General features: G+C 36.5%; 3 protein-coding genes across 4 annotated transcripts in view; all 3 read right to left on the bottom strand.

Annotated features, from left to right (window-relative positions):
- cercam (cerebral endothelial cell adhesion molecule) overlaps window positions 1–1,573 on the bottom strand; it is a 15,377-nt gene extending 13,804 nt beyond the window's left edge. Inside the window, exon 1 of the mRNA XM_015381071.1 lies at window positions 1,300–1,573. Coding sequence (XP_015236557.1) covers window positions 1,300–1,502 — 203 coding nt within the window. The 5' untranslated portion in view covers window positions 1,503–1,573. The remainder of the gene's footprint in view (window positions 1–1,299) is intronic.
- A 16,672-nt stretch (window positions 1,574–18,245) lies between these two features.
- On the bottom strand, window positions 18,246–30,700 carry urm1 (ubiquitin related modifier 1). Its single transcript, XM_015381006.1, has 5 exons — window positions 30,644–30,700; window positions 27,470–27,540; window positions 21,191–21,272; window positions 19,321–19,369; window positions 18,246–18,844 (listed from the first exon to the last, which is right to left on the bottom strand). The coding sequence occupies exons 1-5, from the start codon at window positions 30,676–30,678 to the stop codon at window positions 18,776–18,778; spliced, it is 306 nt and encodes a 101-aa protein (XP_015236492.1). The 5' UTR covers window positions 30,679–30,700; the 3' UTR covers window positions 18,246–18,775.
- A 9,746-nt stretch (window positions 30,701–40,446) lies between these two features.
- On the bottom strand, window positions 40,447–107,531 carry sh2d3c (SH2 domain containing 3C). 2 transcript variants are annotated; one of them, XM_015381050.1, is made up of 16 exons: window positions 107,386–107,531; window positions 104,705–104,968; window positions 104,142–104,604; window positions 99,808–99,847; window positions 53,857–53,985; window positions 49,024–49,173; window positions 46,925–47,202; window positions 46,746–46,823; window positions 45,708–45,835; window positions 45,243–45,615; window positions 43,304–43,433; window positions 43,078–43,193; window positions 42,509–42,680; window positions 42,310–42,421; window positions 42,027–42,233; window positions 40,447–40,823 (listed from the first exon to the last, which is right to left on the bottom strand). In XM_015381050.1, the coding sequence occupies exons 1-16, from the start codon at window positions 107,402–107,404 to the stop codon at window positions 40,648–40,650; spliced, it is 2,835 nt and encodes a 944-aa protein (XP_015236536.1). In that variant the 5' UTR covers window positions 107,405–107,531; the 3' UTR covers window positions 40,447–40,647. The 2 variants fall into 2 exon arrangements, with proteins under 2 accessions (XP_015236536.1, XP_015236537.1); XM_015381051.1 differs by lacking the exons at window positions 99,808–99,847; window positions 104,142–104,604; window positions 104,705–104,968; window positions 107,386–107,531 and adding an exon at window positions 87,534–87,982.
- Window positions 107,532–124,190: the final 16,659 nt, after the last annotated feature.

Here is a 124,190-nt window from a genome sequence, read left to right as displayed (position 1 = left end):
TTTGCCTGGTTGTGTGTTTCCTGGACGGGGCGGCATTTTACAGCTGCTTTTTGTATCTCTGCTTCTGTCTCCTTAAACCCCAGTCAGCATCGGCAGATGACCTGCTGATGCTGACTTCCTCTCCACTGTTGCTGCAAGAATAGTGTAAGCGATTGCTTTCGAGTCAATGTAATCAACTAGTTTTCCTTAGAAAGAAAACTTCGAATCAATTTGACTGTATGATCTGGTTTAATTGCAAAGTGTCTTGAGATGACGTGTTGTGAATTGGTGCTATATAAACAAACTGAATGGAATTGACAAATAGAAGGGCATTATTTAGTAATTAGGTGACCCTTGAATGCAACCTTAACTTCTGATATTTTCAAAAGCAAATGGGGTTGAGAATAAGAACATGCTACACTTTTCAGGTGTTTTCCTTTCCTGTAAGATTAACAAAACATGCACTGGGTTGCTTGTGTTTTAAAATCATGCACTATGTTGGGGTTTTACATAAAGCCCCAATTAAAGACATAAAGGTTAATGACTTAAACCTGACATAAAGCTGCAGGCATTGTTCCTGCACATTTACTTTAATATAGGGCAAATAAATACCACACCCCAATGTAGTCAGTAATCAGTGTAGTCCTGTTTCTCTGGCTGTGACTGGCTGGATGTGATTCATCTTCTAACATCTGAGCTGGCTTGGAGCTCATCTGCCTGACTGTGTTTCCTGGATAGGCCCGCCTTTTACAGCTGCCTTTTCTATCTCTTTTTCTCTCTCCTTAAACCCCAGTCAGCATCGGCAGATGGCCGCTCACACTGAGCCTGGTTCTCTAGGAGGTTTCTTCCTGTTTAAAGTGAGTTTTTCCTCTCCACTGTCGCTGCAAGATTAGTGTGAGGGATTAAATTTGAGTCAATGAGTCCATGCAATAAACTGATTTTCCTTAGAAAGAAAACTTTGAATCAATTTGTAAGATTATCAAAACATGAATTAGGTTGCTTGTATTTTAAAGTCATGCACTACTTTATGTTTATTGTTGAAACCTGATATAAAGTTGCAGGCATTTTTCCTGCACATTTACTTTAATATAGGGCAAATAAATACCACACCCATATGTAGCCACTAATGATTTTAGAGTTTCCAAAAAAAGAAACTGAATGAGCCAAAACATCAGGAAGAAATCAGAGCTCATTTCAAATCATCCAGTCAGCTGGAAGAGGAGCTGAATGCAAACTGCTCTTTTTCTCAACGCGTTTGAAGGATTTTGACCTTTTGAAGGGTATAAAGCAGCTAATCGAGAGCATGCAAGAGAAACCAACCACACAGAGATGCGGTTTTTGGGGTAGTTGAGCCTCTCCAAAGCTCCGAGGTAGTAAGGCAGGGAATGAGCGGTGTTCCTGGCTATGATCGCGATCACCACGGTGGGAGGCTGCATCTTCGACTCCTCCGGGAACTTTTCCGCAGCAAAATAACACTCAGCCTTTGAAATCAGTGTTACTAAGACTAAAACAGAAAATAACATGGTGGAGGCGGAAAAAAGCTGCTTCTCTTCAGGGCAGCGCGTAGACTCTTGTACGCGTCAGCAGTCCAAGAAAAAGAGGGCTTTCCCAAATAATCAACCACCTACTTTTTCCTATCGCTCAGTGAAGTCATGCAAACTTGGCTGGGTTTACTACTTCCGCTGTAAGGAGACATCTTAAAACATCACGATTAAGCCAATTAGCAGACATATAAGTTCTTTTCAGTTTAATAATTGAGACTGAAAGAACATGGAGTTCAATGATTGCAGCTCTGGTTGCGTTTAAAACTAACACATTTTCAATTTAATCGCTTATTTATCATGGCTTATGCTTCTATATAATCAAATATATGTTACATTGTACTTTTTTAATAATTTGTAACAAAATAATAATCCTGTGCCGATCCTGTAATTTGCGGGTTTTAATATCTTCAGCAGTTTTAGCAAACCACCAGCAGGGGGCGGCGTTGGTCCAAATGAACAAAATCTGACATCATCCTGAGGCCTTGTATGCTTAGTTTTTTTGTTTTTTAATGTCATTCTGTTCATTTTCTTCATATTTGCAGAGTTAATCATGAATGTAAACACAATGAAAGTAATTCACAATTCTATGAAAATATAACAGTGTGTTATTTTGTAATTTAAAGAGGTGGGTAACTCTAATAAGACAACAGACTGATTGTTTCGGTGGTTTAATGGAGATGTTTTTTTTAATTCCATAAATGTCCCCCTTTCCCAAAACAAACAAACTGCAACTTTATGCAAAAACTTGACTGCGTGCCATAGAGGCCGCGTGGCCCTGCATGATAAAGATATAATTATGAGGTTAAGGTTTCAGACATTACATTCTTTTTAATTTACTTCTAAAAAAGATATTTAAAACATAGAGTAAGTAGGTAAAATACTTTAGTCATTTAAACCCAGACACTTTATAAGGTTAATACAGGTGACCAACTTCTTTAATACATAGAGATTAAACTAACTTTTTGCAATACAAAATATATTCTTAATAGAGAAATGCAACCAAAGTTTGAAAACTGTTCAAAAGGAAAGAATTAAAACCAGAAAATAAAGTCAAATATGTCATGCAGTCTAGTCCATTTAGCAACAACCTACTCAAAAACATGGATTTTTTGTGTGTCTTTTCTGAGCTTCAGAGTAGTAAAAATATTCCTAAACACCTTAAAGGAAACCATTTCAAAGGAGGGGGGGAAATAACACTAGCTTTTTTTTTTAAAGACATAATGAACACTTAGTTTTTTTAGTAAAGTTAAGTGTTTTAGTGCTGGTACTCAATCTGTACAAAAGTGAATATTTAGGATCATAAGTCTAGGGGAGACAGGGTCCACTCTCAGAAAGGGGAGGGATGGGAATGTAACTGATGGAAAGAGTTCAGAATAAAGGCCTGAAGAAAAGAAAAGTGTTGTTGAACAATAATAAGCAAAGTGGTCCATAATGAATTTTGAACGTTTTTTCCAGGCATCCGTGAACAAACGGCAGCATTCATTGGTGACAATAGTGGACTTGGGTTAAAGGTGCTCATTTGGTTGGACAGGTCACAAGGGCGGAGGGTCAAATCTCCCCTATTCATGGCACCCCAAGTGTTGCCACGTTCGTACAGAGACACGTAGCCCAAGTGTGAGCGTGTCCTGGGTGATTTTCCCAGCATCCGTCGCTGCGGCTCATCTGGGAGAGTTCAGCCTCCGGTGTGCTAACTTTTCACTGCGAGGTCAAGGGTGGAGACGGCATTTGTGTGAGGGGGTGTGTGAACGAAGGACAGAGGGGCAGCATAGCCGGGCAAGGACAAAAAGAAAAATTTCATTGTCTTGAACAGATTGTAGGAAAAACATTGGTGAGAAAGGGCAAAAACTCAGCTGATATGTTGAAGTGAAGAGTGGTTTTGCTTGAATTTGTTTCTGAAACAACTTAAAAAAACAGATTATACATTCAATCTTTTGTCCTGGATTTATTTTAACTTTCTTTTCCTTTTTTTCCAGGTTGGTAGCAGAGAGCAGGAGATAGATAGACAGATAGACTGGGGCCTTGTTGACAGACAGCCAGACACTTCTGCTGTGGTTAGCCAAGCTGAAGTAGCAGGTGATTTAAAAAGTAAAGTCACAAGAGGAGCCATTTGAAAAAGTTTTAGGCTGCAGACATTAGATCAGGATACATCCTGGGTTTTACCTTTGGGTTTTTTTCAGGTAAATTCCCTTTGGATAAGACCTCTGGGAATAAGTTTTGGAGGGCTTGTGGTGTGTACCTTTTTCATACAAGTGTGACTATTTTGAAAATGTTAATGAATGTAAAGATCAAACATGAAGCAAACAGAAACCTGAACAAACCTGAACACTAGAGAACAGAAAACATAACACATGCAACGTAAAGCTAAGGAATATCTTAGATTACATTTTTCAAGAGGCTGAAATAAGCTTAGTTCCTCCCTATAGTGGCTATGAATAAAACGTAGCTCTGCCACCCAGCGGGTGCTTGGAGTAGAGCCATTGCTCCTCTGCAGTGAAAGATGTTAGCTGAGTTGGTTCAGTATTGGATCCCTCTTGGACATCTTTAGAGCAACATCCCACACCAAGGGAAGACTGACAGGAATTAGAATAGAGATTTTGTATTTCCTACCATACTTGGGAATGTTTTGGGTTCTAATCTCATGGAGCAGAGGGATGTGTGGCCTTCATTACTGGCCCTAAGCGGAAGAGATGGAGGCAGAAAACTGTGTAATCTCTCACATTTTTTAATAAACTGAATAATAAAATCTTGTCAAGCTGCCACTATTAAAGTTTCTAAGTATTCTGTCCTTTTTTAAGCTTCGTTTACACTTGATGAACACTCCTTGATTCATACATACTGTACTTTCACAGCACAATAGCATGAAGCTTTGCATAGGCATACAAGTCCAATAGCTTTTGGTTCTGCTTCATTTTCTTGATAACAAAGTCCTTTAAAAAAAAAAGTTTAAAAAAACAATCCACTGGACTTGTTTCCCAGTTTGAAGATCCAGGAAGCTTTTTCAATTTAAAGTTCAATTCAAAGAATTGAAAAAGCTTCCTGGATGGGAAGCGAAACGTTCTCAAACTTGGAAACAAAGTCCAGCGGATTGTTTTTTAAACTTTTTTTGAAATGACCATGACCTGGATGACTGAGAATCTTCACCAGCCTAACAGCAAAATCCTGCTGGAGTGGGTATCCCCAACTGCTAACAAACTTCCCAACACTTCACCTTGAATCCTGATATTTTGCGAAAACAATCCTACTATAACATCTACAACAGGAACTCCATAGATAAGTTCTCAGGTTTTGAACTTTTTAGATATGTTCTGCCAGATTCAAGACAAACAAAAGTAATCGTTCTCAGTTAATAGCCACCAATCCATCTTCATTTTGCTCTTTGAGAACCAGCCTCTCAAAGAGAAGGAGGTTGAGAAGCAGGTTGCTGTGTTGGGCTTGTGTCTCATGTCCAGAGACGAGTTGTGACATTCTCACAGGCTTCCAGGACCTTTATTGCCGTGGTAATGATCAATAGTGCTCCCACATAGACGTCTCTCGGCTGGCCAGGTCAATACCTGCCAATCACAGTCTGAGTAGAGGCTCACACCCTCTTACTCAGCAGCTACAACAGCCTTCTGCTCCCCGCCTTCCCTGTCATCATATGTGAACTGAAGCGGGTCAAGTTTTTTACAATTTAAATTTTCAACAAGGCTTTGAGCTCTTGCATACAATTTAACATCACCTGCATCATGTTTAAGTCAGTGTAATATTTATTTTCCTATAATGTTCTTAACCCAAAATATAATAATGCAGATGCAGCATTAGAGAACATTGGATAACATTTAGAGAGGTGCAGAAATGCAGAATTTACAATGGATACTTCTTATTCAACCAGACTACATTTCAAGTTTTTTTTTATCTTGTTAAATCAACAAGAAGTAGAATATATAGTCACATTAGAACAATGAAGGATGTATACAAAGAATAAATCTTAATTCAATATGTTAGTGTGACTGTCTCTGTCTGAAATTGGAAATATGGTCCTAACCCCACCACCCCACTGCTCCACTGGCAATACTGGAACACATAATATTTATACAGAAAGCTGATAGTAAAAGGAAAAGTATAATATTTATATCAGTGGCCCAAGGATACATCCAGATAAGTTACAGAGTGAGTTTGCCTGGAGAAGAATGGTCTAACCAAAATCCACGGCTAAATATTAAATACTAAATAGCTAAATATTAAGGTAAATATGTGGGCAAGTTTATTTTTGAAGTACAATTCAGCACAAGGGCAATTCAAAGTGTTTTACATGAATTAGATAATAAAATAGAATAAAAAGCAAAATAAAAGCAAATGAAGATAAAAAAGAAAAACATGATAAAAGCAGGTAGTAAAATAATTAAAATAATATCTCAGTTAGCAGTTTAACTTCAACAGTCAAAGGCAGTTCTAAACAAAATGGGTTTTTAACTTTAAATTCAAAGACCTCAGGCTCTCAGCACTTTTACAGTCTTCTGGAAGTTTGTTCCAGATCAGTAGAGCATAGGAACTAAATGCTGTTTCTCCATGTTTGGTTCTAGTTCTGGGTGTACAGAGCAGTGTCCTGCAGCCGGTGGCTATCCACATAAAACCTACATTACAGGTAGAAAAAAATCCCATATTATTTTACGGTTGTGTATCATAAAGTATCATAAAGTTACAGCATGAATTAAACATTTATATTTTCTTATTTTTTTAACTCTACATATTGGATAAATACATTTATTCAAAAATATCCAGATAACAGTACTTTTTTCAGCAATGAGGCAAACCTTCTTACTTCAGCCAATTTACAGCTGTTAATCTGTGATGTGAGCGTACAGCAAGGTTCTTTTCTGATTCTGTTTATATAAACAGCCAAACGGCTGTGTGTACACTTTGTGATCACGGGTCTGGTCACATTTACGTGTCAGTGCGGTCCTGGATGGGTTTTAAATGGGGATAATTGTGGGTAACAGGTAGGGTCTCGGTTCTAAACTCTACTGGTGCGAGGAATAGTTTTGAAAAATCAGACCCGTGCAGGACTCAGAGATACAAGATATAAGATCTGAGTGGTCTGGGAGGTTGATACATGGACAACAAATCTGTTATGTATTGAGGTGCTGATCCATTCAGGGATTTATAGACCAACGGAAGAGCTACAGGGAGCCAATAGAAGGACTTCAGAACTGGGCTGATGTGATCTAATTTCTGAGTTCCAGTGAGAATACAGGCAGCAGCATTTTGAATCAGCTGCAGACGTCTGATGGACTTTTTAGGCAAACCAAGGGTCTGTTGCAGTAATCAATTCTACTAAAGATAAATGTATGAATTAGTATTTCCTAAATCCTGCTTGGACATTAGTTCTTTAATCCTGGAGATGTTCTTCAGGTGATAAAAGGCTGACTTAGTAACTGCCTTTATGTGCATCTGAAGATTCAGGTCTGAATCCATCATGACACCAAGATTTTGCCTATAACCAGTGGTTCCTAGCTGTAATCTAAAGACCAAAAAAAAAAAAAAAAATGTAAATCTCCTGAGAGATTGAAAGAATTTTTACAAGGCAAAGTGGGCAAATCCTGCCAACTCAAGAAGTGGCCTGTTGTAAAGGAGGTAAATAAAAAAAAATAAATAAAAGAGTTAAAAAATATATAATTGTAAATTACTCATCATATCATCATTTTTATTTCATTTTAAAGGTGGAAATATTTGAAAAGGTGCTTTGTCTCGATTTTCAATTACAAATCTTGGATTTTAACAGGAACTTGTGAGGCTATTTTACACCTAACTACTTCAACAGGTCCACATTTTATGTGCATAAAATGTTTGTAACAGGTGTTTCTACACTAAAAGGAACACTATGAGCCAGACCTGCATTCCTTCACTGCTGTCATGTTTGTGTTTTTAATTGACAGTTTAAAGTGGAAGTTCTGTGCTGCTGGCAGCAGTATAGATAAATTGACTTGCCGTGTCAGTGGGCTGGGTGTTTCTTTTCCCCCTCTTCTTCTTCTTCTTCTTTATTCCCAGGTGGCCACTATCTCTGTTTGACTCAAGCACTTTAAAAGAATTGCTCCAGTAAAAAAGAACCCACTTATATGAAGTTTGGTCTGTGCAATACACAAACTTACCCGCACAATGAAGGATTAAAAAGAACGATTTACGTTTTGATTTAATGGTTTAAAAAAAAAGCCAAATATGTTTAAATACTCCCTTAAAGATAAACATGGACAAATAAAAAAACAAACCACTTCATATTAGTCTTTCAGGATTGAGTTTACAAAGAAAATATCACAGTTACTCTCCAACCCCCCCGACCCTCCTCTCCCAGTATGTCGCTCCTCATCTCCTTGTTGCCAAGAAACAGTGCAGCCACTGTCAAAGAATCCAGGGGATGTTAAGGCAGCGGTGTGCTCGGGGGTGGGGTGCAACAGCAGGCGTATATATATATATATATATGTGTGTGTGTGTGTGTGTGTGTGTTTGATAATGGTAGTAGAGAAGCAGTAAACGGTTTAAAGAGGTGCGCTCACCTGAGCAGAGAGAAACAGGGAGGACTTTTCTGTTTCTATCAGAACTGCATATTTATGTTTCCATGTTAAAATAGGACATTTGTTTTATTATTTGTTTTTGAATAATTCAGACTTTCATCAGTGTAATCCAATGCTCTCCTCTCATACTGTACACTGTATTCTCTGTTCGCACCATCAGAGATAGGTGTGGGTGTCCATATACAGTTTTTAAAAATTAGTGACACTGCTGACTAATTTACTAACTAACTTATATTGGTGTATCAAGGTGGCTAGTGCTACATAAGGGACCGGAGTTGGGCCTACTTTTCAATTTCTTTTAAAATATTTTTTCTTTCTTTTTCTTAGATTGAAAACATGCATTTGAAACTATATTAAAATAATGCATTACTTTTAAAAATTATGAGGTTTCCCTACAAAGCCCCAACATACACCCCTCAATTTAATTTTTATTTCAATTTCATCAGTGTCCATCATGTTATACTCTAAGCCCTTCTTTGCTAATGTGTTAGTAATGGGCCTAGATAAATAATAAAAAAACATGATTGCAGTTATTCTAACATATGCGTGCAGAAATACAAAAAGATTACTAAAGAACATATGTTATCCTAAAATTAACATTAAAAGAAAACTAAAAGATGCAAAGCATGGTTTTCTTCCAGTGATATGCAAAAAACATTAAGCAGATGCTCTAATAACTATTTTGACAGTTTTCCTTAATGTTGCAGACCATTAAAACGATTTTAATAGAAGACATAAACCTGTTTTTAAATTATGAAAAAAAAAAAAACGTATCCAAAACAACCTATTTGATTTTAAATGTATAATTCCTTTTCTTGTTAAATCCTGAACTAATCTTGTCAAATTAGATTTCTGCTTCAGTTTCAGTCCCATCCCTTCTTTTATACTCTCTGGCCTTTTGAATCAAGAAATCACCTCAATTGAATCCGTTAACATGAAATATGTTAAAACCATCTGATAACTTTTGGAAGGTGGGAGTTTTATTAAATGAAACTAACACAGCATTTCAGGACAGCCAAATATGATGGTTGAAGTGTTTCTAGACTGGAGTGTTTCCTTAACTTGCTATAATCCTTAGGAGGAATGTTTGGCCATCAGTCATACCCAGAAGCTCCAGTAAACTTAGGTTATAAAGCAGAAACATATATATATATATATATATATATATATATATATATATATATATATATAAATTTACAGCGGATACATCAAAGTTTGAATGAAAATCCAATTTAATACTCTAGAATGACAATTAATCGGCCATTCATGTCCAAGTGTCCCAAGCGGGTTTTGGTTTTTGTTGGTTTGTGTGTAATCAAAGTTCTTTATTATCATGCACTGGAAACCTGTTGTCCAATTTTTGATATTTAAAGCAGTTTTACATATTTCTTGTAAACTTCCTTAAAAGTGTTCCATTACAGTGGACATTTGTTGATGTTAAGAGGTCTTGTGAATGGCCATGAGCATACCTTGCTCAGTAATCTGTCTATGTTGCTTAGTGAAATTAGTTTCTCCTTCATAATGATCCTTTAACAACACCACAGCGGGTAGATTTATAGATCATGGGTTTGTGTCTGTCCACTGACCCTTTTCAGGGACTCTCCTCCCAATTTACTTCTTTGTCCATTTGACTCTGTGTGGTGGCTCGCCTAAACAGCCGTCCCACTATAAATTTCAATGACACTGCCTTGCACGCTGTCGCCTAACTCTCCCCTTCATCCTCTGTAGCAGCAGGGAGGAGATGCCTTCACCAAAGGAGGTTTATTTTAAGGATTCCCCTGTTTGTTCTGTCTTTTCTCTCCCTCCTTCATCTCTCGACGGGACCATTTCGCTGCCCACCTCAGTCTCTATGCCTCCCTCTACCCCTGCCAAGCCTTTTAGCCAGCAGGTTAAACATTGATTTGTGAATGGAAAGGGAAGCATAACGGCAATAGAGTGCAGCAGCCTCCTACTGCACTCTGTTTCTGTGTGTATGCACACACACCGCAACTATTACACTAAACTAACATCCAGCATTTAAGCCTATGAGCTGTCTGCATATAAATGTTTATGAGAAAAGATTTTTGCAAAATAAGAACAGAAAGATCTTTGTATAAATAAGAGCTATAAGCACCAAGTTGGAGATAAAGTATACCTTGCAAAAGTATTGCAATCCCTTAAACATTTTCCTACACAGTCATGATAAAATCACAGTTTCATGTTTTCTTAAGGGGTTTAAGTAGAAATGTTGTCACAAATGGGAAGTAGGTGGAAATGTTAGCTTGACCTTTTTAAGAGCTTTTCATTCAACCCTATTGCTCTGACATCCAGTACAACCTCTTAACTAAATAGAGTTTTAGCTCATAATTACAGCTGTTCAGCTTTATTTACTTATGAGGAGGTACAGTTTAAAACCCTAAAAATCCATAAAACAGATGCTTTAGAAGACATCTAATAAATAAACATACTACAATTCTAATAAACCAAATACATTTTAGGTGTCACATGCATTTGTGTTTAACCACCTCTAACTCTAGGAAACGTCCTGCAAAAGACAAATGTTATATTCAAGTAAACATTAATAAATAAAATATGTTGTGCAGGTCACAGTGCATGACATCATGGAGTGTCTAATCCTTCCAAATGTCTGCTGAAAATCTGAGTTTTTGTTCATGCAGAGGTGAGAGTGAAATCTCACCCTCTTGACTCCTTCCCGCCTCTGAAAAACAGGGGCTGGAGATGGAGGAGTTTGCTTTTCAAGACTCTAAAAAGGGTAAAAAAAAGAGCAATGAATGAGTGACTGGTTGAATGAATGAGAGGCGGGCTGGAGCTAAGAAGAGCCCTGGCTGCGCGGAGCTTCAGAGGTTAACTCGGCTTCTTCATGAGAGGATAAAAAGAGAGAGAGAGGGAAAACGGATTGAGCTTTTAAAAGAGGAGGACCCCCTGCGCCTGCAGGGCGGGATCAGTCAGGATGATTTATTAGATGGAGGGGACAGAGGGAGAGAGAGGAGAGATGCAGGCAAGTCTGCAGATCTACCACTCTCCATGCAGGAGGGAAGGTGCAGTTTGCAAGCATTAAAAACCTGCAGCGCAGGAGCAGCACTGAAAAAGTGCTGATGTGCACAACATATGGATGGGTCTGTTTTAAATATCTGCTTCCATTAAGGTGAAAATAGTTCAACTTTATCCTTTAATATATAACTTAGAGAGGCCTATTCTATTTTCCAGCATTGGTGGGGTGAGATGCTCAATTACTAAACAGCAAGCTTAAAAAATTATCTAAATTTGTTGCTTTAAAATATTTAACTAATCTATTGTCTTTGAATTAATATCCTACTCTATTGCTACATATTAAATTTGAACCTTTTGAAAATATTAACAAGACTAAGAAGGGGCAAAATAACAGGAGTCAAGGATTAGAGAATCAACAATATATCTTTGCAGCTGGTAAGTTATATAATCAAGAGGGAACTTAATCAGCAATCATGCTGATGTTTATTTACCAATGAATTAATACAATTAAAGGAAATGCCAACAAAAAGGCTAATGCACAGCAGAATATATAAAAAAGTGCTCAAACTGGTAGTCAAATTTGTTTGAAAATGATGTTGGTCTTTTAGCACTTTGAGGAAGGATCTGAAAGTGGCAGAAAGGTTTCAAAGAGAAGAGAAGAACCAACTTTGATCCAACATCTTCCAGCACCATGAGGAGTAGCACCAGAGATAGAAGTGCACTTGACTTTGGTCAAACAGTCAGCATATTATTTCAGAATCATGAATCATGTTTCTGCTCTGGTTCTGTCACCTCTGGCTCTCTCTTGCTATTAAGCACTAGGGTTTGCCACTGTCAAGTCAAGTGATAACCTAGTAAATGTTTACACCTCTATGGATGTCAAAATGCTCTTCCATTTGGATTCAACACCAAGTTTAAAAAAAAACAAAAAAAAAAACAAATCAAGCAAACAAAAAATAAAGTCTGAAGAGCATAATCATCCCTTGTTTTTGTGCTTGCTGGGGAAGATGTTACTTTCTTCAGAACTTAGCAGCTTATCTGGAGCTTTTGATTCTGGAGAGGGATTATGATCAACCCCCCCCAAAAATAATAATAATTGTAGGATAACCTACCATACACTAACAATGCTGCAGCCATTCTTCTTTTGAGAATAATGCAAGCAGATGAAAGCCATAAAAACATTCTCGATACCATCAGGTTGGGATAAGAGGCTGTTATGGCTATATGTAGGACATAATCCAAAAAAATCTCACATGATCTGGGGTGAAGCAGTTAAATGATGTCTAACGTCAAATTATTGTGCTTTAGTAGCATGCAAACAATTTCAATAATAGAACAGCATTTTATACAGATCAGCTGCGTCTCTTCAATTGAATATTAAAAACCATACGACCCTCCAACATGTTCTGTTATCTTTCTGTTTTCTGTAGTTTAGAATTCTAAGATGCTAAAGATAAACAAATATTCTGTGAACATTTATTACACAATATATCATCTTTGTTTTTCCTCATGTTCTTTGCTATGTTTTTCTTTTTTTTTGAGGGAGCAAAAAGTTTCAAACAGTTGCATTCGCCTGTACTGTAGATAAACCTTTACTGTGAAAAACCTTTCAGGCAGCTGTGCACCAGTGTGCAGCAAGAGACAGGATAGGGGCAACACAGCATTACTTTATGCTCTATTGTGTTAATTCCAGTTCAAACTTTGCTATCTAATAAAAAGGACTTTAAACACTGGGAGTGGATGAAGATTTTAGCAGCACTGTAACTTAAAAAAAAAAAACTGTTCCAAAAAATCTGGTAACCGGTACAAAAGAAGCCATTTTGAAAAATGGTTAAAATGGAACAATTTTACCTTAATGTATATTAACAGTTTAAACATCATCCAACAAATAAACATCAAAACATGATAGAAAAACGTTTTCAAATCATATTCATTAGATTATGAGTTGATTTAAAACTTGGCATCTTATAAATGATGTATTAGTCTTTATATTTAAATAATCAATCATGTAAATTACTCCAGGCATGAATTTTGAAATTAGATTGAAGATCCAAATACCAAGAAAATTGTGTTGAAGCAGATAAAATGTATTTAAATTAAAACGGTAACGATTATTTTCCAAATTGGTCAATCTGTCGATTATTTATTTATTTATTTTATTAATTGATTAATAGTCGGATGGAAAAAGGTTCCTTAAAAAAATACTTTTTACAAAATTAAACTAGGTGAAGCTTACATTTAAGGAGAGCATATTGACAAAATAGATAGAAAAAGTTTTTTTTTTTATCTTAAATGCAAAATATTGATATATTTTTCTACATTCTTGATATAATTACAGCTCTAAGTGTGTTGCTCTGTCCGCTAAAGGCTTGTTTTAAAGTCTATACTCCAGTTAACAATTAATCGATTAATAAATTAGTTGACCATTAATTCAATAATCGATTAATCATGATTAATCCGATTAATTCTAAATATATATTGTTAAATTCCTACAGTTTTTTATCAGTTCATGAGGACACCAGTCACTTTTCACATGAGCATGTTCTAATCTGCTCGTTTTGTGTCCCTTTCCACAGAGGCCTGCAGCAAACTGCCCTTTGAGGAGCGGAATGGCTGCGCATGGCACTGAAGGCACCGCTTTATCTCCAAGTGCCTTGTTACGGTGCTGCACTAGTTTGCTCACACAAGTGAGAGGAGCCAAAAAAGAAACGTTCAACACGTCATGCAGGGCAGCCAGAGAGTAAACAGTGTCCGGATTGTAATCTCTTTTTGGGGAAGGAAAATGGGGCTGTTGTGTCTTTAAGAGGGGTTGCTGGTCCCTCAACGCAGCTGCCGGCGTGTGTGCGTGCGTGTGTGTGACACAGAGGACAGCGGGGATTCATTACTTAAGCAGTACAATGGACATTTATCACCCCGTGGTGTTATTCAAATTCAGTACCAAGCGAAGACCTTCTCCAATCCTCTCTCCGCCTTCGCATGGCAGCCACAGCATTTATTGTTGGAGCAGGAGGTGCAGAGACGCGCATCCGCACAGGGTGTCAGTCAGTCAGAGTCCGTAAAGGATGGTTGGAGAGGAGGCAGGAGCGTCTGTCCGGAGATATGAAGCAGCCTGCTAGCTCCCAATCTTCTGATGAGAGGGGGGTGGCGCATTTAGACCGAGAGGAGACATCCGAGAGGAACACACGATGTCGGAGCAGAACCAAGGACGCACCAGCGGGAACCAGAGCGTTTTCCATCTCACTTTGGTTTCATCAGTGTTGGAAAGGACCACAACCGCTCGTCGTGCCTCTATTCAAACAGAAGGGGGATTTTTTCATTAATTTAACAGCCGTGGAGAGCCATTGTGTTGCACCTTGAGGCACCAGAACTGAGTTTTCCTCTTTTCGGCACACACGGGTGTAGGATTTACGCGCATCCCTCCCTGACTCTCTCTTATGTTGGACAGATAATTTAACTCTTTTTTTTTTTTTTTTACGTTTTGTTCTGGAATTAGTTCTGAGACTCTTTAAAAAATACATAGATTTAATTTTGGTCAAAACTATAATATATATACGACCACTTTTAAAGACTGCCGAGATAACTTTGGAAGTAGATCCTTAAGAGAAAGATCGGGCTGACGAATACATGTAAAAGGTGTATGGTGTCTTTTATACTCTTTTAAGGCTGGTTTATTTCTAAAATGATTTTTTTTTTATAACTAACGTTTCGTGAAATCGGAAGGAGCTTGGAAGTTTTACATCAATGCTGTTACTGCAAATGCATCCTGCTGCAAAAACTCAGAAATAGAAATGCATGAACAAATAGAGAGTTTCTGGGGGAAATGCATTTCCACGAGAAAGAGCTGATAGAAATATTAACAACAGTAATTTACATAGAAAACTGTTTTCTGCGTCATGCTGTCAGGGGACATGAAGGCAGCCGCAGCAGGTGCACAAATAAGGGGCCCATAACTGCTCCCCATGCATGCACTGTTATTGTGACTTTTTTTCTCCTTTTCTTTCTTTGGCAAGATGATGTTGTGCAGACAGAGTCTTTCGCGACTGATTGTCCAAACGCAATTCTTGAGTAAAATCCAATTCCGCTCCAAGAATTGTGTATGGACATCTGTTGCTGCAGGCTCACTTTCATCAACTGCTGCCTTCTAGGCCTCCGACATCTCTAACAGCAAGTTCTGTGTTTGCTTTATAACTGTAGTATTTGCAGGTAAGGCATACATTTAAATTTGCATCACATTTACTTTGGAGTATTTATGCGTTTGGGCCAATAAAGTGACCGGGGGGAGAGAAAAAAAATCCTTTTCTGCCTCAGACTGTGTTTTCGGCTTGTTCGCCCGATTAGTATTTACATTATGTCGAATACTAATCAAGACTGTTTGTTTTAAAAGACAAATATCGACTGGATGCATTGATATATCGACTGCATTTGGCAAATATGGTTGCAGGCTCACGGTGAGGCCTGCACGCTGCGCGGAGGCGCGCGCTGCTGGTGACATGAGCCAATCATCGGACACAAGAATAAGGAAATCAGTGGCAAGCCATCTGATGAAAGAACGAATTATCAAAAAATTTCATTTTACTTAAAAATGCACCATATTTATTTATAAAAAAAAACAACAAAAAACGTGGATGTAACAGCAATATTATGACATGGATAGAGGCAATAAATCTAATCGCATTAAGCAACGTTTCTTTTTTTTTTTTTAGGATTTCTCCTTTAAAAATGTAATGCATCTTATTGAATGTAAAGGTGTAATATTTTTAGTTTAAATTAAGAAACAAAAATCCTAAATTGATGCTGCTGATGTTAATCATCATTAATAAATCACGTGGGCTACTTATTGGGCAATTTTATGGCACGTTGCTTTCCTTATGCCAAAATAAAAATAACAAGTATGATTATATAACAAATAAAATAAAATAGTGCCCTAAAACTACCTTATTTCTGTTATTATTGATTAAATGTGTGGGTTAATTCGGAAGAAATATAGGGAATACTTATATTTTCTTATTCCATTTGTTTTGCCGTTAATTTTAGACTAATTAATTACACAATTATGCACCAACTCTGCAACCCCCCACCCCTGCACCGTTTTGCAGAAAGACATTAAAGGGTAACCTCTCTTAATACCAGAGGATTAATGCACAATGGTTGCTCTTGTGGCAATAAAGCGTGTGCATCGAAAGGCAAACGCAAACTTTACATTGAATCTTATAGGCTTATCAGCAGTAAAGGTTCCTTTGAAGACTAAAAGGTCTTACAACTTGAAACGACTTAAAAAAAATTACATTAAAACTACTTTAGTATTTCAAAATGCCTGTTTATTAAATCCAGTTTTCAAAGGCATTTTCCACCTGGAAATGGGTAATTCTCGCGATAGTTCGCTTTGTTGAAAAAACATTAGTTTGGGTGGAAAAAAGAAAAAAAAAAAAACAAGTGTGGCTGTTTTATAAATTAAAACTCAAACTCCCTACATCAGAAACAAAGAATTAAAGTTTTAAAAGTATTAAAAATTGTAATTGTAACATGATTTAATAGTAACATATAGGTATAAAGATATGTGTTTAAATGTTTTAAGCAATGTTTGGCTTAAACTTAGGCCTATTTCTATTAGGTCTTTTCAGCCTGGTGCCCAATTTTGGATAATCACACTCATCCTCCTGTATGACAGCATATTGTTTACTTCCTGTGTTTACCTCAGACTGAGCTGTTTATTCTGATGGTGTGAACTGGGCTAGTCTGTATGATGCTGAGGGCAGGAATGTTGGCCACCTTCTCTCCAGCTGCCAGCTGAGACCAAAATAATCCAATAATTACCAATCTGCAAACCACTGTTTACTAAAGTAACCCTATAACATCGGTGGTCACTTAAACTCCTCATAAAAAATACAGGATTATATAAGTATTTTTTTTTATTTAATTTCCATAAACTCTATATATGTATTTTGAGTAGACAAAATTAAAATATAGAGTTAAATTGCAGCACAGGTGCAAATAGATGATTTCCCTCCACTTTGTAAATGTGTCCATTGCAAACAGCAGCTGACACAGTGCAACACTTTCTCCTCACAGCCTCATTAGCATTTCCTTTCTGCTGTCCATTATAGGCCGGTTTCCCTGTTGCAAATCGGACTCCACGACCGAGAAAAGGCTTTCAGGTCGCCTCAGGCGTTCAAAGGAGGGCAGCCCGGAGGCTAGACCTCGACCTCCCGCAGTGGTCCTGTAGTTTACACCTCCTCCCTCCCACACACACACACACACAGCTTATATGTCCATCCTCCACCTACACTTGAATATCCATTCTGAATCTGGCTTTAGCGAGGTAACAATCTGTCCCAAGTTGATTCTAATCACCAGAAAAGTGCAACTGGACCACAGAGCATCTCTTTAATCGATTTTGTAAGCTATCAAATATGGTATAATGTTAGATCTTTATTAAGAAGAAAAAAAAAAGCTTTGAGAGGCCTCTCTGGGCACTTGGGTATATTATTATTTCAGAAAATAAATGGATTTGTCTAGAAAACATTTTTACAAATTCATAAACTACACTTGTTGCCCTGCTTTATGCCCACAGACTGCTGGATAGAGGAGCCAGCAGAGGATGGATGGATTAAAAATAAAGAAATAACTTGCAGTTCTTTTAACAACTTTTCAAAAATTGTTTTTGTTAATGAGCTTGTAAAAAAAAAAAAAAAAAAAGCAAGCTTTACTGCCCATTTAGATTTTTTTTTAATAATTCCATCCCCATGCTTTATATTATTTGGCAAAAATAGTGGAAAGCAACCAGTAATGGCAAAAATTACTAAGTGGTGAAATTATAATCGTTTTTTATAATATATCAAAAGTTTAAATAGTTTTTATTTTGCAATGTAAGATAAAACATACAATATATTTAAAAAAAAATTAAAGAAAAACATTTGGTATCAACTAAGATGGCCTAATGTAATATATTTCTGCCTTGCAATATAAATACAATAAAAATAATAGCAATAATATCGTGTGTTGCATCACAAAAAATATTGTGGCTCTACAGAAAGGAGAGTTATCTAGAAATTGACTCCAGGCTATGTCAGTGTGCCCTTGGGCAAGGCAATCTCAACTCGTCTATACTGATCCGTGCATTGGTGTATGAATTTGTGTCCGTGTGTATAGAAAAAATTTTAAATGAATAAAGCTTATAAGCCATTTATTATCAGTTTATTTGGGGGGAAAAAACTACAGAAAACACAATAGAAAAAACACAAACAGGCGAACACAAAAAGGCATGTGAATGATTTATAACACTGAGGTACAGTTGTAAAGAAGAAGAAAAAAAACACCAACAAAAAATGAAATAAATCTGTATTCTCTTTAATATTTCCTCACAGAAAAATTTGCCGATCATGCATCAATACATTTAGAGGCCCTTGTAACCATTAGGATCAAAAATAAATATCTTCCTTTCGAGTCTGACATCAAGTATTATTTAAAACTTTAAGGCCGGTTCCTTTAGCTTTCTAGTTTGATCAGACAAGCCCACAGAATTCCTTTAGCATGCTGTAAAATTCCCCTCATTCCAGCCGAGAAGTTACCTTCGTGACAGCACCAACAAGCCGTCAGCGCCCAATAGGGTGAGTCGTTGCTTGGATGTGGGAATAAAGGGAGGTAAGGAGGAAAGGATGAGGAGACAAGGCTGGAATCTTATGTACAGGTTAAACATCGGTCCTTTTTTGTTTTTTATCCTCCATGAAGTGTCGAAATAAACACAATGTTGTCTTGGTCTTCGAGTTGATAGTCAAGTTCCCCCTGATGTTTCAACACAGAAAATATTCAATATTAAACGCAGGCAGAAGATAATGGAGAAACTACCCATCCTGTGCACCCATGTGGGGTTCAATCAATGAAAAACTTCTCAATTTATTTACACCCCGAGCCGACTGTTATAATTACATCGATTCATTCAAAGCTGGGGCGTTCAGACCACATGTGCATGTACATACGTCCTCAGCTATGAGACCCCAAGGACAAGCACCCTACACCTTTTATGAAGCCATAACTGACTGGGAGACAACGAGCAAACTCAATTCACTGCATCAGCAAATATGGCGTTTGTTCCTCCCATTCAGATTAAAAATTCATTATTTCCCCCTGATTTAAACATAAAGTTTTAACTTCAGCATTCATGACCTCACATCATTTGACAATTAGCAGAGAATATGTCACACACACACACAGGTTCACCCCAACATCTTCTGACAGTGAACGTGACTCCAAGCACTCACCATTAGCTCCCAGTCTGCATCGTTGATCAGGACCAGAATCCCAGGTCTCCTGTGGGAAAACAGTGCTATAAGATAAATGCTTGTTCCAAAGGTAACAAACAAAATATTATAAAATATAAAAGGCCTAAAAAAAAAAAGAAGAAAAAAATCACCTCCATCCTTCAGACTCTCATATTAAAATAAGCTCACAGGAAAATATGGCTTTTACAATAAATCCCCTTGATCTGTTACATAATAAATGATTAAAAGAAAAATTATTTGTATGTGGGAGTATTTAAATGATCTCCTTTGAATTTAAGTCTGGTGAATTCTACAACAAAAAAAGAAAACAATTTCTCATACTTCCCTGGAAACTACAACTGGCAATAAAACAAGAATCAGCAAATATTTTCGAAGACAATCATTTATAAAGAGATAATTTAAAAGCAATAAATTTTTCAAAACGTAAATCATGTCTGAAAAAAATTAAACCTGTTTTTTTTTTTTAATACAGATCAAAACAAAAACCAAAACATCAATGCTAATTTCATTAATTAATTTTATCTGCAGGTGTAATAAAAGCATGACACAGCTCTAAACAAGAGACATAATTAACCACTATTAGAATGAAAAGCCATTTCTATGTAGTCAAATGTAAAGCAAAATACCTTAAAGAGGTTAAAAACAGCAAAAGAAGAATACAAAAACACCTTATACCCAGATATATTGATCTAAATAGATATAATGCTAACTAGAGAAATGCATCTTGATGTCATATTCAATGTAGAACAAGGGGATCACAATAAAGAGTGTAGCTTGATGGCAGCAAAAATAAATATAAAAACAACACAAAAAATATGCAAAAATAATGTACACTACATACATTTTAAAAAGCTTAACAACAAACACAGAAATGTATGATATATAGACCAAAATACTTTCTAAATAGGCTTCGACATACATTTATTAAAATAAAGTTGGATAAATGTGAACATTTTACAAGCTATGCCTACATACAAACCATTTTTCCAGCCCGAGAACATTGAATGCTTCTCTTGTGACACCTATCCAGCAGTCTTTTACGATACTATATATAAGGAAAAAGTCATTTTTATCTACCAGCATACCGAACATACAAATATATATGGAGGAAATGGGGGAAAAAAAATAATAATATGGCTGTAAATTTGTAAACATCATTGTGTAATAAGGTATGGAGGATGATAACTGATGAAACAGAAGCAATTCTTTGGATTTTGCTTCTAAAAGAGTCCAAGTCATGTCCATGCTGAGATAATGCCAGAGGCAGACACAGGCTGATGGCTCTCATAGTGATCCTATCCACCTCACAGATCGTCTCTGACGTCAGCAAGAAAAAGCAGGAGAGGAAGCCGAGCACAAACACGCCAAAAAAAAAGAAAGAAAAATCCCAAAACAAACATGCAAAACAAACAAGGACAAAGCAAGAATTTCAAGTGTCCATCGAGCTTTAAAAGTAGATCTTAATGATAGCTTTTGTGAAATGAAAAGAAAAATGTATGCAGCTAGAATGTCCAGCCTTAATCTAATCTGTGAGGTTTGTAGGTAGGCCAGCTTTTTCTCTATTCATTGGTTAGACGGTGCTATAAATAGTCGCACACAAAGGCAGCGGTAAAAGTCAACCAGTCCTACAAGACTGCTGTGAGCTTTACATAAATGCATACATTAATGTGGCATCATCATCATCATCTCACTGAGGCCTCTGACGTGAAACAAAATCACTTAGTAAAAAAGGTACTAAACAAAATTTACTGCGTATTTTTTAACATAAGGTTTATAAAATTGTGTTTGAATGGAAGTGAATATTTTGGTATTAATGTGTTCTGATCAAGTGTACGTCAGGTGTCCTTACACCGTGTCTCCCTGGACAAAGAGCTCGGGCCGCTCCTTCAGCAGGTTCCGTTGAATCCAAACCAGCAGCTGCTTCATATTCCCTGTAAACCACATGGACACATGTTCATAAACATTCTATCCAAAAGATTCCCGTTTGTCTTCTGTCTTCTCACTAAAACTAGAACGGTTTCAATATAAGAACGCTTCGTTTATCCCCGAGAACAAAAGCAGAATCTCAGCAGAGAGGCTGCAATAACAGATTTGTGTCCCACACACACATGCAGCCCAAACACATGCAGACATCAGAGGTCACAGGTCAGGGGTTGGGGGTCAAGGTGCATGGTTCCAGCCTCCTGGTCGATGAGACGCGACAGAGGGACCAGGTGGGACAGGGGGTGCATGGATCTCTGCGTACATGTATGTATATTTATGAGTGTAAGTCGAGGAGGGGGAAAGAGGGGCGATACTGGTTATATGGGGGAAGGTTGTCTAGGTTAAATTTCGAGCATCGACAGAGATGTACCTCTTTTTTTAATCTGCAAAAGTAAAAATTTATGAAAACATAAAACAACTAAAGGCTTTGAGCTGAATTTAATGGATAAAATGTAATAAAAATACTATAAAAAGATGGAATTTTGGTGTAAACAATCCTAAATCTCTTCAAGGCAAGCAAAGTTTTTTGTTTAACTAAATCTATGCTACTTATTAAACACAATGCTTCTCTATTTAGCTTAATTATAAGCCATTCCTGCATTTTCTATTGGTCTGACCTCCTCTATAATCAGACTGACCTTGTCTCAACAAAAGGTTGAACCTCACTCAGACAGAGCAAGGAAACAGGGCTATAAGGACAAATCCTCACTAAAAAAAAACCTATTGGTAACAACTAAAATTCATTCTAATATTTAAGTGTTTTGAGAGGAATCAGGTGTATTTCTTTAAAATGTATAGACAACTATTCATATAAGCAAAGAAATATTTTTTTCCTGCATAATTCTGTGGTTTTTATCCAATAGCAGATTTTGTATTACTCTGCGACTAGTAGATATTCGCTGCAGGTCTGCAGGTAGAAACACACACACACACACGTGATAAATTCGATGGAATCAACAAATTTAAACCGCTTCACATAGAAGAAGAGAGGAGATGAGGGGTTCAAACATGGAGAGGGAGCCCGTAAATGAACCGAGAAGAGAAATATAGGTGGTTGAGAACAGCGATGCAGGTGTGAGGCTGTGAGGAGCGGGTTAAGGCTGTAGCAGGAAGGTGTTGGCAGTCTGAACCTGAAGTAACAACAAGGATTAGTTCACATTCAGAATTATTTTTTTTACTATTAAATTCAACCAAATAAATGCTGGTTTTCAAAAATATCATCACCTAACATCAAGGTATTTAAGTAGGATTTGCAAACCCTATTAGGAGGTGTTTTCACTTGTAGAATTTGCACTCACACACACACACACACACACACACACACAAACACACACACACAGATATATACTCTATTTTTTATATATATATATATATATATATATATATATATATATATATATATATATATATATATATATATATATATATAACAGTTCAACTGTATTGTCATTACACTGTCACAAGTACAGAGCAACGAAATGTAGTTTGCATATTTCCTTTCATGTGATATACAGGATATAAATATTTATTTAAATGTGCACAAAGACTATGTATATATAGACTATAAATGGTATATATAAACAGAGAGTACTTATAAGAGGCTATAAAAAAATGTGAAAACTATATACAGATTATACAGGAAAGTTAGGAGATATATATATATATACATACATACATACATACATATACATACACACACATTAATGGGGTTATAATAAAGGATAAATAAGAATAGATAATATCAGATAAAAGATTTTCAGATCATCTCCAGCTATAGTTGAAAAGTATGTGTAAGTGCTGTTGGATCCGTGGATGTGTGTCCATATGGTATTGTTGTGTGTGTGTTTTTTTTTTTTGAGGGTGGGGGTCAGTCGCTTTAGTTGGTGTCATGAGGCGTTCAGGATCTAAAATAGATACACACATTCTTTTCAAGCTTATAGATAAAATCTTAAAACGTTAAAGGCAACATGTATACTATATTGATAATTGATTAAAAAGAATAATAATATCGAATAGATGTGTAACTTTATGAAGCGCTTTATGTATGTATGCATACAATTTATTAATGTCCCTTCCTGGCACTTATTTTACTATTTTTTTTAAAACCAAACAGATATTTCCATTGGGTTTTGTTGGATTTTGGTTCCATGTTTGCATACCTCTGTTACTATAAAATAAATAATAAAATATGTTTGATTGTCACAATGTCTAGAAAATATTGAACAAACCTTTGCAATAAACATAAAATGGAATTGATTTCATGGATGCCTATTTGGTCCTTGCAGATTAGAGTATCCCACATGCTGCAGATGAAATGTGTATCTAAGTCCATAAATTTGGTCTGGTGTGTCAGAACTGCAATGATGGTTAATAATCGCTCCCAAATATATATTTACATATAAAACATTTTGCAAGCAATGCATATATACCCATACAAATACCCAGTACAGTGTGTTTAGCACTGACCTGCTCCTCTATGAGGCTAAGAACAGAGGCCATCACTGCAGCCATCATGACTCCTCCTTTCTGCTGACTCCATCTGCCTTTGACTATCAGGATTTTTCTCCACCATTACCTCATATTCACTCTCCCTCATTTACCTTTTTATTACGCCCCTCACACACACACACACACACACACACACACCTACACACACACACACTTCTCCACCGCTGATAGAAGTTCCTGTCTTGCCCTTCCGTCGATGATTTGCCGTCGTTTGTATGTCTTCTTTAAATTGACGCAGAGAGATGTGTTATATTTGCACCCTAAAAAAGGTGTCATCATATTAATCACCAAATGTCAAAAGCTAATCTTTTAAAAAAATTCATAAAATGTAAATAAATATAATAAATGCCAGTTAAGTAAAACTACATAACAGCAAGAGGCTTAGTTTTGAAAATTTTCAAATGCACTTTGCGGTGCAGATAGAGGAGAACATGAGAAAAACTAAACAAAACAAAAAAAAAAACAGACGCATACGACAGAGGAGAACCTGCGTCACAGGATCCCAGTGCATCCTGGGATACAGCTGTGCAGAAGGGAGGGGGGTAAAAAGGCGCCATTTTGATGTTTATCTAATACCACAGATTCTTTTCTTTTGCGAATGCACTTAACCCACTTTTCGAGGATTTGTTTTTGTTATGCGATTACGGCTGTCATGTAAGGTAGGGGGAGTTCAGCTATGCATTTTTCTGCAGATGTATTGGGCGAATAAAAAAAATAAAAATAGGGGGATCCTCTTACTATAGGGGTTTTGTTGTGGGTGTGCGCAAACAAGAGGGGGACGGGTCCTTCAGTTTAGGGTCATCAATCATTCGTCGGGGTCAAAAAAGAAATACGAAGGATTCAGAACCAATTATATCAACCTTTGCTGCACCCCCCCTCGATGCTCATATGGACACACACATATACACACTCATATAGGTGCTAAAAAAATATATTTAGGGAAGAAAAAAAACCTACCAGATACCCAGCCTGCTGGATGCTGGCTAGCAAGTTTAGCCAAAAAAATTTATATTTAAAACCTAAAAGTGAAGATCTTTTAATTCTATTTGGAAAAAAAGAAAAGAAAAAAAGGAAACAAAAGGTCCAGACAAACACACACAGACCTACAGGTCAGCTGGTGGAGCAAGGTCATTGTCCAACTGACATTCCCTGTTCTGGTCAACTTTTGTCTCTTTGCTGTCGTGGTAACATCGTTGCCCTGCATGAACAGCCATTGTTTTGCCGAATACCAGAAGGACTTATTTCTAATATTTGTCACCAAAGCAGAGAAAAATATTCAGGCCGTAGGCTGATCTTTATTTTTCTTTATGCTTCATCACCTCAGTGTTGTGAAAACGACTCCTAATGTGTGAACATGGAGTCCATGTTGGAATAATATCTCAGTTTAATGTTTAAGAAAAACATTTTTGTTAAACTGAGAAACCAAAATGATATCTGCTTTTGAGAGACCCATTTTAGCCAGGAAATGATACATGGACTAAAAATCTGAAAATGGTAGCATGCATTTGTATTTAAAGGGGGCTTACGGAGCTAACTAGACATTGTCAGATTTGTCTAAGTTTAAATCTCTAAGTATTTCTAGTCCCTTTTAAATGACGTTCACTGCAACCAACGGCATGCAGAGGTTCTCCAACAGGTAAGAGGAGATGAGCAAACAGCTTTGTGAAGACCAAGACACGCACTAGAAACATCCGGAATGAGGTGAGTATAAATTTCAATTAGGTAATAAAAAAATGACATCCCCAACTTCTACATCACATATAACACTTTTAAAACAATTATCTGAAAATGGATGATCATTACAAAACTGCACTCCTACCAAGGCTTTTCTATCCATAAATACTTATATAAGGGCTAAGAGCAGCATTAATGAGAGAAACAGCAAAAAGGCCCTTTTCTCTGGAGAAGCTTCAGAGAAAAAAGGCTAAAGATAAGTGAACAGCTGATTGTCAAATCTGGGCTTCGATGAAATAAGAAAAGGCAAGTCTAATCCAACATTAATATCTGTGCTGATCCTGATATTACAGAACATTCTAGATCATGCATATATAGGGCAGATGTATCCAGTCTATTTTAGTGGTGTGACTAAATTTAAAATGTATAATCAACTTAATTACAGGGTTTGTGTTTAATTAATTGTATTTTAGTAAAAAATCAATTCCAATTCAAACTCATCTTTACTCAATTATTAAATAAATAATCATAGAAGCAAAACAACACCTATTTCTATTGTTTTTGCAGCTATTTAGGTTAGTCATCCATAAGAGCAACAAGGCATATAAGATGATCTTTAAGCAGAAGATTAAGTTTAATTTCTATTAGTGACAGAACTATGACAGTTCAGCTCTGCATAAAGCATTGCTTATCAATTGTAATTTAAAATGGAGCATTTAGTACAATTAAAACAATTAGCACAGGATTATTGCACAGGCTATTGCACAGGGTATTAAATAGGTATTTATATAAATAGGTATTTATATATCTAGTTATATATCTAGTTATTGCAGGGTATTAAAAATAAACAGGTTATTAAATAGTGATTGCAGATTAGTTATTGCACATTTGAGGTACCTGGTTTGAGCCAGTTTTTATGCTTGAGCAACACCGGTGGACCAACGCTTGTGAGTCAGATTTACGGCTGTACAAGAAACTGGTAATACAAAGGTTCTCACTTGGGACTAAAATAGAATTAATTGTGTTCATTTTTCTAACTTGTTAAAATTTTTCAGATTAATTAAAAAAAATTAATACTTTAAAGACCTGGCCAAGTCGATTTCTATACTAAATTTAATATGGGTTAAGCCTTGGTGGGCATCAATATTTGATTTAATTAATACTGTCATTTTGAACCCTTAGAGTGGTATATTTGTTTTCAGAATGGAATTTGTCCCCTTTTATGACTTTCTTTCTGACATAATACTGGAAAACCTACACCATAAACTACCATGAATAAAAAACTCCTATAATAACGGTAGCAGCATCATACTGTGGGGCTCAGGGTAGATGAGAAGATTGGTAGAGCTAAACTTCTGTCTGTTTTAGAGGCTGAAAATAATTTAAGACAGGGAAAGGGGTTAAACTTCCAGCAGGAAAATTAATCTAAACATTCACCTTGAGGTACAATGGGGTGGTTTAAATCAAAGTATATACATAGTCAAAAGTTCAGACTAAAATCCATCTGAGAATTTGGGGGAAAAAACAGCAATTTGACATTTTCAGATCCTGTTTAACTGTTTATATAACCTAAAGGTTTTTCAACAGAAGATTGAGCATTGAAAGGTGTCTGATGCATTTTAAAAAGGCCTTTCATTAAGATCAATTAAACATACAGAATTTATAATGTAGTTTAAATCAAGTGGAGATCAGTTCTTAACCATTTAAAAAAGTGCTGCACTAGTCATGTCACTAAAAACTGAAAATGTGGAACTGGCTGTACGTTGCTCCCTATTGCCACATATAAAAAAAAACAAGGAATCTTATCTGGTCATACATACATGTAAAGATACATATTTACCCTTTGTTAACAAAAATCTTTAAACATGTGCAAAAATAGTACATATTAAGGTTTTTATTATGACCTGGATGATTTGTTTTCACTTAAATCTGCTGGGCGATCAAGGTGACAGACGATACTCACATGGTTCAGACTGGCTCGGTAGAGTTACGTGATGTTCCTTGACACCATCGAAAAGTAGCTCTGCTCCTCCTCTAAATGAAACAAAGAGTTTAGTTTTGTTAATAAAACAGAAAGAAAAGAAAACCACAAAGTTAGATTTCTCAGGAAATTTAACATTTTTTATTTTGATGACAAAGTCGACATGTAAAGGAACGTGCAATCATCAGTCACCTGTTGACTTGACAGTCACCTTCACATGGACAATAAGCCACAAAAGTATTTGGTAAAGAAGCTCCTGGTTTACAGATTGATATATCCAATAGCAATGATGGAAAGTTGAGTGGAAGGAAAAAATGTGACACAAATGGGTACACAAGGAACAAGTAGGACTGCAGCCTTGAAAGGATAGAAATGCAAGGTGGATTATTGTGAAGGGGATTCATAAGCCACAGGTCACAGCTGATGTCAGCAGGGCAAATGAAGACATATTCAGGACATGAGCTACAAATAGAGATAGAGCAATCTTCAACAGGCAGATATTTTTATAACAATATTAAAAAATGTTTCTAGTATCGGCCGTTACATGCATGCACTGCGGCAGCAGCAGCTTTCAATTCAGAGCGCCCACAGAGCTCAGAGTATTACGTTAAAAGTTCTCTTTTCTGTTGCCGTCATTCACTAAAAGCACACTTAAAGACCATTTGAGGCAAGAACATTATACTTTTAAGCGTCACTATATGGCCCATTTACTGGTTTAATGCGTAATTTAAAATACATTTCCGAGGTTGAGAGGACCATGGCAACCAGCGGACCTCCGAACGTAACGGCAGCCGGGGCTAACTGCAGCCCGTCTGCAGCGGCCCTCTCGCAGCATAGCCGTGTGTGAAGGACCGCTGGCTCTGATGGTAAGTTTTTTGTTTTATTTGGCAAAATGTTTATTTGATTTGTGTTTATCTGCTCATTATTCCCCCAATAAATGAAAAAAGTAAGAATTTATTATTATCCAGAGATTATTAATAACAGAAGGTGAAATCCAGCTCCAGACAGGCCGAGAGTTTGGTGACATCACAAGTAGGGATGCACCGATCCAATACTTTTATTGGTATCGGTCCAGATATAAAGAAAATAAAAAAAACTAGATCGGTATCGGTGACAATTGACTCAATATAGGGGTCGATCTAATCATTCTAACTCTATGCTATACTCTGCCGTCACGCGGCAGCACAACACGATGGAGTGAGCGAAAGGATCTGGAGTGTGGTTTTTCACGCTCTCTCAGCCTACTAGCCCAATTGCTACGTGCAATATTTGTGGGAGAAATGTCCCGAGGGCTGTGTTAAATCTTCAAACTATAACACCACCAAGTTAATGAAACACGTCCAGAAGTTTCATAACAAGGAACATGCTGAGATATCGGACTCGGCAAACAAAAAGGATGCAGCAGGAAGCAGCCAACTTTGAAGCCAAAGAAATCACAGAGATGATGCTTGATAATGATAATGACATTTTTTTTTTTTACATGTTGACCAAGTCAGAGAACTTTTGGTTTAAGATTTTGTGGCCAGTTGTTAAATGAATGAGTCATAACATTTATATTGGGGTTGTTTCCTATTTTTTTTTAAGAAAAGGGAAATCAAATCATATGCACAGAAGAATGATCCCAGTTTTCCTTTTCACACAATGAAACCAATTTTTAGGTAATAATTCCCTGCATTTTTTGATATCTGTATCGGATCGGTGTCGGCCGACATTAAACTTCAAATATCGGTATCGTATCGGAGGTGAAAAAGGTGGATCGGTGCATCCCTAGTTACAAGCACGCTTCTGTTCCAATTGACCCATATTTATGCTGCATGCTCCCGTTCTCATCGAGCCCACACTTTCCTGTGTTCTTCTCAAGAACATACTTGGCAAGGACACCAGTCCGTACTCGCATTCTTGTGAATTAAGAAACGGCCATTGTGTCATATCATGTATACGAAGAAGAAACTTAGATTTATTTTGTCATTTTGTATACACAAGTGTACACAAATAGAAACTTTGTTAAAAACAGCTCTGTAGACAATTTCATTTTTTTTTTTAATGCAGCCTTGAAAACAGTAAAAAAACAACAAAATAAAAACAGTAATATAAACATATGACAGTATATTTTACAGTTCTAATATTTCAGTTTTTTGTTTATTTTTTTAAACAACTATTGGTTCAAGAATATTGGCAGCACATATCTGATGTGTCAGAAGGGTGTGATAATAATCGGTATTGGAATGGGCCCTAAAAACTATCATCGGTGGATCTCTGTCTACAAGAATTATAATTCTTGCATGAAGTGACTTCTGAAGCAGCAAAAGAGGAAACAGTTCAACTGAAGTTCAGTTTTAAATGAATTTGAAAGTCATGGTCCAAGAGTTTGATAAAGATTCCACATGTAAAAAGGTTTTTTTTTTTTTTGACATTATAAATAACTACTGTCTGTCAATAAAATGCAAATATCTGCAGTAAAAAAAAACACAAAGAAAAAAAAAATAGGGTATTGTAATGTGCTAAAGTATTTTTTTTCTGAAAATTCCATTAATGGTATATTCAGTGTAGGATTAAATGATGGACGTTACTCATCATAACATTGATGAGTATTGAGACTAGGCTATTTTTCTATTCTCCAACTCATTCCACCCGAATAAAAATGTTCCATGACAATTTGTCTTGTTAAAAACAAGTGTTTCTTTTTATTACTTGTTTTAAACTTCAAATTGAAGCTCCAATATGTTAAACCTACAGGGGTTTATGGGAGTTACAGTTTACTGTAATTTATTTTACATTAATATATTTTATATTATCATCTAAGACATGGAATTCCCAATATTTATTTTTTGTCGTTGCCTCAGAAATTGCTATCTATGGATACATAGGAGCAGTACTGACTCTTTGTATCAGCTTTTTTAAAATCAGAACGGCTGTAAAAGGAGACTAGAAGGAGCGAAAATTTAAGTCAATCTCCAGAGTAAACTCTACGTTCTGTTGTGCTGTTGCTCTGAGAAGCTCTGTTTTCTTTTTATTTCAGCCTCCCTGTAGCGTTTAACGACCGTAAACTCACGGTTTACACTGGAAATATGCTGAAAGGAAACATTTAACAGTGCGCATTTCAGAATACGAAAAACATTTACGGTAAATAATCGCAACTAGTTATAATTTACCTACCCAAACTCCAGATGAACAGCAACGGGGGCTGCCATGTTGTCTGCGCATGCAGGAAGTGATGGACGGATAAGGCGGAAGTAACGTGTTCACACCGCGTGCTGTGTCCATGGTTACCATCAATCTGAAGGGAAGCTTTACTTCTCGAGTGAAATGATAGTTATAATGCATGGAAAGGTTATTATGTCGATATTTTCCATCGTTTTTTCTATGTTTTTAATCAGAACGCTTCCTTTACCTATTAGATATTGGATTAATTATATAATTTAATATCTATAAAACTTATTTTTTTCATTTTCGTTGGATCATTGCAATAAAATAGACCCGAGTATACCTACTGACTTTGATTAAAGGAACAAATTCCTGTGTAAGACAATGTATGTGTTTAAAATAAAAGTAGTGATTGCACTCTTTTACCTATGTAAAAGTAAAAAAGCATAGGTTCTATATTGCTTATATGCTTAAGTACACAAGTCAAATGTAGTTTTTGCCTTAACTTATGTAAATAACATGTCAAAAAATATATGTTCCTAAAAATAAAAAAATAAATTCCTATCCACGAAAAATCCATCAGTTTTTCTCTTTTACTCACTGTTTTGGTAGGGGAGAAAAAAAAAATAAATATATATATATAGACCCTGGGCCAGGAATCAAACCCAGGACCCGGGTTTGATTCCTGGTATATATATATATCAGGAATCAAACCCAGGTCCTGAGTTTGATTCCTGGCCCAGGGTCTTTCTGCATGGAGTTTGTATATTCTCCCCATGCATGAGTGGGTTTTTTACTCCAGCTTCCTCCCAAAGTCCAAAAACATGAGTGACTAACTGACGTTTCTAAACTGTCCTTTGGTGTCTGTGCATGACTGATGTCATGCAACACCTTGACAAGGTCAGTCTCTGTACTGTGGTGAACATGGACATCTGACTGGAAGACAGTGAAGCAGATGGTCATTGTTGGGAAGGTATTTATCTGTTGAAGCACATTTTTTTTAAATAACCTAATAATAATAATAATAATACCAAATACTGGTGAGATGCAATTGTCAAGGCTCAGAAAATAGGAACCAGAATTCAGGCAGACAGAACAGGTTTATTTAAAAGTGAAACATTTATTGTCTGCTCAGGATTGCGCGGCTCATCAAGCAGGGACCGGCTTGCTAAATTCTTGGTAGAGATAAATACTCAGGTTAGTGACCAGTAGACTCAGATGGGGAACAATAACAAGCATGTAAGTCACTAACCTGGTTCTTAGTTCCGTCCATGCCCAGAGGGAGGAGTGGGATTCAGTCGGATGATTTCTCCACAGACTACGGCGGGAGCCTCCTAGTGTCCCAGGAATGAGGCAAGCAGACTGACGAGCAGAAGCCATCAGATGCAGAAGAGCAGAAGAGTCCAGAAGCAGAATCCAGAGCAGGAGACAAAGTCGATGTCCAGATCAGAATATCGCAGAGGTACCAAAGGGAAATCCAAGCCGGGGTCAGGGGACAAGAACAGGAAGAAACAGACCGGAACAGGGGCAAGCCAAAACTCAGGAATCCAAAGGCAGAAACAGGTCAGGATCAGGCCGTCAAAACACAACAAGGTACGCTCGAGAGCTCTCACAGTTGGCTTGAATAATTTGGTACTGATGGCTGGAAACAAGCAGCATAAATAGGAGCTGGAACAGGTGGATCAGATGAGGGCAGATGAAAAATGGGCGGAGCCAAACAGGTGGGAGAAATGAACTAATATTCCAGTCATCAGTGCCAAGATCATGACAGAAATTCTGAATTTGGCTTTTAGCAAAAGGAACAACTTCCTTCTGGTTCCATGTTTTTTTGCATCAGTAGAATATGCCGGTGGTAATGTGATGGTCTGGGCTGTTCTTCTATGTCAGAACCTGGAGGACAACTTGTGAGAAAAGGAAACCATGAGAATGTCTGGCTATCTGTTTGTGATCTCAAGCTGAAACAAACCTGGGTTTTGCGGCATGGGAGTGAACCAAAACACAGCAGCAGGTCCATCTCTGATTGGCAAAGTAAATATTTTCCAGTTATCCAGTCAAAGAGGTTGTTAATGCTTGCAAAACCTCCAAATTGGGCTGAATTAAAACAATTTTGCAAAGATGAGTCAAAACTCATCCATATTGCTGTTTAAGACTCTTTGCAATTTATTGCAGATGCTTTACTGCAGTATTTGCTTCTAAGGGTGGCCCAAATTTTCAAGATTGTGTAGGTTTAGATTTTCTCTTATCCTTAATAATAAAATCATTTATTTAAAAACTGGGTTTATTTAGAGAACTTTGGTTCTTTTCGAATCAAAGTTGTTTCATAACTTTATCATTACTACTACTTCTACACTACTACTACAGTACTACTTCAGCAGTGGATTAATCCTATTTTATGTCGTAGAATGATAAAATGGTTGAGAAATGTGGACAACCTAAAGTCCCTCTGATTTTGTTTCCTAATTACAACAGATACATTTTCAATAATTGTTTCTGTTTTTTAGCAAAATGTATTTTTATTTCTGTCCTGATGCGTTGACACTGATTCCTTTCACAGATCTCTGTATTTTGTCTCTAGCTGCTTTAAATATTACACACAAAATCTTTGCCAAATCCTCTGGCAACCATCTTAATGAAGTCTGATATCAAATTCATGTTCCTCCAGACGTAATCTCAATGTGTCTTTTTTCTTCTACTTAATATTGAACAAAATAATTATAACAGCAATAACTTTATTGGTAAGGTTATTACTGCAACGATAGAATCTTGTGGCTTTGCAAAGCAACGGTATGACGTAAAACAGTGACACCACATCTGTCCACTCAGTCCTTCTCGCTCTCCGTACGCACATTATCAATCATCCTGCAGACAGTCTGAACCTCAGAGTACCCCAGAGATGAAGCAGGGGTTGAGATGGGTGGGGGTGTTGATGGTCAGCAGTTTGAATTGCAAATCTGCTGCCTTCTGTTGGCGTCCACGCCATAGCAGGCCCCTTCCTTGTCTGTATTCATGTGTTAATGAGGAGCGAACACAGACAGATCGAGCTGGGCCTGGCGGGGGTGAGGGAAGGGTGAGGTTTGGGTGAGGAGGCCTACTGACAGCTGAGGCTTCAGTATAGTTTTGGAAAATAATAAAGACATGATGATTTTATTTTTGTCTTTGCTGGAACCAATCTCAGAGGGAGGCAAAGGGATTCAAGGATTGGTATTTATACCCATGAAAAAGTGAATTGTCCCAGAAGAACCACGCCATTTTTGTATGTCGTGTCGTATTTGTTAAGCTACAGTGGGATAGGTTTAAAGAAAGGTGTTTTACATTTTCACCAACCTGCTCTCATTTCAGTTATTTCCTCACCATCATAAGAGCAAACACTTTAGTTTCTAATCCTTAATGTATTCTGGATAGAATTTTTGGAAGTATTTTGAACTCAAACTAAAACCAAGGTGTATTTAACAAGTTACACGTCATTTGATGGCTGGACATTTTTGATAAACCTGAAATCCACCAAGAGAAAAAAAAAATAAATGTACATTAGAGCTACTCTGCCTGCACCAGCTATAGAGCGGCCAAGGTCACACATGATCAGATGACAATGACCAACATGGCAGATTAGCTATAGAAGCAGGATTGGTGGTTGTGGTGGGGATTAGGGAGTGAATTGATTATGATTGGATGGCAGGTCCAAGAGATCTCTGGTCTGCTTCCATATGAAAAAATAAAGAGCTGAAATTAACACATACCATGATAGCAAGCAGAGAGAATCCTCTTAAAGATTACATCCATCACATGTTACGCCTATAAAACCACATAGAAAGGGGGACAAAAGAAAAGGGCTATATCGTATTGTCTGTAGCAGATTATGAGGCGTCCTATTATGTTTCATAGTTTCATACTCTGTTATGTTGGGGTGGTTGAATAAAGCCTTTCCTTTTACCCAGCATACATTTTTTTCTGCATAAACTCTTAATTTCTTTATTTTTTTATAATGGGATTAGATGTGATAGATATACATGGAAACATTATTTTGAAAGAAGTATATAATTATTTGTTCTGATTTTTTTCATTTAACAAAAACTTAGGACTTCAGCTTCAGTCTGAAGCTATTCACAAGTTGACTTCCAGCATAGCACTTTCTTTAGCGCCATCCAACTTCCAATGGACATCGTTCGCTTTAGATATGGTGTTTTTTTTTTCAGAGCAGAATAGAATTTTAGTTTTTTTCTGCAATGATGATTTGCTAAGACACCTCCAAAAGCACAAAGACAGACCAGGTTTTCATTGATGGACTGCTTCATTTAATGTGGGATTGAACAAAAAACCAAAGTCTAACAAGAACTAAATGATCATGTCACAAAGGCATAGAAAATAGATAGTTTGGTATTTGCATTGTTCTTTGCATGCAGGCCAAAAAGCTGCAAGTCGGTTTAATCAAACTGGAGTACCTTCTTTCTTATATTTTAACTGTTCCCTACATGGTTTGTGGCAAGCTGGTAAAATGTTGTTTTTTTTTATAGTTTTCTTCAATTCACTCTTCTATATAGGTCAGATTTTTGGATAAAAAAAAGAAATGGATGTTTTCCACATATATCCCCACCTGAGCTGTAGATCTTCTAGTGGCCTCTCTGATTATAGCTCCACTTTCCAAGCCAGTCACTTTACAAGGAGAGATTAGGTAGCAAGGGTTTGAAGCTGTACCAAACTATTTCCATTCTGAATGAAGAACTAAAGAGTGCGCCATCATATGTTCAAAGCTTTGAATATTAGTGTTGAACCTCACCCTGGTTTAATTTCTCCACAACTTTATCTTTGACCCATCAACTTTGTTCCTTGATCTACATGATGCTGCTCGTTTCCTACTGTTTTCTGATAAGTCTTCACTCAATAAACTGTTGTATTTTATTCCTAAAGGAAATTAACTGTTATGAAAAATTTTGCTCAGTACTTTTGAGAGATACATGCAGAAATTAAGCTAAAACAGCAGAAATTCAGCAACTGCTGTCTTATAGTCCATCTCTGCACTCAAGTTCACAAATGCACACATTAATGCACAAATGAACATAGGGGCACACGTGCATCTATATGCCCTCATACACACACCCTCTCCATCTGTCTGTTTTCCCCCCCACTGCCTTTGCAACGGCTCTATCTGCAAAGCAATGTGTTAGGCTTCAAGGAGCATGCATGCATTCAACACCTATTTTATCTTTGATGTGTTTGTTTCCTGCACTTAAACCTTTCAAAATATAAACAGACTGTTAAATGAAGTCCACATGTGTGCACCAACCAAGGCAAAATTAAATCTACAAGGAAGTTTAATAAAGAGGAATTCTGCCCCTATATGAACCATTCAAAAGGGAATGTCGCCCTCTGCTGGCCTTTTATGTGTATTACATAGAACAGGGGGAAACTGCTGAGGTGAAATCAAAGCTACAGTTTGTGATAATGAAGGGATTTACTGACAGAAATGTAATACACAATAATATAATTTATCATCATCTACGAACTGAAAGTCTCAATCTTAATGTTTGCATTGCCTTGGAAAGTGCTATTTATAATTACATAGGAGGGGGTTGCGCATTTATGGAGGCAAACATCTTTGCGCTTCACAGAGAGTATACAAAACAAAATTTTGTTCAGTACGGCTCTTAAGACATTTCCATTCCTTAAACGACAGAGAAACCAGAGTGTGCTGCTGTATGTTCATACAGCACCAAGTTAGGTAAAAAAATCTATATCCGAATAAACTGCTATTTGCAAAATTCTCTATGTAAACTAGGCTTACACTGGCCACGACTGCCAACTGGCTGGGCATTATGAAGATGAACAATCTCAAGTGTTGCGTTTTTGATTATTATTATTATTTTTTTCTTCTGTGCAGACCTGCAACTTTCTCCAGCACTTGTTCCATGTTTATTTTGGTCAGAGTAGCCAAAACAGGGGGAAGAATCACCCAGACAACAGTTGTAAGGTGAGATGCGTTCCTGAGCTCAGGCAGGAGCAGCAGGGAATCAGTGTTGGAACAGTGGCTGAGAGAGCTCCAGAACCAGGATGAGGCCCCCAGCCATGCACCCCTCAGGAGCCTAGGGGCCACAGCTTGCTTAGGAATAGAGCTTAGAAGCATATTGGTAGATCGGAGAAGCCTCCCAGGCAAACAAAGCTCTTAACGCCCAGGAAAGGCTACGGCTGGTCTGGGCAAGCTATTGGGGCTAACTGGAGGTAGGATGATAAACTGTCCTTCTAGGGCTAAAATAAAACAACTTTTTAAAAAGCCACTTACTAAACCTCTTATGAGCATTCCTTGCTTTATACTTTGTCAATATAATTTTTTCTATCTTCCTTTTGGATTACAGTGGTCAGAACAAGATACTTTCTAAACTCTAAGTTTTCATACTTAATAATACAATTTCATTGTAAATAGACACCGGCATTAAAGAATTTATTGATTTGATGGTGTGATCTAATGTATATATATATGTATAAACAGACATCAGACAAGATAGGTAAAGTGGAGGCAGAAGCATGACTGCCTCCAGCGGGTGGGGGATTCATGTTGCTGCACACTGACCACTAGATGTCACTGAAACACTTAAACACTGTCGCTTTAAATGTTTTTATCAATGGATAACGTTATATTATATTGTTCAGCATTATATTATATTTTATGAACTATGAATGGATGACTGAAGGAAAGGTTTAAAACAACACACTCTATTAATCATTGCATTTGATTGTTTTCTAAATAAAGAGCCAAACCCATCGACACAAGCAATTGTTTTATTTGAAAAAATGAATTACTATGTACAGTACAAAAGAAACATGAGATCAGTCCTGAATCATTTCCTGACTTTTTTTTTTTTTGCTTACTTCATACAAATAAAAGCACTTCACATTATCATTAATGTTTTTAATGAAACCTAAGCCAGTAGGTATCCTCTTGGTCACAAAACAAGCAAGATCTGCGTCATTTCTCCATGCCTCTGTGTAATGTCTTTATACCTTTTTTTGCTGACTAAAGTGGCTCCAAGTCTGATCGGTACAGCTGATTCCAGAATAGATCACGGATCCAACATCAACTGAAAGATTTTAAATAAACTGAACCTTTCCAAGAAATTGCTATCTATTATGTCCTCCATCAACTGTTCTGAAGACCACAAAAGAAAAAAAAAACTATGGTTCCTTAAATAACTTAAGGGTTCCTGGCAAAAATGATTGCATAGTTCTGAGAGGTGGCTCCAGCCCTCTCAGACTAGATTACAGCAAAAAATAAAAAAATAAATGAGCCTGAAGTTTTAACCAATCTTTAAAGTAAAACAGGTGTTGTTACAATTATTTGAGCGCTATTGCTGATTAATTAAGTGAAAAACATTATTCGAACTGAACATTAATTGAATGCAACATACTATTGCATGTCAGCACAGATGAATATCATGGAAATATCAATTTATTTCTGTAATTCACAGATAAACATACTTTATTTTCATTTTAATGATATGGTTCAGTGAAAAGTAAAAACCCAGATTTAAATCTTTGGAAAATAAGAATATTTCATGGCATCAATACAAATGAAAAACCATCCCTGACAGTAAACAATTTTTAACTGGAACAAAGTCATTTTGATTTTGTTGCTCTCCTTTATGCCTACGGTGAACCAAACAAAAATATTTTCATTTTTCTTGTTACCCCATGTAAAATGCGTTTGGAGTTTTCTTTGGATAACAAGTGGCTTAACATAAGGGAAGAGAGAGATAGAGCTCTATCACTGTCAGGTTGTTCTTTTCCTCCATTGTCTACATATGTATTTCACAATTAATTGAGAGGTTCTGATATTGTTGAAGTCTGTTCGCAAATATGCTTCTGATCTACGTGCAGGAGGGGGTCGACACAGAGCTCAGTGGTGTGTGTGAAGTTTCTCCTTTAGGAAAAGGTACCGCACATCTTCGCAGGATGAATGATGTGAGCTGTGTTCAGCAAACATGGCTGCATAATCTGAAGATGCGTGTTGGAAAAGTATGGGCGCTTTGTGGATGTATGTTTATTGACAAACATAGATCTGAAGAGGTTTACTGAGTTTATTCAACCTTTAGAGCAGGGATCCCCAAAGTCGGTCCTGGAGTGTCCTGCAGGTTTTAGAGGTTTCTCTGCTTGGGCAGAGCTGATTCTGATGATTGCATTTCAGCAGAAGCTTGTTAATCAACTATTGATGTAAATCAGCTGAGGTGGAGCAGGGAAACCTCTAAAACCTGCAGGACAGCGGCCCTCCAGGACCGACTTTGAGGATGCCTGCTTTAGAGAATAACTAAACCAGGGCTCAATATTTTTTTGTTGACAAATTATATTAATTAGGCCTTAAATTTGCTATTGTTATGTTACTCTGAAAATCTTCAGAATTTAGAGAAATCCTTTTTAATTTTGCAATATTTGCCCAAAAATCGACTTAGTGCTTTATGACTAAAAATCTGGGCGATAGTCTCTTGCTTTGAAGACTTTGGGGGTATTTTTCCACATTTGTCTGGGGTGGAGATGTTTAACATCAGTTTTAGTTACATTTTAAATGGGCTGCAAATATCCCCTCTGCTTGACAATTATCCTTCTGCTAGATTTCCCTTTGTCTTACTTGGATGCAGCACTCTGCAAACAGTTTGCTAATGATAAATCTACTAAATTCATACAGTGCCTTTCTAGTCAAACTGACCACTCTAAGAGCTTTACAATTCAAAAATGTGAGCCCTCCATACACAAATATGAAGATTTGTAGAGAACAGGGGGTTGAATTCCTTGCCCATATTCACAATGAAATGTGGCAGGAGGAAGCTGGACCCTTTCCCACAAGTTTTTAGTTGTATGATGATTTTCCACTGATCAACCAGTAAAATTTTGTTTGTCACGTCTGGTAGAGCCACTGCAATTAATCTTTTTAGTAAACACGTTTTACTTTTTGAACTGGATTACAGAAACAAATTAACTTTTCAATGGTATTCTGATTTATCGAGATGGACGTGTACTTTCCCTGACTCTCATTAGAATCTCTCCACATAAAGAGCACATTATCACAGACTCCTTTTTTATGCTTCATATGTCTGACACACAGTTGCCATTAAGCAAAATTTGTCTTGGTGAAAGATTCAGTCACATGCATTAACCAATTGTGCAAGCTTTGAAAAAATGAAACATGTTCAAAAATGTTCCCATACTATGTGAAACCTTTCATTAACGAAATTTAAAATGCACATATTCCACATTGAGTCGTCTTTGCGATAATGCTTCAAGCTAATTTTCGCATACAGGACCTATGAAATGAAATGTCTTAGCCAGCCAGAAGAGGGGGAAGGTCACTTTATCCTCACTGAGCTCTCACATTCAAGTTGTTGCATTAAATCAGCATTTATTAATGCATGCCTGGTACATTTTTAATGGGATTTAATGGGGTTGCTTGATCCATATTAAATGATTTTATTTGCAGGGTTCCCTTGTGATCAGCACTCTTATGAACATCATGAAGAAATATCCACAGTTTTTTGATACTCGTAAAAAAAAAAAAAAAAAAATGAATTAAAAAACAGACAAAAAAATGGAGGAGTACACCTCATGATGCAGGCATACTCACACAGATTGAACATCTCATGAGCTAGGTGGAATATGGTCATCCCAGCTATGTGGTGACAGATGTGTGTTGATGTTATACTGGATCGAAGCCATACTTTGGAGCTTCATTTGGCCCTCAGAGTCGATGGTACACATGTTCCCATCGAAGAGCTTTTCCCTTGGATTTAAATATTTTAGCAGGTAAGTCCACAGGGAAGAACATAGGATTTTTTTTTCCTGTTCCACAGTGAGTGCAACACATGTCCAACAACAGGAAATGTTCTCGTGCGCTTATAGCTGCCTCCTCAATCACTCCCTCCTTGTCCACATCAGCGTCATCATCTCCATCCCAGTTTTCAGCACTAAACAAAACCACACCACTGTGAGTGGTAAGTGCAACAAGAGTGTTTTGGCGATCGGAAGATACAGGGCAGATGCTATAGCTCGCTGTGGCGCACAGGAGGCTCTAGTTTGTGAGACAAAGCTGTGAGAACTTTGTCAAACTTCTCGTAGCGCTCTGATTGGCTGCCCTCAGAGCCGCGGCTACCCCATAGTAGACGCATCTGAAACTCCGTCTGGAAGACCTCTCGTATCTCAGGTTGCTCCTGGAATCCTGAAGAGGAGAGGAGAGAAGGGTTATTCCGTGAGGACTGTATCCGCAATTATGGGAACTAAAGAGAAACAGAGCTTAAAGGGATGTGACTAAATGTTCTCTAAAATCAAGAAGTGGTAAATAAGAATTTGAGGAAAAGGATAATGATTAGAAGCACAACAGGTGAATCTATGCAGCTTTTGGTGATGGCATTCTGGGGAAAACACCAGCAAAACCTGAATAATGAAAAGGTTACATTGGTGATAAAGATCAATCATCTTTACAAAACAGAGGGAACTTGATCAATACATCAAATTCCTTTTGGGCATAATTTTGATAAAAATCTTACAAAAACAAAAACTGTGATATTTTGGCAAAATTAGCAAAGAAACTGTAGTGATGTGAAAGTAGTGTTCATCTTTTAATGTTTCAGAAACACATTTTAACACTAAAGATAAACAAAGATAGACAACAAAAGGTAGGCCAAATCTATTTTTTCTGGAGTTATTTTTCTTTGTTACTTGTTTAAACAGCACAGTGCATGTTCATACTTGTAATTACAGGTAGTTGTATATCTACATAAAAAATTCTGCACATATTTAGCGGGATGTGTTCCCAAACAGGCATCTTTTTTCCCTTTTTGTGCATATTCTCTTACATATGCTAATTAAACATTAAAACACCTGTAGCTTTTAGTCAGGTGCGGCTAATGTATGAACAAAACAGGATTTTCCCCTAATTTTAGCTTGTGAATGTAGTATTCAGGTGCATGTTGTAGTCCAGAAAATACTGTAATTTATCATCATCCAGAATTAAGAACTTTTATACCACAATGCCATTAGTCTATTTCTATGCAACCTTCAAATTTAGAAAGACAGAAACACTTAGAGCTTGTATGTGGCTAGGATGTTCTGATCTTCATGAGTGAGGAAACATGAAGGAAAGGAGCTACTTTACTAAATTAGATTTTCTGTACTATCCCAGTAAAGATAAAAAAAAAAAAGTATTGAAAAACAAAGCAAACAAATGTTTTCTGAAACTATAAAATGTTTAAAAGTAAACCTGTTGGTGGCACACTCATCAATAAAGGGGCCTGCTAAGCTCAGGCTGATTGACTGACGGCAGCAATAGAAATCAGAAGTGTTAGGTGAAAAGATCAATACATTAGATCAGAGGTGCTGTGAAACAAACTGTTTGCATTAAAAGTTCAGAAAAGAATCTCACCCTGCAGTTTGCTCTCAGCTGTATTTTTGTAGATCTCCCCGTGATGTGCAATGGTGCGTGCAGCCTCTAGGTGGTGCATGACCACGTCCACTCCCGCCTCCGAGCTTTCCCAGGGCTCTAGTACCTCTCCGACGGCGGCGCCCCGCTCCAGCAAAGACAGGACAGGGAGGACGTGGGGGAAGGAGGTGTTGGATATGACGCTGGATTCTGAAGAGGAGGGACATGGTTGGAGTTCAGCTGTGAAATAATCAGGCTCTCAATAAAATAGCTACTAGCAGCTTACCTTTGCCATCATTCATGTTCTTCAAGAACGGTTTGAGTTTCTTCTCATACAAAATAGCGCCCTCTGTATGTCTCTGGCGTAAGGTCACCCATGTCTGCTCCAGGCGTGAAATCTAGAGCAGCAAAGTACAAAAGGTCAAAATCATGCAGGATGTTCAATCTTAATGGTCCTTTTTAAGTGATAGCGGCCGGACTTTTACCTGAGGCATCTCCAGAGCTCGCATCACAGCAGCAAAACCAAACATGTTTCCCAGGTTACTTTTCAATTCTGCTGCCAGCTGGATGGTTTTATGAAGCAGGGCTGCTCTCTCCTCTGTACTTCCTGTACAGCCAAGGAGGTCCACTGCCATCATGATAGACATGGTGTAAAACCTGAGAAAAATTTATTATTTAAAGTGAACATTTTCTTGGAAAACAGCGAAGCCATGGTTAAAACCTTTTGTAGAGTTCTGTTGAACTTTTTCCAGATTGTGCTAAAATAAAATGATGCTATCTATCGGCATGTTATGTGGTAGAATGGCCCAAAGTACCAACTAATTATGAAGTTAAGGGAAAAGATAGATCTGCTCTTAAAAAAAATGAGTGATTAAAAAAGGTAATATTATTTTGCATTTTGCCTCAATTTGATCTGATATATCTGAATAAATTCAGCTACAACTAACACTGAAGAACAGAGTTCAGAAATGAATCTCATAAATCGAGTGACGGAAATATTTTTTAGAAAAATACAGAAAACAAATTTGATGTGAACAAAGAAATGTTTTTGTACCTCTCCAACAAGTCAAGTCTCTGCTGATGTCCATGTGGCAACGTAAGCAACTCCAACCCTGAGGACACTCCCATCATCCTTTGCATCTCTGACGTTACACCTAATATTCTAGCAACCTGAACAATTCAATACAAGAGAAAAAATAATCAGAACATGATTATTTTTTATGAATGCGAGCTGCAATAAGCTTGTTTTGTTCAGTTGAGTGTGCATATTAACTGCATACCTTGCAGTCCGCGAGGGTGATGTGTTTAGCTGCAGTACTGGCATCAACCTCACCCAGCAGTTCTTTTACTCTCTTCAGCACAGACATCTCCAGAGGTTTATTTTCAGCAGGAAGAAGGCAAGACTCATACCTGCGGAGGAAGCGTTTCTGGGTTTTAGCAAATAATGAAGCATGACAGCCCACGAGGGGCAGCGACTGCTGCTGCAAAAAGTAAAGAAAAGGAGGTGACAGAGCTTTGGGCCCTGTGACTCAAACAGGTGATTAGATGTGGATTTATCAAGACATTTGAGTTAACCTGTCAGAACATATCTGTTTTCAGGACCATGGTATGTCAGTTATATAACATTGCTTTTAAACTAATATGACAATATTAAATGTATGTTTTTGTTTGAATATATATATTTATATAGAAACTTCTTACATTATCCTGGAGCATTAATGTGGTAAAATCAAGCACCAGATATTTGTCTTCCTTTACTGAATAAATTAGAAAGTATATAGAAATAAAACAAAGATTTATTAAGTGGGGAAAAAGCAAAGTTAATTGATTTGCTGTTAAGTATATTAATTGGTAAAATTGTCTACTTTGTCTTGTGGAGTTCCTCTGGGATCTGGGTTCAGTTCAGTTCTCTTTTTATTCTATCTCAACCCTTTAGCTAAAATCCTGCTAACTACTCTGTACTCTTGGTAGACACTATAAGTAGGTTGTTTTATAACTATGATCAGATGTAGGAGTTTAGTTAGGAAGCTATGAAGGTTTGCATTTTGGTTATTTTGACAGCTTCTTCCCCTTAAAGTCCCAGATTTGAAGTCAGGATCTGCACTTTTTCTGAGAGTTCACATAGAGACACATTTCCTCTCTCTCTCTCATGTGTTCTTTCCTACAAAACACAAAAATTCTGCTAAATTATTTGGATTTATTCAAATAGATATTGTCAGATCAAATCAGTAATCACCAATAACTTGAAAAGATATTTCAATTTTTTTCTATATGAGGACATATAGGGCTCACTCAGGCACCGTCCACACGAAGTCAAAACGAACACGAAACGCTGATATTTTCCAAATCTTTTCTAAACGTTACTTTCTGTAAAATTTGACAGATCATTGCATTTAAATCTGGGAAAAGGTAAGAACAACGACTAAATGTTACCAGCAGTTGAAAGCAGTGTTTTAATTATCTTTTCCAGATTGACACAGTTTCTGCTTTAAATGTTACATTTCTCTTTATTTCCTGTCATATTTTTTCTGCCTTGTACCACTAATGGTTTCAAATGTCTTTTAAAATCATTGTAATCCTCGTATTACTATGCTTTTTATAAAAATAAGCAATATTAAATGAAAGCACAAGTGTCTTGTCTTATCAGGTATCTAGTAAGAATGCAATTTATACCAAACAGAATGCTAGGAAACGGTTTGTAAAAACAAAACAGGAATTCTACTTTTTTTCTTCTAATGCTAATAAGTTAAGCAAACATTTGGTTTGACTATTAAACTGTTAACTGAAGTATTATTAGTTTACCTTTGTGGTTCAACTGCTCTATTTTTAGTTTTTTACAACCTGCTTATAATTTGTTTTAATATTTATTTTCTTTTAATCTGCTTTTACTAATCTTTTATTTTCTTTTTTTAATTCAGGTAAAGCATTTTGAATAGCCTTTGTACTGAATTGTGTTGTACAAATAAACCTGCCTTGCCTAACAAAATCCAGGTGTTGCTCCCTGCCTTATTTATCCTTTACCTTTTCAATAAATTCATGATATGCAGTCTGATAAATGATTAAAGCTAAAGAAACTATGTGACTCACTTGGCTGTGGATTCACTCGAGCTGTTAATCAGGGGTTATTACACCTAATCTAAGAAATCTTTATTTATTGCTAGATTGTTTTTGCAGTAAATATATTATATCTGTTAATCCCACATTTCCTACTGGATTTACCTGGATGGCCTGAATAAGGAGGTTGACTCCACCACTGGGGGACTGAAAGTCCTCTCTCCTTCCTCTCTGGCTTCTCCTTTCCCTCCTTCTTCCACTCGCAATCGCTCCACATAGCTCTTAGCTGGGGGTTTGGGTGGCCCAGAGGGGCAGGGTCTGAGGTCACAGTAACTCCCTGCCGTCTCAGAGGAGTGCGATTGGTAGGCAGCATGATGAGCAGGTGAGGAGTGTGCGGAGTGACAGGTTTGTGTGGGAAATTCTGCAGGAGCACTACCATCTGAGGGGCTGAGCTGAGGGTCGCTGGAACGGCGTATCACGGGGGAGGGAGGTACGACAGCCAGGACCCGTCCGCCTGAATGGGCTCTCTGCCTGGTGACTGGATAAAAAGAGAGATGAGCCTTCAGCTTGCTGCAGAAAGAGTCTGTGTGATGGCAATGTATTATTTATGTGTTTGAGTCTGTCACTTACTAGCACTGTATGCTGGAGACAGCGGGGTTTCCCCAACAGGCGACAAGGGGCAGCGGTACTCCTGAATCTGGTCCATACTCATTGCACAATTGCGCATTGCGTCTTTATGATGGTGGATGGTTGATGGGCTGAAAAAAATCATTTTAAACCTTGGTTTAGATGACAAGAATAGTTTTAATCAGAATGGAAAAAAACGTAAATCTTACAGGGTGAGAGAAGAGGGTTTTTATTTTAGTTAGTGAGACTCATGACAAATAGCATTTCTGCTATTTAAGAACTACAACAAAGCAGGAGCAGGCAATTTAACATTTAACTTTTTATTAGTATTTTTTTTTTTACAAATATTTTTAAAAAGTCTGGTTTGCACTTAATTTCTGCCCCTTTTACTCTGCAAGACCAAATAAATTGAGTAAAAACAGATGCACTAACAGTAGTCAGCATTAACTGACAGACTGGGCAACAATAACATTCACCAAAGAAGCAGCCAAGAGGCCCATTGTGACTCTGGAGGATCTGCGGAAATCCCCAGCTCAGGTAAGAGAATTGATGTAAAAGTTTTTTTTAAATAGAAAGAAAGATTTTAGTCATTATATAATGCATGCAGCATGTAGATGTTTGCATAGAAAAGTGGTTTTAGAGGGGCTTTAAAACAAATGCACACCACACTTTTCCCATTGCAATTGGTAATCGAAAACTTATTGTTTTTCTTCCAACTCATAAGTGTGTTCTGCTTAATTTTGTCTACCTGAAATCCATATAAATTACATTGAAATGTCTGGTTGCTATGTGACAAAGCCTGAAATATTAAAAACATTGAATACTGTTGCACATTTTTTATTATGCCTATAAATGTGTCTGCTCCTTTCTAGTAGAGTCATCAATAAAAAAGAGTAGGAGTGAGTGTGGGACTGAACAGCTGTCATCACAAAGGGAGGTGCTACAGGTCTCTGTGAAGTGAGGGGGTGGTAGGAGGGTGGAAAGGCCGTGCACTATCATAGTGCAAAAGATTATCACTGTTGTCACAAACATAAACACAACCTGCAATCGGACAAAGGCTCCGGCTCTGGTTCTGGTGGTGCTGCTGGTGTCTCAACAGGACTGGGGCTGTCTGAGTCACTGATTATGTATACAACATAAAAAATTAATACAAATGTTTTTCACAAAGCTGTGAAAAAGAAAAGAGCTTCCAAAGGACGATCATATCACCACCATCTCACCTGTGAGGCATCATCTTTTCTGTCGTCAGCCCGTCGGTCATGGTGACGCTCCGCCTCTTGATGTACGCACCCCTCTGGCTTGATGGCGAGTAGGCGGAGCCATGCTTGCTGTTGGAGAGGGCGAAGGTTGCCTCCAGGTAGCGCAGAGGTAGAGTCCTACTGACGGGACAGTAGATGTGGGCGCTGCTGGACTGGGAGACCGCTTTGCGTTGGCCAACGTAAAAACGCACAAGCTCCTGAACGGAGTCAAAACTGTCTGACTCCAACATATACTGCACCTGGGGAATATTAGAAAGAGAATTTACATTTCAAACACCTGGAATATTAAAACATGTTAGAAAGTGAGTACAAAAACATATATTTGTAACCCACAAGAACAGTGATGGTAAAAACACAATACAAGGATCAGCAAGCAGGAACAAAGTTGGTTAAATTGAAACAACTACATCATACTGTAGTTGCAGAAATAACATTACCAAAAAGACAAAAATATCAAATGAGCAGAGAAATCTTTTCTTGGCAAAGAAAGTTTTCTCTTCAGTTATTAAGGCAGAATTCGTGTTTACTTGCTGAGATAAAGCAGGAGGAGTTAAATAGGGGAAGTTTTTACAATAGGCTATACCACATGTCTGGTGCAAATGAAATGTTCTCATGATATCACCCATGTTGCAACCATTAGCTCATTGGGCAGAGATCTTATCCAAGCAAATGGGTTATTAATATTAACTCATGTTAATATTAATAATATATACTCATGTTGATCTTTAGACACAAAGCTAGACAAACTAAGACACTTCTTGGTCCAGATGTTTTATGTGTTTTGGAAGAGTTTTTTTCATCTGTTTTCTACACAGAAATATAAAGAAAGGTTCTCAAATTCTTTTACAAACATTTCTAATCAGATTTATTTATACTGAATGCACACAATAATAAAAAAGATTACTTTAATTGACTGATCAGGGTACTGGAAATTTTATTTCTAAAGAATTTAGTGTTCATTTTTTCAGTAATGCTTTAGTTGGTCATTTTGAATCACATGTTAATATCATATTCTCACTGTCTATTTAAAAACTTTTCCACTGATAAATTGTATTTTAAAATGGGGAAAAAAAAGAATAAGGAAGATTAAATTCGTTTTTCACAGTTATTAAAAAAAACAACTAAGAATTTCAAAATAAATGCTCAAAACATCTCATCTTTTGTTTGAGATGTCCATTCATGTCCTTTTTTTATCCCAAGGTTTTGGAGCAGGATTTCCATAACCTTCTATCAGTTAAACCCAGTTTTAATTTAAACTCAACTCCAGATGTGAATAAGTTTTAAAAACGATCTTAATCACTTATCAAGCGAGATAAATAGACTTTTTGAACCTGAAGTAGAGTCTCTCTGTACGCCACTTGAAAGTTTTTACAACTTTGTTATCAAATGTCCGGGCTTATTGTAACTGTCACAGTCTTGGTTCTGTTATGTTTTTCTTTTAAGTATTCAGTTTTACTTTGCCCCATGTTTATAGTTTTAGTGGTGTGTATGGATTTTCAAGATGCTACTGTAAATCAAGTGAAAAAGAAGGGACTGAGTTATTTTAAACTACTGAATGTTTTCCAGAAAAAGCTTGGTGAAAATGTGTGCATTATTTGTGATTCCCAGGTAAATCTTATGGATTAGTCCATCAGTTTTGTTTCAGGAATTAATTTCATTCTTCTTTCAGTTTAGATAATGTGATAAATGGATGGCACTAAGCATCAATTGTAACAGAAATGAGATCAGAGATATATATAGTGAAGGGTTTTGATTTTCCGATTGTGAGTTTTGTCAGGATAATTAGGATTTCTGAATGTAGAGCTAATTCATACTTTACATACATTTTTAAATGCAAAACAGTCACTTAATAACATATCTGGATAAAGTTTTAGTAAAAAAAAAAAAAACACCTGAAAAGTGATTTTGTATCTGTTTAACCACACATTTTAAATACTGAATAGGTTTTTTAAGCATCTGCTACAGGTATGTTGCACAGAGATGCCTCTTAAACCTGAAGGATATTGGCTCTAAGTGAGCTAGAGCCTGAGACCCCCTCTATCTCTGAGATGTTTACGTACCTTAGTCTCATTGGATTTCACCAGAACTTTGCTGATCTTATAGTGGAGAACCTCATTGTCCCACCGACAGGTCAGAACATAATCACCAACATTGGTCAGAGAATCTCGCACAAGGAAATCCCCGTTTCGCAAAACCAGAGACTCGGACACCTAGATAGGAGAAAAAGAGAAATTTTAAGTTGCATAACGGTGCTTTAAACAGATTAGAGATAAATTTTGGCTCTATCAGTAGTGCATTGTGTGTTTGTGTCACAATTTGAAAGATAAAAAAAATGAACAAAGAAATCTGTGATTGTTTGAAACAGTTTCTCTAAGATTTGTGTTGCCAACTAGATAGATAGATAGATAGATAGATAGATAGCATTTATTGTCACTGAACAGAATTCAACGAAATTTCCATTGCAGCTCCCATTGCAGCTCCCGTGCAAACTAACTAACTAACTAACTAAACATGTATCACACTGTTTAGCTAATTTAAGTTAAGTTCTTCAATACAAATAAAGAGGAACTAAAGAAACAACTGCTCTATTAATGAACAAGCTAACAGCATCAGGCTGCACATATCACTGTTAACTAGAATCACACTTGTGTTTCTATTTTTAAAGGAGCTTTGGAGAAGAAATCCCAAATATTTGTAAAATAGTGGGTGTAGAAAAACAGAAAGTAAAATCAGCCTGAGCAGTATGTTTATAAAACAACCCCATAGGGAGACGGCTTTTGAAAGAAGCAAAAGGGGTTGAATTCTTTAAACAATCAATGAAATATGCAGCGCTACAAAGCCAAAAAGAAGAAAGTGTCACAGACCAGCAGGAGGCAGCACATACACAGATCAAAGGCTTAAAATTCATGCACAGCCTTTTATCTCCCCCACAGTTGAATATCTTTCTACTAAAGGGACTATGTTTGTTTTTTAATTCTTTATACCTAAATGAATAGCTTAAGGGAAATAACAAAAAGACAAATTATGGAAGAGAAGATTTGCAGCTTCTTCAGAAATGAGGCAATTCAATAATATAAAAATGACTAAAGAATATCAAGGTATATAATTAGTGAGGAAGGATTGGATTTAACTGAAGGATTTGTGTAAAATGATGCCACTAAACACTGTTTTGGTAACCTGGCCTGGGGTTTCCCCCCCAAAGTTCAAAATGTGGCAAAGCCATGAATATTTGAATATTTTATGTAAATGAAATGAGGGAAGACATGCAGATGGTAGATTCAAATCTGGAAGGGAGGCACATGCGGATCAAGAGCGACGATATAAGAAGCCACATGTGCATCCAGGCTGTTTGTTTGTGTCTTTGTCACCAGCTGGGAAACTCAACTGCGTACATCAGCAGCATACGCAGCTGTCTGTTTGGCAGAGTCTCCCTCCTTCTGAACGCTAAAGCAATTGCTGCCGAGCTGTGACAGATGATGGGATTCATTAATCAGTGTCGTTCAGTGAGTAAACTGCCTAAACTGCGCTTTCAAAGCCAGAGATGTTGTCGGAGTAATCACTCCGCTAATACTAAGGGATTATAAGCACAAGAGTATCTTAATGAATTCTGTATTACATTTGCTCGATTTATGAGCACTGATCCCCTCAAAAGTTGCTGATTTATTTGACCTGGATTTAATTTTGTGAAGCCAGAATGGAGAAATGGTGAGATATCTAAAACTATTTCATTTGTGTACTTTGTGTTGGTCTCTTTGAAAACTAAAAAGTATAAAAAGTTTTTTAATAAAGAAACTTTTTAGAAAAATAAAACATTAAACCTTAAACTTCCCAGATACCATCAGTTAGTCTCTACTCATATGCCTTAAGATATCTGATAATAACTTATATATGTATATAAATTTAAACAGAACTTGATATTTTTTTCGCCAGACTAATGACAAAAGTTCATAAAGGCAAATTTGATCTTTTTCTGCCATATCTAGGAGATCGCAAACTCACTACAAATATTTTCTTGAGTAATAACTAACTAAAAAAGATGTAATAAGCATTTTTCAGCTGTTCAAAATAAGTATAACGAATTGCGGAAGGTATTACGATCTGTTTAAAAGATAAAGTGCTCCATTAAGGGCTGCTATTCTTAAGCAGTGTGCAAAACTTCAGCAGATGACGGGAAGAGGGGAAGTTCTGCAGAAATATTGCTCCTTTTCTGCTGTTGTAAGGATCCAGTTCTATTAGTCAGGAAACAGGCTAAATGTGGACATTTTTTGCAGGCTTTTGAAAGCTCAGCATTAAGATAAAGGTCCCTATTTTCAAGGAAATAAACAGACAGAATGCTGTCAGCAGTAAGCAAAGCCCAGTTTGTTCATTGAAGGAACAAGAGTATGAGACGCCAGCCTAACAGGTCAACTGGTTGATAACTTAAAATGTCAACATTGTGTTTTGTTTTCTAAATTTGTTGTTACAGCAAGTCTCTCTGTGAAGCATCATCTCTGCTTCCAATACAAATAAGAGGATTTGCTAATGGCAAAATAAAGTAACATTTGGTGAAAAGAAAAAATAGCATTACAGATAAAAGCATAGACAAAATGTTAACATGTTGTTTTTAGGTACCATTGATTTATACTCTATTTCACTATTTCTAACGTTTTAGCATCTAGATGCACATAAAATGCAATAGTAAAAGAATCCATGAAAAAAACTGATGTGTGCAATTATTAACAAAATTGTATGCCAACAGCCACACAGACACATTTTATTTCTTTGCTGAACTTCACAAATGGTTTCAGATGGTGTAAAAACATTTATCAACATCCTGTTTTATTCTGACCTCCTACAAACAGCCTAATATAAACATATTGTTGGGTAAAAGTGGACGAACTGTAAAATTCAGCTTCCACACTAATCATTCATTAGCAATAATGATTGTATATAGTAATCTTTAATTATTTTTTTCTTTTTGAAACCAATGACACCAATCTGCATCCAATGTCTAATTGATATTCCTCACTATCTGTCAGATCCCTTCACAGTCATCTTGTGCAACTGGAGATTTTTAATACTTACATAATAATAATAAAAATAAGGAAAAGGTGGTGCACAGAACACAAAAATGATAGAAGAGTTTGTTTTGTTTTAAATTCACAACTTCATGCTTACAAGAACACCAAAAATAACAACTACATTCTGGATAAGACGTCATTTTTAGCTAAAAATCTGGTAAAAAAAAAAAAAAAATACACCATCTATTGGATTGGACTTGCAACTAGTATGATTAGAAAGATACTGTTATAAAACAAAAGGAGATTATGAGTGTAAATATATCAACATGGTTCAAACGGCTGCACACAAAGCAACACAGAAAGTATTTTCAAGCTTTAATCTGGATCTAATAGGGATTTTATGATAATGAATAATGTAAACCCACACATCATGTGAAAAAAAAACAAAAAAACAAACAAACTTGTGGCCAGATCCAGAGCGAGGCAAAATCAGCAGCCTGTTTCAGTAAGAGAGTGTTTGCTCTACATCATTTATGGAAATCATGTCCCTGTTGTCCCATTTGAGGTACTGCACCACATGGAAGTGAATCATAGGGAGCTGATAGATAACAATTATCGCCTTGCAAGGTTCTTTCAGAATCCTATAAAAGCAAGAGATGCTTACTAAAACCTCCAGCATTCTCCATTTGTTTATAAACCACTGAACAAGCATTTCTAATAAATAATAACGAGGACCTCGTGCAAGGACTGTATTTTCTAATACGAATAGCGATGCCTGGAGTTGATGACTGCAAGCAAAGTGGAGAAAATACCAGGTAAGAAGAATCTACTCTCTCCAGCTTTTAACTGCAAACTTATTTAAAAGTTAGTGAGGAAGCTTCCCTAAAGTAGTTAGGATATAGACAATTAAAGTCAAATAAAATTCACTCCAATCAAAGACAAATCCAACTAATGAAATCCCAGATTTTATTGAAACTGTTGACAAGGAACTGCTAAAGAGCCACCAAACACCTCAAAGGCTACCTAGTACTGTTGTTTCTGTTTTTCTGTGTTGAAAGTTTAAAAAAGGGTACAAATATGATAGCAATGTTGTATTTTTAGCATTAGTTTGATCACTTTTTACAAGAACAATGACTTTGTAAGAGCCATACTGTATGATGGTTTGTTTGTGTTAAATAACAAAGTAGAAATACAGTTATCTCTACTTTATACTTACATTTAAAAAATAGACTCATTAAATCTGTTCCATTTAATCTCATTTGATGTCATTTTTATTATGTCTGTTGGTATTTAAAAGAAAAATAAAAACCATCAAAATAATTTGGTTCATCCAGACAATTAATTTCTTTGTGGTTGGATTCATCACTTCACAAACTTGCTATTCTCCATAAACCAAAATAAATAGTTTTTCAAGATTTGTCAAAGTAAAATTTGACACTATTACAATTAGTTATAAAACTAAGAAAATTAAGAAAGTTTTAATGCTACTTCAATGGGTAGTGCAGTAACCAGTATAAGGTTTAAAGCTCTCCTTAAAACTTTTTCCTGCATTACATTTAATTTTTTAGTAGTAGTTTTAAAAATTGTACTTTTACACTTTTACTTGAGTAAAACGCCTAAGCTGATACTCTAACTTCTACAAAAATGTTTTAAAACATGAATACTTTTGACACTTCTGGTTTATGGTTGGGTTATTTTAGTTTTTTCAGACAAAAAGCACACACCTTTCTGAACACAGGAATAGATTTGTGAATCAGAAGACACCTTGTCATTTTCATAAACACTATTATAAATGTAGAATATGGAATTAAGAACTTTTGCACAGCAGTTTTAAAGTCTTTACTTAACTCCTTGTCCACTTAACCTCGAATAAAGAACCAGAAAGACTCATACCTCTCTGGGTATGTGTCCATGGTACCAGCCATGGCTCCTGATGTCAGAGGGGCTCAGTTTCAACTCCTCTTCCAGTTCTTTACGAAGCTTCTCAGGGGGAGACTCCAAAAGGTATTTCTCCTTTGAGAACTGCAACAAATAAGAAATATAGAAAAATTATCCATTAATACAGGTTTAACTGTTCTGAGAACAACACCTATATCATACAAATATTTAAGTTACGAAACTAAAGTAAACCTTTCTACAGGACCTTGTGAATGTTGAGGAGATAAACAGTAATTTGTAAAAGATGTATGCATAAACGGGATTAGAAAAGCTGAAAAGTAATGTTCAGAAATGGAAGATAAATGTATACTTCATTATTTATAAGGAGTAATGCATCTATGATATGCATATAAACAAATAAATAAGAAGGTAGCACTGCAGGGAAGCATCACAATGTAAAGTAGCAGCTCAGACCCATATACACATTCATTCATCGTGCTGCAAGATGACCGGAAAAACAGCAATGCTGCTTTGTCTTATCCTTCAAAACATTCAACTTCTGGCCAATATGGAAAAGTCAGGGTTTGCAAATATTTTCAGCATTTATCTAATCTCAGATTTAAGGTAATAGATAGCCATTTTAGTACTACAGAATGTATTAACCAGTAAAATAAGATTATTTAGATGCTTTAAAATTCAAACATTTTAAAATAACAGAAAAACCCTGTTTAACAGCAAATGCTCAAACAACAGCAGGATGTTACTTATTTCTATAATATAAATGTGACCGTTCAGAGCAGCAAAAAACCAGACTAAAATTTGTTGAATAATGCAGTTATATATATTTTTGTAATTTTGTAAAATCTGCTTTTGCCGATCAAAGCTTAACAAAACCTGGAGCTGAGACACAGAGAGCAAATACACAGCGTATCTAATTTATGCTTAAAAAATTACAACCTGAAGGAAAAAAGTATGAAAAAAAAAACCATAAAAACTCCCTTCAGCTATAAAAGTCGGAATTAGAAACAAGTTCGACTCATTAGGGGATATTTTTCTTTCTTTGTGACCTGTGTGGTTAAAGGCTTAGGAGGTAGGGCAGGTTTTGCACTAATTGAATGGTCATTAGTTTGATCTGCAGCTTCTTCCTTCCACATGTCAAAGTGTCCCTAGGATGAGCCTCAATTAAACGCAACAAACTTGATGGTGTAAATGGCAGAAAAGGCTTTTTGCATGCACAACAAAGGCTCTGTGTGTTAACGCCTCTCTGATCAATAAGAAAGGTCTAAATCCAGCTTTTTTATATAAATGTTTTGCAGAATACTTTTAAATTATATGGATTTATATGGATATACATATAATCCATAATTAATTACCTTATCTTCAATTTTCAATAAATCCTTTTTAATTCCTTCCAGGTCACCTGATCTGATCAACAGCTATTTGCATGAAGACAAAATGGAACTCCTTAAATGAGACTCTGCAGCGACTTATTACTGTAAAAAAATTAAGTTCAGACAAGCAACCTAACATCTTAATCCATAAGGCACAAACAGTATTTTGACATGCACACAAACTTTGACACAAATCTGCACAAAAATAAAAATCCACAAAGGAATAGAGAGCGAAGACAAATCTTTCTGACTGCCAGTATGAGGAAAGAGACTCGCAGCCAGAATAAACAGTAAACAACTCTGTCACTAAGGCTGGTCTCTGTTTCTTTTTTCTAATAATTACCCTGATTCGGTTGCTCTTTTTATACAGGAAAGAGATATTCATTGTCTAACCATCAAGTATCCACAAACATCCCCACTTCCACTTTCTTAATAAAGTTCTGGCAGGAATGTTGTCGGAGTTTTAAGGGACAATGACTGAAGATGGGAAGCTGTAATGACCCTTTTATGTACAGCGTGTTTTGCTCCTTGCTGCACAAGCATCCGCATGTGATACGAGAGCCAAACACAAAATCTTATCTTCTTCAGGTCCCTGTGAGGTGAAATTATTAACTTCCCTCTCTCCTTTCCCCCCTCTTCTATCCTTTAATCCTCAGGGGAGGATGGAGGAATATCACCACGGAGGCTAGGTCTCCCAGATTAGATTGAAGGTGTGTGTAAGTGGGTCTGTGTGAAGGTGAGAGCAGGCCAATAAAAAGCAAAGGGGTCAAGTGTGCAGTTATTGCTTTTCCCTATCTCTGTGGAAACACAAGAGGACCCTGCAATGGAACTGATGCTCCACAGTGGAGTCAAGGTCTGTGTATGTGTGAGTGTATGCGTGTGTGTACATACATATCTATATGTGAAGGGTTATGAGGAAAATTGAACTGTCAACATGGCTCTATTTATGACAGGTTTCATGAAATAGGAAGACATTATGAGAAACTTTAATGGTGTCCAACAAACAATATAGGTATTAGAAAGTGAGTTAAAAAAAGACAATGCGTCTCTGTATTCTGATATATGAAGACAACAAAACTGACTCTAAATTCCGATGAAAAAAAAAAAAATCCTGTATCCTGTTCTGTCAACACCTATAAGGTGTTGTTTCTGCAACAGTAGGCTGTTACCCAAGTGTATATCAAACAAAACCTGAGTGCTTTTCTTCACAACCTTTGAAATCCCATGTGCCATAAGACCGTCTGGAGGAAAAAAAGCATTGGTTATGGAGCTTAAAGGATAACCAGTTTGTTTATGCTACAACATCCTGAAAATAAGAAATGTGTTGTGTAATTATGTGGGATGGAAAAACAAATAAAGAATTTAATAAAATAACATTGTTTTGTGAGGCAATTCTTGACTTATTTATGACTGCCACACATAGAACTCCTCCAAGATAAATGAATAAATAATATTCTGCTCCTATGAAAGTTTCTGTTATTCTAGTGAAAAATACAAAGGTCAACCTTAAAGGTATAGTCACAACTTCAGTCTCACAGAAAATATGTGGAGAGAGCTAAATATTACCCAGATAGCAGGGAAGGCTTCTGCTTTTGACATGGAAATCATCAATAGCAACTACTAATCAAATATTCATTCTAAACTGGATTTGGATTCTGTATGCGAATAAATACTTTTCCATTAATTATTGAAAATATATAGATAATTGCAACATGCCACCATTAAATAGAAGATAAACAAGAATAAAAACTGATCCTTTTTGTTTTTATGATTCCTCTTAGATGCCTGCAACATTTTGAAAGAAACATTTTCGCACATTGAAAGTTGAATCTAAACCGGCTTGGAGTGTGAATAATCTTAAGATTAAATGTAAGATAAAGAGAAATAAGTTACGATTGATTTGCATTTCGGTTAGTCTAGTCTAGCAAAAACAGTACGTCTGTCTTTTTTCTTCTTTTTCAAATCTTTTTCAAATTGCATTCAATTTAGGAATGACATCAGAGTTCTGATCTCCCAGACAAATTAGATCTAAAGTATGAGAAAAAAGAAGTGATGGAAAGCAGGAAGAGTTCTGAAATGATGTGAAAGAGAATAAAACATTGCTCTCAGAAGGATATATTACCCGATGGCAAAAGGGAAACAATGAGAATAAGTAGAATGGGAGGCAGTGACAATGACTAATGTGATGTTATTATAGCAACTACAGAGACCGAGAGGATACCCTTTACTATCCTGACTGCTTAGTTTCAATTCCATTTGGTGGGAGTTTTTGTTTGCTTTTCTGGTTTAACAAATAAATCTACCACTTCCATGTTTTGTCTTGTTTTTTTGTATTTTCTAAACTATACTTTTAGTGTGTGGCCATTTAGGACTACAGGCACAAAGAATTGGCAGATAACTTTTTCTAAATAGAGAGAATAACTAGTTTTTGTGGCATATATTAGCAAAGCTAAGAAACTTAAGGAAGGTAAAATTTCAAACATTTCAAATATGCATATTTCCGAACCAAATTTATTTAGGAAGGTGAAAGGGCAACTTTTGACCTCTTTTAACAACCAACAACTTCAAGTATTTTTTAAACACTTTTCTCATAGAAATGAAAAACCATTAAAAGATTACCAACACTCAAGAAGTCAACTCTATGATAACTCACTGGATTACAGACACATTCAGAGAAACAGGGTGTAATAAAACAAATTAGAAAACAATGCGAAAGGATCTTTGGAATGGATGTCACATTAAGAAAATGAAATGCATGGAGTTTATCTGTAACTCTTCAGACTCAAGAAGTCACTTCGAGAAGAGTATAAACATCTTAACAAAGAAGAATCGTTTCAAAAAAACGTACTTAAATTCTGTCAAATTTTCTACCTGGATCATTGAGATGCAGCAGGACATATTCAGAAACGCTTCAATGGTCAACATTATGTTACTTTTTGATATTTAAGTTTTTATAGTTGTATTTAAGAGTTTACTTTTTAAAAGTTTTTTTCTTTCCTAATCTAATACTGATTGGTCCGATATGAGCCCAAAAAACTAATATCAGATTATATCCTTCTAATCTCTGTTATAAGCATACTAATAGAAGTATTCAGCTAATATTGTTGAGTCCACTGCAGCTTTTCTTTCTTAAAGCATTTTTGTTGCACAAAGAGCCAACATGATCACAGTAACTGCTCTGCTAACAGAGAAGCAGACACTGTATGCTGAGTGCAAAACTTGTCAGTATAGGAGAAGCATAAATATGAAAGTTTTCTGTCTTCAAATGTATTGTCAGTTCAGTAGTTGAATGTTTTTTTATGTTCAAGTTTATGTAACTTACTGGTTAGTAGTAAATGGGCAAGTTGCTTTCATACTTGTTGTTATTGGCTATTGTTTCTGCTTGTGTGTTTTCACTTGATGAAGCCTTTTTAAACATTCCTCACTATAAAAAAGTTACAGCATGCATTATGTATGTTGATTTCGTATCAGATTAACATTGGTATTGATCATTCCTGAAAGCTGCAATATGGGTATGGGATTGGAAAAGAAAAACTAGTATTGAGACATCCCTAATCAACTGTAACCAATGAAAATGGCTTTTATTTCATACAAGTGTGGATTAGGTGACAAAACAGCCATAAATGGGCAGTAAGGAGAATCCTAGTTATAGCAGGGAAATGTTTAAATAAAAAAATAAAAACAATCTTGTTTTGAATGGGTTGTCGATGTGAGCACAGGGCAGGAGAGCAGACATGAAAGGTGGGAACATGCAAGTTCACAGCAGGAACTCTTCTCTATAAAGACATGAATAAAAGCACGCATAAAGACAGGACATCAGACATTCAGGAGGACATAGAGGCAGACAGACAGACAACAGAAACTCATTAATGTAGACGGACAAGCAGACATGGAGGAAGACAGGTAGCCCATTAGCAGATGAGAGGGAGTTTAAGCAATTTAGCAGCTGATGCAGTACTTTGTTTCCCCAGGGAGAGTAAAAAGGATTGATGTGTGTGATGGTGCACAATAACTGCATCGGTTAGGGTGGATCTATTGCATCTTACTGTATATATGGAAAATCTGTGAGTTCTTCAAAATTCAGGTATTCTTAGGGCACCAGAAAAAAAACCCTAACAAAAGTAAGCCACATCAAAAGACAAGAAATATGTGAAAATGAGTTAAACATAAAGTGTGATCCATCACCTCATTTTCACCAAACTTCACTTTACCCTACAGTTCTCTCTGCAGGCCAATTAAGATGTTTCACCTCATGGGTTTTAAACTCCCTCCCCAATTGAAAACTGACATCGCTATCACTGAAAATCATGAAGAAAATTTATAAAAAGGAACCATTGGAAAGAAAAAAAGGGTGATAATGGGGAGAAACTGAAAATATATGCACATATTTATGCATATATTACACACAGTTTGTTGCCTGATGAGTGTCTTACAGCAGATCTATGAATTAGTTGTTGCTCTGAACTAGTTATAAACTCTGTCCAGTATCCTCTGTGTGATTCTCTGCTTCAGAATGAATTATTATAATTAGGAATGCCAAAATCAAGTTTGAAATAGTGGTTTAAACTAGATCAAAGCATTTTAATGGTCAGTTCAGGGCTCTTTGAGAGCATCACTACTGCAGGTAGGCTATTTAAGTCAGAAGCCTCCCAAAAAAATTACATTAATATGAGTACAAAATACAGAAATAATTATTAAATCATTGATGCTATTATTTATGTCATAAATAATGCACACAACCAAATAAAAATCTTATAAGAACAAAAATCGCTCCTAAGTCTCACTGAATACGTGCAGCTCTTTAAATGAGTGCAAAGCAGAGTTTACCTAAGGAGACAAATGACAAAATTCAGGATGAGCTCAGAGATACTAGAAGAAATAACTTTAAAGTTGTCTTTTAGCCTGATTTAGATTTTGTTTTACATTGTTTTTCACAACACCAACAGAAGCTGTCCTCAGTGTGAGGTTCACAGTCAGAGATAATCTTTTGGCTACAGCAGCTTCTGTCTGGTCTTTGCAATGTGCCCTGATCAGCACACTGTGCTCAGACAACTGACCCCGAGAGGGAAAGTGCTCAGAAAAAAACAGCTAGAACTCTATAACACCGACTTCATAAAGAAACATAATCGTTTCTGCAAGTTTTGTCCTCACAAAATTAGCTGAAGCGAAACAGAAATGAGCCAGGAGTAAAAATATCAACAAGTCATATTAAAATAGATAATAGGCTAAACAAATACCCATGTATTGGATAATAGGGAAGATTTATAAACTTAGCTAACTTTACATTTTGTTCGCTTATTCAATATATACTTATGTTGGGACTAAATATCTTTGTACAGCTTTATATAAATATATGTATAGCTATATATCGAATGTAAAAGTGCCACAGGTGGACGCCCATATCCTATTATTTGGTGCTGGGCCTAGCGAAGGCTGTCAGCAGGTCTGTGTAAGTGTATCACTATGCAGTATTTGTCAAATCAGGCTAGTTTTTCCTTACTGTGGGAGCAAAATGGCCAGAAAATAACTAAAGCCCCGAGCCTCTGGGAGTGAAGCAGAATTGGTAAATGAAATGGAAAATGTTTGCTGACAAATATGAAAACCTGCAGCAAAGAAATAAAGCATCTGGCATTTACAAGCAAGTCTGCAAGGTGCAAAAGAAGGAATGCATTCAGCACCAAACAAAGGAGAAGAATGCACTCCAAACAGACGGCCGCGCTCGGTTCTAAGCTCGCCTCAGAATGCCGGGTCTTTCTTCTTCGGCCGGGGGGACAGCCTCTAACCCCGTTGTCACGGTAACACTCTGAGCCTTGGTGACAGTGAGCGGGGGTGTGGACTCATATGTGTGCGAGGTGAGTCGGGGGTGGGGTGGGGGGTTGATACCACCTCCTAGCTAAGCAGACTACAACACCAAAGGCTCAGGTCCCAGAGAACATTTCTCAACGTTTATCTGATTTCTTCTTCTGCTCATCTCTACATCCCTTCTCATCCAGGTATCTCCTATTTTTCTCTGGTGATGGAGACCTGGACCATTGGAAATAAAGATCTCTGAAACCTCAAATCTCCCACTTTAACCACATTTTACATCTTGGTATATGCATGTTATAGAGCTTCATGTGTATATATGTACACAATGTCACTACTTCCAGATTGCTCTAAATGCTTTGCAGTTCCTCCAGCCTGGTTTCCTCTATTAAATTCACAGCCAGTCTTAGAGATGCACTTTGAGTTTCATTGTAAATGATATCAGCATTAAATGAGATTTTATGTAACATTAAACCTCTTTATTTGTCTTGACAGAAACAGGTGTAGTGGGATGCAAAACAAATTCTGCTTCAAATGATACAAATAAAGCAGCTGCTATTTCACAGCCAAATGTATATACAATATACTATATATAAGGTGTAGTATTTTAAGTGTGTAATTTGACCAAATAGTTAAACTGTGATCTCTTTTGATATCTTAGATGATGATTAAAAAAATGATGACAATTTGAAGTGCAACAAACTGGTAAATTTTGCAAAAATCTCACAGCAAAAGATGTAAGGAGTACTGGAGAATTGATGGTAGTTTCCCCCTTTCACCTCACTGATATTTTCAGTTATCATATTTTCGTAATTGACTTTTTCAGGATTAAAGATAGAAATTGTCTGCAAGGGTACACAGATTATTTCATTGTTATTTTGGTTTTAATTTGTCATATTTTAATAAACTTCACTGGCCAAAAATCTAAATCATTTTGAAATCGAAATACTGTGTAATGTAAACTATATAAAAAATATATATAACAATAAAATTAAATCAGTTTTAAGCACTTATACAATATTTTGACCCCATTAACCCTCAAAAAATGCTTTAATACAGAGAACAATAAACTAAAAACCATTAATGAACATTTAGTGGTGCACAATCCGGTGGTTGGGTGAATTGTCTTGGGTCGATCTTGAGGCTTTATTGGAGATAATAGGGATAGTTGCCACAAAGAGAATATATATTATGAAATACAACAGGCTTTAAGTAAAGGAAGGTGTAGAAAATACCAATTAGAAACCATTATTCACAATAATGACAACTACAATTGAAGCATGGAAATGATTCACGCTAAATAATAAACCTATAAAAATGGAAATGCATGCAAGGGTTTAAACTTTTACAGATTTAAAATCCACTCAACTGAAGACTTCATAATAAGCAGGCAAGTAAAAAAAAGTTAAAGTTGGCTGCTAGAAGTCATGAAATGGAAACTGAAGAACCACCTGTCTCCAGCTCAACCAGCTGTACAAACAGTGTTTCCATCAAAATGTGATGCGAATATTGAGGGAACTGTTAAGATTTTGAAAAAAAAAAAAAAAAGAATTTTTAACATTTCAAAAAAACTAAAAGGAAAATAAGAAAAAAAGAATTAGACATGCTTGGCTGTAGTAAATAGAAAGTAGAGTGAGAAGGCTAACGCGGACCACAGATCAATGATGTATTGAGATTTAAATCAATGTGTTGCAATCAGGTGAGTTTTAATTCCTTTGGCATGTCAGCTAGAGATGCTTCATATGACTTGGAGACATTGAAAGTAATTGGATGGGATTGGTGGCCTAGTGGTTAGGGCATTGCTCTTAGAATCCAGAGGTTCTGAGTTCAAGCCCCACTTCCACAGACTGCCACTCTGGCTCCCTAAGCAAAGACCCTTAACCCCCACGCCCCTCCCCAAGGGGATGCAGAGAGTGACTTTTGTTGCTCTGTATTTGTAATAAAACTAAAAGCTGGGGAAAAAAAAAATAAAAAAATAATTCCAATATGGAAGTAGGTGCTGCTGGTGGATGGGCCATGCAACGTAAAAAGATCCATCACCTCTTTGGTGCATTTATGCTTCTTTTTAAAGAAGTCAAACACTACATCGAGTGAGAGTGAAAAAGTTTTTTGATTAATTTAGTAGGTTCATTTAAAGTTTGATGTTTCCGTCAAGCTCTTCTAATGTGATGCTTATTACTTTACTTTACTAAAGTAAAACTTTAATCTGACTTTGGTAAAGGTCTTATTGGTTCCAATATGCTTCTGTAAAAAGAGCCTTTTTTAGTGCATCATCTATATTTTGAAGCCTTCAGTAAGCAGAGCAGATGCAAATTATAAAAAAATGTATTGCTATCTTTGAACTCATGTGAAAACACTTCAGGAAGATAAAATCTAATCAAACCAGAAGAGAGTGACGTGATAATAAAATCAGGGTAGTCAAAAACCTGTGGAAAGTGCACCTGTCTACATAAGCTTGGGTAACAAATCACCAAACTTGACATTTAACCTTAAAAGCATCACTCTATCCTATTGTCCATGAGCACAAACAGTCATTAGGACTGAGATATTCCTGGCACTGAAAAAGACAGATCAGTGACAGCTCATGTGTCATTTGAAAACTGTGCATCAGGAAACAAACTGGTTTCTTTAGGGAGAAATGGTGAGGACAACTGGTACACGCTCCAGTATGAGAGTGATAACAGTGACCTTCTAGTGTCATTAACAATGACTGTCTCCTTCATGTACGTTCAAGTAGAGCATCCACCCCTGGAGGCAGCTAGATGCTGATGTAATATATCTCTATAGTCACACAAACACGCATATACAAAGTACTACTGTGAGCTGTCAGTCAGCCTGGTGTCAGAGAGGACACCCCCCTGCACTGACTGACAGCTGGTGGACAGGATATGACATAAACTCAACCCCCCACTGAGACTGCAAGAATCCCCTGTTTGAAAATGACTATTTTCTTCTGCAGTTCACCTTTTTCTGCCCTAGTCTGCCTTTTTAATGTATTCTAAAAAGCCCATGAGGGTAAAAAGTTAAAGTATCAATGCAAGGCAACCAGGGGATGTAGGTGAGAGAAGGGGAAAAGCTCTGTAGTAGAGTAACAATAAATGCACTACCTCCAACAATCAAAGGAAAGGGCAAAGCTTCTGTGTAGTCTGACAGAAACAACCCCGGGGGAAAGAGAGTCCTCAATTCACAATCTTCTCTTTCTAAAGTTTAATTGCTGTGATATTTGCAGGTGATCCTGGGCAATCAATATTCCTGTCAACTCCCTGTCTCTTCTCTAATCTAAACTCTGGTTGTGAAACTACTATCCTCAAGAGACTGAAAGTAGCTTTTTGGAAACTAGCAGATTTAAGTTTTCTGTAATAATACAATCAAAATAGGGTTTCTGCCTCCTGAAAGCCTCTTCAACTCTTGTTGGTCAAATTTATAGCCTCCTCTTAAGTATCACCTTCCATTCCTTTCACTTAAGATTAGTGTTGCACCGATATGGATAAATGTATCAGGTGGGGCCCTGATCCAGCACTAAATTGGTGGTATGGGTGAGTACCAACAAATAGGGCACCGATACCATTTTGAGAGCCAAAAGCTTATTTAGCTATTGTCACCCATTCCAGGTAGGCAATAAAATGTTCTACTGGAGTCACTTTGTATTAGTCTTTTTCCTGCTTCACAAAGGTAGACAGCAGCTTGACAAAGTCTTGATGGCAATTATTTTACATCCAAGTAGTATGCAGTTCTTCATATATACCCCCCCCCTGACAATCTGGTTATTATTTCTGTAATAACCAGATTGTCAGGCTTCATTCAAAATGGCAATATTAAATCGCCATCACCAATACTGAGGAACACATGTCCTTCTTAACTCACTACTGAATAAATTTTAAACACTCTTTTTTTTAAGTTTATAGAGAATAATTTAACATCTTTTCTAAAGTTGTTTCTAACTCAGAAGAAGAAAAAAACAGCCCTTACTTATTAACTTCATAACCTCATCAGGACTTATACAATTGACTTAACATTATGGTAAAATGTCCTTATAATGGTGTTTTAGTACTGATGTGATTTATAAAACACCTTTTATAATAAACAGGGTTTATTAAATACTTGTAAAAACTTTAAACGTAAGTTTCCGTATTCCTTAATCCGATAGAACTGAAACAATCAATTGGATCAATCGCTGAAATAATCGTCAACTAATTTTGTAATCGATTAATCATTATTGGGAGAATAGAGACTGTAAAACATGCCTTTAGCTGACAGAGTGACCCACTTAGAACAGTAATTATACCATGATTGTTAAAAATTATTAAAATTATGCATTTAGGATAATTAAAAAAATGTGTCTGTCAATATGGACATCTATCCAGAACTCCACAAGTGGAAAAGTTTGAGTTTAACTTGCTTTCATTTTATAAAAACTCCTCTTAAAAGAATCTTTGGCGCTCCGAATATTAATCAAGTTATCGAAAAAATAATCAACAGATTAATCGATTTACAAAATTATCGTTAGTTGCAGCCTCAGTGATGTTGGAACAATAAAGCTAAAACCATTGTTAGGGATTTCAGTGAGGTCTATTATTTACCTGTTTTGACCAAAACTTTGGGTCTCTGCTCCACTTGCCAAAGTATTTCCTCATCCCTCTAATTAATAGAATCAGATGTTCCAATCACCAATGTGTAAAATGAAATACCTATGGCATTCAGACTGTTTTTACAAACATTCGTTAAAGAATGGGTCTCTCTCAGGAGCTCAATGAACTCCAGCATTGAACTGTGCTAGGATGCCACCTGTGCATCTAATCCAGCCTTAAAATGTTTTCCAGTCAACTATCAGCCGTATTATAAAAAAAGGGAAATGTTTGCGAACGACAGCAACTCAGCCACATGAACCGATAGAGTGAGGTCAGATTAGTTGAAGAGCAGCCATGCAGCTTGCAGTTAGCTATAGGTTTAGACATTGTAAATCACTCCACTTTTAAGAAAAACCTAATGTTAAAACGAATGTAATTTAATTACGAATCAGTATTAATAAAAGCCCACTCAATGAAATATGAAAGGGTTCAACAGAAAACAAAAGCAACTTTATATCCATCATTCATGCTTTAATATCCATTTTACTTCTCTGATTTACGTGTTTACCTGGATTATGTTTCCGGCTATAAATCCCACTAACCTCTCTTCCGTTTCTCTTTCCCTGTTGCTGATCCACCATCCGAGCAACATATATCAACACTTTGATGAGAAGACCATTACTGAGAGTGAAACTTAAGTGTGTGCATTATGTGTGTAGCTGTCATCGTGGTAAAAGATGTATGATGACTATCAGCTGCCTGAAGGGTTAAATGTCCTCTGTGTGCCTCTTTGTATGAGTCTTATTTGTTTATTATCAACATCATGCAGGCATTCAGAATGCTGACAGTGTGGTGATTGAACTCCTTCCTTTTTGGGCTCATTTATTTTGGTTTCTTTAAATCAGTTCAGGGCTGGCTCATAAGAGCAAATTCTGACTCAATGAAAAGAAAATAGGAGGAGGGGGGGTTACCGCATGAGAGAAGTAAATAGAAAGAAAAGAAAATAGGTTCATAGAAACTTTTCATCAGGCTCATGCACGAAAAAAACAAAAAGAAAAAACAGAAAGACAGAATGCTTTAATGAACTTGGGCTGGTAAGTATTACGGCGATTATTTCCCTCGGCTCTAAGCCCGTGGTCTATGTGCTAAGCAGGCCTATAGGTGCCACATCTCCTCTCTGTCGAACACACAAACACAACAGTGTTGGAGGTAAACATAAATTTCCCCAAAGCCTCCACACAACCAGGCTCCCTGTTTTAAATCAACATTGCACAACAAGCAGAGACTCAAAGAGAAAGCCTTCTGCGCAAACAAGGAGCTCACACATACCTGCCAACAAGCAAGATTACTAGGTTTTGTTTAGCTGCACAGATGTATAGTTGTTAAAGAAGCATCAAGCACATCCTGGATATGACGCAGTGGCTGATTAGAGATTACACAGAGCTAATTAAATACATCTCTGAATGAAATCAGTTACTTGGTTCATCCTAAATCAGATTAGCCTAATACATCTGCTAATGACAGAGCAATGGAGCCACACACATTGAGTTGTCATGATTGGAGAACATGTTTGCAAATTAATAGAATTTTGCTCCATATGGTGGCCTTCACAAGTAATGAGACCACTGGGAACAAGGTTTCAAAAGCTTTAAAATATGCTATGACTTGAAAACCACTATAAATGTGGAAATATATTGTCACACTGAAATATTTTTAAAAATCAAACATTTGATTTGAGCACATTTAGAAATAGAAATCATATATTTATTTAAAAGTCACTTTTTCCTTCCAGCATTCAATCTATGTGCAATTTGGAGGTGTATGCACTTCTGGAATGCTAAGACCAGGGAATTTGTCACTAAAGTAAGATGTTTCTTAATATAAAAAAATAGGTGCAAGCCTTGATTTGAGCAATGCTTAAAACACATTGTGATTGAACTGTGACTAAAAAGGCTTGACGATATGACAACTTTTATTCTGCCATCATTGTCAGAGAGGAGGATGACAGAGGAGAAAAAACTAATCTTAGAGAAAAAGATCAGAGTGGACTGTTACGGTTATTTAATCTCTGAAAAATTTATCTTGATTCTTCTGTTCATATCTGTTTATGCTATTGGAGGATGCTATGGAACCGTATCAAATCAATAAAAAAACAACAACTATTAAGCTGAAACTAAGCTCTGAATCTGGGTTGGATATAAGAAGTCCAATGGCAGAATAAAACGTTTTTATTAAGATCTGCTGTTACCACACACCTGCGTCTGTTTTTTTTGAAAATTTTAATTAAAGAAAAAAAAAAATCATATTTTTGGTCATTTGAGATACAGTATATGGTTGTGCAGTACAACACTTTTTGATAGTATTGCAATTGCAATGCTATCGTTACTGACTATGATTGCGAAACCTCTTACAGTTGTTTTCCTTCTCCACCATGTCTATAATAACTTTATAATTCACTCTACAATAGCCTTTTCACCCCTTTCCCTATAAATATACCATATCTGTGGGCATCAAGTGGAGTGGAGGCCTCTCCAGCAAGACTAGCAGAATTTACTAAATGGTGGTTGAAGTGTAACATTCTGTCAATATTGCACCCAATATTATTTTATGATTAATATTGTACCCATTGGTATTAGAATGACAACCTATATTTGATTTATTATGTGGCTCGAACTTAAACCTTTCAAATAAGGTACGCTAATAACAAAACAATGCACCTGAGACTTGATCAGCAGCATGAAGCAAATCTACAATACAAACATGTTTGAAGAAAGTGTTTATTTTAGCCCAGAATTAAGCAAATGGAAGGTAAAAAAAGTCTGCATTTAAAAAAAATGCTGTGATTGCTTGGCACTGGAGCAAACTTTCAAAGACATGCTGAACTGGAGTGTACATTTTTTGCTGAAAAACTGGCAAAGACTGGTAAAACTAGCTTGAAATATTTGGCATTTTATCAATAAAAGTTTACAGAAACATGAAAACAATTGAAAATGTAATTTCCTTTCTGGATATACTGCTTACATTATGTAAGAGCATAAAAACTTCTCAGAAAAATTCATCTTTTAAGTACCTTATTGAAACAACAGAAAGATGGTCACACTTTTATTGCTTTGATGAACCATAAAAGATTTTAATTACAACACATCAAACTAGAAAATAGTGAATATTTGCAAACAGCTTTATAGATTACTCCTCAATGCCACACCTATTGATGCTGTTGCCATGGTTAGTCAATACTCTACATGCCCCAGCTGGCGTTTCCCTTAGAAGGAAAAATGTTTGGGTGCGGGCACTAGTGTTAGAAGAGGTTAATGTGATCTATGCGTGCATTGCTCCGTCATGTGCATTGAAGTGTACCGAAGAGGAAAACATAGCTGGTGGGAGGCAGTTATCACGGTGTCCTATTGTATGCCCAGTTGTGTTTTCATTTGTGTGATCTGTTCCCATAGCTTTTTTCCTTTAGTCGTCAGTTTTTCTCATGGAGAACTGGTTGGCCAAGTAAATCACCCCTGATTCCAACACAGATTCTGAGAAAGTGAGACAAATTTGCATATGACAAATGCATTCAGAAAAGCAGGGGACCAATTACACTGATTAGATCTACTATATAATAGCCTATCCTCTCATATGGCATTAGACATCGTTGGAAAGCTTAGATTCTCCAGGATTCAACCCACCAAATTAATTTTATAGACAGCACCAAAGCACAGTTAAAACATCATATCAGCATGTCAAAATGTAAACATGATAAAGGAATGACAAAAAGCAAGCATGTCTTCATTATTGCCATAAAAAAAAAACACCTGTTATTTTGGGGAATAAAAAACAATAACTTTGAGTTATGTTTGAACTGATGCAGCTTGGGCTGTGTATATAGTCAGAAACTAGAAGGCGTTAGCTTTCAAATTATTTATTACACTTGTAATTTGGGCTTACAGTTCCTAAATTATTTGCTTTTCCATTTGGGTATGCAAAATATGAAAGAATTTCCCAAAATGAGGTGGATGTTAAGAGGCTATTGCAATATATCAAAATCTGAAACTGCAGCTATGATATAAGCAAAAGGAAACTGTTTAACTGAAGAAATCTAACACAGTAGAATTTCCTTTGGTAAGATAAGATAACTAACTAACTAACTAACTAACTAACTAACTAACTAACTAACTAACTAACTAACTAACTAACTAACTAACTAACTAACTAGATAAATAAATACATATGCATAGTCCTTCTACATGCAAAGACCCCTAAAACACCATTAAAAACTATGTGGTTGCAGCATGAAATCTTTAGGGACTCTTTTGGTGTACACAAACAGGAAGATGGTTAGAGACGTGTTTAAAGAGCTAAAAACTGGATTTATCCTGCAGGAAACTGTCAGATGGTGCAAACACAGGTGAAGGTGAGGTGGGGGATCTTTAAGCAAGGACAACTCCTCTCACACACAGCCAGAGCTATAATGCAATGATTTAGATCAAAGCTTGTCAATGTGCTAAATTAGTCCCATTTAAAATTCAGACCTTAATGGAAGGAGAATCTGCAGCTAAACCTAAAAATTGATATTCAAATATGTCTTCTTTCCAATCCGGCATCACTAAGGTATTTAAAACAACAGTAGTATGTTTAGATGCTAAAAACTGACTTTATATGTAATATAATAGGTAGTTGTGGAAAAGCTGAAAGAGGCTTAATTCAAATGAGCTCAACACTTTTCTGAGTTTTATTTAGTCCAATTTTGAGTTAAAACATATTTAAAGAAACATGTTATATTTATGCTTTCCTATTACAAACCAACCTAAAAATGCTTTCTTCCTTTGGTTTTGGAATACCTTAAAAAATGTGTTTCTGTGCAAAAAAAAAAAAAAAAAAAAAAAAATTCTAAGCTCCATTATGACCTGCCATCACAGGCTGCACCTGTATTTGTGACAAAAGGTGACAGTAATTGTTGCTTATATTTCCAGCTCTGTCTTTACGATGAAATCCAGCTTTTATCCTACTTTTTTTTTTCAAACCAAACATAACTCAAATTTCCTAAGAGAAGTGAAGCATTTTGTTTAAATGCAGCAACCTCACTTTAGATCACAGCAAACACTGGAGCACAGTGTAACCATGTAAAAAATTCCAAATGTAAGCCTTGAGGACTTTTTAAAATCTCTTTAAAGTCAACTACTTATTAAAGCAATAATAATTGAACTTCATTGATCTTACATTGGAGAAATTTACCTCTGCATTTAACCCATCCCCTTGGGGAGCAGTGGGCTGCCATTGTGAGGCGCCTGGGGAGCAATCAGGGGTTAAGGGTCTTGCTCAGGAACCCAGAGTGGAGGCTGTGGGGATCGAACCGGGTATTTACAACCTTCTCAGAGCAAGTACCAGTTAGCGCACTGCTCTAACCCACTAGGCCAACACTCCCCCACTTATTGCATGAGGGATTCACATATAAACTTTTAAATGTTTTGTTAAACATTCCAAACAGGGCCATGAATATTTGTAGCACATTTAGATTAAGAATAGAAAGATTAGAAAGATTGCATCTATAGTTCTGTCTGGTACAGTTTGACCTGGTAGTAAAGGAAAAAAACAAAGAAAGAAAAATTGATTTTTAACTCTCTAAAACTCATACTAAAACCCAACTCATATTTTTTAACCCCGGCTGACTTCCCTATCCATCTTCTCTGGCTTTGCCAGATCTAAGAGTAATCAGAGAGGGATATAAAGAATGAAGGATTTATTCTTCCATATATTTCTGCCTACTTTGCCGTACTGCCCATACTTCATTTCACCATCTCGTTGTGCTGCAATTTATAGATGGCCTGAAATGTACACACACATCTGACTCATCCTCTGGCTTTCCTTGACATCATTGCTTTATTTTCCACCTCTCCTGTCAGGTTTCTCTATTCACCATCCTTTAGGCAAACACTGCAGCTTTCCATATCCTCCTGAGAGCCTTGGCTCTGATCCTTTCTCTGAACCTGTCGGTTTTGTTTTTCCCACACATCTCCTGTCTATGACACATACAGAAGAAGGTAGATTGTGGTCTCATTTCCTCTTTCTGAAAAAATCACCAGAGCCAAAATGTTTTAAAGTCTCTCTCTTGAGCTAAATGCTCAACTTTTTCAACTAACTCATTGCTCCGCTTTCTTTCCCTCCCTATGTTACATCCTGTCTCTATCCAGTCTCCTCACACCAACTCCGCATCCCTTCTCTTCCGCAACCTGTCATGTCTAAACAGCGTATCACATCATTTTCCTCTCCTAGGATTTTCACTCACAGATCCATTCGGTTGGGATGTTGGTGTGTAGATTTTAGAGACTAAATCTGTTTTGATGTCATACAATAAAAGAAGCATCTCACTGTTCCATCAGCAAAAGAGACTGGATGCAACAGAGAACAAGTCAGAACAGACAAAATGTGTTCCAGGTCTTCCATCTAATCTCTTATACTGTGTGCATCTTAAATCTGATGCAGTTTACCAGTAAAAGTGAAAGGTAAGCATTTTCTTCTTTTTTTAGATCGAGTAAAATGGATTCATAATGTTATGCCCTTTACAGACAAGCACTACTACCCATTTATCTGATGTAACTGCCTTTAGTTTATGAGCTGCTTCATATTGCCGTCTGAGAAATCACATCATCAGTGATCTTTTGTGTCCCTTATTATAAGAGATATTACATGAGCCAAAAACGTGGCTGAAGCTGAACTAAACTTGAAGTAAGATTTGTTTTTGGTTAGGGCTGAAACAATTAATCAGATTAATAGGGATTAATTGATTATTGAAAAAAATCGTCAAATAATTTAGTAATTGATTAATTGTTAAATGGAGTTCAAAAACCGTAAAACATGCTTTTAGCTGACAGAGGAACACACTTAGAGCAGTAATTATATCCAAAAAGATAAAGAAACATTTTGAATTTAAGATAAACAAAAACATGTTCGTCTGTCTATATACGCTCTATCCAGAACCCCTTTGCTATCCAATTATTAATTGATTATTAGAAAAAATAGATTAATAGATTTGCAAAATAATCGTAAGTTGCAGCTCTATTTTAATTGACTTAACAATAACTTAAATTATAGTATGCCAGTTAATATAAACAGTTATTTCAAATCATTAGACAAAAAGAATGAAATGTTTTTTTCCTTTCTTAACTTTATTGAGGTTAATTAGATTAAAATTTTAGATCATTAAGATATTTGTATTTGACTAATGTAAAATAGGCCTTTTTGTTGTATTTCTTTCTTTCTTTTTTAATGGTAAATGGGTCAAAGCTTTAAGGATGAGCCGCTGATACACTCCTGAAGTGATTTTGGTTAGCCAGCCACCTTATGTGTTAGTAGTAATTAAAGTTCTCCATATTTTTGGATAATGGCTCTCGCTTTGCTTCCAAGAATTCTCCAGAAAATTAGACTGATAAATGTAAACGACTTTGTTTCTCATCGTTTCTTTAATCTTTAGAGATAATTGTAAGATTTGTTGCTTTTTGAGATGTTAATGACTGAAACATTCTATTTAAATTATTTCTTGATTTGTGGCAGTAATCAAGCCTGAATGAATTATTATATCCATTGACATTAAAAATGATTAAACAAAACAAAAGCCCAAATCTGAACCCAAAGGCTATTTTAAAAGCACTCTGTGAATATGAAAATAAATAGCATCACCTTATTAAACTGAGTAAAATGTGAATATTGTCTTTTCTTCTCAAGAAAAACAAATTCATTTGCTTAGTCCATCCATCCATGTTCTTCCACTTATCCATCAGGGCTAGTGGAAGCTGGTGCCTAACTCCTATGTGCAAAAGGGTGCCAGAATATTGCAGGGCAGAGACATGCAACCATGCACACACACACAACGAAGGGCAATTTGGAGGCTCCAATTAACCCCGCCTTCATGTTTTTTGGATATTGGGGGGAAGCTGATACATGGAGCGAATTCAAGGATGCACGGGGAGAACATGCACACTGTGCAGAAAAACCCAGGATTTTAAGCTGCTAAGTAACAGTGCTAAAAACTGTGCGCCCCTCTGATTAGTCTTTAATATTTTTATTAAAAGATTTAGTACAAATTCTCACTATTCTCCTAAGAAACCAACACCTTTCATTGACCTTCAGTTTATCCCTACTCCACTCAATGTACAGAGTGCTGTCTCTTCATCTTTAATTGAGGCGAGGTCTGTTAGTGTCTATGACAACTGGGACCAGCTGGTGTAACTCCGAGACACTCTGGGGCAATTTATTCACTCAGCTGGAAATATACATCTAACCTTTAATTTTCAGTAGTCAGATGAGACATTATAATGGGTAGCACAGAAGTTTCAGTGTTAGAATTTCTGTTTAAGGAAAAAAAAAAATCAATGTGAAATATGCAGTCTGCATAGTAAAATTAGGTCTGGTCAAGTTAAAATTTATTTCTTCACTTAAAATATATTCCTTTTTTTTTCTTTTTTCTGCCAGCATTGACCATCCTGACATTCCTGCTTCCCTGGACATGGTCATTAATGGCCAATTTTCTGGCTTTGGGGGCTAAAAGGTCATCACCTTGATGGATTTAAAGTCTCAAGACTCATCAATGCAACACAACCACAAACTAATAAACAAACACATTTATTCACTGGAGCGTGGACATGCCGCAATATTTTAAAAGGCAACATGTGCACAAATATTGCATATACATACACATGCATTTGTAGTTTTCCATTTAGCCAGAGCCATTACTGTCCTCACCAGGGTCATCTATCTCAGCAGTGACAGGTGTGAAGGGAAAACTGCAAATTCGAAATGAATTTCACTAATGCAGTTATAGAGGACGAGGACAAAAAAGGGGAGGAAGCCACAGCTGTGGGACACAGCAGTGAAAAAAATGAGGAAAGATGGGGGGTGGAGAAGAGGGGCAGCCAGGTCATTATTTATTTACAAAATCTAACAACACTGATGATGTACAGCTAAGCTATGAATCATTCACTTCTATATATCTTGCTCCTTTATCCTGACAGCCCCCAGTATTTGTGTTTATCCTATTAGATGATGGTGGCTGCCAAGAAAAGGGTTAATTTAGATCGCACTAATAGTCCAAACAGGAATTTTCATGAAAATAATACAGACATTGATATAAGTTAAGATAAAATTTGGAAATTTAGGTTTGATTTTTACTTTCTTAAACAGGACTAAGGGTTCCTTGGCTTTGGCCATAAAGAGCATCCTTGTTATCAGGAACAGAGACACATATGGTGACACAGCATCTAATTAATGATTAATTAATCAATGAGTGACAGAAAAGAATTAATCTTCTTTGTAAGTTGAACCTCTGCCAAGACACAGACAAACACTGCAGCCATTGAGGGTTTTTATGATAACATCACTGCGTTATACTTCCTCTTTCGGTCTCCTTTTTTTGATTAAAACTAAATTAAGGTGAGAATTAACGGGATAAAGATTAATTTCAGAATGTGAGAAAAAAAAAGACCAAAGATTTTTAGACAATTAAATTGCTTTCAATTAAAAGAGAATCCTTAAAATGCGATATAAAAGCCATTAGAGATTACTACTTTGTATTTATTAGGAGAAAGGCTTATATTGTTTTTCCAGTTTATGCTCTAAAAGTCCCCAAAGATAGCATTTTTCTTTCAAAGGTAGACCAATATTTTTCACTTTCTTTTCTAACTGAACTTAAGTAAAAATAATTGCCAAGTCTCAGTTTACTTATTAAAATGAGCCCATTATACTAGTATCAACCAAAAAACAAAATGGTTCAACATATAGACTTATTGGAGGGGATAGCTAATTACAAACACAAATTAAAATTAATGTACTAACTTACATTGAGTACTTTAGGTCACATATATTTAATTAAGATAATAATATTTGCAAACTACCTCTGCTTTTAGTCGTCTTTTAAACAGGAAGGATAATTTATGGAGCTCTAGCTGCATTATCTTTCCCAACTTTATTTTTCTTTGCTTAGAGATTACCTCTGGCTATGCATCTATTTTTTCTCTTATGACATTGTAGCAGGACAGACTAAACCTGATCCTACAAGGGAGGGACATCGACACTTCACTTGAAGAATTGCTGCAGTGTCAACAATCTGATGTAACTAACTCAATAATATTTGGCAGTATTGACTTAAAAGTGGAATTGAGTTGGAATGTTTAATGGACCCAAAGCAAAATTCTTAGCTCTGAAAATTATATATATATAAAAAAGTGCCTTTTTTTCTACCTAGAGCAGGCTGCTAACCATGAACAATGACTGGAAAATATCCTAGTTTCATTTTCCAAATCAGGAAATCTGAATTTTCCCTTTTTCATTGTTGTATTCTACATTTTATGTAAAACAGTTTAGTTTTTTAAGGCAAATGGAGAGGAAAATCATTTAACTAAAGATCAAGAGGCTCAAGACATTTAAGACAAAAAGACAACAGTGATTCCCCTGGACAAGTAAAGGAAAAATGTTGATCCCATAGGCAGATTATGGATGCATATCAATCAGTTTAACCTATTTGTGACAATACAGATACACAAAAACACACACACACATGCTTTCTTGTTAACCTGGCCAGTAAAAACAAGCACACCCTATAGCTGAAATGCTATTGGCCAGAGATGATGTCATCCCTTCCTAGATGTTGAGCAGCGAGCCATGCAATTGGCTGGCTGAGACACAGTAGAAAAGTGCTGCTGAGGTATCAGTTCCATTCATACAGAGGAGGCAGTGAAGCACATTTTGAGTGGGTGTGTGTATGTATGTGCGTGTTGTGGATGTGCACGTGACCACTCCCCTCTGAGACACACAGAAGGCTCCATTAGGGCTGCGTCCATCATTCCAAGGTCCAGGCGATACCTGCTGGGATATTCCCCAATGGTTGCTCCTGTCTAATAGGCACGCACACACAGGAATTTCACAACAGTGCACTTATTCAGATGTGCACGCACCCAGCTGATGGGGGGTTGGGAGATGGGTGTTGTCTCCTGGTTGTTACCAAGCTGTTGTCATGGTAATGCAGATGGAGCTTTCCTGCAAGCCGGAACCCTCACTTTGCAGAACACACACACACTTCCACAGTTTCTTTTCTTTTTCCATAATTATTGCTTACATGTGCATAGCTTCTAAGAGCTGCTTTCAAGGTAGAACAGGAAGTCCACATTGTGGAAGTATGTCTGTGTGTGTCAAAGTGGGGGAGTGTAAACATTCCCAGGAGACACCAGACACATCTGCTAAGAGATGCTCATGAGAGATTAGCCTGGGGTTGCCAGTTATAGTGTGTGTCACGTTCATCCATATTCATCCTGAATTTTCTCGTTTAATATCTTCCACCTGCCATTTTCTATCTGTAACTGCACCTTTAACCTCAACTCAATGCTCCATATTTAGAGTATGATGTCAGACCTAACCCAGCTCTGCCTCTCTTACTCTGTCACTTAGATTTAAAATCTAAAAATGAGTACCACAGATACATACTGAACCAGGTATCATGCTCTAAAAGCCACTTAACCAAGCACAATGATGCACTTCTTCAAGTCTTGATAAAGAAAATAATAGCCTTGCAGGGGGAAGCTTTCTGCTTTTGCCTTGTCCATTACTCCTTTCTTTCAGGAAGCTTCTTTATTACACTCAGGAAACGTAATGACTGCTGTCTACCACTCAATCGACACAGTACTCCCATCTGTTTCTCTATGTTTAAACTAATCACTGTCACTAAAAGCCTGTCACCATGTGCATGCATGAGCCAGAGTGTCCAAGCTGCATGAATTCAGTTTCATTGGCAGAAGCATTAATCTTATCTAATCTAATTTGAATGTAATTATGCACAACAAAGCTATCGCATTTCAGTCAATATAATCAGTTTAATCTCTATCTGTATCACATAAGGATTTTAGTATGCTGCATTACACACCATAAGATGTTATCAGAACCTTCATAAAAATGATAATCCCATTTGCTGTTTACATGTGTGGGCTAAGCTTACACAGCTGTATTTGTACTGCACCATTTTTAGAATTCACTTTGTCTATTAATTTCGATGAAAATTAAATAAATGCTAGTTAGATTTATGCATTTGTTAAAGTATTCAGAAAAGAGCTGTCAGCCATAAGGTACTGGTCCATGCATGCACCCATGTAGCATGTTTCAGGCCCTGTGCACATACGTGACTATGTGACAGTCCCTTGAGTGAGTGGGTGTGGGAATGGGACAAGATTAAGCAAGCATGCACAAGTGTGTTCACTGCCATTCTCAGCTGCTCACCGCAAATCACCCAAAGACGCTTTAACAGCCTCCAGGTCTTTTCATAAAGCAAAATGGTGCATTAAAACTCCCACAGAGGTCTAGGGCCTTCGGTAACTCAAACCCGCTTACCCCAGTGGGATTTATTAGAAGCGGAAGAAAGCTGGCATGGAGAGAGAGGAAACTAAAGACATGTCCCCATAAGATGCGCATTCCTTTGAATTGTTATTAATAAAAAGTATTATTTTTTTTATTCTTAATCTGGACCCAGAGCCTTAGTGTTTCACAGTGTCATATATTGACATATCCATCAGGGCAACTACTGCTACTCACTATAACCATCACTACCATTATACCCATCACTGTTCTGAACAACTTCAATTTGTTGTTAGATTGATGCCGGTTTTTGCAAAGTCTCTGTCTTAGTCAGTTAAATAACATGCTGTCATTTTTTTTGCACATCTCTGGTGTTGCTGTTATGTTTCACACATCCATTACTGTAGAAATGTTCACAGCTTTTTTTTAAATTATTCTTCAGATACAGAGTATTGTATTGTAAAAATACTGTACAGTACGATACTCTTTTTTTAATTTTCCTGTTATTTTTATACACTTTTCTTAGGTGCACATTGTGTGACCACTTTTACTATAACCTTTACTGTTGTAAACACCCCAATTTTCCCATTGTGGGACAATAAAGGTATTTTCTATTCAATTCTATTCTATTCTATGTATACTCATTGCAGTATTGACTTAGTGCTTATGTTTTATAGTTTCATATCATATATAAAAAGTACTCCCCTTTTGATGCCTCTATGTTACCATTAAATTAAATTAATAATTTCAGCCTTAACTTTTTGTACTTTTGTATTTCATTGCAAAAGAAAGGACTCCTGGTCCAGTGCATCTATTTGTTTTGTCTTTTTTTTATGTACGTCTTGCCTTTTTCTCTCAGTCCATTCATGATCACTGCAGATAGCTTCTCATACTCAACCTGGATAGAATATAACTGTGTGTAATATGAGGAAAATTTGGCTATGTAGTCATATTCCATAGGATTAATCTAGATAATTTTTTTTTGTTGAAGTTTTAGATAAAAGACCTGAAGAATTGTTGTAAAGTATCTCTATACTGGATGAAATAATATTAACTCATTAATGTGTTACTTTTGTGGCAAGTGGAATCGTCTAGACTTTTATCTATTATCATTTATTTTAAACAGAAGGCCTAACTTTGTAGGTTTGTAGGCCTTAGAAGCATGACAGCTCAGTGTCTCATGTTAGAATGCCTATTTGTTTCATTCGGGAGAACTATGCCTTTAAAGTAGCCGGAAACCTTATGTCCAATATCCTCTGCGTTCTGCGCAGGTCGGGAGAGGTCAAAGATGAAAAGAGCAAACAATTGGCAACCTCCTGCTCCAAATCCCTACGCCATGCCAAACTGACTCTCAGCTGTGCCTCTCCCAGCATGTGCAAGCATGCTGTGTGTGTAGGCATTGTGAATTCATGGCTGTGTAATTTCTTTAGTGGGAGTCTGGTGGAGAGACTTCACAGGATTCTATCTTACACACACGGATTCAGTATTTCAAGTCAGTTCTGAAAATCTGGTGGTGAAACAGAGATGAGAGACGTTTTTTATCATTCATGAGTCAAAGCTAAAACTTGTGAATGGTTGTAGTCCATAATAAAACAACACAAACTTTTTTTCATAATTAAAAGTGGTACATGAAATCTAACTTATAGATTTAAACCTCTTCCTTTTGATGTTCAGTCATTATAATTTCGGCTCACATCATTCTGACCGTATAATTGTGGATTCCTTTGTGGGATGACCTTAGTGCACCTAAGCAAGTGCAGAGTGTTGAACAAAAAGTGAGTCCTTGTACAACAGAACCTTCAGTCTTCAATAAATCCTCAACAAAAAATTTACATGGTTATCTGATCTTCATAAAATCTTCATATTTCACAGGCACCAACATTTAAATTAAAATGCAATCAAACAGAGCTTTAAAAAATAATAAAAGAATGATGAAGAACCTTAACCCAGGCTACAGTAGTAAGCCCTAATTAAACTATAAATGCTGCCAGAAGCAGAGGATATGGAGTCAAATCTCATCTCAAACTAACATGCATCAATACTTTCTTGAGTATAAACCTCTCTGCACCCGCCACGGTTTTAAGAGTCTCTCCCGCGATTAAATGCACGGGAGCATTTACCAAAGGTTTATGTTCTTGTGTTCTTCTTGATAAAGCTTTCCCCTATCTTGCAGGAGGGAGAAGATGATTACACGAAGCACTGAGCTGGAAAGCTCCATGATCTCTGCCTGAAGCTAGAAGTCATAATATAAAGAGACCTTTTTTGCATTTTCTCTTATTTAAGTGGTAAGCATGTGGGAAAAAAAGGAAAGGTAAGCATGTGGTGCATTTTAGTTTGCTGGAATATGTCTGATGGACTGTCTGGTCTAACCTTACATCATGCACTGAGAGATTTGTTCTAACTCCTTGTTTAATGCTTACTCCTGCTTGACCTAAATATTATAACGACTTCATTTTCAATCTGTTCCATTTTCTTTGCAAAGAGGTTAAGCCATAATTGTACACAATCTGCTGATTTACATTCTATACATTCAGAAAATAAAAGCATCTATCTTAAGTAACCTTTCTGTAGTAAATTCTAGCCACAAAAAAAATCACTAAACCCAGAGTGCTCCATTTAATTACCAAAGTATGGTAATATATAAAAAATTATTTAAGAGTCTTAAAGCCAATTATGAAAACGACAAACTAGCAGAGATGGCAAAAGTACTCACTTTCCGTTCTTGAGTAAAAGTACAGATACTTGTGTTAAAAAATACTCTGGTAAAAGTGGAAGTACTGATTAAACTTCTTTACTCAAGTAAAAGTAACAAAGTACAGGCTTGTAAATTTACTTAAAGTATAAAAGTAAAAGTAGAAATCACTTTTTTCATGCCGTTGCCTACATTTTAAATAGAAATGATTTTAAATGAAAAATGATATAATATAGTGTACTTTTTCTAGATGTTTGTTAATTTGCATAGTTGCTCTTAAATAAACACATTCTCAAATAAATAGTTTTTTATATATATTGAAAAGTGAAGCTATGCTATCAATATATATATTGAAAAGTGAAGCTATGCTATCAAGAGCTTTTTATTAGCCATACTTGCTTTGTTTACTTTACCAGCTACTTCTGGCGTCATCTCACTCGTGTGCAATGCTGTACATTCACGTTCGTCATGGAAAATCGCCCTCTCTCCTATTTCCTCTGTGTCACAATGTTGTGTTCGATTACTAACACATTTAATTCTTTATTTTCCATAAATAGATAATTAGCACTGCCAACAGAATCGGGTCCGTATCTATACAAGTATATAACTTGTATATACAAGTATATAACTATACAAGTATAAAACATATACAAAGCATATACAAGTATAAAACTTGGTCCTCCTCCCTACACAAACGTGTCCTTTGCTAGCTCTGTAAGAACTGCACTGACCTGAGCTGGTATAGGTGTTCATCCAGTCTGTAAAGCCAAATGTTACATTTATACGAGGTCAAAACACTGTAGACTATAGTATATGTATTGTTTATCAGGAGTTTAGCGAGTTACAATAAGTTGCCTTATAAGTTCATAGATCTATACAAAACAGACCAAAGACCATTTGATTAGAATAAGGTAATATACACCCACCAATTCTCCTAATCATGTTAAGATTGTAAAAGTAAAAGTGTGCTCTTCCCAAATCCACATTTGAAATCTGTTCTTAAGTCAAATTTCATGCTTTCCAGAGAAGCTCTGATCAACTTTAGTACCAATCATTGCTGATGTCTCCAAGAGGCAAAGACAAGTGTTACTGTATATCGCTGTTGGCACAAAACCTTGTTGGGAATATCAAAGAGAGAATGCATTTAAGCATTTACAGTAAGAGAAAAGGGGATTACTCTGCATATTTAAATGCAGAGTATCTGGCAATAATGAGGTTGTACGTTTTTTGTCTCCAGCAAAGTGATTGTGTATAACAAACCTGCAATCTCAGCTCTCATCGCCTGGAATGTCTGACCGTTAAGACACTTAGTACTTTGTCTAAGTTCTAAAAAGAACAAACTTTAATTCCTATATGAGTAAAGCAATGAGGAACGCTCAATCTCACTTGTGAATGGACAGTCTGATCAGCTCTCACTATCTTTTAATCAAAAACTGAATTATAGTGATGTTGGCATTTCTTATGAGAGGATATGGTTTCCAAAAAATACAAAATATATTTGTACATTTGGGGAATTTTACTTTATTCTTACTTTCATAGAGTCAAAAATGAATGAATTCCCCAGGACAGGCCTTTTCTTTATGCATTAAATCCGATCGTCTGATCTCATATCAAATAGCAGTATTTGCATAAATAGGATCAAAGAATAAACACATGATCCCAAAGGCATTTTAGAAATGTGCAAAATTAAGCAAGTAAACAAAGAGGAGTTGGGTTGGGAGGGGGAGGTATTTCCACATTTTGTTTGACTCGAGAGCGACTGGCTTAGATTCATTTCAGGAAATCTTTGCTCAAAGGGAATCACAAAAGGTTGAATGTGTCAAAAATGTTGCGGAAAAAATCTGTTCAATTACAGGGGCTTACTGCGAGCGCTCTCTTTAGTTAATGCCAAACAATCATCTCTGGAAATGCCCATTAGAAACCAGTAAGTAACATCCTGGAGAATCAGCAACACGTTATTATAAACACATAAACCACACTTGCACACAGCTGACACACACCTTCACACAAACACACACACATTAAAACCAGCACTCTTCTTGCTCCTCATTAGTGCCCACACTATCACAGCGCTTTAATGAGAATATGAAGTCACAAACAAGGCAATTCTAGCAGCAACGCAGACAGACGTGCACGCACACCCATGCGTGCACAGCTGCCCTTCACACTATGAGCCTGCAGGGTGCGACAGGCGGGGACACCAAAAGAGGATTTGTAGTGAAAAGCTTTAGGGAGGAGAGGGAGAGAGAGAGATAGGAGTGGAGAAAAGGGGATTACATGGTGAATATTTCAGTAGTAAAAACATACCAATTGGTTTGGACTCCCCTTTCTTGCATGGCCTGACACACATACAAACACACATAAAAGGCATTAGGAGGGCCGCATCTCACACAGTGAACTGCACACAGATGAGACAGTAAGTGGGGTGATGGGTAAAGCTAATTCTACACCACAACGACCCCCCTCCAGGGACATGACTGATGAACTGATGTATAGCCTGCTGGGATGCAAAGGACCACAGCCAGTCCTCCCACTCATTTAAGCTATGCTTTACAAACATGCAAGCGTTGAAAAGTTATGCTGTAGGTTTTTTTGACTTCAAAACTAATAAGTCAAAGGAAAACACAGTGGAATACCTAGAAACTAATAAAGAAAAATTCATATAGAGAACATAGAAACGGTGCAGAAAAAGATAAATGTCAGAGGAATATAGTTTGGTAATTTAATATGTTGGATAGATTTATTACAGTTCTTCTGCAAAAAAAAAAAATCAATAACTAAATAAATAGAAATCCAATAACTACATATAACAGGGAATTCTTTAGATTTAATTAAAATGTTCAAATTGTATGATCCTAGTATAAAATTATGGCTCACCAGTTATTAAGAAACAATATCGGCTGGATATACATTATTAGATGATATTGTTACATTATAAACACCAGCCTTCATATTTAGACAGCAGGTAAGCCCTTTAGTTATCTAAGATTCAAAGCAAACAAAAAACCAGCTGAGTAGAATAAGAAGTCTCTTTAAAAAACAAAATAAAATAAGCCAATGAAACTAACTTAAAACTTTAATTAAGTCCATCGTTCCATCTATTTTCTGTCACGCCTAATCCCAGATGGGGTCTCCAGCTGTCTATGGGCGAGAGGCGGGGTACATCCTGGACAGGTTGCCAGTGCATCGCAGGGCAACACAGGACAAACAACGATTCATGCACACACCTAAGGAGAATTTAGAGAAGCCAATTAACCTAACAGTCCAGCTAATGCAACTAACTTAAAAGTTTAACTTTAACTAACTCAAAAGTTTAAAAGAAAACTCATACAAAATGATCAATTCTTTCTATGTTGTAAGATCTATATGATAAATACTTTAAGGCTTTAGTTAAAAAAAACCTGAACAAATCAGCCATGCCATTCCAAAACATGCAAACTAATAAAAAAAAGGGGGACTAAAAAACTATGTTGTTTATCTAAAATACCCCACCATTCATTAATACTATGGGTATTTCCAAGAAGAAACCTGCATTATATTACAGGAGACTGGATGGCAGAAAGGTGCCATGCTGCAAGGTTGAAGGTCAGACCAACATGCAAGATAAAGTGGGACTGCAGGAACGCTAAAGGACACAAGGTCCGGCTGCTGGCTGGAATGAAGACAGCCGAAAGCTGGTCAGGTCAGCAGGGAATCAGGCTCATACTGAGGGGGAGAGGCACTGAGATGGGAGGGGGGAGGTTAAGTAAGGCGGATGCTATAGAAGGGGAAAATAAAAGATTAATTTAAAAAACAATCAGAGCAGAAAAGGAGAGCTTTCTGTGCATACCCATGCGCTTGCCAACGCTTGTATCCATCACTGTTGGGGGTTTAACTCCACAGGAGTTGCACTGTCCCACTTAGATACTTAAAGCATTGCAAACGACATTGTTAAGCTGCATGTTTTTGTGTGTGTGAACATACAGGGGTTTGTGTGTTCAATGTTAGCACACTGCAGTCTAGACTAAAGGATCAAGTATAATCTCCCTGCTGATATATCTGATGGACGTAGAACAATGCCACTGCATCAAAAGCATAGAGGTCTTATTATTAAACCATAAACTTCTTTTTAAGATTTTCAACCATACTATAGATTTTTTTCGGGTCAAATTACATTTGAGATTTTTTGCTACTTTTTGGTCTTTATCAGAGTTACTTTTCTACACCTCAATGCACCTATAGTCTACTGTTGAAATAACCAGGAGAAATGCCATAGAATGATCTGCCTTAAAGGATCGGAGGAGATGGTTCTTTTTCACTTCACCAGTGGACACTTAGGCAGGAAGACCCAGTTTGGCAAAACAGTCTGCAACCGATAATGATGCATATATGCTGAGTAATTAACTCACACTTTTTCCTCACAGGGTCAATAAAGCCTTTCAGTTTTCCAATCTGAGATACGCCTTCACCATCTCCCTTATCAAGCTTTCTATCTTCATAAGCATTTTTTTTTTAAACTCTCAGAAGATATAATGGGATGTTCTAGTGTGGTAATAACTTATAGACTTGATAATAAATACTGCATTACTGTGTTAAGAGATAGATATAATCAGCACTCCACCAGTTAGTTTACAAGCTGTAAAGAAAGCAATGAACTGCTGCACCCAATAGCAGTGCAAATCTGATTATGTCAGCATTTTGGGCTCTATCAGCATTGTAACACTGACACAGAACTAAATTGCAAAGGAAGAATTTAAGTGTGCACTTGAAGATGAGTGAATTAAAAGATCAAATATTTCCTTTACGATATTGTTTTTTTTTTAACATTCTGAAAACAGTTTGTGACCAAAACAATGAAAATAAGTGCAAAATCATACAGTGGTGTTCTTCTGTGAATGAAAACCTAGAGGTTGTTAGAATTCAAGTGGCAAAAGAGACCAAATTAATAAAACAGTGGCTTAAGATAAAAAGAAATCTAATGTAACCTTAAATAAAACAATTTCACTTTCGATTATTAACTCTAACCTCATTTTTTTTCTCAATTTTTATATTTCTGGAGCAACAACCCAATATGTTGCAAATTACTGCAACACATAATGATCTTTGTGAAAAATTCAGTTAATATTTGAGCCAAAGCACTCCATAACATTGCTTTATCGGACAAACATGGACCAGAATTCAGAAAGCAGCGGTCATAAATCAGTGTCAAACTTCTGTCTCAGAGTCATGCATCCCAATTTCACATGGATCCTCCCTCTTATTACCTTCAGAATGCCTTGCTTTGGTTAAATAAAATCCTTGATAATGGCTTTTAGGTGTTAAACTTGTTAAATTACTTACAAGCAAATGCAAACCAATGTGAACTGACAAAGGAGTCAACATAGAGTAACTAACATAATTATTCTACTAGAACTAACTAAGACAGTTAATTTTAGCGAGAAATTAAATTAGGTTATTGTGTGTATAAGTGGTAGAATTTAAGTAAAATAAAATTAGATTTTGCGTAAGTCACAAAAGACAGAATTTCTGAACCAGCTCCCAGCAGTACTAGACAGTGTTTCTTTACCCTGATTCTGATTTACTGTCTGTATTGCTTTGTTATTGTGGACTGAAGTTTTGGGATCTCATTGTGTCAAGTGTATGATGATATATATCAGATTTAATCTATAATAGATATAATTTTATATACTTTGAGATTAATTGAAAGTGTTTGTCTTTAAAAGTTAATTTATCTGTGAATTAGCACTGCGTCTTATAAATGAACTGAATTACATTTTTTCGGCTAGTAAGTATCAAGTCTATTAAATTACCTTGATGCTGACAGATAAAAAATAAGACTTGATTTAAAACTTTTTCCTGGTGTCAAAAACTATTTTAGTTTCTGTTTCACCACTTGCAGGCAAAAGAGAACAAAAAGCTTCTCTTGGTAGCAGAGTGTTTGGGTTACTCTGTTCCCTGCATTGTGCCTGACAGGCCTATTTAATTGGGATGAATGGTGGAATAAATGGTTGTTTATAGACAGAATGAGACCATTTGTAAACAAAACAAAGTTAGAGTGAATCAAACCAATTTATATTCCTATGCTATATAGCCTCCCACTTAACTTTGAACTATTCACTGACTTGTAATTAAATTCTGCACCACACACTCTTAGCTTTACCACACGCACCCCTACAGAGTAACCCCTTGACAGATTTTTATTAAAATAAGCTCATTAGTAGTTGTTGTTTTTTTAAGAAGAGCAGATGTGTTGAGAGGAAAGAAAGTGGAAACAAGGAGCAAAAAACCCAGACTTAGAAAATGCCGAAATGTCCTTAAACAGGGTGAAACATAACCCAATATCTGGACTGGTGCTTTGTATTAAGCAGAGTTCTGTATAATCTGGTTTATGAATGTAAGAATCTTGAGGAAGAAACAAACAAAATTGCAGAAACAAGCAGAAGAACAAACAAACAAAAGAAAACAGACTAAAGGTGTCATTTTCTCCCAGAATAAGGTCAGATATTGGGTCTCAAGCATCAAGCCAGATTTAGACCAAAGTAGAAGATGACACCATACACTCTAATGTGCCCTTCAGAGACGATCTCTAACTCTCCTATAATAAACATTCATTCCTGAACTCTTCCCTACCTCACACAAACTTAAAACTCCCCCAAACCCTTGTCTCCTCCTTCATCTCCCCTCCAACTCTATCCAAACAGTGTTTTCACACAGTCTATCTGACACCCAAGAGCCTATGATATCATCACTGTCTCAACTCCAAGGCAGCTTGACATTACAGGCAGCCAGGACAGCAAAAAGGGAGCAAGGAGTGAGTCCAGAGCACCAGCCTAATCATGCATTATGTGCTCCAAATATAGGGGAACTTAAAGGGTATGTGCACTCAGAGTGTTTATATGTACTGGGTGCAATAAAACAAAACATGAAAACACTCACCTGCACCTGCATGAAAGATCCCCGGTAGAAGCAGCATGCTGCAGCCGACAGGGCACTCCACAGACTACACCTCTCCGTCATGGTGGGCTCACACCTTACTGTTCCAATCCCTTTAATTCTGCTTTTATCTCCTCTACCTCCCTTGTTAATCCCGAGAACCAAACCAAACACCAGCCTCAGTGCACAAACGCCTGTCCCACCCTTCTCTGCCTGCCTAACAGACCTTCAACATTGTGCCACCACTCACTAATGAGAATAGAGTGCCAGCTACACATCTAAAAATGCCCCAGCTGTCTGCTCGCAACATCAGCCTTTCACCCGCAAGCAGCGCTGATGATGAGAGCGAGAGATGATGCAGCTGCTGACATCCCACCCTGCACACTCCTGCCCTGCACCGGCTTCTGCTCGCCTTCCTCTCTCTGCACTTGCTTCACGCCGCTGCTAGGGATTACCTCATTGCCTGCCCATGAAAGGGGTGTGGGTGGGGGGAGGGTGGACCAGTGGGAAAGAGATGGTGGGAGGGTGGGATATGAGGAGAGGGTGGGATGCGGGGTGAAAGCTTACAGGCTGAAGCTGAGAGGAGTGCTGTTGAATTGCTGGGCAGAAACCCCACCCATCCCTACAATGATCCCCCCCCCCCTGGCTTCAGCTCCCAGAGCTGCTGAGACAATGCTGACAAAAAAAAGGGGGGTGGGAAATAAAACAGCATAAAATAAAAAAAAAGGCTATGAATGTAGAAAATTAGGGGTATAGTAAAGAAATGGAAGACATGTTTAGTGTGCGACATCTACTCAAACACGCCTGAATGGTTGTCACACTTTTACAGAGTTTGGCACAAAAACAAGAAAATGTTGTAAAGTAAATACTATTTTCATATAGTACCATCCTCGTCACTGATGTCTTTAGGGGTCATAATTAGGGCTGGGTATTTTCACCAAAGTCCTGAATCGATTCGATTTTGATTCATACAATTCTAAATCAATTAATTTCGATTCGATCTATTTTTACAACAATGAAAGTGGTTCAACTGTGTTTGAAAATACTCATGTATTTTATTTTTTCCTGTCATATTAAATACAAAATGCAAAATTGTAAATCAGACAGTTTAAACGTGAGATGTGAACAAAACTGTCTCAAAAGTGCAAACTTGTTTGTGAAAAGTGAAAAAGTAAAGCCTCACACCAGCAAGCAGACTTAACACAGCAGGCATGCATGAGCTGAATTATCTTCACTGCACAAACCATATTTGCAGCGTTATCTGTAACAACTACAGGGTGTTTGCTGGTCAGCCCCCATTTGTTATTGTCTTCAGTCAAACTATTAGCTATATTTGCAGCTGTCTGGCTTGAAGTAATCTTGAGTGCATCTTTCCTGCTCATTTGAATCTGAACGTCACACGCGTCACTATAAAACTAATCGATCTGATTCCCTAGACATAGTTTTTGCAAAAAATATAAAGGAATCGATTAAATTAATTTTTTTACCCAGCCCTAGTCATAAGGTTCGACAATAAAGAGTGAATCAGCACAATGACATGAGATTTCAATGGAATTTGTTTGAAAGGTTCCTCAAGAAACTTTGGATGGAACAAGATGCTGAGCACTGATAATCATAGGCTCACCCAATGACCTAAAGCCATGCCGCTACCTTTACTTAGGGTGTTTTACAGAAAGAGGAAAATGATTTTAAAAAAATCACACAAATATCAAAAGCTGGCATAATTTGATTCATAAAACACATAAATTGTAAAAAAAAATACTTGAAGCTTTTCTAATCTCTGATTATATTGTTTGGCAGGAGGGACCAGGCACCATAGATTTGTCAGCTTTAGAAATATCAATTTCTGATTTTAATTAAAACACAGATGGATATTAAAATAACCTTTACAAGTCTTGAAAAGTTGTTTTTTTCTTTTGCAAGCTAAAGCATAAAAAAGTCATGATATTACAAGGGGTCACAAGGACAGCCGATGGTCAAAATGACTGCATTTTAATCTTTATGCTGAAGAGCAAGTTGAAAAAACAGTAGATTAATAAATAACTTGCTTGGAGCCCAATGTTTTCCTCGGCAAAAGGATTTTTCAATTCACAATAAAACAGCAAAACAACATGACTTGTTTTAGAGGGCAAACTTAATGAGATGTGACACTGACTGGAAGAGATTTACATTTTTGCACAGAAGCCAGTTCCTTTTTATATGTGATCTTCAATCTTCCTGTGTGCCATGTAAAGCATGAATCACCTTTTAACAGAAGCTCACCTAAAAAAAAAAACTAAACTATCCTTTTAGGTATTATTCTACACGTTACCTCACACACCTCTACAGAAAATTTGGTTGTATCATAAACGCTACCCGTGTGTGCTTTGGCATAGCTGAATATAATGATGTGTCTCTAAAAGGCCACGGCGGCTGCAGCTAGACAGCTCATTATGAGCTGAAAAGCAAAAGCAGGTGTTCCAGGAATAACAGGGTGTGATTTTCACTGGCCAATTTCACACAAACACACACGGTAACAGGGAGATGTCAGGTAGGGTGGGGCCCTGTCTCCTGAGGCCTCCTGAGTGACTTTGTCGAGGACGCTTCACCATGGAAATGCATCCAGGAAACCCTGACAGCATCCAAAAACCTGACACTGCACCTAATTGGGTCTGTGCCACTGCAGCAATGCAGAATGAAGGAGAGAGATAAAGAAGAAAAGAAACATCCTTTCACTGTACTAATACACATTCTTTTCATCCAACGACCCCATGTGATCATTAATCTGCTTCTTGAATCTATGTTGTGGGCCATGGGATAAAAACTAAAGGTCACAGATAGAAAACAACAAAACACAGGATGGATTCATTAACTATGTCTTCTCTTCTTAATATAATCTCAAATCATCTACCCGTGGATTAGACAGATTACACAGCGGAGGACAGAAATAATCTCTTGAAACCCTGTACTTCTCTTGCTTTTTACTCCTATAATACCATCATAGCATAGCCAAGGGTTTATTACAAGTGGTGCACTACACGCTCACACAATGAATAGATCTCTACACACCTAATTTTTCTCATTTCTATTACCCAAAAGGATGGAGGTGAAAACTTAGGTTGATCATAAAGCTTTATATGGGAAGTCTAAATCCAACCTTTATTTAAAAAGCACTTTGACTAAACAAACACAACCAACATGGACAAAAAAACAACATAAGATAAAATGAAAATATAAAAGTAATAAGCAACAAGAGAGTAGCAATAATAAAATAAAGAATAAAAGAAAAAAGCCAAGCCTATTGATTCTGCTCTCTGGAGTTAAAAGCCAGCTAATGAGATTTAAACTCATGAGGATTCTAGAAGACCTAAAGAGGGAGATCATTCATGAAATGATTTCAGACAAGCCAATAATCATTGGTGCATTTTAAGCGCTACCTATAGTGATAATAGATGCACGGTAAATTGTTTAACTTAAATTAAATAGATAATACAGAGCCAGAAGAGGGTCTCTAAGGTGGGATGTGGAGAATGGGTAGATTAAACATGAGGAATCAAACCATCTAGTCAAAAACAAAAGAACCTAAATAGTGTTGGGAGGGATGTGTTGAAGGAAATGGGGCTCTCAGTGGGAATGAGCAGACAGAGAGGAGCTGTTAAGAGGAATGAGGGTGATGAAAAGGAGCTTTAAGGTGGGAAAAGGTGGAAAGGTTGGATAAAAAGTGGCTGTAAGGAGAGGGGGGGTATAAATCAATAAAAGTAGCTGGTAGAATGGAAAAAAAGAGACACTGTAAAAAGAGGTACTGACAAGGTGAATGACAGGGATGAAAAGGGGGAAATTAGGAGGGAGTGCGGATGGGTTGGTTGAAGGCTTGTATAAAGGAGAATGAGGGGGATGGAAAAACTATTAAATGAAGAGAGCTTTAGTGATTTGAAGATTGAAAGGGTTGTAAAAGGGGAAGAAGAGGGCAGAAAAGTGCCATGTTAGATAATACAAAAGTGGGGTTAGGTTGGATGAATTTGATGAAATAAACTTTGCAAAACAGATAGAAGGGTGGAGAGAATAAAACAGGTATGAGGTTAGAATGAATGTATAAAAGGCAGTGGGTGGGGTTAAATGGAGCAGGCTCAGTTACATTTCTAATCGCTCTAATTACTGAGTAATTAAAGATTTAAAGTAACCGGGGTGTAGTAAAAACCAGAGTTAATAGAACAACTTAAAACTGAAGATAATTTTTGTAAACTGTTACAAACGTTGAAACATTTCTCTAATGTTGATATAACTAGAAAACACTAAGAGGATAAGACCAATGCTGGTTTGCCAGTAAATATATTGAGATAAATCAAGAATAATAATTCTTTTTTGTTGTTGCTTATTTTGTGTTTATTTTTAAGAGCGATTTCAGAGAAACGTTAAAATTTTGAGAACTGGTGACTGGAAACCATATTAGATTATTTATTTATTTTCATACAAATCAAGCCTCTATAGAAGCCTGTAAAAGAACACTGGTATCCTCAACACAACCACTAAGATAGATAAGAGAAGAAGGAAAAAAGTGATCAAACAGCAGCGTGTCTCCCAGTTGTTAACAGAACCACCAGATCCATGGATTCAGAGGTGTGCATGTGTAGAAGAGCTGCAGCTTCCTCCACTCTTTCAGAGTTACATCATTGAAAGGATGCAGCTCAGAAGGAGCGCATTGAGTCATTGTTTCAAAGTGGAACGGGGTCTCTACACCTTACACTTGTTAACGTGTGTCATTTCGCATCCTCAGATGAATCATAGAGACAGATATCAAGTTGCTGCGGTGGGTGAGATGCAGCATTAAAGGAAAGCAACATTGAGTCAACATTTCTTTTGGGAAAAAAAAAGAAAACTGATGCAGAAAATGATGTATAGCTCCAAAAAGGATTTCTGGTGCATATGTTACTTTTCATTCACATCTGAAAAGATGCATATTTTGAATACACATGATAATATGTTACATTTTGATAACTCTCATAGATTCTACTTTGATTTCCCAAAACAACCTTTTCCTAAGATTTTTTTTTTGGTTGCTTCCATTCATTTATTGGGTCTGTTCATTCTCTTATACACTACGACTCTCTACCTCCGTTGCTCCATCAATTCCAGCATTTCTCCAGTCAGTCTTATCACATTCCTCCTACTCTCATCTCTCACCTTCTTATCCCTCTGATCAATAGCCTAACCTCCTCCTTCCAACCTCCTCTCCTCTCTGATCCCTCTTCTCCTCCAACCTCATGTTCTCCTCCATGACCATCCCTCCGCCTTGCTCTCACTCCAGTCCTTTATCTCACCATCTCCCCCCTTGCTCGGAGGCGGGCTTCAGTTAAATATTAATTAGTAAGCCTCATCCCTCAGGCTGATAGTGAGGACAATGGAGAATCCCTGCTTGTGCCTGTGAACATCCTCCTAATGAAAGAGTGTGTCTGGATGTGTGAGAGATAGGCACGTGATAGAAAAGGTGTGAGAGGGAGGAAGGAAAATGTGTGTAGAAGGAAAAAAAAAGAAGATAGACTGGAGGGTAGAGTTTGTATGTGCAAACACATCTGTAACTATGTCAATGTGTGTGTTCATGCCCTTAAAACAAAGCCCATTGAAGCTGTGCGTGGGGTTAAAAGGGTGCAGTTAATGATCTGTGTGTATGTGCCTCTCTGTGATTGGTTTACTCAATCATCAGGGTGGATCTCATCCACCTTCTGGTTAATCCGCATAAAACCACAGATACGTGTGTCATAACATCAGGCTGCAGTAATACAGAGAAAACTGAAGGACTTTGTCTCTCGAGATATATTGAAAATAGTATGATTGTGGCATGAAATTGTGCAATTTAAATTCTGCTGGCTGGCTCTAATCACATTAAAATGTCCAAACCTTTAAACGACGTGTTGCTGTAGCAACGGGGCACTTCTTTAGTGTGAATAAAGCAGTGTATAAGAGAGATGAATGTGCTGTAATTCTTGGCTTTGTGGCATGCTGACCTTGAAGAGGTGGACAAAATAATAGAAACACTTAAAAGGAAGGGAGCAGCTGAGACTCTTGAAGGTGAGGATTTGGAAGTGCAGTCTTTTGGGAAGTTTTTGGTAAACCATGGGCCAAATAACCAATTTTTTAAAAACCACAAAAGCTTACCCTTGAAAAAAAACATATTACCGGTATATGATTCCAGTCTCTTTGTGCAGTCCAAGACAAGCCTTGCTTGAAATAAAATCTATATGTGCAACTTAAAACATAGCATCAAAAGCAACAGTTATTTTTTAAAACAAAAGTTCAAATTAAATATTAATTCAAATAAGCAAAAAATAGTAAAAATCCTTCTCTAGGGGTTAAAAGAGATAATTTTCTAAATCACAGTCATAGCTTGGTTCATAGACTGCCTCTTGAATTATTTTTGTTAATATCATTATAATGGATATAAGCTTGCAAATACTTACAAAGTTAGAGATTTAAAGCAACAATTCAGAAATAACTTATTTCACAGAGCACTATTAATGTTTTTTGTGTGAATCTGGAGCAGTTACAGAGGTTCTCTGCTAAAATGAAAGAAAATCTGACATTTTATTTGAGCAGTAGGAAGTAACATGAAACAATTATTGAATAAAAGCCCAAACAACATCCGTCTGCCCTGTGCAACAGGCCATGTGGGGGATAAAGCAAACATGAGGAAGAAGGTGCTCTGCTGAGATGAGACCAAATCGTAAGAGGTTTGGCCTGAATGCAGAATGCTGCATAGTTAATAAAGGTTTATGGCTATAGATAAACATAAGGCAATCAAAAAATAAAGAAAAGACACAAAAGACTGCGACAAAGCTTCACTTTCAGTAGGAAAAAAGCCCTAAAGATGCAGCTAGGAGGGCTTAAGGTGGTAAATATGAATAAAGAAACATTTTGGCAAGTACAGCCAACACTATACAGTAGTTGTCACATTGCCAAGCTGTTACAATTGAGTTTAAACGTATAGAGGTGCCACCCATCTTTTGAGCATGCTGTTCATGTCACAGAGATTATCTATAAAGGAGCTTACTTAAATCCAAATTAGAAGTGGCAATTCCTGACATTAATGAGGCTGTATCATTTAAACTTTGCTGGAGGAAAAAAATCTAACTAAAAGAGATAATCAAATCACTATTGGTCATTTGACACTTAAACAGGAAGTGATATAGTTCTTAAAGGTATAGTGGAAGATATTCTTTTTCCGTGTGGATCATCAAAATAAGTGGTTCTCCTAATTGTCAATCATTCTGGTTATACGTTTCTGTGCATGCACACTTTCAGGCGTATATGTGTTGTGAGCTATTGATTCAGCCAGTCATTGAAGCTCGCCTTTCTCTCCGCTGTTCTTTGAAAATGGCTGAGGGTTGTAAGAGAAAAAGTTTCTACTGCGTGTGTGATTTGTCTATGCCGTGCTCCGATGTGGGATACAGGACCAGATTTTTTTTTGTCTGTTGTTTTTGAGCGATGGCATGCGTTTCAGGTGGTGGTCGGCCTTCCCTTTGTTGTCTTTGTTGCTATGTTTCTGCTTTTTTGGTAAAGTTTGGTATGCTTTTTGTTTAAATTCATTTCGTGTCATTTGTCTTGATTTTTGTATGTTTCTTTTTGTTTTTGTTCTTTCATTTGTTTTTGAGGCGTTTCCTTTTTGGCTTTTGTTTGGGTTTGTGGGTCTGGTTTTTTTTTCAGTTTTTCTTTGTGTGTTTTTGTGCTGTTTTATCTGTTTTTTTACTTGGGTTCCTGATGTTTGTATTTTTTTTCTTTTTTCACTAATATAATTAGGGGTATGGGAAAAAACTGCGTGGTAATATATCGTGATTTTCTGCTGCCCAATATAATATCGACCTCACACTTCCTAATATGATTTATTTTTTTTATTTAAAACAAAGAGGGAAAATGGGCTATCTCTGCACAGCCATTCTGGTAGATGGCACCGTGAAGCACTTTTGCTGAGCGCCGCAGCACCATTTTTGTAGTTGAGGCAGTCACAGTAGAAGACAGACTCAAACTCCAAACAACATGGATTCAGATGAACATATACAGCACTTGCTTTTTTATCTTTACATTCCACTCCCCTCACTGGAGGACTTGCAGAGCGACCGCTGTCTAAAAAAGGCACAACACATCACAAAGGACACTTCTCATCTCGGACATTCTCTGTTTACACTGTTGCCTTCAGACAGACGATACAGAGCAATCAGAACAAAAAACCAACCGTCTTAGAGACAGTTTTTACCCGACAGCAATTACAAAACTAAATGCAACCAAAAATAACCATTAATCATCATGGATGATGTGTGTGAGAATGTACTACCGGTATTCTTATTAGTTGTTTTGTATCAGTTATTGTTATTTATTTCTTATAATATGTGTAAATTGTGGGACAGTGATTTCTGTTTTTGTTTTTAAGCATATGCACTGATCGACGGCACTTTTTAAAATTTCGTTGTTCTTGTGACAATGACAATAAAGATAAATTGTATTGAATAAATTGAACTGAATTTTGATAGCAGGATAAAATATCGCACTATATAGTGATACTGCGTATTGTGACCTAAATATTGTGACACATATCATATTGCAACACACAGACCACCCATTAATATAACTTAAATAAATATTAATAAAAATAATCCTAGCAAATGATGCCCACCAAAATAACCTCATTGTTTCCAGAGATGAAGCTCTTTCTAAAAATGTTAATTCACTCATTTGTTTGGGATGAGGTACCACATTAATTCAGGCTACTGTAATCGGCACACACATATGCGTGCAATCCCCTCTCCAAAGGGTGCTGCTTTGATTTAATTGAGCCCCTCTCAGACGCACACAGAAATTTAAACCATACGCATAATCAAACAGTAACACACTGAGCCCCCTCACCCACACAAAAATACACCTAATATTTTATTCCAGGCAGCGGTGAAAGTCCCAGACATATGTAAATAAACCTCATATAAACCCGTCCCACCTCCCCACCCTTTGGCCCTATCCCGTTGTTGTTAAACCAAACCACTGAACAAAGCAGGAGACAAAGCCAGGCTGGGTCGCAGGCAAAAATAGATGCACACTATGGTAAAACAGTTCCCTTGAACATCACAAAGTATTAAAAAACACTGAGACCGAGTTAATTAGGACCACAGTGACAGGAGTGTTCACTATCCACAAACCCTTTTAAAGATGCTTTTTATTTTGCTCAAATGAGTCACAAAACCAACCAGTGGTGCCAGTTTCTACAGCTTATAAAAACTCAACAACAGTGTTAAATAATAAAACTGAAACCCTGGTTTTTAAAGCTTTTTTAAATTAAACTGCAGACTTCACTCATTTTAAATCAAGAGCTTATAATTTGTGTTTGTGTGTCTGAACACGTGTGTGACTGAGCACATGTGGAAAACTGAGCCGCTGGGCTGGTCTCTCCCATTATAACAGGGCGCGTTGAGGCCAACTCCTGATTTAAACATCAGCTGTCATAAATGTTTCAGAGAGGTGGAAGGAGAGGAGGACATCGCTGGCAGCTTTTAGAATGGGTAGGGAGGTGGGAGTGGCTGCTGTGATGACAAACTGGGTGACAAAATCTGTAGGACTGGTGTTTATATTGAACATGAGATATTAGATCTGCTAATGTTGAAAAAATGAGATAAAGATATATTTTGTTTCACACATGATTGTCAGTTTGCGAAGGACGGCCGTGCAGAGACTATAATCTGGAAACTGAAGATCTTAAATGACAAGAAAAACAATGAAAAAAGCAGGAATTTATGCAGTGAAAACAAAAAATGGAGCAGAGGTTACACAGAAGATTCCAGCAACAGTGACAACCAGAGGGCTGAATACAGAGGAAAGTTTGGAAAATAACAACAAATGCAGGTGGGTCCAATAGGTTACAATGTGGAACTGATTACAATGTGGAACTGCTAAGGCAGAAGAAAAGTAGTGATGGGAGGAGGAAGACTAATGAACATTTAATGTGAATCAGAAACAAAAAAAAACACTAAACCAAGCGATAATATCTACCAGATGTAAAGCCAAGTGTACGGAGAACAAGACACAAGAAACCATTATAAACTAATAATAAAGGAATTAACTGATATGGCAACACATTAATGAACATAAAAACAGGACAATGATAAAAAGAAGACATCCAAAAAAAGAGAGAGACCCAAAACACTAACCTCTAAAGATCAAAACATCTAGTTTTTGTAATTCAAATTTAAAAAGCATTCAGAAAAAAAAGCACATGTTATATGTTATATTTAGAATAAGTACACCTTAGAACATATTTGTGCCACATATCACCCTCTACTGTACATCTATTGACATTCCTTCGTTAGGAATTATGTACTTAGTAACATACAGCATATTGCAGGATGGAGGTCTTCAACAGGGGTCCGTGATCCCTAAGGGATCCGCGGAGGTACTGCATGGGGGTCGCGAAAGTTTGGGTTGATTAGACTTTTTTTTTTAATAATTTAAATAATGTCTTTAGATTCACATTAACATGAATTCAACACACTGTAGTAAACAGATAAATGGAGGCAGAAGATGTCTTTCAGTCATCAATGCACACATTTGTTGGAAAACATGATGATAGTCAGCAGCAGATAACTTTACAAATGTAAATACATCTGACTTTCTTGTAACAAGAATAATATGAATATTCGCATAGTGAAATAAAAGAAATTAATTATTTATTTGGCATATAGACATACAGTTAGGACCTATTCTGTGTGTTTAATCACTTGTAAAATTTTGAATTACAAATATTTATTCATTTATTCAGGATATCACATTTTCATTATTTGCATGCATCTCTAGTTTTTTTAATAATTAATTTTTTTAATCACAATATTTCAACTTAAATATATTGCATTTGTGGCACTATTAGGCAAGAAAAAAATGATAGAGAATGTCAGTGTGTTCAAAAACAATAATTGGTGAGGATGCAATATTTAGAAAGATAGTTTTTTCCAAGTGCTGCAAACTCTGCCAATAATGTGTTTGGCTTGCTGAATGGACTTTGATTGCTACCAGAAATAGTGTTTTTTGGATTTGTGCAGGTTTAAAAGAATATTTAAAATACAAAATCTAACAGAAATGCTACAAAAATTAAGATGATTGTAACAAAACCATAGCCATGCATTCCTGTAGGCTACAACACAGAGAGAGTATATTTAATGGGATTTATTTATATAATTATTTATGCTTCAGCTTCTTTTACAGCTTTCCAATTTACAGTACATCACTGATTCTACAACTGCCTCCCTGTCCCCTTATAAATGATGACAACATTATACAACTGCAGAGATTCTGTTTGACTTTTTTCATTGAATATTAATAATGATCCCCATCTGCCTACTTGAACATCTCAGGAGAAGCTTCTGTTGCCATGCAGCCATTTCTTTGACATGTTAGTTGAAAGTACATTTACTTTTATTTATTGAGGAGTCATTAAATAAAATTAGAAAGTTTCTTGTAAAAAAAATGAGCAGCATAGTTTGACAAATTTTTGACAAGAATCTTTATTTTAAATGTGTGAAGCCAGCCTGATTATTGCAATGTTGGACCTTAAACACAATATCAGATGCTGTTTGCCTTAAACGTAAAGATACCCTTAAGAAGAGGGGAGTGGAGGTGGTGTTTATCTATAGTCAATTTGTTGTGGACAGGAGCAGTCAGACACATTTGTTTTATAAAGGGGAATACAGGTCAGGGTCACAGGAGAAGGCTTTTATCACCTCACCGCTGACGTATGATCAATAGAGAAACAGCTCCTCAAGCATTCACTTTCCCTTCCTCTCTTTATTCTCCGCGCCTTTCTATTTTAAACACATCATCCATCTCCCACTTCCCACTTTTGATCTTTTTCCCTGAAAAGTTTGTTTTTATCTATGATGCATAACAAAAACTCCAAGGTCACAAAACAGACTCATAAATCAGGAGTTCTCAGCTCGAGTAATGTCGCCACCTGCTGGAGGAAACATTTAGTGCCTCTGGATGTGCTGTGCTGACACTGGCACTAAGAATTCAATTAACTAAATAGCAAGTTGAATTAGGCTAAATACAGAGTAAGTGCTGATATGAGGAAATACAGATGACGGAGTGAAGGCCGATACCAACAACTAAGCACTCACATTAAAATTTTGATTTAATAATCTTAGGCAGGGGAGATAATTGAAGCAATTTTCAAATGGCACAAAATACTAATACCAAATGAAAATAAAAGAAGATGAAGCCTGAATCATGTTTAACCTAGGGGGAATAAAGCTGGAAAGAAGTAAAGACTGACCTGAAGTTGTTCTTTAGGGGCTTCTGTCGGCTTCATGTGGCTAAAAAAAGGAGAACAAGAATAAGTGAATATGTTAAAGAAAAGAAGAAAAAGCGAGATGAAAGAAAGGAGATGTTCGGCAATGTAACAAGAGGAAAAAAGGCTGTCCAAACAGTGTATACCTCTGCTTTGATACTCACCCTTTTTCTTTTGTGTTTGATCTGCTTGTCTAACAGGTGAACAGTACCATAGACTCATGCTTTTTTTTTTTTTTTTTTAAAAGGAGCCTGTACTCCCATGGATGGCTGCTGCAGGCTTTCAAGTGCTCAAAATGTGGATGCAGCTCAGGCTCATGGAAAAAACATAAACCCTGCTGCGCTTCAAGGGTTGCTGATTGTGGACTCTCAAATCGGGTAGCAAACATATAACAAGAGCTAGTGATGGATCCCAGTCATGTGTCAGAGAGCTTTGAAAGTAATGCTGCGGTTACTGCTGCACAACTTTACAATACGGAGCCAGAGCGTGCACAGAGGGCAATTATACTCTCAGGCAAGTTTGAAGATCAATTGGTGCAAGTCCCAGTAGGATGATGTATCTCAGAAGACTAGGAGTTAAGCCGTGTTACACACGGCCAGAGGGAGAGGTCAGATCAAAAGGTTCATTTATAGTAGTGGGTGAGTGGATGGAAATAGGTTCCACACAGACTTACAAAGCTGCTTCTGTTATCTTTATAAATTTGCTTCTCTCCTTTTTTGCAGATAACATCAGCATCTTTCTGTTAAAAATGTGCTAAAATAAGGATTTTGTTGGAGATGATCGACAAGAATTTACAAAGATTTGAAAATGTATTTTCAGTGTGCATATATGCAGACAATTTAATTAATATAACTGTGTGCAATCAACAATTACATTTTGATAACATGTTTAAAAACTGTCTGATACAGAAAAATTCGAAACTATGTGCTAGAACTGCTGCTCAACCACATCATACAGCCTTTTTAAAAATAAAAAAAAGACATTTAAATTAGTGAAGAAAATAAAGAAAGGGTTTTTATGTCATTTTTAAGGCTACAAAATAACAACCAAAAGTGATTAAATGGAAAATATGTGAAGAGCTACATGGTGCAGTGGGGAATCTTAAGATGGACAAAGAGCAATGATTGAGCTGACATACTGTAGGAGAGAGAGCTGTTAGATAGAACCATACAGATCTTAATATAAAGAGCTTTATTTCCCACAGTAACAGAGCTAAACTAATGGGCAGAAGCTCTGCAATAACACATGGGAGTCCTGACATTCCAGCACATTAACAGCCTGTTTTATTAAACAAACCCATACACACAGCATAAATGAAACCTGATACACACTGGAGATTATTGGGGGTTTAGCTTTTGACAAATCCTGGAACATAGAAGAAGCTTCTCCCTTAAACTCCCAAAGATCCAAAGTTATTAATAAATCAGCTGCTCCAGTAAGAAACATGCACCATAAGTCCAAAGAACTCTAATTTCCCTTGATCTTTTCTTTGTTAGAGCAAATCAATGCTAAATGAGAAATCATCCAACCAGCAGCGAGCCGGTAGCTTTCCAGACGCATTTGATCAATAGTAGAAATCAATATTAGTCGCTGCCTTAAAAAGCGGAGGAATGAATCCAAGTATCTTCTCACTTTACACCCATCATTAAAGACTTTCTTTGCAGTGTAACATGCAGATGGGTACTTCTCTGTCTATGTGCTGAACAGCCACTATTATGATGACCCCTGTCTACCACAAAGCAGAAGAGCTCTACCTTTTTTTTACTAGGGTTAGTAAGAAGTGTGTATGAATGTCAGAGTTTTGGGCTTTTCAGGATCCTTTTCAGTAGATCTCAAAAAAGGGATGGATCAAGGAAACAGTATCTGTTAGAGTTTTCAAAATCAGTTTACATTTATTGTAGATTTTCTCTACACCATACATACTGTAGTCAAAGATTAAGATACAAGCTCAAATGTATACATCCACACCTATTGGTTACATGTCTCCTATAGTTTTACAGCTTTGCCACATACTTTTGTAGCAGTCGACATAATTTCAGCATGCTATATTTATGACCGGATATCTGAGCCCTTTCCCAGACATAATAGATGGATGTTCTTCTTTTTGTTTGTTTTCCAAAAGTGGTCGATCTCAAGACCTCAGATAAAATGACATTATGAGGATGAGTCAAAAAACCCTGAAACCGCCAAGTCGCAAAGAATGGAAAAATACTTTAATATGGGATACAATTTTATATCAACATGGAGGGAAAGGATGCTAAATGAGAAGTTAATGCAAGCTAATGGAAAAGCTAATTGGATTTGGTAGGATACGGTAGAAAAGAACTACAGTCAGAGGAGATCATTAAACTGTCAGGCATGGTGATGGAGGCATCATGTTGTGGACTTGTTTGATCAGCAAGGAGAGTACTTCATACACATAGAGGATAGAATGTGACTGAAATAGACAGAAGTAGTTATTTAACTATCTTTCAAAAAAGTTAAACATGAACCTAACATTTTGGTGGTTATAATACATGTGTGGTTGAACTAGTTAAGGGACATTTAACCAAATATTAAAGGTATAATGGAGGATTTTCGCAAAAAAGACCCACCCTCTCCATTTAAAAAAAAGAAAAAAATGCACATGCACAACCCTGTACCCGCTCATACTGTACAAGTTTACTTTCTAAAAAGTTTGCAATTTTTCATCTATGTACATGTAAGACTCATCACCAGTAAGTGAAACTGGGGACGAGCACATAGGACGGCCTTATGTAAACATATCACCAGAATGATTGACAATTAGGAAGACCTCTTATTTTGATGATCCACCTGGAAAAAGAAAATCCTCCGCTATACCTTTAAAGGGTGTGTATTTATATATTTGAGCTATCAGTTAAACTTTTGATTCTGTGTGGATTGGTGGAAATATGTAATACGGTAAAAGGAAACTTGTGTCCTTGCTTTTTGTTTAAGAAATTCACTGATGCTGATTATTGTAGGATCTTTTCATCCAAATTGATATGACATTCAGCTTTTCACTGCTAGGCAACTATTTTTAAAACATTATCATAGCAAAGGTCTGTTTGTTTTAATTTTGTATAATTTCATGATTGCACCGTAAAATTAGTAAAGCTTTTTAATTCAAGGAAAAAAAAAACGGTTTAATTACTTGTGAAAAAATACCTTAAGCAACAGGATTATAATTTTTTTTGTTTTATAAAATGTCTGTATATTTAAAACTCTTTAAGTCTAAGATTCATTTTTAAATTAAAAAGTGCAATACATTTTTAACTATTCATAACTTGAGCATTTCAAATTTTAGTCTACACAGCAGCTAACAGCTAAACTTGATAAGCAAAGGCATAAAAGAATAAAAAAAAAAGGGCAGTAACAGAGGCGTAGCCAGAAATTTTTTATAAGGGTGGCCAGGCAATAACCAATGTAAACTGAGGGGTGTCTGAAAGTTGATAGGCACCAGAACCTCAGGGTCAATCTACAACCGGAAAATTAATGGGCACAACATCCATATTTTCTAAATAAAGACTAACTATACTTTTCTACAACCTTAACTGACAAATAGACACATAAATATTTCAACATCTGTGCTTTCTAGATGAAAGGTGTAGTGAATACAATTCTTTTGAGGTTTGAGTTTTGGGCGAACATCTTTTCCATTGTCATTATTTATCTACTTTTATCAACAATCATTCAGCATAAAATTGATATTTACAAGTACTAATATCTACATAAATTGATTATTTAATACATTTTATTAAAATAGCTATTAATCAATAATTTTAATGAAGACTCTAAGATGATTTGCAGCAACGCATAATTTTTTCTTCACCTCATAACACACAAAATCTAGTCCTGAAAAAAACATGAATTTTGTACTTATCATCTTTAATGTTAGTATATTGATGTGCACAATTAACCACAGTGTTTTTGTTGTCAAGTAATTGTTAATATATGAAAAATTTAGATGTTTTAAATATTCCACTTGAGATTTACTGCTGCCACCATCTGTATTAAAGGGGGGGCAAATGGTAGGGGTGGCCAATGATTGGCTAAGGGTGGGCATGGACACCCCTGGCCCCCCCATCTAGCTCTGCCCCTGCACAGTAAGTTCCTAGTTTGTGGTCTGACTGGTGCAATTCTTGTTCACTACTCTGATCAAGCTACTTGGAAATAAGATAAAGGAAAAATGCTTAAGTTTTAATTAAAACCATTATTATTAGAAAGCAAAAAAAAACAAGTATAAAAAAATAAGCATTCTTTCGTTGGTCATCACAATAACAGAATTAACCCAAAATGAAAAAGTAACAGAAACTCACCAGTAAATGTCATAGCCTTTTCTCTTCTCCGAGTCCCTTTCCTTCTCATTTAACTCCAATCCATCACTTTCAATAGCTTCTTCGACTTCCTGGCTAACAGCAGTCTCCTCTGCATTTCTATCTGTGGATTGAAGTGCTGCACCTGGGCCACCAGATGGCAGCACTTCTTCACTAGGAACAGTGGGTTCAGCAGGGCTTTTTTGGATGACTGCTACATCTTCTCCATGTTCAGACTGTGTTTTGGAATCAGCTGAAGAAACATCTGGGATCTTGTCCTCCGCCTCAGCTGAGTGGACTTCTTCCATCAGAGCGTCAGTTGTATCTTTTTCTTTACACTTAGACGTCTTGGCCGAGGAATCTGAGAGTGTCACTAAAACCTCTCTCTTTTCTCCTGCAGGTCTCTGACTCTGACTTCTGGTGATGCTGCTCTTGTCTTTAGTCTTCTTGCTACTGCTTAGAGTTCCTGCAATCATAGGGTAAAATTACAGAACTTAACATTTCCAGAAAAGGACAATAAAAACACTTGCAATAATGTGTTAATTACCAATCCTGCTTTTATTCACCTTTGCACTGTTTGTCCTTCTTTCTCGTCAGCAGTCGAGGCAGCGTGCCCACATGTGTGTAATCCTGACTGGAGCGCACATAGCTGGCAGTGCGAGGTCTCATTGCCCCCATATCATCCAGTGTTGTCTCAACAATAGGACCTAACTGTCCTGAGGCAGAACATTCACCCTCTTGTCCAGACTTGGACTTGGAGGCCTTTGAGTCTGATTTCTCCGTGGAGCGGCGAAAAGAGATGTTGGTTAGGCTGCCGAACCATTTGAAACCTTAAAGGGAACAGTTGGAAAGGAGTTAACCTTGAGTATGTCCAAACAAACATATAACACCAGCAGGGATATTATAAACAGCAGCAACTGTATAATTTCATACTCATACTGTAGAGATTCCTTTTTTCTTTAAAAAATGTACATTTAAATGTTTCTTTTTTTGAAGTTTTAAGAAACCCCTAAAAAAAAAGATAGCAGATCTAATATGGCACATGTTCTCAACCAACTGAAAAGCAGAAACAGAGCTAAAAGGGAAGGGTAGCAGACCCACTCAAGGTTAACCACAATGTGGACATCATACTTTGCATCTCAACGTGCATCATCAACGATGGTGCAAATTACACAGCAGTTTACCTGCTTCATCTGCTGTAACTTCTAACTGCTCCTTTAAAAGGATAATATTAACTGCTAAAATATTTAGCTTTTCTTGGGCATTTAATCTACTTTTAAAAATGTATTGAACGCAGCTACAGTAAATATAAATCTTCATTTAACCCCAGTGTTTCCGTTGATGATGCATACCTCTATTATTAATCCCATGCACTCGGAACAGTCAGTCAACAGGGCAGACTACATGTATGTATGCAGTCCTGATACAACAAATCATTTTAATGTCTTGTTAAACAAGACTTAGACATGTAAGCCTGAACTTATTGTGGATTTCTTTTAACACAAAGAGAGTCTTAAATTAGACACAAAGGCTAAATTAGATTAAATTAAGCTTAGGCAGTTTATAAAGCTTTGACTCTGAAGATTTATGGACAGTCGGCGAGAAAACAATAAAGAGAAAAAAATCTATTTTTTTTTCTGGCATGTAAAATCCACAGACATTGGGTGTCCTCACTTTTGTTGCAGTTTGAGGAATACCAAACGCTGGCCTTACACTGAAGCTAAACATGCTACACTTTTAATCTTGCTGGTAGATTCTTAGTTTTAATCAAACAAAATTTTTTTTTTTTTTTTATCCGAAATGTTGGGCTACTTTTGGTAATCTTTAATCCAAAATATGATATAAACAAGAGATTCAAGCTTGAGCTGGATTATTGTCCTGAAAAGAGATGCTTTGAAAGACAGAGTCCATTATATGAAATCCTAATTCTACTATAAAAATGTTGGGTTTTCTCTGCTTTATTATCACTTTTAATTTAAATCAACATACAAACTAAACTTAGCAATTGTTTATGGACTATAGCCATAAGCCGGCAATCTTTCTGTAAACTAATCTTACTTTAAACTAACCACTCTGCAAAAGAATGTTGATAATCCTTTCAATATATTATCAGAAGATGGTTAATGGCTACATTAAATAACATATTTAAGGCCCATTTTGCTGGAATCAACCTAGTTTATTCTGTGTTTCTTTCAATTCTTGAGGCTGTATGCATAATTTAGTAACTTAAAATCATTTACAGTAACACGTGAAAAAAAAAACAGATTTTAAATTTAGATGTGTACATTCTATTTCCTGTTTGTTTTATAGTTCTTTTCTTTTTTTTTAACTCATTAAAGTTCCATAACCATTCCAATAAACAAATTTAAAACATAATTAAAAACCCAAAAGTTTTAGATGTATTTATAAACTCTCCTTTTTTTTTTTTTTTTGCTTCTCTAATGTTGGGAAAGTAATATAAATGAAACTAAAAGAAATTTGACTCTTTCTTTCTGCCTGTTTAGCCAAGATGTTCTATTAAAAGTTAATGTCATGAAAAGCAGAATGAGTAATTACTAGCGTGTAAATAATAATTGTTTTGTATCGATGCGTCAATCCAACAGCTGACGATCCGATGCATCGACATGTCCGCAAGAGTATCGATTCTTTTTTTTTTCCTGAGGTCTATTTTAATCCATTTGCTCTTACGTAATTTCTGACTCCTGTGCTTCGGTGTCGCTAACCTATTTTGCCCTCCTACCTCGCTACCACTACAATCTTTCTTGCACACACACACCTGCATAAACAGTAGGCAAGACAGACATGGTGGAGGAAAAAGGTGACTTACACACCCCTTGTGGTTTCAAGTCATTTGTGTGGAAGTATTTCGGGGTGTATTCTTGAGTATCGAAAATAATGGAATAGTTGGGTCAGGAATACTGAATCAAATCGCCAAATGTGTGTGATTTACACCCCTAGTAATTACAAATTATTCTGTGTACTTGATTCTCTCTGAGTCATACTCAGATTCACTAAGGGAATTTTTCAGTCAGCCTTTCGTCACCACAAGTTTGACTTGATGCATCACTTTCTGTGCCACAGTGAACATAAACCTCCACATAGAAGATCAGCTCTTTTAAATTATTATTTTTTTTTACTTCTGCAGCTAAAACATTGCAGAACTGGATGCTGTGGCAACATCTGTAAATAGAACAACAAAGCTTAACAATGGTGCCCACAGGTTCACACAAGCACAAGTTATACTCACTGAGTTTCTTTAGGCTCATGGTGGCGCCCAGCTGTGAATGAGTGACTGATGGATCAGCCGCAGCAAAACAGAGGAGAACCTGAGAGGCAGCTTCTTGTCAAACAAGAAGACGAGCTTTCTGTCAGAAATGGGTAAGGTGTTGCTGACACTATGCGCTGGAGAGCAAAACTGAGAGATGAGCAGCAGGGGCAGGGCAGACCTTTACTTCCTGTGAATAAGCTGCAAACAACCATGTGAAGAGGAAATGAAAAACCCCAAAATAAGAAGACACGACTGAAAAGCTCCGGAAAAAAAAAAAAGATAATTGATGCAATGCCAGCAGAAACTAAAGCAAATAGATATGTTGCTTTTCAAACTAAAGTGTCTTTAAAATAATCTAAATATTAGACGATTTATTTTATTTCTGACATTACATTATACATCATAAAATGTGTTACAAATTTAAGTGTGGTAATATTTTTAGCTTCTAAACGGTTTGTATTGAGGGCCATTGAAGGTACTGAAGGTACTAAGATTATGCTTAACCATCGGTTTGTCCAAAAGATATGGATTTAAATAAGTTTTTGTCAAGTATCATGATGTCATATGTGAGATAAAATGAGACTTACAGTAAATAGAATAAATTACAGCAAAGTTTAAAATGTTAATTAACTGAAGAGGAAGTGAAATGAGTCCCCAGAGAGTGTCAGGAGAACACTGAAATATTAGGAGGGAGTTTAGAATCTCAGGTGGGATTTAGAGGCAATATGGATTTTAAGCTTTTTAGTTTCTGCTGGTTTGCAGGATGTTAAAAAGGCAAGGAGTAACAAGGACAGAACCTACGAGTAGTTTCAGGAGGATCTAAGCAGACTTAACAAGTAAAGTGGCTACGAGTTTCTTAAGACTGAGGTTAGTTTCACTATAGTAATTCACTGGGAAGCTAAATAAAAGACAAGCAGGTGCTGAAACCAAATAGCTCTACTTCCAAAAATATTGAGTGATGTAAATCCAATGAAGGCCTCCAGTTTGTGAGGGATGATCAGGCGTTGGTGCATATTGGAGCACAGCTGCATAGGATAAAAAGAAAAACTAAAACAGCACAGAGCGGGATCAAACCACCAGGATCAGCATGGATGTGCCTCTTACAAGAGGAATGGAACTGTGATTAGCGCATACTGCAGCACTGAAGCTTGGTAAATTGGAATTCAGAAATATTTTCAAGTTGGATTTTTTTTTTCTTTTATTCATTTAATGACAGACTGGGCTCTTACAGGTATTTCGCTATACATATAGCTTTGTAATCAGCTCAAGTGCTTCTAACATGATAATGGGTCCTAATGATACAGTGAAATGATAATTCAGTTAAGACTAAAATGAACAAGAACTGTGAGAGGTGATGGAACATTATTAGCTGTAGATGTTAACCAGAAAAATATTTACTCTCTTCTTCAGAAGGTATGCATATAAAACTGCATATTTTCTTAAAATTATAATTAAATTAATGGGGAGTGTTGGCCTAGTCGGTTAGAGCAGTGTGCTTGTGCTCTAAGAAGGTTGTAAGTACCTGGTTTGATCCCCAAAGCCTCCACTCTGGGTTCCTGACCAAAGCCCTGAACCCCACACTGCTGCCTGGGCGCCGCACAATGGCAGCCGACTGCACTTTTGTGCATCCTCAGTGAATTAAGACTGTTTATAATCAGCTGAACTAATTGTAGCTTCACACACTTGCACTAACATTACAGCTTTGCAGCTGCAAAAACCACAAATATTACACTGCAAAGGTCTAAAGACAGTCACTCTACTCTAAGAGATAAAGTAGATGATATAGGTAACTTTAAATTTTAACGTTTTCAATAACATTTGTAATTGTTTCAAATAAGCTTTTGTTAGCATAAGATTAAATTTATACTAAGACTTTGTTCACATTTAAAGAAATTATTTTTTGAGCACATAGATGACACATAGAAAATCCTGCATTTAAACAGCTCTTTTGTGCAATGTGAATGAGTTTTTTATGATATGAGGTGATGTGTCACTCAGAGTGTCAGATGAAAGCAAATTGGATTTGATCTCATTTTTGATTGGGGCCAAAACTATATTAATTCCTGTTACCTCTAAGTCAGATAGATGGATTCTAAAGAGTAAGACTTTGCTGAAATCTTTTACATCAGCAATATTTATCCAAGCTTTCAAAAGGTGCAGGGCTGAAACAAGTAATTGGATTAATAGTGATTAATTGTTTATTAAAATAATGGTCAACTAATTAGGTATTCGATTAGTTGTTAACTGGAGTATAGAAACTCTAAAACATGTCTTTAGCTGACAGAGAAACCCAATTAGAGCAGTAATTATAGGAAAAGTATAAAAAATATAAATATTTTACATCTAATATAGAAAATGTTCCATCTATCAACTCCAATAAGCTCTATTCAGAACTTCTCAAGTGGAAAAGTTTTATTTTCACCTGGTTTAATTTGGCTATCCATTTATCAATAAATAATCAACAAATTAATCGATTTTCAAAATAATCGTTAGCTGCCACCTTGAAAGCTACATATGAATTTCTTCAGATTTTACAGAATTAGTAATTTTTTTTCACAGTTCTTGCAAATCACCTCACTTGGGGAAAAAAAAGAGATTGCCTCTGGTTTATAGGGACACATATACCCCTTTCCCACTGACCAAAAAAATCCTGTTTAAACCTTGCAAAAATGGTAATGGTTCACTGAAGCATGTCTAACTGAGACAAGCAACTCATCATGCAACCCAGATTAAAATCACCTTCAAATGGCTCGGCTCCCATCGGCATAAAGTGGGACCATCAGCCAAGGATCGACCTGCTAATTTACATGATACCATTGAACGCAACATATGGAAATCAACGCACTGTGCCAGTCCCATCTGATCTAACAAGCCAAAACAACTCTGCTGACATTCCATAAACATGGGGCAGCTCATGTAAGAGGGATTGGGATAAAAGATAAAAGAGCGAAACAATAAAGCACACTTACCACGCCTTCGCTTCCTTCCATGTTGCTCTCCCTTGTTTACTTTCCTGATTTCTGTCACACTTGTGACATCATCAACGCTAACAAAGTTAGATGGTGTCACCAAACGCTCAGCTGCGGGGGGACATGGCGCGTGCCTGCCCAGCTTTTTTTGCGAATGGTTGGGGAGGCAAATCCCAACTATTAGTGCTAATGCCAACACGCGTTAACATGTTATTTTCAGTGGGAAATAGAATTTATAGACTATAGAAAGGGGTATTTTTGTTTTATTTCCACCTGTTTGCTAAATTTCCAGCTACAGTGCAAAGACAATATGCCATTAGTATTGTACTTCATGTACTCTAAGATGTACCTAAGATACAATAAAAATAGCATGAGCATTCCTTTTACTGCCAGCCCAAGGGAGTAGTGTCCATTCATGTTTTAAGTCTCTATTCTGTTGTTGTAAAAAAAATTTTTGTTATATCTTTTAACTTATCATTTTAAAAATAATGACACTTTGAGGAAAGTTATTGTTAGAAGAAACTTGTTTTTTTTTATTATCCAATGTCTAATGCATGCACACTGTATTTACATATTATAAAGCTGTAATCCAGTTAAAATGATCTGCTGTTTTATATACAGGTTATGTTAACCACAGTTTAGTCCACACTCAAACAAAAACCTTTCAACTGACTGATTATGGTTCACTTCCTGTTTACTTGCTGGGTTCGGCTTTAGTAAAGATGCCCTTCTCCTTCCTGTCAGTACACTGCACCACAGCAGCGTTGCATGAGTATGAACTGTGAAAAGATTACTGTAAGCTGATACTCAATGTTTCAGATAGAAGATCAGAAACACCCATCACTTTTCTCCCCAATAATGAAGTAGCATGAAAAACTGATATTAACTGCTATTTTTTATTTGGGATAAACTATGTTTAAAAGCTGGAATGTGAAACAGGTACAAGGATATACTTTGAAATATAAATCAAGTGAATGTCCATTATGACTTAACAATGAGTAATTCAGGCGTGACAGTAACAAAGATAAATGGCAAATGGAAGCAGGTTGGCGCATTGCTAAAAAAAACAACAAAAACGATACAAGACTAAAGAAATGTCCTAAATTAGAATGCATTTTTATATATTATTTTGTATTTATTTTGTATTGTCTAACACAACAATGATATATATGTAAACAAATAATTGTCTTTTGGTCTGCAAAACTAAATGTCCACTTCTGCTCCAAAAACAGCTACTTATTTTCATCTCTAAAATTAGGAGGATGAAGCAATCCTGTGGTCAGTGAGTCTGAGCAGAGGAGGAACAAGAGCAGGTTTTGAGAGGGGTCTGTGCTAAGGCACAGCTCAGAGGAACTATATGAGAACATGAGATCATGCAAAATAGCATCATTCTTGAAAACTTGAAGGGTGTGAATTGTAACCTCATTAACCTCAGAACAGCATACATGGACTAGTTCTCAGCAACAAATATGATTGTTCCTTATGTGCCTAACAGAGCACTTCGCTCTCAATCTGCAGGTTTACTAATGGTTCCTAGAATTTTTAAAAATAGAATGGGAGGCAGATCTTTTAGTTATCAGGCTCCTCACCTGTAGAACCAACTACCAGTTTTAGTCCGTGAGGCAGATACCCTGTCTACTTTTAGGACTAGGCTTAAAACCTTCCTTTTTGATAAAGCTTATGGCTCTGGTTGTCCTGAGCTTTCTCTGTAGTTATGCTGCTATAGGTTTAGACTTCTGGAGGACATAGGGACCCCCATTTCATCATTTTGCTTTATTCTCTCTCTATTCTCCTTCTCTGCAGAATCTGTTAGTTTAAACTCTAACCTTATGCCCTCTCTGCTTTTTCTCAGAGTAGCTTTGCCTCATCTGTTCCTGTTTGGCTGTGACACCATCCTGAAGAGAAATATCAGCTGTGCTGCTTCCATCTACACCCTTGTTGATAGATGCTGGAGATCGGCCTGTTTTCCAGTGTAGTCATGTTTCTCTGACAGTGACTGGCTGGATGTGCTGGATGTGCTCTCTTCATCCTTTGACATGGGAGTTGGCTCGGAGCTCGTCTGCCTGGCCGTGTGTTTCCTGGACGGGGACACCTTTTGCAGATGCTTTTTGTATCTCTGCTTCTGTCTCCTTGAACCCCAGTTGGCCTCAGCAGATGGCAGCTCACACTGAGCCTGGTTCTGCTGGAGGTTTCTTCCTGTTAAAAGGGAGTTTTTCCTCTCCACTGTCACTACAAGCATGCTTAGTGTGAGGGATTGTAATTTGAGTCAATGAGTCAATGCAATCAACTGGTTTTCCTTAGTTAGAAAACTTTGAATCAATTTGACTGTATGATCTGGTTTAATTGTAAAGTGTCTTGAGATGACATGTGTTGTGAATTGGTTCTATATAAATAAACTGAATTGAATTGAATTGAACAGAGGGTGGAGCAAATCAATCAGTTAAACCTTGCTAGAGTTTTAATAAATAGATCTACATAAACTTCCTTATACTTAATAAAAAAGTGGCAAAAATAAAGCTGCAAAACAAAATAAATGAAAACAAAATTGATCCAGACATTAAAGGCTTAGAGCAAATATTACTGCACATTGAATCAAAAGATAAACACAACCTACACTAGTTAGTTTTCCCTGTTTTAAATAATAATTCTATGTTTTCAATTTGTTTTAAGACTCAATTTATTGTCTTATTGGCACCTCACCACAAGCTGTAAAAAATGTATTCCATTTATATAAATAATTAGACTTTTGGTAAGTGTCTTCCAATCCTGCTCATGTTTCCATATTTGGACGTCCATTAATTTTTTCAATACCAAATAAAAATGAAGACACACCTTTCAAATCATTCTATTGTTTTACCTTGTGGGGCATCATGTTGTATCTTATAAGATGACAATGATGCAGGGAAAGATGCTTTTTCAGTGCTCTGTGTAAAAGTAGAGGACGGTAAAAGCCTGTCAAGGGAAAAAAAAATGTTATGCTGTAGTTTATTATATTGACTCCTGTTGTTTTGTGTTGTACTGCTATAAATTGTAGTAAACTTATTGTATTGCATCATATATTTTTTGAGACTGCCTACAGAGAAGAAGCTGACGTGCAGAAAAAAATGTAAAAAATTTCTTAAAGACAAAGGAGTTTTGGTGAAAACAGCATTAATGTTTTGCTCTTTAGGGAAAACTTTAAAATTTAAGACTTTCATTTGCATTTTAAAGGACCCAAGAAAGGGGCCTATAACATTTGAGCTATTACAACAGCAAATATGCACCTTGAGTATACTTGCGTAAAATACAACTTTAAAAACTATTTTCTTAATGGACGGACGGATGGATGGATGGATGGATGGATGGATGGATGGATGGATGGATGGATGGATGGATGGATGGATGGATGGATGGATGGATGGATGGATGGATGGAGAGCTGTCTTGAATTGCATTGTCTATATTTGCCTGGGAAGCTTTGTTTTCTTCAGAATATCTGAAGTTTTAACTTCAGTGTGATTGATTCTTGAATTATGCATCTTACATCAAAGCAGAAAGACCAGATGAATTAGATAGTAATCTGTGTATCTTATTGTATTAGATTGTCTTGAGGTGTAATATAGTGTTGTATTTACTGTACCGTATTATCTAATAAGCCGACTCTGATCTAATAAAGAAGATTAAAATAAACTATCTCTTTAACCCAGCATGGTGATGGCGCATTCATTTTGCTTTTCCTTTTAACACGAGTAAAATACCTGTCAGGATATGCAAACATGTCACCAGAAAAAATCTGTATTAACTCTTAAAAAAGATCCAGGATGTCAATCTGTTTGATGCTGAAACTTCTCTCTTGTGCGTGTTTATGTGGCCAAACCGAAACTGCAAACGGAAACATCAGCATATGATAACTGACCTCAGCTGTGCAATGGATGGCGATGAAGGAAAGAGAAAAATGGGTTACATTGACATACACATTCAGTACACAGCCTGAAGGAGTAACAAGTTTCATTTCTCCTACCTTGTTTTTACCCAGAAGTAATTTGGCAGGCTGGATGAGTGTGATGGCTGTGCCTGTGTTTGCCTGCACACAAATGTGTGTGTGATACTTTAACTTGACCTTGATGAAAAACAAGCCTTCAATAATTCAGGTCTCTGTTTCCTCATAGGATGACAAAAAATGGATACGTTGACAAAAAACAACACTGATACAGACTAATGAGAAACACAAAACTAAGGCTTTATTTAAACAACATCAGAGGCATTGAACTGACTGAAAGTCATGCTATATCTTGCTATTTATATGCAGTATTATGTATTTCAACAATGGATTTCTCCACATAGTTTTCCTGTAGTTTATGACATAATGTACATAGTATGAGCCACATGCTGTTATTTTACAGCTATCGCTAAGATTTTAAACGTTTTTTCTACTTATTTCTAATGTGTTGAAATGCAAATAGTATCAAAGTACGTTTTGTGAGGAATCTTTTATTCTGTTTGACTTTATATCTAAATAAACGTCAGCAATTGGAGAAGCTGTGATCATGGTGAATTTGCTCAGATAATTCATGCTGGGGAGAAAACTGTAATCATCTCCTCTGTTGTTCTATCCAAACTTCCCGTAATTACATTTTTGAAAAGTTAGCTCCTAAACATCAACCTAAATCAATTAGAAACTTCATCCAAAATGACTTCAACAATGCATTTTTTATCTGCTATATATCCCTAAATAAAATCAGTGGGTGTTTCATTTACAGAGTGATCTGTCCTGTTATTATTGCAAGAGGACTGTTTTGATTGGAAAATGATTGGAGTTTGCTGCTGTCTTCTCTCTTTAGGATAATCGGGAACAAGTACTGTCACTATGATTTACAAGCTGCCATTGTTGCATTTTAATTTGTTGCTCTGGGAAAAGAACTGTTTCTTTTGATTAAGGAGAGTTTTTCTTCCCCAGTGGTTGAAAAAAAAATAAAACTAAAAAGTTTTAAAAAGTTGTGCATTCAGTACAGGTCTGTTTTTGGAGAATTGCACCATGAGTGTAATGATAATTAATATGCTTTAGTAATGGAAATGTAGGACTGAATTTGCAAAACTATGTCACTCTAAATACTGTGGCCTCCTCTGCTGTGAGACTGATTTTGGGAATCATCCAGGTGGTTCGGTAACAAAGATCATCACCGCAGCACTTCAGACTGAGCTGTCATCCGGTGTTATCGCTTTGTATGGATGCCGCCTCTATTTGTCCCAACACAACAGAATGCAGGAGATGAAGTATTGAATCCTTGTTTGTTATCAGGAAGGAGTTGCAGCATTACACACTCACTGTTGCACATGTCAGTCTCATTGCACACAAATCCTTTGCTTCATTTGCTCTTTGTTTCATTCGGTCACTCAGTGTCAGAGACTTACTATTTTTTGTTCATTAACTACATTTTGAAGTGCAAATAATAATAAAAAAAACTATGTATCAGCATGGACTGCATCAATAAAAGGAAAGCTTTGACATTTTAGATAGTTGTTTTTTTTATTAATATATGAAGACAATTTATTTACTTTAAACATTTAAACAGTTTCTTAAGCTGGATTTGTTTTTTTTTGTTGTTTTTTTTTTTTGCGTTTGCATCTCTTTGTCTTTCTTTTATAAATCATTTGGTTTTTAAAACAGCAATTCATGATTACAATAGTTGTCTTTTGCAGAAAGCCCAAAGCAGGCTTAAATTTACCAGAATATTTTTGGTATGCTAGATCTTTTCGCACTTTTAGTGTGAGTGTTTCCATTTTCTCCCTAAGATAAACAATAAATATTACTCCTGGGTAGAGAGAACAAGAACAAGAGAGTATAGCAATGGTCAAAAATAATACATAAAAGTGGTTTACTGTGGTAAAGCAAGTGGTTAACTTGCTTTTTGTTTTTTGTTTCTTCCGTAAAAATTCAAAAAATATCCACTGGACTTGGTTTTCAAGATTTGAAGACGTTTCGCCACCTCTCCAGGAAGCTTTCTCAATTCAAATGTGATGTTTCTTGTTTTTTGTTTCTCATTCTGTATATTGTTATCTTGAATTCTCTATCAGTATTCTACACACTGGTACATAAAAAACAGCAGTTTGTCTCAGTATGTAGTTACTTTTCAAGACAGCATGGGGCGCCAAAGACAGAATAAAAATGTTTCTACTCTTGCTGTAATGCACTGCATTGGCCAAGTTCAAACAATTAGAAATACAGCCATTTCTATATTTTTCTGCCCTTCAAATGGTTTATCCAATTTATCAAATCTGCATGAAAATAATATTTTTTTATAATTGTTATGCATTTTCTGAAACTTTGTGATTTAAAATAGACTTTTTTTTAAGGATTAAATGCAAATTCTTTGGTCACTCATAGATTGTCCCTGTATCCATTGTTGGATTTGTCAGAATGAACTGCTCTGGCCACATGTTTTCATTATACATAAATAATGTTGTTTATATGGTAATGAAAATTAATTAGATTTAATTGCTAAATCTTGCAGGCTTTCAGCATACTTGTTATTGTTGATTTATTTGCATGAAGTGAGTAAGAAAGGAGGGAGATGATTATATGATACTTCAACTTTTACCAGAGTGTTTTTAAACTGCAGGATCTATACTTCTACTTAGTAACGACACGGTAAACTTTAGACATAACCTTTCTAACATGAGATTAAGATATTCACATATTATTCTGTAAGCTTTTAACAAAACCTCACTTTATTCAGGACAATAACTTTGGCCTACGGAGAGATTCTCATACAATGGCATTGTTAATGGAAGTTGTGTTATTTGGCATTCATACTAATCTGAACTAAAGTTTAATATACTTAATTACTCAGCAATTTGCCCTTTATTCCCTGCTGATGGTTTTAACATAGAAGTCAGGAGACCACCTCAGAGTGCGCCTCTGAGTCTGTGGATGACTTGTGTGGGTGTGTATCCTGTGTCCCTAACTCCTTAATCAGTTTAGACGCCCCACAAGATTAAGAGGACCCATCTGTACCAGGTGCAGCACATGTAGCAATGCTGTCCCAAGGTGTTGCAGAATTGTCCTATTTTTTGCACAAATATTTCAAAAGTTAATAGGTTGAAGGTTCTATCAGTGATCATTTTCCAAAATAAGATGTATAAAACAAATACAATGAAAAAAAAAAAGAAAAAAAAAAATGTGTTATTGATTATTACTTATTGGTTTCAATGACTTTAAATAACACCCTATCAATTGATTTATTTGAACGGTTAGTTACAGTTTTAATTTACCCTAATACGCTATACTCTGTTCTGTCCACTTTTTTGCCTCTGGACCAAGTTAACCGGAGTATCTTGGGATTAGGCTTAACGTCACTTTAACAAGATGGAGGCTTTCCCTTTCCTGATCTCCTTGGCTTTGTGCAGTTTCAGTTCACTGACATATGATTACAACCATCTTATTCTTCCCTTTCTATTATCATAAGCATAAGCAAATGGGAATCAATGTGCTTATCAAAAAAAAAAAAAAAGAATCACAGTAAATGTGATCTAAGCATTCTATTAATCACAAGTGGTCTGATTTTGCAGTGTTATAAAAATGGAAAACATATCTGTAACGACTCAGAACAGAAAGAAACAGTATTCAGGCAAGACAGACAGTGGGATAACTTCAAAAGCGTTTATTTAAAAATGGACAGTTAGCAGATCTACAGATGCAGCAGCTAGGGCATCTGAGGCGGGTAACTCTGGTGAGAGGAAATACAGGTTAGTGTACGAAAACCTGATGGAGGATAATCTAAACGCCTGAGTCACTAACCTGTTTTAGACTTCAGTCCGTGTCCAGAGAACGAGGTGAAACCAGCCAGCAGGCTGACAAGACGCAGCTTTCACCGCACAGAGAGTTTTAGATGCCTTGAAGGACACAGAACTGACAGGAGATCAGATCCGAGCAGATGACAGAAGGCAGAATAATCCAGAGGAGGAAGTCTGGAGGCAGATTCAAGGAAGTAAGAAGGCAGAATCCAACAGGAGTCTGAAGACAGGTCAGGAAAACAGATCAGAACAGGGGCAGAAACAGGAAAACTCTCTACACCAACGGCTCAAAAATAATCTGGCACTGATGGCTCGGACCCAGCAGTTTAAATAGAAGCAGGTGCAGGTGGATCAGATGAGCAGTGATGAGAAACAGGGCAGAGTTGGACAGGTGAATGAAAATGAGCAATGAGTATTTGGTAAATGAAGGGTTAAAATATTTTTTAAAAAGCATTACAAATAGGGAGTTTTTTTATGAAACACTATAATATTTACTTTTACTGAAAAAGAAAACTGTTTACCCCCTTTCTCTCTCTTAAAAGTGATCAGATTTACATAAAATTTGTGAGTTATGAAGCCATGTGAATTAGGTACTTGGGATATAATTCTGTAGTTTTTGATTAGTCGAACAAAAAAAGAAGCCAGAGCCCAGGTGGGGCACAACAGAGGTTGAAAAAAACTGAGATAGATAATACTTCCTAGTATTGCCTAAAAGCAGTTTCTTATTTGTCACAATGTGACTATATCTTGCATCTCATTGAAAGCTGCTGATTAAGCCTTAAATTAAAAGACTATTTTAAAGTTTTGTTTAATTGTAATTAACCATTTCAAATTTGAGATCTAAAGTATTGCAATTAAAGCAAGAACCACAATTTGTTTTATAGCTTTGGTTGATTAATTCAATGATGATTGAAATAAGTTAAGATGGTTCTTAGAAAAGTAGTTTAAGATTCAATAGCATAGCAATTTTAGTGATTAAACTTCAACTTGGTCAGTCCAAATGTAAGTCTTAAAAAAGAGCGATGGGGCCTTAAGTAGAATTAGAGCTATGCACACATGAAGATAATTGTTGGTACACTACTGTTGATCAAATATAAACCCACAATAGTCAAAGAAAAATCTTGAATCTGGCATTATTTATAATAAATAAATGCAGATTACTTTTCAACCAAGCTTCAATGAAATGATTTTTTAAAATAAACTGGCCTTGAAAGAAAACATAATAGGGCAAACACACCTTTTGAGGCAATCACTGCCATCAAACATTTCCTGTAACAGTCAATGAGATTTCTGCTTCTCTCTGAGGGTATTTTGGTCCACTTCTCATGAGCAAACTGCTCCAATTGTCTCTAGTTTGAAGGGTGTCTTTTTCAGATGAGATGTGTCAAATCCTTTCAAAAATGTTCCACAGGATTTAGGTCAGGCTCGAAAAGCCAGATGAATCAAAGCAGCCCCAGAACATAACAGAGCCTCTGCCATGTTTTAGGGAGAGTATTCGGTTCTTGAAATGCACAGAGCTGATATGCTTTCATAAAAAGTTACATTTTTGTCTCATCTGTCCATGGGACATTCTCCCAGTAGTTTTCTGGCCTGTTGTCATGTATTTTGGAAAATTTCAGTCATTTAGTGTTTTAAAAATAATTATATTTTTCCAATAGTGGCATTCTCCTTTATCATCTTCCATCAAATCCACGTTGGCGCAAAAAATGCCAGATGATGTGTTCTGAAACTGATATTTCTTGAGCTTTAAGTTCATCTTTAATCTCTTTGGTTACAATTTAATTTATCCGTCTCTTTGATTTGTCATCAGTTTTCCTGCTGAAGCCACATGGAGGGAGGTTGGCTACAGTCCAATGGATTTTATTTTTTTCAATAATAGTGCATCAATAGTCACACAAACATTAAGCTACTTAGAGTTGGTCTCTTATCCTTTACCTTTAATCTGTTTGTCCATAATGTTTATTTCTAATCAGCTGAGACACCTCTTTCCTTTTCTTCATCTGGTCCATGTTGAGTGTGGTACACACCATGCTACTAAACAGCACAAGGACTACCTGTGGCCCTTAAAGTATATGTGCCGCCTGACTGATTACAAGACTGTACACACAGTGATGCTTATTAATAGACATACCTTGATCCAATATTATTTTTAGTCTTATGTTGGGGTACCATTATTTTTATTAGTTTATTTTTAAAAACTTTCTATTGATGCATGGCTGAAAAGTAGTGTCTGCCCTTCATTTGTCAATTTTCAAAGAATTTTTCATTGATTATTATTGCTTTTGTCACACAAGTTATTTCTGTGACCATTTAGGTTTTTTTTTTTTTTTTAAATGATGGGTATAGCATTTTGTCCACGTGTGTACTTTGTTTCTTCACTGCGTTGATATAGAATAAGCTATGAAGATGCTCCAAAACGTTCTTTAATGTTTAGCCTAAGCACTTAATTTCCTGCATGGCACAAATTATACCATGTGCAACAAAGTAGGTAAACACTATAAAAAAAATATCTATTGACTCAACTTTTCTCCATCAAAACTTAAAATGTAGTGAATTTTGCTAGTGGATTAAATGATAGGGGCTTATTAGTTATACTTTTGCAGAAATAACAGCTCTAGCCTTTCTATCACCTTTGCATTTTAACATTTTATATGAAAGCAATAAGACAAATATGCTTAGATGTAGAAAAGAATGTTCCTGAATATTAAAGTACAATGACTAAAAAAATAATATTGTAATATTTTCATCCTTTTTGCATAAAAAGTAAAGTAAATAATTAGCTAACATTAATTGTACTGAGATTATGCTTTCATAATGACTTAGTCCAGTCATATATGGAGGCAAGTTACTTGGAAGAAACTGTGATTTAGGTTAGTAGGTCTCCTCTTTGAAGTCTAAATAGTGCAGATTGCATCCTCCCTTTGGATTGTTCTGCTCTTAAGGATCTGCTGGCAACTGCTTGTCAGTCTGCTCTGCTTCAGTCCTGGAACTCTGTGAGGCTCGCTCTGCATGCTGTGGAGAAGTCATCCCACTGGTTTCCTTTCCTTCCTCTGGTCAGAGGCAGAACCAGGTTAGTGACTAACATGTTTGTTTTCTTTTCCCGTCTGAGTTTCATGGCCACTAACCTGAGTACCTATCTCTACATAGCTTTTAGGAAGTCGGTCCCAGCTGACAAGCCTCAAAATTCTGAGCAGTCAATAAAAGCGTTTTAACTTTAAAAGACATCTGATCTCTCTGCCTGAACCCTGGGTCCTAATTTTTGAGCCATTACACTCTGAAAACACATGAGAGACATGTTAGGGATCCAAAACACAAACATGGCATGGACGAGCTTGAATTATAAAATAACTATTATCTAAAAACGTTTATACAGTATCTACTTTTTCAAATTGAAATATTTCATCTAATCAGCATCTGGAAGCTTTGGTTGTGTTTACCCTGGTTCTCTTTGTCTGATATTTACATGTATTTTAAATGCTTAGATGTGACAAAAGGTAGAAAAAACTGATCTGTAATAAGGAAAACTGAAGTAATATCACTTTTACTATGCATAATCATACTTCTATGGCAAAAAATATATTGATGCATCACTTTGTACATGGTTGCTGTTATTTTTCCCCCATAAAAGCAATAATAAGCACCCTTTTTTTTTTTAGCTTTAATTATGTCAAGCATATTCTACTCTCTTTCTGCAGCCAGTAAACAGGTGCCAATTTTCTGACAAAAAGGTTAAAATACTTAAAAAGGTTAAAATATTAAAAAAGCATTTAGTAATAGCTCCTTTGTGACTTATTTTCTCTGACAATGGCTAACATGAACAAGATTTGGTTAATTTATTACTTTAAAATTTTAGTGTTGCATTTTTTGGCTGTTTGTTATAATGTTAAATAAACAATAAGCATGCCATAAGGCAGCAGTGGTGAAGTCAAATTATGTATTTTGTCCGTAGAGATTCATGAAATGTGTCACAAGGCGGCTATTGCATTTGCATAATCCTCTGTTAATGTTTTTTCTATCTGCATATTTGATGATGTGAGCATATCTACAGTGGGAATGTTGTTAGCATGAAGTGTCTGATGAGGCTGAAAGAAAAAAAAGTCAACAAACCTGAACGTTTCTATAAAACTGTAAAAAAAAAAACAGGCAATATCTTCGGCACCAACTTTTATATCTTATCTGCAATAATATTAAGCTGCTCACTCCATATTTTGCCCTTATTTAATCGTGCTTTACTGGGATTTTTGTTTTAATGACCATTTCTCGTGTTTTAATTTCTTTTTCGTCAGTTCCCTGGCAGATCTTGATGCTGGCTGCCTTTTAAACACAGCCCTCTGAATTATGGTTTATGGCCTCCACACCCCCCAAAAACACACACAAACACGGACACTCACACACAAACACACAATTACATGCATAGAAAGATGCATGTAAAATCGTATTGTTCCACCTTGAGTGTCCTTCTTCATCGCTGACAGAGAGGGAGGTGACAATGAGAGGGGGGCAAAGGCAGATGGGGGAGGTGCAAAGTCATCAATTATTTATGGTTGAAATCCAATAAGAGGAAGCAGTTTGGATAGGGTCTACTGTATATTGACTAATATAAAGAGTCCGTTTGATGTGGCACTGATAATACTATAGTTCTTATAAAACTAAGCTGAAGTAAAAAAAAAAAGCACTATTTGTATTCAGTTTATCTTAAGTTTTTCTTTAAAAAGCCCTGAACTTTAATTCTTAATATCTTAGATAGAATAGAGCAAATAAAACAATCCATAGATTTAAAAAAAAAAAGAATGGCATTTACAGTAGGACAGCAAGCTAAAGCTGTCTCAACATATGTGAAATGTGAAGAATAATCAAATTGACTTTTGCTTTAAAAAAATTTGTAATGGATGGCACGTCACTTTCTGGGACACACAAGTCATTTCTGTTTGTTTAATACATTGTCTGCTGCCCTTATTTGCATGTTAATTTGAATTTTGTAGCAGCTCGTTAGGGAAACTATTTATATCTGCTGATTTATGGACATCCTTACGGTTTTAGATATTTTTTGCGGATCCATTTTCACTAATTTGAAGTATTGATTTTAAACAAGCTATTCATAACATACAGTTTTTCACATTTCAAAATCTTGGCTCTCTAAGTTCACCTTGTGTCACTGCATATTATTTAACTGTTCCCTTATGTACAGGTATTTGGAGGTCCAGCAAAAAGTTTTAATAAATCTTGTGCCTTCATTCCTTTGTAAAAAGCTTATGGATTGATTGCGTCGGTAATGTCTAAAATGTCTAAATAAACAAATAAAAGAATACTGTTATGAGGCTGAATATCAAGTATTGACAATATTTTCAATACATTCAAGTACAATTCCTCTTTACTAGATCTGATTTTTTTAACACATTCAATACGGAATTGTTATACCTTTGATACAATTTCGGAATAGATACTTTCATTGAAGTAATGGCCTTTGTTTAACCAGAAATACAAAGTCTGTTATTTTTCTAATTACCTATTTAGTTATTAAGAAGTGGGGGAAAAGGGGTAAAATGAAGGAAAGAGGTGCAATCCGTCCAGTGCATCCAGTGACCTTGAATTCCACTGTGGATGAATGATACAAACCATCCCACCTGTGAGGCAGATGACTATAATCTCTCTTATCCAGAGTGCAAAACTGGCAGCATATTCTAAATACATCCCCAGCATCTCTTGAGGCGGGGATATATTGGGACAATGTCCTTTCATTCATCCCTGGGGATTGTTAACAGAGGTAGAAGATTTCAGTACAAGTGTTTGTGGCTGGGGATGTGCTTGGGTGGATACAGATATTACCAACAGGAATGGAAAACACAGCCTCTTTTCTAGGATGACAGGAATAAGCCAGACACTGCGGAATTAGGTACATTCGCAATAAACATCAGGGATGACTACATATTGGACAGTCAGAGCAAAGTGGAATGACAATAGGTACCATGGACACAGAGATGCTGTTGAGGATGCCACACTTGGAAAAAACTGAACCTTTCTGCTGATTATGTTGAGTTAACCA

Source organism: Cyprinodon variegatus, unplaced genomic scaffold (assembly GCF_000732505.1).
Source record: "Cyprinodon variegatus isolate N-32 unplaced genomic scaffold, C_variegatus-1.0 Scaffold227, whole genome shotgun sequence".
In the NCBI taxonomy this organism is placed as follows: domain Eukaryota; kingdom Metazoa; phylum Chordata; class Actinopteri; order Cyprinodontiformes; family Cyprinodontidae; genus Cyprinodon; species Cyprinodon variegatus.
Note: the sequence above shows the minus strand (reverse complement) of the source record. Positions and strands in the feature narration are given on the sequence as shown.

What these genes read in the sequence shown, in the direction of transcription:
- urm1 (XM_015381006.1), bottom strand. Translation starts at nt 30,678, where the DNA reads ATGGCAGCCCCCGTTGCTGTTCATCTGGAGTTTGG. An exon ending in GCTGTTCATCTGGAGTTTGG is followed by an intron (nt 27,541 to 30,643) that starts GTAGGTAAATTA and finishes TGTTTCATTTAG; the next exon opens with AGGAGGAGCAGAGCTACTTT. An exon ending in ATGCAGACTGGGAGCTAATG is followed by an intron (nt 18,845 to 19,320) that starts GTGAGTGCTTGG and finishes TTGAAACATCAG; the next exon opens with GGGGAACTTGACTATCAACT.
- sh2d3c (XM_015381050.1), bottom strand. An exon ending in CCCCTAAAGAACAACTTCAG is followed by an intron (nt 53,986 to 99,807) that starts GTCAGTCTTTAC and finishes TATTTGTTGCAG; the next exon opens with TTCTCAAAGGAGAAATACCT. An exon ending in ATGGACACATACCCAGAGAG is followed by an intron (nt 49,174 to 53,856) that starts GTATGAGTCTTT and finishes TCTCCTATCTAG; the next exon opens with GTGTCCGAGTCTCTGGTTTT.